The 144179-nt window shown below is 41.5% G+C and overlaps 1 protein-coding gene across 2 annotated transcripts; it reads left to right on the top strand.

The window, feature by feature from the left end:
* Window positions 1–65486: 65486 nt before the first annotated feature.
* LOC126336140 (uncharacterized) lies at window positions 65487–143929 on the top strand. Of its 2 annotated transcripts, none has more exons than XM_049999632.1 (2): window positions 65487–65599; window positions 141023–143923. In XM_049999632.1, the coding sequence occupies exons 1-2, from the start codon at window positions 65524–65526 to the stop codon at window positions 143659–143661; spliced, it is 2715 nt and encodes a 904-aa protein (XP_049855589.1). In that variant the 5' UTR covers window positions 65487–65523; the 3' UTR covers window positions 143662–143923. The 2 variants fall into 2 exon arrangements, with proteins under 2 accessions (XP_049855589.1, XP_049855588.1); XM_049999631.1 differs by lacking the exon at window positions 65487–65599 and adding an exon at window positions 133364–133616 and having other exon boundaries at window positions 141023–143929.
* The last annotated feature ends 250 nt before the right edge of the window (window positions 143930–144179 follow it).

Here is a 144179-nt window from a genome sequence, read left to right as displayed (position 1 = left end):
TTCTGTGTGTTCTGTACAAAATCAATTATAACAACAATTTCGTGTACTTGACAGCCTGATATAAGTCCTTCTATTGGACATTGCTCCCGCGACTTGCGTGTCTCTGACCTACTCCAGTTATACAACCTGGGAAAGCGGACCTATAGTTTAACGAGTTATCAGAAACACGTATTGTTTCTGGAGGACCACATACTGTTTCCGAGGACTCCACATGTCACTGACAGATGAAGGTTAGGTTAAAATGTAGACTGAAATATCCGTAGTCCGACTGAGATTCGACCCATGCGCTTTACTTCTGTACCACCTAGTCCCACACATATGTAAATAGTCTATCTGTCATTTCTGATGAGTGAGTTTGTGATTATCAAAATATGAGACACAATGACCGCATCTTTTGATTGAACTGACTTAGAATGTTAAATTATTTACACTGCCAACGGACCCTCGACATTAGCATTTGACATAAATTTCAATTTGACTCCTCTTCCCATTCCAGAGAAAAAGGATCTTTGCAGAAGGCCATATCTTTTCACATCACTTACTTAGAAGCTTAAATTTATTACATAGCCAAGGCATCATATACCTTACTACGAGGGTTATTCGGAAAGTAAGGTACGATCAGTCGCGAAATGGAAAATACAGTGAAAATCCTATGAAGCTTTGCACAGATGTGTTGGGCACTGTGTCTGGTACTCCCGTCGATCGTATCATGTCGCTCTTTTCAATTCTGAGCTGACAGTGAGAACGTGAAGATGGCTAGAAATTAGCGTCTCCTGCCAAGTATGAGGACGTGGCGAAAGATTTCGCCTGAAGCTGTGCAATCCACATAACATAAATGTCACGCGGTTCATTCTACACGACAATTCTCGGCCGCACTCTGCAGGGGCAATGAAGATGCTCCTGAAGCGTTTTCGATGGGAAGTGCTTGATCACCCACAATGGAGCCCGCAATTGGCTACCCCCGAGGTTCATCTCTGCTTAAATGAACTTCTGGCTATGAAGACAATATTTTGACACAGAAAACGAGCTCCAGTCCAGAGTACAAAGTTGCCGAAAAGCACTGGCGGCTGTCTTCTATAACGAGGGAATTGAAAAGTTGGTGCTTAGACATCTCTAAGTCTATGTAGAGAAGCAGCTGGGAGGTGTAGCTAATTGTTGGAAATAAAACAGTTTTGATTTTGGCTTTGGTTTCCATTTCCCGACCTATCATTCCTTACTTTCCGAATAGCCCTCGTATTTGACATTAGTTTCAAAGTGATATCTCTAAAGGTTCTTGAGAAAAGAGGGTACTAACAGATGGACAACGAATGGAAAAAATATTTGTTTGTGTGACTTGATTGCAAATTAATAATTTTCGGTCTTTTTTCTTTACTTATACTCTTAAACCTTGCTTCATGTCGAATTTCACGATTCTAGATCAATGGGAAGTACCCTACAGGCTTTGATGGGTGATTTTGCGAGTATCCGAATACAAGTATGTGACATATATGGCTCTATTTTTTGATTGCATTGATTTTTTAAGATCGTGGCATTATGGTGTATGCACTTTATTATTGGCACTCTCAAATAATGCGATAGGCATAACTTTCTGAAGAAGGACGCTAAATGCCCGACAATGGTCAAGAAATTACATTTCTTATATGGTGTAAGTAGGCTGTTTAGGTTTTCTTATTGGTAACGCCACATAGCGCTCGGTATGAAAAAATCACTGGCTGTGCCGTGTGCAGTCTGTGTTTAGTCTGCATTGTTGTCTGCCATTGTAGTGTTGGGCAGCGGCAGCTGGATGCTAACAGCGCGTAGCGTTGCGCAGTTGGAGGTGAGCCGCCAGCAGTGGTGGACGTGGGGAGAGAGATGGCGGAGTTTTGAAATTTGTAAGAATTGGTGTCATGAACTGCTATATATATTATGACTAGTGAGGTAAATACATTGTTTGTTCTCTATTAATATCTTTCATTTGCTAACTATGCCTATCAGTAGTTAGTGCCTTCAGTAGTTTGAATCTTTTATTTAGCTGGCAGTAGTGGCGCTCGCTGTATTGCAGTAGCTTGAGTAACGAAGATTTTTGTGAGGTAAGTGATTTGTGAAACGTATAGGTTATTGTTAGTCAGGGCCATTCTTTCGTAGGGATTTTTGAAAGTCAGATTGCGTTGCACTAAAAAATATTGTGTTTCAGTTTAAGCACAGTCTTGTAAAAATTTTTCTAAGGGGACGTTTCATATGTCGACCCTTAGCCGAGGATACCTCACTGGAATCTTCTGATTTTTTTGCTTGTAGTTTGTGTAATTAATGTAGATTTTTTTTTATTGCTAGCGCGTAATCATAGAGAGAATTTCCTTTGTAGTTGCAGTCTTTCATTGTTGTACAGTAAAATAGTTGTGGCATGCATGTAGTTTTGCACGAAGTATTTCGCTGCTGCGCTTGCAATTAACTAGATATTATTTTCAGTGTTATGTTAATGTGTTCTCTTATTTTTGTTCTTCAAATTGTGTTTTTCTGTGTTGTCGTGTGAAAAATTGTGACAATAATGGCGTGTGAAAAACGTAACACTAGGCTCCAAAGTAAACTGAGAAATGACAGTGAAGACGAAAGCAGTGTGTTAGCGTCACCATGTAATGAATTCACTAACGTTCAAAGTAGTAATTTGGTAATAGCGCATAGGGAAATGGAGCGGGCTACAAATAATGGTGTAGGCAGTGAAACAATTAGTGAACAGGGAACCATTATCGATCCATCGGTCGGCAACAGCTCGCCTCACGATTACGAAATGACAGGACACAATCTTGCAAATACTGTAGATTCAGATTTTGCGTCCTCACCGTTTTCTCAAATAAATCAAGACACATTTTCTGCTTTTCAAAATGCGAATATTGCCGGTTCAAATGCACTGCCGAAAAGCACTGAGGAACATGTTTCAGACACCAGTGCACTGTTATTACAGTTAATGCAACAAATGGGACAAAGGCTACAAAAGTTAGACACAACGCTTGAACAAAATCAGAAACAAATGGGACAAAATCTTCAAAAGTTAGACACAATGGAACAAAATCAGAGACAAACACAACAAAAGCTTCAAAAGTTAGACACCTTGGAACAAAATAAGAGACAAACACAGCAAAAGCTTCAAAAGTTAGACACAATGGAACAAAATCAGAGACAAACACAACAAAAGCTTCAAAAGTTAGACACAATGGAACAAAATCAGAGGCAAACACAGCAAAAGCTTCAAAAGTTAGACACAATGGAACAAAATCTTCGAAAGTTAGACACCACACTTGAACAAACACGTGAAGATTTAACTACTGAGTTACATAACATTGAATCGAAATGCCAAAAAATCTGTAAAGACGTTAAAACACAAATTTGTGAGCATTTTCAACCTATTTTTTTCGCTGCATGAAAATGCATTACAGAATCATGAAGCAGCCATAAAAGAACTGCAAACTATTGTTCGTGAAAATCACGACACCTTGCAAGCTCAAATGGACTCAGTTGCATCCACCGATTCGGTTACGCAACTTGCAAGAACTCAGGAAAACTTAAAGGTCACAGTAGATTCGATTTCAACACAAATGGACACTCTGAAACTTGGTTCAGAAAAACACACTGAGGAAATGCGTTCACTATCGGAGAAAGTAGCCGAACTTTCAGATCAGTTCACTAACTTATCCACAAAGGTAGATGATGATCTGAATGATACAGAAGAGTGCGAACAAATTATGAAATTCAAACAAAATCAGAATCAAATTAATACACAACACCAAAGAGAAATCCGGGAAGTGCAAGATCAGCTGACACAGGTAATACAAGAATTACGTATTTCAGAGGACAGTCGCGCTCCAACACGGGAAGAGGGACTTATAAATACGGAAAAGCCACAAAATAATAACACAGGGCATTTCGGAAATTGTGAAAGAAATTGGCAAGGTGCACCGAATTTTGAGATGGAACTGCCGACACGACGTAACAATGAACGATATGCTACCCGCCGACACGATGATTTTGACTATAAGCTGTTCATTACTGCACGTAAATTCAAAACATTTAAGAATTCTGGCAACGACATTCATCCACAAGCGTGGCTCCATCAATTCTCTCATTGTTTTCCTCCCAACTGGTCATTAGAACACAGATTAGAATTTATGTGTGGCTACTTAGAGAATGAACCAGCTGTAAGAATGCGATCGGTCATTCACGATTGCCACAGTGAAGGAGAATTTTACCATGCCTTCCTCTCAGCATATTGGTCCCAAGCCACACAAGACCGAGTAAAACATAGCATCATAATGATGAAACATTTCGAACAATCTGAATTTTCCAGTCTTGTCAAATATTTTGAAGACATGTTACATAAGAATCAGTATCTTTCAAACCCATACAGCCCCTCAGAACTCATCCGCATTTGCTTAATCAAATTACCTGAACATTTACGACAGATTATTTTAGCAGGACGATGCAAAGACGACATTGAAGCTTTTCAGGGACTGTTACAAGAACTGGAAATTGATACTGACAATCGCGGAACACGAAAACAGGAACACAACAATTACAGGTCACACCTGTCACAATTCCGCGGTGACAGAAATAATACACGACAAGGCTATTCTCACAACACAAATCGTGACCAAAACAGACACCACCCGTATGACAACCACTGGCAGAGTAATAGTTACAGAGAAAGATCGTATTTCCGTAGTAATGAACATGACAGAGACAATCATAGAAACAGACAATATAGGAACCAAAATAATTATTATCCAGGGAGACAGAATAACTTAAGACGCAACGGTCCAGCGCGCAGTTACGATTCAGGGAGAAATTCTCCACCACGTGACCGACAAGAAAGAAACTATGGAATCTACCGACATGGCGACACACGATATGATCGTAACGACAGACCTGAATTGCTGCAGAACTGGCGGGATTCAAACAGAGCTGGGCCCTCTCGGCAAGGTAAATTTGTACAAGTTAGGTCTCCTAATCCCAGTAACGACGCGCGCCAACAAAGAGGTAACAGACAATGACTCGCACCGCAGGCAGCCGCGTGCGCCGGCTGGCTCAGAGAAAAATAACATAAGCTAACCTTGAGCAAAATTCCAGTGTTCCTTACCGACGTAACCACATGATAATTGCGTTGAGACTGAAACTCTGCGCACTAGGAAGAGTAAAGGTTTACACCACAAATCACATGTAAAACCGTTTATTGAAATATAATCTGCTTTTTAACTTTGTCTTTGCCATAAAACATTTCACTTCACATTTCTAGTATGCTTTGTCACACTGAGAAACTGTTAACATGCAACAAAGTTTTGAAGTTAACTATACACTCTAGAACCTAGGGAACATTTTTAAACAGAAATTACGAATGCATTGTTATAGTGAACAGACGACACAGTGTTGTTATTTGTACATTCTTGCTTGTTAGTTGCACGATTACGTAACGACTATAAGGCTTACATACTTAGAACATATGCTGTTAATGAGGTTTTAATGCAACATTTTGGTTTAGTTGAAAAGACATTCTTTATTTGAAGTACTTTCTGTGAGATTAAAGATGACTTAGCATTTGGTTTCTTTGATAGCTACACGATTATATCACGACGCTACTAATGTGTGACACAATTTACGTTGTGCTTTTGCGGTGTACCTGTTTTATATCTGCACAATTTTTCTGAATTCTTCTGGAAAGGAAAAGATGTTTAGTAGTAACTTTGTGGTATAGCTACAATGAGACAGCCTTTGCTGTAGCACAACAACACGTACAGTACAGTACTTACTTCATCACGGCAATAAGCGTAGTAACTACGATATCTATAGCATTTCACTTTTGTTTATCATGAGGTAAGTACGTTGATTTCTGCAGAACTTAGCTTTCGGAGGACGATAACTACGACACTTCCACTGAGATTATCTTGCAATACGACGCACAGTTTAGCGCTACAGTACGCGTATTTGAGTGACTAATTTTGTACTTAAAACATTTATTTTTAAAGGTATTTGAAGTACAATGATACAAAGGTTTTCCGTGATACATTTCATTCCATTGCTGTAATCGGTAACATCTGAGGATATAATTACATTAATCCTCAGGGGGGTACACGCTTACTTTGTGTACCATGTGTTTGGCAAGCACAAGGAGCTCTACCTAATATGGTATTTGCTTATACAACTTTACACATCAGTACCGTATTTCTTTAACACATTAATTACACAGCTATCTGATCATTTAACTGGGAGAGACAAACATTCATTTTACTACATCAGTGACAGATGTTTACGTAATTACACAGTTGGATAACTTCACACTTACGAAATTGTATTTTGTCTGTACTTTGTGAACTGTTCATATTTTTTCGGAACCATTGTGATACTATGAGAGCTTTGAATGACATATTTGGTATGGGATCACGATTTTTGAAGTACGTTTGAGGCAGATGACACTTTTGACATGAGCAGAGAATTTTTTTTTAGGTTTTGAAATTATTGGAGGAAGCTATGACGATTTAGAGAATTGACTGAGGTGTTATGATGTTATTATTACGACGACGATGTGAATTATGCTGCTGAAGTATGCTTAAGCTGATGCTGTATGAGTTATTTGGGTATGCTACGTATCTGTTATGATGAAATATTGAAGAAGTGTCGACGAATAAGGTACGGTATAATGAGTAGTGGTTAGGGACTCTGGTTGTGAAAAAGGTTGTTGGAAACCAGGAATCGTACTTTAAGAGTTATGAAAACTATGTATATGCGTGAATGTATCACTATGCTGTCGAAAATTTTTGAACACTATTATTTTTAAATGATTTTATTTCTACAGATTTGTAACGCAAATTCTTGACCTGTGAATTTTTTTTATATGAGCCTGCCACTGTAGCGGAAACTGGTGTCGTAAATATTTCGGTAAGACAATTAAGTGACCACCTGCACGTAATGCGTCGTGGGCACCTAGCTGCGCGACAACCACTTGACAAAAGAAAGCCATTAGTTTGTGCCTTTCAGAGGCACAGGTAAAAAAAAAAAGGGAGGCCATTATCCTCGCTATTGACATTCCTTTGTAGAAAGCACCGCAAATACGACACGCTCATTACTGAGAAAGATACTTACATCTGACACCTGATTATAACAAACGTCTTTCTACGAGAGTTGAGAGAATTCTACTAACTTATGAAATGTCACATGACTATTGAATGATATTTTTATGCTTTGTCCATAGTTGCTTATTCCATTTGATATCTAGTTTCCAGCTGTGTTGCAGCATTGGGTTTATAAAATAAAATTAAATGCATTTGCTAATGTGAACACTTTCTGTCAACAGATCTATTAAATAACGATTTTATGATCCACATTCTTCAAAAAGGAGCACTTGGAAAGGAAAGAACAATAAGAAGGGACTAGTAACAGTAACTGCATACATAATTTTCTTTTCAAGTACTTGGTAATTCATTTAATAGAATAAGTTGTGGTGCACCACTTTAATTACATAGTCATTAAGATGTGATTATAACTTTCCCTTATCTGCATTGTTGTCTTTAGTGTACTATTTTTTCTGCTTGTGGGTTTGTCATGTTTAGGTATAAGTTATTACATTTATTGCTGCTTGCTATGCTTACTTGCATTTTTTATTCATTGCTGTTTGTGTTAATCGTATTGTGCTGCTGCATTGCGTCGTCCCTTAGTTTAGCATCTGAGCTCAATAGATTTTAAGTTAGCTTAAGAGGGGGTAGACTATATAAGAAACTAACTATGATGAATTGGAAGAGAAGCATTGAGAAGCTATAAGGAAATGGTTTGGCCAAAAAGTAGTGTACAGTGGAGAAAAACTATTTTTGAAAGAGGATGTGAACAGAATACAGAAAGCAGGTTTAGATAGGACTTTTTGGGAATAATGATGAACTAAGGGAGATCTCTATGCAAAATACTGCAGTAAAACAAACCCTGTCCTTTCCTTTCGTATTATCCCTCTATGTGTTTATGTACCCTTGTGTATTTGTCTTTTTCCTGTCTTTATGTGTTTAGCTAATAAGATTTATGTTGTAGAATTTTTCAAATACTATGTTATTTTCTTTGTAAATATGTTCAGACATTATTTATTGTGTTTTGTTTTAATGCTCATGTGTGAAGTTGATATTTCAAAAGTTATTCTGATCTTTTATGTATGTACTTATGTCGTAATTTTTGTAACACTGATGTATATGTTATTTCGATTCTTTTGTAAAGCCTGTATTACTGCAAATGTTATCTGTACTATTATGTTCTTTAATGATATTTTTTTGTACCTTTGCTATTGTATTCTCATGTTATAAAATTGTAATTGACACCAGTTCATCAAATTAAGGAACTTGTAAATTACATTTCACTGCACACGTTTCTGTTGGTCATAGTATATGGACAATATGTGAGAAGTAGGGACTGATAGTGTTTGCACATGTGTTAATAACTCAGCAAGGGACTGGTTAACAGCATTGCTGGTTCTAAGGACAATTCCAAAAACTTTGTGAGTGGACAAGTGGTGGGTTATGGACTTGCTATGTTATCCGCAAGACTCTTCAATGGTGATTGTGCGCCTGCACAGTCAAACAGATGGCTGCTGGCCATCTCTACAAGGACTACAGTGGGTCTACACCTTTGATGACCCACCGGTACCATTATTTCTACAAGGACTGCAATGGGTCTGCACCTCTGGTGGCCCACCAATACCGTAATCTCTACCAGGACTACAAGGGGTCTACTCTGTGATGACCTACCTACCAATATTCTTCAAAACTTCGACTGACTCTGCTGTGGGTTTGCTCTGTTGTGGCCCATTACCTGTCTGCATGTCAAGAGTCAGTACTGTCTTTCGTTGGAAGGACAACACTACTTCTTCAAGACTGCTTAGAAATCCACTACTTCCAAGTGCAATTTCTTTTGTTGCTCAGACTTTGAAATAAACACTGCAATTTTACTGTGATGAACGATCAGGACTGTCTTTATGGACTGTGAGAAAATTTTAGCTTCTGACCAACATTGTATCAATAAGTGTGTGTATTTGATATCTTTGTTATAGTAATTATGAAAAATTTTATCAAATCATTATTGGCCACTGCCCAAAACAATTTGTAAAAATTTTTTGTGGGGAGCATGGGGGCTATGTAAGTAGGCTGTTTAGGTTTTCTTATTGGTAACGCCACATAGCGCTCGGTATGAAAAAATCACTGGCTGTGCCGTGTGCAGTCTGTGTTTAGTCTGCACTGTTGTCTGCCATTGTAGTGTTGGGCAGCGGCAGCTGGATGCTAACAGCGCGTAGCGTTGCGCAGTTGGAGGTGAGCCGCCAGCAGTGGTGGACGTGGGGAGAGAGATGGCGGAGTTTTGAAATTTGTAAGAATTGGTGTCATGAACTGCTATATATATTATGACTAGTGAGGTAAATACATTGTTTGTTCTCTATTAATATCTTTCATTTGCTAACTATGCCTATCAGTAGTTAGTGCCTTCAGTAGTTTGAATCTTTTATTTAGCTGGCAGTAGTGGCGCTCGCTGTATTGCAGTAGCTTGAGTAACGAAGATTTTTGTGAGGTAAGTGATTTGTGAAACGTATAGGTTATTGTTAGTCAGGGCCATTCTTTCGTAGGGATTTTTGAAAGTCAGATTGCGTTGCACTAAAAAATATTGTGTTTCAGTTTAAGCACAGTCTTGTAAAATTTTTCTAAGGGGACGTTTCAATGGAACTGGTTGCTTATTCTTTCATTAAATATACTACAGTTGCTTAAGATGGACAAAATACTAAAATGTTCATTATTTCAAAAATAATCGCTATAACTGTTGATACACCGCTGCACCCAGGCGTGCATCTCTTCGTCTGAAACAAAGCTACGGCCATGAACGGCTTCATTCCGAGCTTAAAAAATATGGAAATCGCTTGGAGATAAATCGGGACTGTTTGGAGAATGTGTAAAGGCTTTCCAGCGAAACTTTTTCAGCGTAGTAAAAACAACTTGAGCAACATGTGGGACCGGCCACATGTTGCCAATGTTCTTTCGATTAAACATTCGGCTACGGAGGTGGTCATGGAACACCAAAAGTGGATATAAATCACTTTTATTTTGTACGTAAGATGTACAAAACCAACAACAGAATTATTACAGAATCTGATCATCATTCATTAACAGCTAATGTAATAATTCTCCTTCATCAAAAATTCTTTTTTTAAAGTAATTATGAATACGAGGTGGAAAGCCACGGCCGCCGTCGTTGGTATGGGGTTCCAGGTACTGCCACACCCAATGGATTCTCCCGACTTGGTCGCTTCTGATACCACCTGTTCGGTGCTATGAGGAAACCTGTGAACACACATAATTTCACAGACTTTCAGTAAGTATGAGGAGCTGTCCTGCGGTTCGTGCGACAGACTTAAAAAAATGTGGTTCGAGGAGAGCATGCAGAAGTTAAAGCGACCAAATCAGGAGACTATGGTGGTTGTGGCAGTACCTGGAACTCCATGTGAGTAATGGCAGCCGCGGCTTTCAGACTCGTAAGTAGTCGAGCGTTGTCGTGTTGCGAGACCACTATTCCATAACGGTGCACACTCTACATACACTTCCATCAACAGAATGTGTTTGCACCGACTTTCCAGCGTCCAGCACTGACCTTAATGATCACATTCCATGTTGTCTCCTTACGTAGCGACAGCAGTTGGGGAAATGGGCCTGTACTGTGCAAAGATTACACTTCTGGTAATTGTCCTTCCACCTGCGGTTACACCAAAGCACTAGATATTTGCATCTGTAACGATCAGACAAATTGCACACCAGTAATGAAGGGAAATAAAGTGTAAATCAATATGGAACGCCTCACATACTATCATTACTCATATCGCCTGCACCTCCATGCCGAAAACTCAAGTCGCTGACATGTTAGATGTCAACTTCCTTTCTCCTTCTTCTGGTTCCGAACTTCTGCTGCTGCTACAGCTACTGCCAATTCTATTACTACCACTGCTGCTACTACTGTTATTTCTTCTGTACCTTCATGACGACGTATTATGAAAGGGAGTCAAAGCTAGAAGGACCGTTCATTACGTTAATTTTGTGGAATCATCCTTTTGTAGGATAACAGCTTTCAACTGACCCACAGCCACAGAATTGTTAGTAACTGGATAATATAGTGGTGGTCATTTGAGTACTGCAAAGCATCTACCTGCTTGTTCCTTAGACGGTAGGAGTTATGAGCCCAATATGCACAGTAGAATTCACCACGGAGCACCACGCGCACTTCTTGTTTGTAATTTATGCATGCAAGCGTGCTTCACCTAGGAGAATATCTCGGTGCTATGAGAAAGATTCGGCACCGACCAGTGTCTGCTTATTGAGTTTAGTATACTCGTAATCCGATGGTTCCGAAACTTCAATTTCGTTCGTATGAAGGTTGGTGGTTTAGGAATTACTGTTCCATTCGGCGCTGAAGAGAAGCTAGAGGCCCGTTACTCTTGATGATACCCATTGATTACATACAGCTGATTACTTCAGCTAATGCTACTGTAGGCACGGAACAGCTTAGCCCAGAAGGCCCTAGGAAGGGATTTGCTGGAACGAGGGACCATCTAACTTATTTTTTGCAGGAAAGTTGAATACCAGCAGAGAATTCTTTGGTAGCCTTTTCTGGTGAAGGCCTCGTGATTTAATGCTATTTGGTTTATAAAGCTGCACGCAACTTCTGAAACTGTCAGCTGAGATATTTCGCTCAAGTTGACCCTTGAAATACGACTTTGTGGAAGTTGTGAAAACCTCACATTCCTCGATCATCTGTCATCGCGTCTGGTCGGGGTTGTTTATGGTTTCGCTATCCCCTCCGTGACATACTGGTCGTCTTTCTTCCATTCGTGCTTATATATCTGTATTTCCAGCGTTTGATTTCTCTGCCAGTGTCTGGAAATACACTTTGGCTCTTTTTGTAACTATTCCTTTTCAGAAAGATGTTATTTATGCTGCAATTTTTTGTTTAACGAACGTGAGCTTTTACGACTTTAACCCACATCAGAAGCATGCATGCCTATTATGTGAACTATGCACCAGTTGCGCTGTTTTGAGCTAATTTTAAATTTTGTTTACCTTATACAATACTACTCAAAATGTTCGTTGTCGTTCAAAACAGCATTCATGTTATAAGCTAGGAGAGAATTTCCTTTATGTAATATGAGCAAACATGAACTGATTATGGAATAAAGCTTATTACTGTTATATTAATGTTATGCAACATGCATTTGCTCTGGGATTCATTTTTATCTGTTCCACTCGCGAATGGTGTGTAGGAAGAATGATTGTCGATAAACCTTCGTATTTTGCTATTCACTTAAAATTTTGACTTAATGAAATTATTTCCAGAGCTCCCCGAGTATCAAACAGGAGAAAATGTGGAATAGTTTCTACTGAACTCACAACTACTCTGTTAAAATCGATTACCCGTAGTTTATCAAAGATAAACAGTATGCTTGTGAAAATGCACACCTTCAACCAAGCAATGGAAAAACATCGTGTTTTGCGTAGTGAAGACTAAGGCTTATCACTGAAGCAACTTTCATAAGTACCCCAATCATTTTTCGCCACCTGACAGTTTTATATCCCAGTATTCTCTTTACGTCTTCGAAGGAGTCTTCTTAATGTGGAGCACCACAGAGGTATATTTATTGAAGGACATTTCGAAGTTTTCCACCTAAGCTCTTTTCAGAAGTAATCAGTTTATTATATCTTGGACGGTGGGCCAATTTCGGCCTTTACAGCCATTGCGAAGCGCGGTGGTTTTCGATGAATAGCAGAATTATCTGTTAATAATCTGATCGTTTATTAACAGGATAATTGAGCAACGCATCGACACCTACTGCGATTGGAAATGGCCTGTAAGGCTGAAATTGGCCAATCGTGTAAAGTATAATAAACTGAATATTGATAAAAAACAGATGAGGTGGAAAACTTCACAATGTCCTTCGAAGGATTTCTTCCAACGTCAACCTCTGTCCACCTTACCAAATATTTTACCTTTAAAATACTTTTTCTGTCTACTTCTTGTAAGTAAGCTGTTTAGGTTTTTATATTGGTAACGCCACGTAGCGCTCTGTATGAAAATCACTGGCTGTTCTGTGTGCAGTCTGTGGCTGGTTGGCATTGTTGGAATATTCGCTATTGTAGTGTTGGGCAGTTGGATGTGAACAGTGCGTAGCGTTGCGCAGTTGGAGGTGAGCCACCAGCAGTGGTGGTGGATTTGGGGAGTGAGATGGCGGAGTTTTGAGAGCGGATAATCTGGACGTGTGTCCATCAGAGAGAGTAAATTTGTAAGACTGCTAACTATGCCTATCATTAGTTAGTGCCTTCAGTAGCTAGAATCTTTTATTTAGGTGGCAGTATTGGCGCTCGTTGTATTGCAGTAGTCCGAGTAACGAAGATTTTTTTGAGGTAAGTGATTCATGAAAGGTATAGGTTATTGTTAGTCAGGGCCATTCTTTTGTAGGGATTATTGAAAGTCAGATTGCGTTGCGCTAAAAATATTGTGTGTCACTTTAGTGAATGTCTGAGTACGTTCAGTTTTGCTCAGCTGTTTGAAAATCAAATAATGTAAGAGGTTTATCAGCACTGTAATTCAGTAATGCACAGTAATTCAGTAATTTTTCTAAGGGCACGTTGCACCGTTTTAACCGCGCCGACCCTGCGATTGCTGCGGGACTATGGCTTCAACGAAAGAAAGAACTGTGCAACGCATCGGCACCTACGGCGCTTGGAAATGGCCTGTAAGGCTGAAACTGGCCAATCGTGTAAGGTATAGTAAACTGAATATTGATAAAAAAACAGCTGAGGTGCGAAACTTCACAATGTCCTTCGAAGGATTGCTTCCACCATCAACCTCTGTCCACTTTATCAAATATGTTACCTTTAAAATACTCTTTCCCTTTATGTCTTACTTCAATACGTGGCCTACAGATATCTTTCTTCTGTCTACTTCTGTTAAATGTTACTTTGTTCCATTGATTTATTTCAGTAGTTTCTGGTTTCATTCTTTTTTTTCTGGCTCCAGTTCATTGTGTTGAATCTCCTTCGCAATCTATTTCCATATTATCAAGTTGTCCTCTACCTTCTTTTGGGTCCATTATTCAGTTTCATTTATTTAGAATGGTACATGCCATACAAACATTTTGCTGTGTATGACTTCGTACAAACAGTATGGAGAGGCAGGCTACAGAATGGTATGATGCGGCAACTGTCATCGTAGGAGTGCTGGAGAGGAGCAGAAAAGATTAGTGAACAAGTAACACAGCGAACAGAAGATTTACTTGTATTTCTCCAAATATACAAAGATCCATTACCAGTGATAAACAAGAAATTGAGCCCAGCTACCTCAGTGTCAACAAGGAAGGTGTAGCGTAGTGGCTCCAACGACAAGTGGGCTGAAAACGACTGCCGCTGCCCGTCCTGTACTGTAGCGGCAGGAGGCGCCTTTGGTACTCAGCCGCTGGAGGTGTGGCTCACAGGGATCGCGCTTTTTGGATCCACCAGCCCACTATCGGGGTTTGACAAAAACTTGCCACACTGTTACCAGCTGTGGAACGCCAGTGGGTGGTACTGATATGTGATACCACACTTTTTACAATTTCTTTTCCTTGCCACTTAGTTCATAAATTTTTATTGGTTGTTCTGGTCGCAAGTTTTGGAAAAGATATCCGGTTTCTGCTTTCCAGTTTGTACTTTTTGTGTAGCCTGAGTGATAAAACAGTTTGAGCACACCTGTTAATAATGTTAGCAATTGGAACACACATTTCCATGAATCTACCACTAAAGCGCTGTCATCAGCACAGAGTTACGATGACGTGGAGCACTACTTCCTATCTGAGACAATTTGCTACCCTAGTTGTCACGACAGCACACAAACTTATTAAATTTGTGAGAGATACTTAAAAAATTTTCTTATTGCCTGTAATTATTTACAAAATATATCTTAGTCTTCAAATTGAGCTACTTGAAACTGAGCCGTCACAGCCCATTAAGATTGTATGCTGCACTGAACACTGACAGGAATACATGATTTTTGCAACTAGTTCTCAACCGAGCTATCCAAATATGCTTCACATACTAGCATCAACTTTCAGTCCGTAGACTTCGCTTCCATAATTGTGCATCACATAAGATAAATACGTCAGTCACAAAGACTAACAAGGTCCATATACACGATTCTTAATTTTTTTTTGGAAATACAGGTTTACAATGAAATTACAAAAAAAGAAGTGACAAAACAAGGATGAAATTAATGTTCTAATCGTGGCACAAAAAATTCCTTAATTCTAAGTTACAGTTTTGTACAAATGCAAAAACATCAGAAATAATAATTGAAATATTGAGAAAATTGTTGATTATCGGTAAACAGTTTGTCAATTTAGAAAAAAATTGTATTTCACACAATTCCGTGCAAGGTACTGGGCATGTATACTGATTAGAGCTTGAATAACATGTAATAGAGGGTGGTCACAAACAGCCTGAAAAGCTTATAAGGGCGTTTCAAGGTAGGTTGTGCTGAGAAATAATTGTTAAGAAAATGATTCAAATGGCTCTGAGCACTATGGGACTTAACATCTATGGTCATCAGTCCCCTAGAACTTAGAACTACTTAAACCTGACTAACCTAAGGACAACACACAACACCCAGCCATCACGAGGCAGAGAAAATCCCTGACCCCGCCGGGAATCGAACCCGGGAACCCGGGCGCGGGAAGCGAGAACGCTACCGCACGACCACGAGATGCGGGCAATTGTTAAGAAAAAAATTGAATACGTCACACCATTTTGTGCAAAATCAAGTGACCCACCAGATAAAATTAGTGTCACTTGTTCTCAAAGCGTAGATGATAGCACACGAGACTGCTCAATCGTTTTGTCGGGTTTGAACCTTACTACAGTTCCATGTCCGGTTTGTCTCTATTGTTCAGTTTTAGGAAACCAAATGAAGCACACACGTGGCGACACCGTCTCTGGTGGGGCGCTTGATTTTGCGCACGCAGCTGCCTGACTAGGTAACTCCAGACTTCAAAGGTAATTAACGCGGAAACCGCCCACAGTATCGAATTTTTTATTAACAATTCTTTCTCAGCAGAACCTACCCTGCAACACTATTCCAAGCTTTTCAGACTGTTTCTGACTACCCTGCAAGTCCTAAGTGTCTGCTTTAGATATAAATTCTGATTTTTGCTATCAAATTACAGAAATTTGGGCTAGTTTGCAGAATTCCAGTCATTAATGTCGTGTGGGATAATTTTCTGGGTCAATTCCATATAATTTTGAGACCCCCTGGCTACAGGTGTGTACATTAACTTTAACTGTGTCTTAGCTATTACAGAAGTATTTTTTTCTCAGTGGAAACCTACAGTAGACATTCGTAAATGGTCAACCTTTTCATAACACGCAAATGCTGCCAACTGTTGCGCATCATTATGAAAATATCAGCGAGTAAGTATAGGAGTGCTCAGCAGCTCGCGACCACAAGAATACGCGGATGTGGTTGGGTCCCTATGTTACACTGTATAACTGAATATTGTTTTATCTTATTTTGTATGGTAATTCTTGAATGACCGTTTTACTATTTATTGCAATAGAGAATATTTCGTAATTAATTGAATTTTATCCATAATGGATGCAGATGAACTACGTGACTGTTCCTTTCAGGGTGTTGAATGAAAACCGCTACCAGTCACAATTGAAGGTATTTATTTACAGCACGACCGGTGCAAAAGCCTGAAACCGGTCATGCTGTAAATAAATACCTTCAATTGTGACTGGTAGCGGTTTTCATTCAACACCCCATTTCGTAATTAGTTATTTTAGTCCATAAAAATGAAGTCACGTGTGCAAAGTATGTTTTGAAAACGGGTACATATTTTTGTATAAATCTTGCCTTAAAATCAGTAAAAAATGGCCTAAGAGCATTAACACGTAAAGAAAAATTTTCCTTCTTAAAGAAGAAAGAATGCAGGTCTGAAGGAATTTACAGGTACAGAACACCGGTTACATGTGAAACTAGTTCGTAATTATTTTTTGAACTCTTATGTCTTTATAATTATTTTTTGTTCTTGTGAATGATGCGCGGAAATATATGACGTCGCATCTCTGGCGATAACAGAGTTCTCGTTCAGAGAAAAAGAAACAGAATTTAGTTACTCTTCCTACAAATCATAAAGAGATCAATTCACGTATCTGATTGCGAGTTTTAAAATATTCTCTAACGACTCCTAATAACTGTATTGCAATGTTCCTGTAAGCAACGGACAACTTACCTCGTCTTGCCGCTGCAACTGCATGACTAGCAACATGCTAAAAATGTTTCAAGAGCAGTACTGCACTCCATTCAAAGTGCAGTGTGTGGTCATAATAATTGTAGCAGCTACTTCCATATTTTTTATATAGAGAGATCAAATGATCAGGAGGCGTTTAGTTAACTAACCTTAAACGGGGCAAAAAATTGAAAGAAACCAATAAAGACCTTAATTTTCTACATTCGCAAAGTAGATTATTTAAGTGCTGACAAACTTTACACAGACCTTAATTGTTCCACAATGTCTATACTCAATAAACACGTCTCCGGCTACAACATAATTAAGAATGTTACTCTCATTGTATGCATACACAAATCTGACAAAATCCCTCCAGTGCGCAAGCAAGCTACAACTACGAGCAACAAAAAAGGCAAATTACCAAAAAATCCTCAATTAATACCAAAGTCTCCTCCGGCGGTGTAGAACGATCACGGCAGGCGGTGACCTCTCATGTCGCGCGGCTTCTCTCCACCGTAGCCTGCGTCCGACCACTTCCGACTTCTCTCAAGAACTATCCGCTCGCTACTAATCGCGATAATGATATCTCAGATCCAGAGTTTGTGTATGCACACCACAGCGGAATCACTGCTCAACATTGCAGGGAAGTATTAATGTCCATCTTTCAGGTTGACAGATGTTGCAACTATATTATGGGTAAAACCTCGTTCCTCGTGTAGGCAATTGTGCGAAATAACTAACAATACTAACAACACCCTTGTTATAAAAACGTAGTAGACAGTAAAGTCAATTTCAAAAATGAACTAAAGTCATTTCTATTTGACAGCGACAACTGAATAGTTGAATTTTTGAATGGCCACTGCTTGATGTAGGTTTGTGTAATATTTCACTCTACATTAAGATTAAAGTACAAAATCTAGTTACATAAATGGTCAAAATGTATCCTTATTTTCACTGGGAAAGTATACAGTAACTGTAAGTTCATTGACCAGTTGCACGTCGTAGCAAGTTGTCGAAAATGTGAGCCGTAGAACACGGCATTAACTACACGAAACTTAACCAAACTGCAAGGAAATTTGAATCTAAAAGGAGGCTTTTTGATTATGATAGTAAATAACTGCACATACTAATGAGTACCTGATATAATGTGAGACGTGAATTTTCTGGTATTTTTAAACCTGAAAGGTAAATTTAGGTACGTGCGTCGCGTCGTGATTTTGTATGAGATGTTTTAGAAACATCAGCTGTGGCTGGATTCCGTCACAAGGATAGCCCCAAGCACATGATCTTGTTTAAGAACTCGAAGATGTCGTCGAAATTACGCAGCAATATGTCGACGCGGACACAGTGAAGTATTCGTATGTGCTGCACTGTACACCGTCATAGGAGCCCTCACCCTGCAGACGATGCATCATTAAGGGAACCTATGTAATTGCTGGCCGGAGTGGCCGTGCGGTTCTAGGCGCTACAGTTTGGAACCGCGTGACCGCTACGGTCGTAGGTTCGAATCCTGCCTCGGGCATGGATGTGTGTGATGTCATTAGGTTTGCTAGGTTTCAGTAGTTCTAAGTTCTAGGGGACTGATGACCACAGCAGTTAAGTCCCATAGTGCTCAGAGCCTTTGGACCATTTGAACCTATTTAATATCTGGCCATAAGGAGGATCTCAATTTCATTGTAACGTCACTGTTACTTAAGAACTGAGTGTTTGCCCTCATCTGCACAAATTTATTATTTATTTTCAAATGGTTTCGGTCCTAGCGACCATCTTCACAGGAAGACTATATCAACAGAAACAAACGAACAATGTACATACAAGATAAAACAAAGTTTATCAAGGTAAACGTAGGGGAGTGCTTACATAAACGGTGTACGTTAGATGGCTACGCAACTCAACTTCCCGCTAGATAAATTGAAAATCATCAGAGTCATAAAATACTTACAGGCCATGATTTCGATTCTAGCACAACATTTTCTTCTATATGATTACATACGAGAAGTGATTTTTGTTGATTTGCATTCATCATGCAAATATGTGACATCTGTATCACGATCTAACATAACAGTCGCGACATTCCGTCTCGTTTCCGTTACCCACAGCGATAGTAGCGTCCCAGATGGCGAGCAAGCTACACTTCTGAATACGATATCGGCTGAATGCGAATACTAACGTTTATACGATTTGTGTCATAGTTTTCACAACACAGGGGGTGTGTAGTGCAATAAAAACTGACAATAACGAAAAAGACACATTTATTATTGATGAATCCTTCTCGGGTTATCAGCCGAGTGGTGGCGTCGTCTTGTCGCAACGTTTCGATGAGTTTTGTACCCATCATCTTCGCCAGAAGATGATGGGGACGAAACTCATCGAAACGTTGCGACGCTACCACTCGGCTCATAACCCGAGAAGAATTCATCAGTGGAATACGCCTTAGTTTCCTAAGGACCCTGGGAGGCACGAAACGGTACATTACAGGACAGTTTATTTACGACTTTCTTGCAATGTACAGACATTTTCTAAATAATATCGTTTTAGTTTAGTGACAATAAATTGCTTTGCAGAAAGACGTTGCATTTCTACCCAAAAGAAACAACAGCTTTATTCGTTACACTTTCAGACAAATCAGTGAATGTGGAACGTAGGAAAACTATATGGAATGAAGACCTACATTATTGAACGTATCAAATGATCCATCACAACTGTAAACTTACGGAAAAACTACAAAGCCGTGATAATAAATTGTCCAAAGCAATAAAACTGTTTTCCGGGACAGAGGAAACCAATTCATCAAATTGTTGCTAAATCTTAGCCAGAAGCGGAAAGAATCCTCAACACATTTGCTCCCAAGCAAAAAGAATTACTTTTACAATAACATTCATGTATTAGAAAGTCGAGTGAAGTGTAAGAATGGGCGAATCATTAGGCTCCATAAAAATTTGTAAGTGGAGTGGAAAGTGCCTTTGATAATTAACAACAGTCACCAACAGAAATATATGCTTGTCATGACTGACGTTTGTGTTTTTATTCCCTTGTTTTTAATGGAATAAGCTGCAAATATACACATATCCGAAAGTACTTCTTCATGAATAAGACGCAGCTTATGCAACTGAATCAGTGTGATTCGGCTATTTTTAAATGTATTTCACGAAGATTTGCGTCCCTTAGTAATTTACTAACACATAGAACGCAAAAATATAAGAACTATTTCGTTAATGAAGTAGAAAAGAACTGAACAAAAAAGATGTTATCCTTACGACACGCGTGATTGCCTGCTTTCTTACCACTTGGAGCGTTAATGTCGCTCCAGCTGTCAAACGGTAACAACTTCACACCAGAGAGTGTCGTGACTGCATTAGCCTGTGTCTATATACTTTGCAATGAAAAAATCATTGTTCAGCATTCGATATGAGATATGTGCAAAGATATATCCTGTCAACCATAAATAACCTGTGTGCTCACTGTCGGTGCCGCAAGAAATATAACATCGCGGATAGAAGCGCGGTTTGGAGGGAGGTCACGGTGTTAGGCTCCTACTTGAGCAAGGACATGGGATAAGAAGTATTTGGTTTATCCCGGACCAGAGGCCATTTGTGTAGCCATTCGCACGTCTATCTTAATGTAGTTATGTAACACTATGCTAAGCAACATTTGAATGACGAACCGGAGCGGGCACCTAGACAAATTGCGCGAATCGATTGATTCCTTTTGCAAAAGATTTTAATTGGGTTGAAATTAATGTTCATCTAACGGCATAATTTTGTATATGCACGGCTCGGATTTACGTGCAAAATCACTCACCCTCAAATAGGTACGGACTGGAAGAAGACTTGTGGTTCAGATTTGATCCACCCGTGTATCGAATAAGTGTTAACCATGCATGTGCAAAAAAAACGTACTTCCTGGAGATTGTTGAACCGCGCCACTTCTATAGCTACTTCTGCGAATTGGTTCAAACTTTGCACATTGTAGGTAAATAGATAAAGTCAAAACGAAATATTTTTAACCAACAATCTTTGTCCGCTGTCGAGATAAGATGGTTATAAACGAGTTAAATGTAGCTCTCAAAATTCATTATTACGTGAACGGAATGCGCTAAAACTGTTTACAGTGAACCGCGTAACTAAAAACATGCATTCTTACGACAAAACAGAAAGCTCGCTTTCAAAAATCTAGCTTTATTCGGATTGGTGTGCAAACAACACGTTTCTTGTGTATTTTCATGCGCCACACTTCTGTGTTTCAAATTTCTGTGAATCGGTTCAAATACGTGTAATTAATGTTCGTACTGTTGTTTTGTGAAGGCTTTATCCGTTGCCACGACATTGCGAGCTGAAGATGCACGTAAAACCGAGTTAACGCGAATCGCACGGTCTGAGACGGTATAAAGTAATACAGATGATAATAAAAAATATTCTTAGGCTAATTATAAGTAGATTTGCAAAAATCTTACATCGTTCGGGTTTTACGTGCGAAAAATCACGTGTTTGTACCTGAAACTAAGTTTGGTAGAAATACGTTGCGTGTTGCGTTTTAAGCGCTGCATATGGTTATAATGAAAAAAAAACTGACTATTACAGTTGATTATCGTTTCGTTTTTTATACGTTAAAGATTTTATTCTCCAGTGACTTAGTCATCGAAATATCTTTGGACGTTGAAATCAATGCATGTACCACACTAGAATTAGGCCCAATTCTGCACAAAGTGATAATGCTGTTTGATCGAGCGTTTAGAGCTTTACCGACGGCCTCTTAGAAAATTAAATCAACCCGAAAATTGCTATAAAATTAGTTGTCAGAAAAAGGACACGTTATTTCTACCTAGGATAAAATGTTGTATTACGTTTTCTTCGAAAACTGCTATGCTATCTAATGGAAAATTTATTTTGGGCGAAACAAGCTTAAGTTCAGCCATTTTTGTGCGGGACTGAAAAGCTGATTGAAAGGTATTTTATCGTGTATACATTGTTTCGCAGCTGTTTTGCTTATTTCAGCCAATCATACTCATAATTAATTCGGATAAATTGTTGGAACATTTCAAGCCAAAATGATTTACGTGAGTTTATCTTGCGGCGGTTTCTTAATTTTCAATTTTTATTGTTGAATACTGTCAATAAACAATTGCAAAAATTTTAAGATTAGCGGTAATAACAAGATGTATGCTTTTCAATACTTATTATATGTTGCCGGAATCGTTTAGCTTGAAATATAGTAAGCTTTTAACTAACTGTACGTAATCTCTGAAATATTGTCGTATCGTACGTTTACCTACGCTATATAACTATTTACATACAGTAGTATCACAAATTTCGCACAGTATTTAATATTTCGTTCGGTCTCATATTTATGTTTACTGTTATTTTGTGCATAAAACGTGTAGAGTAAAACTTGGGAACCAGAACGAAAAATGCTCCAATCATAGCACAATAAAGGCGAATATGTCCTGGGCAGTGTTAGGAATGTAAAAGTAGGGAACTAGTTCTTTGACTTATCTGACATTTAAATCAAAACATCTTCACATCTGCGTGCTTTTTTTAGAGTTAATCCTACTTATCCAGCGCAGCGAGCTTTCAGCTTCAAGCTGTTGGTGCAACTGCATCTTATAATTCATAGGCTAAAGTCCCTGATCCTGTGCCAAAAATCACGAAGATTCGCCAGCGATTGTAAACAGGACGTTATGTTTATATTATATGATGGAAGGGTATACAAGTAATAGCTAAAAAGGATTTTCTGGGGTGATAAAATTTCAGGAGGTTGATTTGTTCCCTGGGGCGCTAAAAAAATTGATGATCTGGGTGAGGGGGGTGAGATTGATTTTTTTCCTCGAGGGGACAATTTATCCCTAAAACCCACCTCCAGTTACATGTTTGGTGATGGGTGTAAGCACAAATAGAGTGGGATGCATCTACAATAAGAATAGCCGAGATCGAGGGTACATGTAAAACAAGAAATATCCCAGAGTGGGGTTGCTTGCATCCTAAAAATTAATGACACGTTGTGTCCTTCTGCACGACATGATAAATGCCACGTTGGATGACGGGATGGCATGTGTCATGTTATACGACATGACATCATATACCAATGTTACTTTGCTTGAAACGACGCATTATATTACATTACATGTGTACTAACACTAACAATTAAAGAAGCGCGAATTTGTTTAGGTGCTTTGAATTAAATATCTTTTCAGCTGCCAGATAAATCGAAAAGATAGTTCACTTCGTTTCAGCAATGCAGGTAAGTGGGTGTCGCTTCTGAAATTTGAGACACCTGACAGAGGAGAAGGAGACATCAAGATAGTTTTTGCTGTCACATAAGCTCTGGGATTTTCAGATTGTTATGTATTTTAGATCATAAATGGCAGAAATAATTGCACTCCACAAATAGCATGTACAAGATGTTATTTATTGTCATCCAAAGTTAGTAGATGCATAAGGTCTACAGACTTCTTTTTCTTATTCATCGGTCCGCATCGACACAAGGTCGGTTATTCATGTGAAACTGAGAGAAATGTACGCGAATCGTGTAAATAAGGTGCATGTCGGGTATTAGCCCGTTATTCAGCTAGTGGGATGTGGGAAACCGCCTAAAAACCACATCTGTGGGGGGCAGTACACCGATCCCGAGTTGATCCGAGGTTGACGAAACTCTCCGTCGAGAAAGTGGCATTTTAACACGCACGGTTATCCAGAATGGTGTACGAGGTCTACAATAAGGATTCCAGTTTTTGTGTTCTTCGTCAACTCTGCTTCCTCCGCTTTTTTTTTATTATGTTTGCTAATGTCCTCGCTACTCTGAAACGTAAATCCTCTCAGTCTTGCGTTTATTTACATAGGGGTCAGATCTGATGTAGGGGTAACATTTCAGAGCATAAAACCAGAGTCATAGTCTCTTATGAAATCCCACGGTAGAGTAATTAAAGGAGGCAGGCTTTCAAGACATCTACTACGCCAGTCTACCCTGTTCAAGCCTTTCCATTTGTACATAACCACTACAGTTCCTCTCCCCCCCCCCCCCCCCCCGCCCTCAACACTTAACACCACTATCAAATTGACGATTCCTCGATCCTCAGGCAGTGTTTTATCAACCGATACTTTCGCTTAGTCGATTTCTGTCGTAAATTTCTTGTTCTTCATTTCGATTTAGTACGGGCTCATTAGTTATTCGATCTACCAATCCAATCTTCAGCATTCTCCTGTATCACGATATATAAAACATAATTATATTGTCTTCTTTTCTGAATGACCTATTCGAAACGTTTCATTTCCGTACAAGGATGCACTCCAGAAAAAGATGTCCCGAAAAAATTTCCTAACAAGTAAATTTGTATTCGTTGTTACCATATTCCTTTCGTACAGAAATGCTTCTCTTGATGTAGCCAGTTTTTTTTATATCGTCTGTACTTCGATCATAGTCAGTTATTTTCTTGCCTAAGTAGTATAACTCATGTACAAGTTTAAGTGTCTCATTTCATAATCTAAGCAAGCCATTGTGATACGCGATTTGATCAACATCCAAAAGACGGACTTTTCTAACAGTTTCACATAGTTGTATGAACGTTCTGTGCGTTTACTCAAGTGAGGAGAGACAACGTAGAACACCTGAAGCATTAAGGACACTATTTTAACTTGTCTCTATTTTTTATCAATCCAGCGTCGAAACGTTTTGGACTGACCAAGTATGTACGATCTGTTAAAACAAACCTTGTTGACTGCGACTGTCAGTCGTGCCGTTGGCAAACGTTTCTACTGACAAAGGTCGTCATTTAGTCAACCAGACACGGCGACGGTGTAAAACTATGGTAAAATGTCACATCGTCGCTGGTAGCTGATGGTTGTTGTTGTTGTTGTTGTGGTCTTCAGTCCTGAGACTGGTTTGATGCAGCTCTTCATGCTACTCTGTCCTGTGCAAGCTTCTTCATCTCCCAGTACCTACTGCAACCTACATCCTTCTGAATCTGCTTAGTGTCTTCACCTCTTGGTCTCCCTCTACGGTTTCTACCCTCCACGCTCCCCTCCAATGCTAAATTTGTGATCCCTTGATGCCTCAAAACATGTCCTAGCAACCGATCTCTTCTTCTAGTCAAGTTGTGCCACAAACTTCTCTTCTCCCCAATCCTATTCAATACCTCCTCATTAGTTACATGATCTATCCACCTTATCTTCAGCATTCTTCTGTAACACCACATTTCGAAAGCTTCTATTCTCTTCTTGTCCAAAGTAGTTATCGTCCATTTTTCACTTCCCTACATGTCTACACTCCATACAAATACTTTCAGAAACGAGTTCCTGATACATAAATCTATACTCGATGTTAACAAATTTCTCTTCTTCAGAAACGCTTTCCTTGCCATTGCCATCTACTTCGAGCATCATCAGTTATTTTACATCCTAAATAGCAAAACTCCTTTACTACTTTAAGTGTCTCATTTCCTAATCTAATTCCCTCAGCATCACCCGATTTAATTTGACTACATTCCATTATCCTCGTTTTACTTTTGTTGATGTTCATCTTACATCCTTTCAAGACACTGTCCATTCCGATTAACTGCTCTTCCAGGTCCATTGCTGTCTCTGACAGAATTACAATGTCATCGGCGAACCTCAAAGTTTTTACTTCTTCTTCATGAATTTTAATACCTACTCCGAATTTTTTTTTTGTTTCCTTTACTGCTTGCTCAATATACAGATTGAATAACATCGGGGAGAGGCTACAACCCTGTCTCACTCCTTTCGCTCCCTGTACGTTATCCCTGCCACCTTCAAAATTCGAAAGAGAGTATTCCAGTCAACATTGTCAAAAGCTTTCTCCAAGTCTACAAATGCTAGAAACGTAGGTTTCCCTTTTCTTAATCTTTCTTCTAAGATAAGTCGTAAGATCAGTATTGCCTCACGTGTTCCAACATTTCTACGGAATCCAAACTGATCCTCCCCGAGGTCCGCATCTGCCAATTTTTCCATTCGTCTGTAATGAATTCGCGTTAGTATTTTGCAGCTGTGACTTATTAAACTGATAGTACGGTAAATTTCACATCTGTCAGCAACTGCTTTTTTTGGGATTGGAATTATTATATTCTTCTTGAAGTCTGAGGGTCTGTCTCATACATCTTGCTCACCAGATGGTAGAGTTTCGTCATGACTGGCTCTCCCTAGGTCGTCAATAGTTCTAACGGAATGTTGTCTACTCCCGGGGCCTTGTTTCGACTCATGTCTTTCAGTGCTCTGTCAAACTCTTCACGCAGTATCATCTCCCATTTCATCTTCATCTACATCCTCTTCCCTTTCAATAATATAGTCCTCAAGTACATCGCCCTTGTATAAACCCTCTATATACTCCTTCCACCTTTCTGCCTTCCCTTCTTTGCTTAGAACTGGGTTGCCATCTGTGCTCTTGATATTCATACAAGTGGTTCTCTTCTCTCCTAAGGTCTCTTTAATTTTCCTGTAGGCAGTATCTATATTACCCCTAGTGAGATAAGCTTCTATATCTTTACATTTGTCCTCTAGCCATCCCTGCTTAGCCATTTTGCACTTCCTGTCGATCTCATTTTTGAGACGTCTGTATTCCTTTTTGCCTGCTTCATTTGCTGCATTTTTATACTTTCTCCTTTCATCAATTAAATTCAATATTTCTTCTGTTACCCAAGGATTTCTAGCAGCCCTCGTCTTTTTACCCTCTTTATCCTCTGCTGCCTTCACTATTTCATCCCTCAGAACTACCCATTCTTCTTCTACTGTGTTTCTTTCCCCCATTCCTGTCAATTGTTCCCTTATGCTCTCCTTGAAACTCTTTACAACCTCTGGTTCTTTCAGCTTGTCCAGATCCCATGTCCTTAAATTCCCACCTTTTTGCAGTTTCTTCAGTTTTAATCTACAGGTCATAACCAATAGATTGTGGTCAGAGTCCACATCTGCCCCTGGAAATGTACTACAATTTAAAACCTGATTCCTAAATCTCTGTCTTACCATTATATAATCTATCTGATACCTATTGGTATCTCCAGGCTTCTTCCATGTATACAACCTTGTTTTATGATTCTTGAACCAAGTGTTAGCTATGATTAAGTTATGCTCTGTGCAAAATTCTACCAGACGGCTTCCTATTTCATTTCTTAAACCCCAATCCATATTCACCCACTATGTTTCCTTCTCTCCCTTTTCCTACTGACGAATTCCAGTCACCCATGACTATTAAGTTTTCGTCTCCCTTCACTACCTGAATAATTTCTTTTATCTCATCATACATTTCATCAATTTTTTCATCATCTGCAGAGCTAGTTGGCATATAAACTTGTACTACTGTAGTAGGCATGGGCTTTGTGTCTATCTTGGCCACAATAATGCGTTCACTATACTGTTTGTAGTAGCTTACCCGCACTCCTATTTTCCTATTCATTATTAAACCTACTCCTGCATTACCCCTATTTGATTTTGTATTTATAACCCTGTAGTCACCTGACCAGAAGTCTTGTTCCTCCTGCCACCGAACTTCACTAATGCGCACTATATCTAACTTTAACCTATCCATTTCCCTTTTTAAATTTTCTAACCTACCTGCCCGATTAAGGGATCTGACATTCCACGCTCCGATCCGTAGAACGCCAGTTTTCTTTCTCCTGATAACAACGTCCTCCTGAGTAGTCCCCGCCCGGAGATCCGAATGGGGGACAATTCTATCTCCGGAATATTTTACCCAAGAGGATGCCATCATCATTTAATCATACAGTAAAGCTGGATGTCCCGGGGAAAAATTACGGCAGTAGTTTCCCCTTGCTTTCAGCCGTTCGCAGTACCAGCACAGCAAGGCCGTTTTGGTTAATGTTGCAAGGCCAGATCAGTCAATCATCCAGACTGTTGCCCCTGCAACTACTGAAAAGGCTGCTGCCCCTCTTCAGGAACCACATGTTTGTCTGGCCTCTCAACAGATACCAATCCGTTGTGGTTGCACCTACGCTACGGCCATCTGTATCGCTGAGGCACGCAAGCCTCCCCACCAACGACAAGGTCCGTGGCTAATGGGGGACGTTGGTGTGAAATTAATAACTGTCAGCATAACAGGGGAAAGCAAAAAAGAGCACCGGTGTGTTGACCTCAGACGGACCAGTCTTCCACAGCCAATGGGGTGATCTGGACACGGTTTGGAGGGACGTGGGGTCAGCACACTACTCTGCCGAAAGTCTACATCTGCATCTACATACATACTCCGCAATCCACCATACGGTGCGTGGCGGAGGGTACCTCGTACCACAACTAGCATCTTCTCTCCCTGTTACACTCCCAAAAAGAACGAGGGAAAAATGACTGCCTTGATGCCTCTATACGAGCCCTAATCTCTCTTATCTTACCCGTATGGTCTTTCCGCGAAATGTAAGTTGGCGGCAGTAAAATTGTACTGCAGTCAGCCCTAAATGCTGGTTCTCTAAATTTCCTCAGTAGCGATTCACGAAAAGAACGCCTCGTTTCCTCTAGAGACTCCCACCCGAGTTCCTGAAGCATTTCCGTAACGCTCGCGTGATGATCAAACCTACCAGAAACAAATCTAGCAGCCCGCCTCTGAATTGCTTCTATATCCTCCCTCAATCCGACCTGATAGGGATCCCAAACGCTCGAGCAGTACTCAAGAATAGGTCGTATTAGTATTTTATAAGCGGTCTCCTTCACAGATGAACCACATCTTCCCAAAATTCTACCAATGAACCGAAGACTATCCGCCTTCCCACACAACTGCCATTACTTGCTTGTCCCACTTCATATCACTCTGCAATGTTACGCCCAAATATTTAATCGACGTGACTGTGTCAAGCTCTATACTACTAATAATTCAAATATTGCGGGATTCTTTTTCCTATTCAAGTTCATTAAATTACATTTATCTATATTTAGAGTTAGCTGCCATTCTTTACACCAATCACAAAAACGGCTCAAATGGTTCTGAGGACTAAGGGACTTAACATCTATGGTCATCAGTCCCCTAGAACTTATAAGTACTTAAACCTAACTAATCTAAGGACATCACACAACACCCAGTCATCACGAATCGCTGACCCCTCGGGTATCGAACCAGGGAACCCGGACGCGGGAAGCGAGAACGCTACCGCACGATCACGAGCTGCGGACCACCAATCACAAATCCTGTCCAAGTCATCTTGTATCTTCCTATAGTCACTCAACGACGACACCTTCCCGTACACCGCAGCATCATCAGCAAACAGCCGCACATTGCTATCCACCCTATCCAAAAGATGATTTATGTAGATACAAAACAACAGCGGACCTACCACACTTCTCTGGGGCACTCCAGATGATACTCTCACCTCCGATGAACACTGACCATCGGCGGCTTAGCAGACCTGGTGCCACTACTTCTCACTAAAGGAGCTCCTCCACTGGCACAACGAGATTGAGTAAAAACCTTTCCAGTTGTCCTACCAAGGAAAATTGCCTGACAGTGTCGGGAATCGAGCTCGCGTCTCCCGCATGGCAGTAAGGCTCGCTAACCACACGACTGGGGAGGCGGACGATGGTAATATAGGCAAGGGGGAAAATGAAGTTGTCTTACAAAAAAGTTTTGGCTGTGGCACCCAATATCAAAAAACTTGTTTAACAGCCAGACTGACGGACCGAGCGAGGTGGCTCATTGGTTAGTACACTAGACTCACATTGTGGAGGACGACGGTTCAAAGCAGCGTCCGGCCATCCTGATTTAGGCTTCCTGTGAGTTCCCTCAATCGTTTCAGGTAAATGCTGGAATGATCCCTATGAAAGGGCACGGCCGACTTCCTTCCCCATCCATCCCTTATCCAATGGGACCGATGACAACAGTGTTTGGTCTCCTCCTCTCAAATCAACCAACCAACCGATCAGACTGACGCATGGTTATTGATGTATCTTTCCCAAATGATACAACAGTGTCTCTACAAATTATAGAATGGAAACAATCTTTGTCGAGAACTATGAACTCTGTGGTTTGAGTCAGCCGGCTTCTCGTAAATTTATTTCCATATCTTTGAATTTCTTCCAGTTATGATGACACTTAATGTGTAACTTTTATCTTTACATTCCTTCGGTTTTCTGAGCAAAAAAATTTCATGAATGTTTACTAGTTCCTGCATCAAATGAAGATCTATCTTCCACAGACCACTCACAAACTGTAAATTGTGGTAAACATTATCTAAACTGAAGGTGGTGGTAGTGGGGGGGGGGGGGGGGGGGGGGGCGCAAGAAACTGATGACATCAGTTGCATCGGAAATTTATGCGGAATCAGCAGTGAGTAGTGAAAATGCATGCCAGACCGGGACTCGAACCCGGGATCTCTCGTTTAATAGGCAGTTGCTTTAATTACTGTGCAACTTGTAACGCAGTGTTAATCTCAAACGTGCCGACTATCTCGTCACGCTCCCCAGCTGACTTACACTCCCACCAAACGCCACCACTTATCCGCAGTCCCTGCCCATGTCGTTGATGCTCGCTACTCAAATTCCCTCTGGAGGTCGAACGAAAAGATGCATCCGCAGTGAAGGTTGTGGATTTATAGCACATCGAGGTGTATCAATTATACGAATAATAATAATTATAGTAGTGGTAAACTCAACCACGCACGCATCACAGACCATTATGTGGCATTTTTCGAGGTAGTACCGTGAACGTCAGTCCAGTCGGCTCCTGCTTATTACAAAACATAAGCAATTTAAAAGCACACATTGTTCATTGACGACTTCGTACCACACGAACTATTAATTTCCGACCGTTAGTTCTTTGTCTGTCCAGTACAGTATTCTCCACCGCCTGCATAATTTTCACTAATTGTACATCAGTTCATTTGTTTAGTTTTATGGTGTAAAATTCCACAATAAGTGGTTCCAATGTAAGAAAAGTGCGTTTACTTCTTATGGAGTAATCTTGTAATGAATGGCAAGGATGCGGTGGAATGCAATGTTGATATGGAACCTGTTCTAATCGGATAGCGTGGCAGTCTTCATTTACTTTCTTTTGCTGACAAACTGCCATCACAATTAGATCATATCCATTTGTCACTGGCGAGATCTTTGTCGTTTAATGTTGAACAGAGGTGCAAACAATGGTGACTGAGAAACCTACTGTTTAAATAGCAGCTAAGTCCTTCCCTCGTCATGGTACGAATTATCTTAATCTGGGCGATCTGGGCCTTCGTTTGTGAAACGAATAACTTATTTCGAAAAGGGGACAACTCGTGACTGACAAATTATTCACAGGAAAAGGAGAAACATTACCTAATATTTGATTGGTAATTTAATGGTGAATTTTTCGTTCTGCCGTGGGAAATAGTTCATTTTCCGGATTGTGGAAGAAAATATAACCTTGAATGAAATTTTCACTCTGCAGTGGAGTGTGCGCTGATACGAAACTTCCTGGCAGATTAAAACTGTGTGCCGCACCGAGACTCGAACTCGGGACCTTTGCCTTTCGTGGGCAAGTGCTCTACCAGTGCTCTACCACCTGAGCTACCCAAGCACGATTCACGGCCCCTCCTCACAGCTTTACTTCTGCCAGTACCTCGTCTCGTACCTTCCAAACGTTACAGAAGCTCTCCTGCGAACCTTGCAGAACTAGCACTCCTGAAAGAAAGGATATTGCGGAGACATGGCTTAGCCACAGCATGGGGGATGTTTCCAGAATGAGATTTTCACACTGCAGGGGAGTGGTTCGCAGGAGAGCTTCTGTAAAGTTTGGAAGGTAGGAGGCGAGGTACTGGTAGAAATGAAGCTGTAAGGAGGGGAGGAGAGGGGGAGGGGGCGAGGGTGGGAGAGGGGAGTCGTGCTTGGGTAGCTCAGATTGTAGAGCACTTGCCCGAGAAAGGTAAAGGTCCCGAGTTCGAGTCTCGGTCGGGCACAGAGTTTTAATCTGCCAGGAAGTTTTAAATATTACCTTGATTTAAAAGTTTTTTAGCCACCATGATGATTTTTATCATTTGAAGTTCTCCGCATATAGCGATAAAAATAGAAGCATATTTATATTTTAAGCGCTTTTTTAAATTATGTGAAAGAAAAAATTACAATTGATGAATGACGGTACACTGAGGTGACAGAAGTCATGGGACACCTGCTAATACCGTGTCGGACCTCCTTTTGGCCGCCGTAGTGGCTTGGCCTCAACAAGTCGCTAGAAGTTCCCTGCAGAGATATTGAACCATGTTGCCTCTATAGCCGTCCGTAATTTCGAAAGTGTTGCCAGTGGCCTGTCGATTATGTCCCATAAATGTTCGATGGAATTTCCTTCGGGCGATCTGGGTGCCCAGATCATTATTTCGAATTGTCCTGAATGTTCTTCAAACCAGTAGCGAACAACTGTGACCGAATGGCATGGCGCATTGTCATCCATAAAAAGTCCATCGCTGCTTGGGAATATGAAGTCGAATGTCTGTAACCGATATCTAAGTAGCCAAACATAACCACTTCTAGTCAATTACCGGTTCAGTTGGACCAGAGGATCCAGTCCATTCCATGTAAAAACAGCCTACACCATTATGGAGCCACCTCCAGCTTGTACGGTGCTTCGTTGACAAGCTGGGCCCATTGTTTCGTCGGGTCTGCACCAGACTCGAATCCTGCCTCAACTCTTTCCAACTGTAATCGGGACTCACGTGCCCAGGCCACGGTTTCCCAGTCGTCTAGGGTCTAACTGATACCGTCGCGATCCCAGGGGAAGTGTTGCGGGCGATGTCGTGCTGTTAGCAAAGGCACTCGCGTCGGTCTTCTGCTGCCATAGCCCGTTAACGTCAAATTTCACCGCACTGTCGTAACGGATACGTACGTCGAGAGCCCATATTGATTTCTGTGTGATTATTTCACTCAGTGCAGGTTGTCTGTTGGCTCAGACAACTCAACGCAATCGCCGCTGCTATCAGTCGTTAAGTGAAGGCCTTGGCCACTGCTCTGTCCGCGGTGACAGGTAAGGAATGAAATTGGTTATTCTCGGAACACTCTAGACACTGTGGATCTCGGGCTATTGAATGCCCTTACGATTACCGAAATGGAATGTCCCATGCTCCTAGCTCCCACTACCATTCCGCGTTCAAGGTCTGTTAAGTCCCATCTTGCGGCCATAATCATGCCAGAAACCTTTTCACGTGAGTCACCTGTGTACAAATGACAGCACCTCCGATGAAATGTCCTTTTATACCGTGTGTACGAGATACTACCGCTACCTGTATAGGTGCATATCGCTATCCTGTGACTTTTGTCACCTCGTTGTATTCTGACTGCAATACATGTAATATGAAATAAACGTGTAAGTCCTGAGCCTACTGTTATACATTCAGCTTCGTAGTTACCATATATAACCGCTTTACAAAGTGTATTTAAATGATAACCAAATTATAATTTCTTATACTTTTCCAGCAATTCGTTGTCATCTCGTAGTATCGGGTGTACTGCCGGTGGTACGCGTCTTCGCAGCACAATATTTCGACGACGTAACTGAGTGTCCTCATCAGCTGTTCCCTGAGAAATCGTCCTAAGTGTTCAGAAAAATGCGCCATGTTCAGACAAAAATAAACAAAAAAACGTGTAGGATGGTGCGTTTCCGGGTTAAATAGTTCAGGATTCCAGTACACAAAGGAAGCTTCTACATGGGTAGTGGGGCTGTGTGGAGGGGCTGAGCGATTTTTTAGGTTATAGGGCTCGGAAAACTACAAAAAGTACATAGGTCTACAAGCGTAGGGGACAAACGCAGGAAAACAGACCTAGAAACAATCGGTATTGTTGTTGTAAATTGTCATAGCTGTGTTGGAAAAGAAGCAGAGCTCCTAGTACTAATCGAAGCACCTAAATCTCGAATCGTTATGGGTACAGAAAACTGGCTAAACTCGACAATAAGTTCAGCTGAAATTTTTTAGAAAGGATCTAACCGTGTTCTGAAAGGACAGACTAAATACAGTTGGTGGTGAAGTGTTTATTGCTGCCAGAAGTAGTTTTCCTCGCAGTGAAGTTGATGGAGATAGTTCCTTTTAGTTAGTATGGGTGGAAGTCGTAGGTGACAACCGGAATAAACTAATAAGTGGTTCCTTTTACTGAACCCCCGATTCCGATGATACAGTTGCTGATAAGTTCTAAGAGAACTTGAGTGTCATTACAAACAGGTACTCCACTCATACACTTATAGTTGGTGGTGACTTCAATCTACCTTCGACATGTTGGAGAAAATACATGTTTAAAGTCGGTCTTAAATATAAAAAGTCGTCCGAAATCAAACTGAATGCCTTCTAAGAAAATTATTTTGGGCGACTAGTTCCGGAGCCCACTCAAAGTATAAATAGTTGCGAAAACATACTTGAACAACAAATAATCCTGACCAAACAGGAGCATCATGACAGATACAGGGATTAGTAACCCCAAGGCTGTTGTAGTTAGACTGAATGCCTTAACACTGACACACTTAAAAAATAAACGCAAAGTTCATCTATATAAAAAGCAGATTAAAATTTGTTTGCTGCCTTCCCAAGAGATAGTCTTCACTCTTTCCAGCCTGACTATGTAAGCGTAAACTAGATGTGGTTTAAATTCAAAGAAATAGTATGGACGGCAATTGAGAGAAATGTACCAAGTAAATTAATGAGAGATGTTACTGATTCCCCCCCCCCCCCCACACACACACACACTTGAAAAAAAAGAAGACAAGTCAAAATACTGTTGTAGAAGCAACGGAAAAGTTTGCCACATTTTCACGAATGCGAACTCCCCAAGATGGCGAGATGCTTTTAATAGTTTCCTCAACGAAACTCTGTTTCGAAATCTGGCAGAAAACCCAATGAGATTCTGGTAGCATGTAAAGTACACCAGTGGAAAGAGGCAACCAGTTCTTTCATTGCGCGATATGCTTTTGATGCTATTGATTGCAGTGCCATTAAAGCATAGTTGCTAAACACGGTTTTCCGAAGTTGCTTCACAAAAGAAGATGAAGTAAATATTCCAGATTCCGAATCAAAAACAATTTCCAACATAACTTAGTAGATATCGTCTGTGTAGCGAAGCAGCCTAAAACAAGAAAGGCAAGGGCTCAAGTCCAGCCTGTATACCAGTCAGGTTCCTTTCAAAGTATGCTAATAAATTAGCCCCATATTTAGCAGTAACATACAACCGCTCGCTCGTGGGAGGTCCGTGCCCAAACACTGGAAAGTTACGCAAGTCACACCAATACGTAAGAAGACAAAGATGAGTAATTTGCTGAATTACAGACCCATATCGCTAACGTCTACTTGCAGTCGGATGTTGGAACATATAATGTGCTCGAAGATTATGACGCACCTCGGAGAAAACGATTTCTTGACAAATAGCCGACACAGATTCAGAAAATATCGTTCATGTGAAACTCAACTAGCTCTTTGTTATCGCGAAGTAACGAGTGCTACAGACAGGGACCGTCAAATTGTGTGTGAAGTCCTATGGGACCAAACTGCTGAGGTCCTATGCACTACTTAAACTAATTTAAGCTAAGAACAACACATGCACCCATGACCGAGGGAGGACTCGAACCTCCGGCGGGAGGGGCCAGGCAGTCCGTGACATGGCGCCTCAAACCGCTTGGCCACTCCGTGCCGCAGAACGTCAAAACGATTCCATATTTTTGGTGTGTGTGACCATATTGTCCGTAGTTGCAACTAAAAAAAAAAAGTGCGTCTTCTTCACCAGACGCGTTTCGCTTAATTGAGGTGAAGCTTCATCAGTAGTGGTGATTTCAGCTTGATTTTTCGCCTGCATTGGGAAATGCCACCTGCTAACATATCCTTGATATTTTTCTCCTTTAGACACTGATAGTTGTGGTGTAATTTTCGTTGGTCTGCAGAACTATGCATTTTTATGTTTTAGACAGCAAACTTTTTTGCTGAAAAAAAAACAGAAAAAATGGTGTGCAAAAAAGTACAGTATGTAAAACATAAAATTGCATAGTTCTGCAGACCAGCGAAAAATTGTACCACAAATATCGATGTACAAAAAAGAAAAACGTCAACGATGTGCTAGGAGAGGGTATTTTCTGATGTAGGCGAGAAATCAAGCAGAAATCACCAGCAGTGATGATGCTTTATCGCAATAAAGCGAATCGCGTCTGGTGAAAAACGCATGCATTTTTGTAGTTGCAACGACAGAACGAAAATGCTCTCAAGAACCATACTTTTGGATTTTCACAAGGCTTTTGACACCGTTCCTCACAAGCGACTTCTATTTAAATTGCGTGCCTATGGAATATCACCTCAGTTGTGTGCCTAGTTTCGCGATTTCCTTTCAGAAAAGTCGCAGTTCGTAATAGTTGACGGAAAGTCATCGATTAAAACAGAAGTAATATCTGGCGCTCCTGAAGGAAGTGTTATAGGCCCTCTGTTGTTCCTGATCTACATTAACGATTTAGGAGACAATCTGAGCAGCCCTCTCACATTGTTTGCAGCTGATACTTTCATTTGCTGTCTTGTAAAGTCAGCAAACGATCAAAAAAGATATCTGTATGGTGCGAAAGTCAAAATTGGTTCTAAATAATGAAAAGGATGAAGTTATCTGAATGAGTAATAATAGGAATCCGCTAAATTTCAGTTATAGATAAATCACACCCGTGTACATAGGGAGAAATGATCATTGTAATAAAATAAGATAAATCATAGTTCGGAAGGAAAAATTTAAAAGTTCGTGTTTCCCGCTCGGTGTTCGAGAGTGTCACGGCAAAGACGTAGCTCAAAGGTGGTTCGATGAATCCAGTACCAGGCACTTCATTTTAAATTTCAGAGAAATCACTTGAATGTAGATGTAGATGAAAAGATGATGACCACTTGTTCACAAAACTGTTTTTAGTTTATGTAAAAATGAATACAAAATGTGTTAAAAAAGATAATTGATTCTAGTCACTTTTAAGTCAATTTTATACGCTCCCATGATAGGCCAGTTAAAAATTAAACACCTGATATTGTGGGTCTATAATACGCTACAGTAATTTCCCAATAAGATCATACTTTTTCTTATTTATGAGAACTTGCCGGTCATATGCTTCAGTTTAAGGAAGCCCAATGTTCTCGCTGGTTTTGTCAAACATAAGAACATTCACCGGTATACGTGGGAAGGGAGGGGAACCAGATCTGTCATTGACTATATAATAACAGATCAGGAACTCAGGAAGGCTGTGAGGGACACGTGTGTATTCAAGGGATTCTTTGATGACACTGATCATTATTTAATCTGCAGTGAAATTGGGATTGGGAGGCCGAAAGTGCAGGAGGTCAGGTCCATATGTAGGAGGATGAGAGTGGAGAAACTTCAGGATAAGGAAATCAGGCACAAGTACGTAACAGCGATCTCAGAAAGGTACCAGTTAGTTGAATGTAGTCAATTACAGTCATTGGAAAAGGAATGGACAAGGTACAGGGACACAGTACTAGAAGTGGCTAAAGAATGTCTTGGAACAGTAGTGTGTAAAATTAGGATGAAGCAAACAGCTTGGTGGAGTGACACAGTCAAGGCAGCCTGTAAAAGGAAAAAGAAGGCGTATCAAAAATGGCTACATACCAGAACTCAGGTAGACAGAGAAAGTTATGTTGAAGAAAGAAACAAAGCCAAACAGATAATTGCAGCATCCAAGAAGAAATCTTGGGAAGACTTTGGAAACAAGCTGGAGACTATGGGCCAAGCTGCTGGAAAACCATTCTGGACTGTAATTAGCAGTCTTCGAAAGGGAGGTAAGAAGGAAATGACAAGTATTTTGGATAGGTCAGGAAAACTGCTGATGAATCCTGTGGATTCCTTGGGCACATGGAGGGAATATTTTGAAGAGTTGCTCAATGTAGGTGAAAATAAGATCAGTAATGTTTCAGATTTCGAGGTACAATGGGATAGGAATGATAACGGAAATAGGATCACATTTGAGGAAGTGGAGAAAATGGTCAATAAATTGCAGTGCAATAAAGCAGCTGGGGTGGAAGAAATTAAGTCGGAACTCATCAAATACAGTGGAATGTCAGGTCTTAAATGGCTACACAGGATAATTGAAATGGCCTGGGAGTCGGGACAGGTTCCATCAGACTGGACAAAAGCAGTAATCACACCAATCTTTAAACATGGAAACAGGAAAGATTGTAACAACTACAGAGGTATCTCTTTAATCAGCGTTGTGGGTAAAATCTTCTCAGGTATTGTTGAAAGGAAAGTGCGAGTATTAGTTGAGGACCAATTGGATGAAAATCAGTGTGGGTTTAGGCCTCTTAGAGGTTGTCAGGACCAGATCTTTAGCTTACGGCAAATAATGGAGAAGTGTTATGAGTGGAAAAGGGAATTGTATCTATGCTTTGTAGATCTAGAAAAGGCACATGACCGGGTTCCTAGGAGGAAGTTATTATCTGTTCTACATGATTATGGAATAGGAGGCAAACTTTTGCAAGCAATTAAAGGTCTTTACATGGATAGTCAGGCAGCAGTTAGAGTTGACGGTAAATTGAGTTCATGGTTCAGAGTAGTTTCAGGGGTAAGACAAGGCTGCAGCCTGTCTCCACTGTTGTTCATATTATTTGTGGATCATATGTTGAAAACAATAAACTGGCTGGGTGAGATTAAGATATGTGAACACAAAATAAGCAGTCTTGCATATGCAGATGACTTAGTTGTGATGTCAGATTCGATTGAAAGTTTGCAATGTAATATTTCAGAGCTAGATCAGAAATGTAAGGACTACGGTATGAAGATTAGCATCTCCAAAACGAAAGTAATGTCAGTGGGAAAGAGATATAAACGGATTGAGAGCCAAATAGGAGGAACAAAGTTAGAACAGGTGGACGGTTTCAAGTACTTAGGATGCATTTTCTCACAGGATGGCAACATAGTGAAAGAACTGGAAGCGAGGCGCAGCAAAGCTAATGCAGTGAGTGCTCAGCTACGATCTACTCTCTTGTGCAAGAAGGAAGTCAGTACGAAGACTAAGTTATCTGGGCACCGTCCAATCTTTCGACCAACTTTGTTGTATGGGAGCGAAAGCTGGGTAGATTCAGGTTACCTAGTCAATAGGGTTGAGGTTACGGATATGAACGTAGATAGGATGATTGCAGGTACTAGTAGATGGGGACAATGGCAGGAGGGTGTCCACAATGAGGAAATCAAAGAAAAACTGGGAATGAACTCTATAGATGTAGCTGTCAGGGCGAACAGGCTTAGATGGTGGGGTCATGTTCCACGCATGGGAGAAGCAAGGTTACCCAAGAGACTCATGGGTTCAGCAGTAGAGGGTAGGAGGAGTCTATGCAGACCAAGGAGAAGGTACCTGGATTCGGTTAAGAATGATTTTGAAGTAATAGTTTTAACATCGGTAGAGGCACCAGTGTTTGCTCTGAATAGGGGGATCATGTAGGAATTTTATAAGGGGGGCTATGCTCCAGACTGAACGCTGAAAGGCATAATCAGTCTTAAATGATGGTGGTGATGATGATGATGATGGATTTTGAGTCTTCCGATATAGGAACTACTTTCCCTGCGCTCGTAGTATAGAATCTGCTGGGGAGCAATTAACTCTCTCTTGTTTTCTAGTGCTTTTCCTATTGTTTCGTCTGACATGACAACCCTTTTGCATTAAGGGATCCACCATGATTCAAAATCCATTGTTTCGCTTGTTTTTGCTACATGAACTTTAAAGCGGCCAAGGCAGCAGAATTCAGTGATAAGTGACACGTACTTACCTGCTATAAGCACTCGGTCACACATTCGGAACTTTCTTTTCATGGAATCAAAATTACAGTCGGATGGTGGATAAAAGGGCTCTCTAATGAGGAATGAGTGACAATTTTGGCAGATTTATCACTGTCTTTCAAGTTCAGTAACACACTTATACCCGTAATGATGAGGATTGTGATCTGGGTGTACACTTCATTAGAACCTTTCCTATTTTGATCCTCATGATAAAAACAGAACTTACCTTCAACTTTTTTGTGTAGCGTATCTCAAAATTAAAATCCCACAACTGTCTAAGACAAAAAATTTCTAGTACTGACGAATGTAGCAGTAGAAGGTTCTGTATACAATCAAATGACAGATCCAAACAGTCATCATTGTCTTTGCAAATTTTGTCTAATTTTTTCATTGCATTGTAAAACTTACAATCCCATCTCTTATAGATAAATATTCCGTGTAATACATCAATGAAAGACTTTGTGACACACAAAATACAACATTACAGCATACGAAAAAGTTATCAAACGCACCTTTCTTTCGCCGTCTTGTTTTTTTCACCATTATTTAAAATTTAAAACTCTGATCGGTTAGTCTTAGTGTTACTTTGGAACAGTTCACCAAAGTTTATAAAAAACCACCAACTGGTCCAGTATGATTGTAGACCTTCCACAACTTTTTTTCTCAAACGTGGTATCTCTTGGAATTCTCCCTTATTAGAAACAAATGCAGATTTCAATCCGATCTCTACAAGTGGAGGGCAATGACGGCTTTCCATTTTCATTACAATCGATGAAGCTGTGCCTCAATAAATCGAAAGCAACAGAATCTGTGTTTTAAATTTTTGAGTAGTTAGCCCCTTAACGTGCGATTCAGTTGTCCCTTAACACTCCTTAGCTATCTGCTTTTATTAGGCATTCAGTATTTTATTTATTTTTTGGCATGAACTTCAACCTGATGACTAGGTACTATAACATGTCGCGTAACAGCTGTCATTACAAATTTTTAACTAATTGATCGCACATGTATTCTGCTCAACAAAATAACGGCACTTTCCAGCTACGTTACATTAAAGCGATAGAAACCGCCATTACGTTCCTTATGGTAATACATTAATGTGTTAGTATATTATAAATAAGTTGTAAATCAGCTATGTTAACATAAGTACATTGTTATGTTATGTTAAATATTTATGACAGTAGAAAAATTACTTGCCTTTGTTCTTCTATTTTTATTATGTCACTTTTATATGTTTGTGCGACCATGCCTTCCTCACACAACGGCCATGAGAAGCTATACCCATGTTTCTACACCTCTCACTCAGTTTCACCCGCTAACAGTGTGGCGCGGTCTCTGTCTCTTATCACTGGGGCCACTGCGTGTTGTGCGGTTTGCACTGAACTGTGAGGCGATCAGATAACAAACGGTGTGAATATCTGGCACAGAGCCAGGAATCTCCATCCACATCTTATCTCCACGTAGCGCATCCTTTCATTAACAGTACACTCCATTAGGCATATTCAGTGAGAAAACTGATAGGAAAAACGCATAATTTTTATAGTGCAAACAGTGTAGTTAGATTAACGTCGAGCGATAATCACAGTGTTGCTGTGCAGTCTTGATTTTTCCTCTGTTCGAATTACCAGCTATTAAAAGGTTTCTGATAGTGTCTTGAAAGGAGGATATAAGATGAACATCAACAAAAGCAAAACGAGGATAATGGAATGTAGTCGAATTACATCGGGTGATGCTGAGGGAATTAGATTAGGAAATGAGACACTTAAAGTAGTACTTCCGCCATCATCAGTTATTTTTCTGCCCCAGCAGCAAAACTCATCTACTAATTTTCTAATCTAATTTCCTTAACATCAGCTGATTTAATTTGACTACATTGGATATAAAATTTAGACTGGCAATGGCAAGGAAAGCGTTTCTGAAGAAGAGAAATTTGTTAACATCGAGTATAGATTTAAGTGACAGGAAGTATTTTCTGAAAGTATTTGTATGGGGTGTAGCCATGTATGAAAGCAAAACATGGACGATAAATAGTTTGGACAAGAAGAGAATAGAAGCTTTCGAAATGTGGTTCTACAGAAGAATGCTGAAGATCAGATGGGTAGATCACATAACTAATGAGGAGGTATTGAATAGAATTGGGGAGAAGAGAAGTTTGTGGCACAACTTGACAAGAAGAAGGGACAGGTTGGTAGGACATGTTCTGAGGCATCAGATGATCACAAATTTAGCATTGGAGGGTAAAAATGATAGAGAGAGACCAAGAGATGAATACACTAAGCAGATTCAGAAGGATGTAGGTTGCAGTAGGTGCTGGGAGATGAAGAAGCTTGCACAGGATAGAGTAGCATGGAGAGCTGCATCAAACCAGTCTCAGGATTGAAGACCACAACAACAACAAATGGCTTCTGTCTTTATCGCTGTATTGGGTGGTAGTTTATCCCTAAACAGTCCAGAAATCTATTTTGAATTTGATATGCAGATCCCAGTCATCAGTCAATTCAAATCAGTAACGCTACATGAAAATTGCAAACAATACTCACTCATTCCAAAGTCTGCATTTCTAATGTTTTCTACGAGAGGCGTTCGATAAATAATGCAACACTATTTCTTCTTAGCCAGTTTTGAAAAAATGAGGAATATGTTGTGGGATAACGTGGAATAATTCAGCTTCAGCCCCTTAATACCATAGAGTAGCGATAGATGGTAGTGTTATACGTAGCCTTCATAGTTGCGTCTGTAAGAGAGATGCGTTCCAAACAGAGAGCCATCATTGAGTTTCTTTTGGTGGAAAACCAGAGCATCGCAGATATTCATAGACGCTTGCAGAACGTCTGTGGAGACCTGGCAGTGAACAAAAGCACGATGAGTCGTTGGGCGAGGCATTTATCATCTTCACGACAAGATCGCGCAAACCTGTCCGATCTCCGGCGTGCCGGCCGGCCGTACACAGCTGTGACTCCTGCAGTCTTGGACCGTGCTGATACTCTCTTTCTAGGTGATTGACAGATCACAGTCAGATACCTCGGTGCTCAACTGGACGTCTCTGTTGGTAGTAGTAACCACTCGTTCGTCAATCGGGGTACCCAATATGTGTGAGCGCGCTGGGTTCCTCGCCGCTTAACAGAAGAGCATAAAAAGCAACGAAGGACCATCTGTGCGGAATTGCTTGCGCGTTGTAGGCTGATTGTGACAGGCTGATGAACAATGGTTCATCACTCCGAACAGGAAACAAAATGGCAATACGTGGAGTGCCGCCTTCGAAGAAAAAGTTCAAAGCCGGTAAAGCAATGGGGACTGTCTGCTGGGACTCTAAACGGGTCATTCTGTTCAGCGTCCTCCTTTTTGGTGCAACGATCAACTCTGAAGCGTACTGTGTTATCCTCTGAAAACTGAAGAAACGACTTCATCATATTCCTCGCCACAAGAATGAAATCCTCCTCCTCCATGACAAAGCAAGACTTCGCATTGGTCTGGCCACCCGACGGGAGGTCACAAAACTTCAAGGAATGTTCTTTCTAACGGTGTGAAAGAAACAAAGTGTGATGTAAGTTCAACAGCGACTAGAACGTACGTAAATCCATTCGAAGTTCTGACAAGGGGTCCCAAGAGATCAACAGCAGCAAATTCTTTTAATTTAGAAGGAGTAATAGGAAACAACGGAGCACGATGTGAGATGGTATATGGTTTAGTTTTTTGACAAAGTTTACAGATAGACAAGACTCTCAGGATTCTTAGTGTTAAAATAACAAGTCGTCCGAACAATATGATAACATTTTCTTGGACCAAAGTGTGCGTAGCTGCAATGAATGTACCAGATGAGCTTATTAACAATATCGTCAGGAATGCAAAGTACCCATAGCTTGTCATCAAGAGTGCAGCATTTGAAGAGTATGTTGTTTCTAACCAGATAATAATGCCGAATGTGTGTGCGTGTCTTTTCATGCCATTTACTTTTGATGACTTTCCAAATCGGATCTTTATCTTGTTCATGAGCAATGTCCTGTAAAGATGTGGTGATGAAATTTTTAAAGGCGACTTTCTGAATGTAAAGAATACTGAAATTTTTCTCGAAGTTGCCTTCTGTGTTGCTTTTCTCAAGCCCAGCCGGTGCGCGTGACAGTGTGTCCGCAACAATGTTCTCCTTATCGGGAATAGACTATTGTGAAGTGGAATTCTTGCAGAAACAATGCCCAATGTTTTAACCTGTCATGATTTAATTTTGAAGACATAAGAAATTGTAATGCACGATAATCACTGTATACTTTTACGTGCTTACCAGAAATAAAGAAACGGAATTAGTTAAATGCCCAAACGATAGCTAAAGCTTCTAATTCAGTAACGGAATAACTTTTTTCAGATTTTGTGAGCACTCGGCTAGCAAAAGCAATGGTTTTCTGAACAGTAGTGTCATTTTCTATGGCTTCTTGAAATAAATGGGCACCAAGACCGACTTTAGAAGAATCCATGCTAAGGCAGAAATTTTGTGACAGATCTGGATGAGCTAGTATTGGCGCGTTAAGTAGTGCTTCTTTCAAAGAATTGGATTCCAACTGTGCTTGTTCGTCCCAGTTCCAAACAGTATTTTTTCCAGTGGGAGAACAAAGTTTTGGTATAACTAGAATTTGCATATTTAGAAAACGACGGTAAAAATATACGAGACCTAGAAAACTGTGGACTTATTTTTTTGTGGATGGAACTGGAATGGCTCTGATTGCTTCTAACTTTTCAGGATCCGGCTGAATGCCTTCAGAAGAAATAATATGTCCCAAAAACTTCACCTTTGAACTACCGAATTCAGACTTTTCCAAGTTAACTGTAATTCCAGATTCTCCAAAAATGCGTAACACACTGTTGAGGATGCGATTATGTTGTTCCCATGAGGCTTCTGCTATTAGAATATCGTCCACATATAAGGTGATGTGACGTTTTAAGAACTCAGGTAATATGGAATTTAGGCCACGAACGAATGCTGCCGAAGAAATGTTCAAACCAAAGGAAGTTTCCGCTATTGATAACAAACGCAGAAACAAGGAAAAGCCGTGTATATTCTACATTCTGGATGAAGTTCAATCTGATAAAAGCTGGATCTGAGAGCAACAGAGGACAATACTTTTACACCATTAAAATTTTGAAGAAGTTCTTCCAATGTTTGCGGCCTGTTTGTTTCAGGAATGATGATAGTATTGATTTGTCTCGAGTCTAACACAAGCCTGATCGATCCATTTTTCTTCTCAACAACATGTAATGGATTGTTGTATGAGATTACTGCAGGCGCAATAATTCCCTCGTCAAGCATAAATTGTATTTCTGTTCTACATGGTCCCTATAATGTGCCGGAATTACGTATGGTCTAGCACAAAATTTAGTATGCTCACGAACACGAAATTAGTATTGAAATCCCTTGATTGTTCCTGTTTTGTGAGTAAAAACTGTGGAATGTGCTTGTAAAATCTCAAAAAGGTCCTGCCTATCAGTGTCATTACAATTCTCAATTGTTTGAATTTTATTCTGAATTAACTCATTAGTATCAAATACGCCGTCGATATCATCCCTCTCAATACTTGCAGAGTGATTGTCAGTGTCAAGTGCCGTCGAAAGTTCCGGACTGTTGTCTAACAGGAGGTAAAGCCGATTAATTTCCTCGTCATGGTTTGACAGCCAATCTTCAAATTTCGTAGCTATTGACTTACCTTCTATCTCTAAACTTATTTCAGCATCATGAAAGTTTAAGACTGCCTTGTATTCATTCAAAAAGTCTACTCCCAGTATAATTTCTACAATAATGGAACTATAAGAAAGCTGATAGAGAAACTGTGGCTTTGACAAAAGAATTCTAAGTTGGTTTGTTGGCTTACATCTACACTTTTTCCAACGACTGCTCCTTGTAATTTAATCTTACGTAACGGAAGTGTGGGGCAATCGTTCGATTTGTTGCATTTGCTAAAGGCTGTTTCACTAATTACTGAAATGGGACTGCCAGAGTCAAGTACTGCCGTAAATTTTACGTCATTTACTGTAATGTGAATTACAGGATATGCAATGTTGTTCTGTTTTACGTCGTGTTCCTGGAGTAAGATGTCCCTAATGTCTTCCATTTTTACGTAATTACTAGCCACGGCAGCTACATCGTCAGCTTCATACGTACGTTTTGTGGCTGCCAGCGGTGTGAGTCATTGCCTACTGTCTCTTGTTGGCTCGCGTCGTTATTGGGATTTGGAGATCTAACTTCTACAAATTCACCTTGCCGAGAGTGTCCTGCCCTGTTTGAATCCTGCTAGTTCAGATGACATGCAGGTCTGTCGTTATGTCAGTAGTTTCTATAGTTTCTTTTTTGTCGGTCATATGGTGGAGAATTTCTCCCGGAATCGTAATTGCGCGGTGGACCGTTGTGTCTGAAGTTATTCTGTCTCCCTTGATAATAATTATGTTGGCTCCCATAGTGTCTGTTTCTCTGATTGTCTCTGTCATATTCATTTCCCTGGAGAGGTGATCTTTCCCTGCAATCATTACTACTCTGCCAACGGTTGTCATACGGTTTTGGTCACGATTTGCGTTGTAAGAATAGCCTTGTCGTGTCCAGTTATTATTTCTTTCATCGCGGAATTGTGATGGATGTGGCCTGTAATTGTTGTGTTCCTGTTATCGCGTCTAGCGATTGTCAGTGTCAATTTTCAATTCTTGTAACAGTCGCTGAAAAGCTTCAATGTCGTCTTTGCAACGTCCTGCTAAAGTAATATGTCGTAAATGTTTAGGAAATTAGACTAAGCAAACGCGGATGAGTTCTGAGGGGCTGTATGGGTTTGACAGATACTGATTCTTATGCAACATATCTTCAAAATATTTCACAAGACTGGAAAATTCAGATTGTTCGAAATGTTTCATCATTATGATGTTATGTTTTACTCGGTCTTGTGTAGATTGAGACCAATATGCTGAGAGGAAGGCATGATAAAATTGTCCTTCACTGTGACAATCTTGAATGACCCAACGCATTCTTACAGCTGGTTCATTCTCTAAGTAGCCACACATAAATTTTAGTCTGTGCTTTAATGACCAGTTGGGAGGAAAACAATGAGAGAATTGATGAAGCCACACTTGTGGATGAATGTCGTTGCCAGAATTCTTAAATGTTTTGAATTTATGTGTAGTAATGAACAGCTTATAATCAAAGTCATCGTGTTTGCGAGTCGCATATCGGTCATTGTTACGTCGTGTCGGCGGTTCCATCTCAAAATTCGGTGCATCTTGCCAATTTATTTCATAATTTCCAAAATGCCCTGTGTTATTATTTTGTGGCTTTTCCGTATTTCTAAGTACCTCTTCTCGTGTTGGAGCGCGAGTGTCCTCTGAAATATGTAATTCTTGTATTACTTGTGCCGACTGATCTTGTACTTCCAGGATTTCTCTTTTGCGTTGCGTATTAATTTGATTTTGTTTAAATTTCTTAATTTGGTCTTACTCTTCTGTGTCAGTGAAGGCTACAGGTCTTGTGTCATTCAGATCATCATCTACCTTTATAGATAAGTTAGTGAACTGATCTGAAAGTTCGGCTACTTTCTCCGATAATGAACTGATTTCCTAAGTGTGTTTTTCTTAACCAAGTTTTAGAGTGTCCATTTGTGTTGAAAACGTATCTACTGTGTCCTTTAAGTTTTCCTGAGTTTTTGCAAGTTGCATAACCGAATAGATAGATGCAGCTGAGTCATCCACACTGGTTGGGTAATATTCATCGCATTTTCATCAGTGCCACTTGGTCAACTGTCATCACTTTTGTGTGCAGGTGGCACGCGTGTTTTCAAATGTTTATTTACTTTCCTCTTAGCATTAAAGGAATTTGGAGACAATGCTAGAAGAAAAGCTGTAGGGTGGCAACAACTCATGAGAACTTCCGTAGCACGCCAGTAGTGAAATGTGATCAAACAAAATCGCATTGAAACATATTGGGCACATGAACCCATTGATTATTGTTATAAATAAAAGTGCAAAAACCTAAATCACAAACACACGATGGCATTGAAGTGAGTTACCTCTAAAGACGAATGGGAATTACCGTCCTTTCTTCATTTTTTTTCATCTCTTGCATGTGCCGTTAGAGGTGCCTAGGTGCTTGATGATGTGTATTTTACACAAAGTTGTATCTACACTGATGCTCATAAATTAAGGATAATTGCACAATGTGGTGCCTTACAACGTGGCACTACACAGAACTGGTGCTAATAACGTAGGCACGTAGGGAACACACACGACAGAGCTGTAAGTCCACAGTAAGTTGAGACAACCGTCCCGAACCACATGTGCTACAAAACGCCACTGTTTCCTGCGCATGTAGCCCGACATCAATATGAGAAATGATCACCACGCACATGTACACAGACCGCACAGCGGGTTGGCATACTCTGGATCAAGTGGTCGAGGAGCTGCCGGGGTTTAGCTTCCCATTCTTGCACCAGTGCCTGTCGGAGCTCCTGAAGTGTCGTAGTGGTTTGAAGACGTGCAGCGATACGGCGACTGAGAGCATCTCAGACGTGCTCGATGGGGTTTAGGTCTGGAGAACAGGCAATCCGCTCCATTCGCCTGATATCTTCTTCTTCAAGGTACTCCTCCACGATGGCTGCTCGGTGGAGCCATGCGTTATCATCCATCAGGAGGAAGGTGGGACCCACTGGACCCCCTGAAAAGGCGGACATACTGGTGGAAAGTGACGTCCCGATACACCTGACCTGTTACAGTTCCTCTGTCAAAGACATGCAGGTCAAAGATATGCAGGCATGTACATGCACCACATCATAAAACCACGGCTTCGATACAGGTCCCTTTCGAGGACTCTAAGGGCTTGATATCGGGTTCCTGGTGCACGCCAGATGAAAACCCGGCGGGAACCACTCTCCAGACTATACTTGGACTCATCCGTGCACATAACCTGGGACCACTGTTCCAATGAACGTGTTCTGTGTTCTTGACATCAGACTTTACAGGCTCTCCTGTGACCAGAGGTCAGTGGAATGCACCTTGCAGGACTCCGGGCGAATAACCCATGTATGTTCAGTGGTGTGTAGACTGTGTGTCTGGAGACAACTCTTCCAGTGGCTGCGGCAAGGTACCAAGCAAGGCTACCTGCAGTACTCCGTGGCCGTCTGCGGGCACTGATGGTGAGATATCGGTCTTCTTCTGGTGTTGTACACTGTGGACATCCCGTACTGTAGCGCCTGGACACGTTTCCTGTACGCTGGAATCGTCGCCATAATCTTGAGATCACACTTTGTGGCCCCCGGAGGGCCCGTGCTACGACCTGCTGTGTTGACAAGCCTCATGTCGCCCTAGTATTCTACCCCTCATAAAGACATCAATATGTGTTCTTTGAGCCATTTTCAACACATAGTCACCATTAGCACATCTGAAAACGTCTGCACACTTACTCACTGCACCATACTCTGACATACACCAACACACCTCTGCGTACGTGGACTGCTGGCAGCGTCACCGTGTGATGACCGTACGTCAAATGCACCGCATGGTCATACCCCGAGGTGGTTTAAATCCGCAAACCGCCAACCAGAGCGTTGTTTAACCATGTATCGGCATTATATTTAATTTAGGAGCATGAGTGTACGTTTTCATATCTAAATATGAAACACAGCACCTAACAGATACTAGCAAAACAACGTACTATTTTCAGAATGAAACTTACCTTTGTACTTAGCTGTATGTGAACATAACCTCAGGACTTTGTTCGCAACACGCACACGATACATGGAGATCGTAAATTACAACCAATGCTCAGTAAATGGTAGCACATACCATGCGCGCCGGGCTCGTTCGTGTAGAATCTGCTTCAACTGGCACTGGCGATCGAAAACTTTTATTCTTTCACATATAACCGTCATAGTGTTATGATGCAAATTTACTAAAATCAGTATTAAAAGGTTAACAACTGTGCACGTTACTGAAATTTTTTAATGTAAAATGCATCTTTGACGTCCCTTTACAACTATGATGCCACTAGAGTAAAATGTTCACGTACGTGGAGAAGTAGAAATGACTCCAGCTATATTCCTCATTATGAAACGCACACTGAACATTTGGTGTGGGTCCCATTAAGCAACGTAAATTGCATTAGGCCGTCATTATCACGCGTGTAAAAAGATATCTCGTTAAACTTAATTCTCACATTCCAAATTGCGAATGAGGTGAGTTGTCTTTTAAGCGGCAGGCAGTTTCTCGTTTAAATGATAGCCCTGAAGACAGTATATTATACTATCCCACTGTGTAAGAACTTCAGTTGCAGCTTAATGAAATAAACATACTCCTATTATTAAAAAAATGAAGATTAAGATCACCAATCAGTGAACGTCGAGTTCCACAGCTACATCAACATGCTCCGCTAGACACCATATGACACTTGGAGGAGGCTACACTGTACCATTGTTAATCATTCTGTTTCCTGTTCCGCTCCAAAATAAGTGAAGAGACCGAGCGAGTTGGCGCCATGGTTAGCACACGGGACTCGCATTCTGGAGGACGACAGTACAAAACCGCGTCCGACCATTTTGGTTTTCTGTGATTTCCCTAAATCGCGTCAAGCAAATGCCGGGATGGTTCCTTTGAAAGACCACGGCCGATTTGCTTCCCCATCCTTCCCTAATCCAATGGGGCCGATGAATGATTCGAATGACTCTGAGCTCTATGGGACTTGACTTCTGAGGTCATCAGCCGCCTATAACATAGAACTACTTAAACCTAACTAACCTAAGGACATCACACACATCCATGCTCGAGGCAGGATTCGAACCGTAGCGGTCGCGCGGTTCCAGACTGAAGGGGGCCGATGACCTCGCTGTTTGGTCCCCTCCCCCAAATCAACCAACCAACGAAAGACTGGTGGTAGAACTGTTGTCTGTATCACTCCGTACAAGCCCTGATTTATCTTATACTGTAATCGCTGTTCTTCTGCGCGATATACGTTGGCGGCAGTAGAATCGTACTATAGTTAGTCTCAAATACCGGTTCTCTAATCTTTCTTATTTGTGTTTCAGGAAAAGACCTTCGTTTTCCTATGATGCATTCCCATTTGAGTTCACGTAGCATTTCCCTTATACTCACACATTGATCGAATCTACAAGTAACAAATCTAGCAGTAGGCTTCTGAATTTCTTCGAAGTCTTGCTTCAATGCGACCTGCTGGAGATGCCAAAGACTCGAACAGTACTCGAGAATGGTACTCATAAGCGTCCTACATTCGTTCTCCTTTACAGATAAGCTACACTTTCCTAGAATTCCCCCAATTAAAGAAAATAATAATAAAAAATAAAAGATTCTGCCGTTCACATTCCGTACAATCGACATTATCTGATTGTTCCATTTCATATCACTTGCAGCGCTACTCCTAGATATTTGATCTATGTGACTGTGTCAGGGAGCACGCCACTAATGCTGGATTCGGACACTTTAGAGGCGGAACACAGGCTGTTATACTACAACTGCAGATGAAAATGAATTTTAACAAAGGAACTATTCAAGGTTCATTGCGCCTGTCTGATAGTTTATTAAATAGATAAAAGGTCGAATACTGTTCGAGCGCTGTACATTCTGTCTCGTCACAGCCGGCGCTGACTGTTTTAAGAGCATGTTTCGAATATCGTGGCCTTTAAGTTCTGTATCTCCCTCCCCATCTCTACGACCTGAAATTCAATTTACGTGTCGGCATATTTCACTGTCATTCGAGTAGCTCCCCCAATCCTCCCCACCACGAGTTCTCGTTTTAGTATCAAGCAGTACATCAAATCGAATTTACCTACACTCGAAGATAACTTTTCGAAAGAGTGTTCCGGAATGCGACTTCAACGAGCCGCGGGGAAACAAATAGTCCTATTACTCAAGTACTTCAATGCTAACTGATATTTTAAAAAATGGTTTTACGACAAGATTGTCGCTTACTCAGTCATAAATAAATCCGTTTTTTCAGTTGCTTCAATTACTTGCACGAAAAAAATGTTTCCCTATCTGTGAGAACGCAGTTGTCAAGCGCAATTGACGGTTCCATTGCTGATCGTTGTATTGAATTTAAACAGGAACACATCTGAGTATTGTACGTAAGTTTTTATTGCTGTATATGAGCATATTAACAGTTTGGTCCTCCACATTTTGTTTTGGTCTCGGTGTATTCATGACGAAACAAAAAAATGTGTTGTACAGGTTTCGTTCTTGTTCGTAACTTTGAACTATTAACAGGAAAGGAGGCTCACAGCCAGTTACTAGCTTCTATTCCCATTTCCAGTAACAGATTTCATTTCACTATTTTCCATTGTTGCCACATAACGATATTGAGTTTCTGGTACTCGTCACTCTAGCACAGCAATGACATTTAATTTTACTTATTTTAATTGCTGCGATAGTACAACCCTTTATATTTAAGTTTCTAAAATTTGACCGAAGCTCTGCTCCATCCTTTCCAGTTTCCATCTTATTCGGAGTTAAATATATAGTATATTCACTTCACTAACTTGTCGATAGGAATTAACTATTTTTTGACAGGGTGAAAAAAAATCTAGGCGATTTAACAGAGGGACGTAGTAATCGTATGGATGAAACTGTTTCGAATTGTGAATTCGATGACACTGTTTTAATGTTACTTTACGAACAGTGAACAATTTTTTGCTGTATCTGATTCTATATAGTAATAGAGAAATACTAGTAAACCCTTGCATAATTACATAATGTGACACTTTCGAGTACTACACTGTCTGACAAAAAAAGTGAAGCCTCAAAGGGGGAGTAGGAAACGAAATGAAAATCCACCGATTTAGAGTATGTGTGTGATGTCATTCCAGAGATTACAAAAGAGAGTCAAAACTGCAAAGATTTTGGAAGCAGGACGTTGTAATCTCTGTGGTCTCGATGCATGCGCTGATTTGATTGGGAAGGGTGTCATAAAGCCATCATATCTGCTCCTGCGCCAAGCTGGCCAGCAATTGTTTTTACAAGAGTACACTGGATTTGCAGTATGTTTTGGAGATCGACAGGTGACTGAGTTACCGCACTGACATCAGTCACTTTAACTAATAAACCTTCCACGTGACTAACGGCACTATGCGTCTGCTTAACTGATTTTGTCCTTTAACTGTGTTTGTTGTTTATAGCCTGCATTATGGCTCTGAGCACTATGGGACTTAACATCTCAGGTCATCAGTCCCCTAGAACTTAGAACTACGTAAACCTAACTAACCTAAGGACATCACACACATCCATGCCCGAGGCAGGATTTGAACCTGCGACCGTAACGGTCGCGCGTAGCCTGCATTAGAGGTTATCACAGTTATCAGAATCTAAATGAACTTAAATGCTGAAATAGTATTAATAAAAAGGTATCCCTAATTTTGTCAACTGTTGACGGGTGATTAATATATCAACACTGGATTGATCTTTTATAAAAGTTGTGGCACAAATTTATTGATCAAAAAATTGGGCGAAATACATGTTAAACAGGTTGGCAAAGATAAAACATGCAACGAACAGTTAATAACTCTGTGTGGCGTCTGGTTGGCAAAGACTATAGTTTGTCTGATTGAACTACTTACTTTGGCTCAAAATACGTGTAACGCAATCTGAAATTATCTGACACTGAATATACCTTAATGGACTTATTCTACAGAGAAGTTACACGACGTTGGTGCAGCTGAGAAAAAGTGACGAGATTGTGGTCTTGTTTGTCCCCACAAGCCTGAGCAGCAATACAGTATCTCTTCCCCGATGTGCGGCGTCGTCTCAGGGGACGATTGTGGTTCAAGCGTCAGCAGAGCAGCTATCTGCGGCGTCTGTAAACCCACATCGCAGGCACGAAATATGCAAAGTCGCGGCTGGCGATCTGTTGGATGGATCTCAATTACTCTCTGACGGAGCACTGAAAACTCGGCAGATTCCCCCAGCGTGTGACACACCCGTTAGCTGGCCATACCATGGACCAATTTGACTCACTTGGATGACAATGCGCACAAGCTGATCACACCAGATCTAACACGACTAAGATTTTCCTTGGCACATCGAGTTGTTCGAGATGACTGAGGTGTAAAATGTCGGAGTGGCTAAGTCCCCAGTCAAGACCAATGCCCTAGTGCTACCCACTCATAACAAACGTCAAGACCAGAATCCTCTCCAGACCGGATCTGAATCCGAAGATCCACTCCAGCCAGAGCCTGAATCGGAAGACCAAGGCGTCTTACATTTCATCAAACCTCAGTAAACAAAAGGAATTCCACAACTGACCCCACAAGGGTTTAGTGCCGGCTACAATACTCCACGAGCCCCATGTCTACCCTCTACCTCGTCTGCCAATCCTAATCGAAGTTAACAACATTCTTCTCTTTTCAGGAGAAGCAGCCAATCCCTGACTGGCAAATTCCCGCGCAGACAGGGGACGTCGTGCTCCTGATTTGTTTTCTCCCATGGCCATGGTAGGCATAGTGTTATTTTGAGTTTCCGTATAGGTCTAAAATGAACAACACATTTATCATAGGGATCGTTATTTGGACTGCCTGAACGTTACTGCGTGTCCGACCAGCGGCCCCAGCTAAACTAAGAGAAGTGCTTTTTCGTGTTCCAACATAGATAATTTCAGAGCCATGTTCCGTCTAAAACTGAAGGCCTGAGGCCAGGAGTGTGATGGAGTTATTCGAGGGACACCGTAACGAGTTTTAGTTTATATGCTGTCCCTCCAAACTAGCCAGACCTGAACCCGATCTGGTATCGTCAGAGCTCTTCATCGCTCTTCCCGGAATTTACGGGAGTTAGCTGATGTGGTGCAGATGTGGTGGCAGCTCCTTCCAGCTACCTACCAAGGCCGCATTTCTTCCATGCCACAACATGTAGCCGCTGTTATCCCAAAGATGAACACAACGGCTATTAGGTAGGTGGTCGTAATGTTGTGGTTGATCAGTGTATATTACGTGATTTATTTTAAGCATTTTTCTGAAAGAGCTTGCTTCAAGCATAGGCTCTAGCAGTTTAGTGAGTTCAGCATAAGATATAGTTCGTTTCAGCTTAAACAGAAATCCACTGAGCCACGCAGTATCATATGCTGGAATTAAATCAGCAAAAACCACAGAAGTTTTCTGTCGTCTTTGAAAGTTGCTTTCAATAAATAACAAGGAGATCGTCACCGATTTAGTACAAATTTATAGTTACGCAGGCCTTGGCCAGAAATGGAAGTGACAAAATTGAAAGCTCCACATGGCGAAGCGTTTAGCATCTTTAGCGCGAATCGGGCGAGCAATGACTCATTATGTTAGAGTATTTTCCAAGCAGCGTTTGACGCAGAGGAGAAATTAGAGAACGATACTCCGGAGTTTGCAGGTCCGGGTCCTAGTAAGTGAAATTTTTTATTTTAAATTACTACTTTACTTACACTGCAACTAAACCGCCCACTCGTATTCAGTGCAGTTCAGTATCCTATAACCCTTTCTGGAAAATTATTGCAAAGTGTCTACGTATGCCTGCAACAGAGTATCGGTTCTTTTGGACATCCCCCTCTACCCCCCTCCCCCCCCCCCAAATCCTATCCGCTATTGCAACGCTGCGATGACTATTTCTGTCATCAAATAAATCTTATGAAAAAGTCTTGAAACTGCTCTTATCTCATGAAGAGAGAGAAGGAAATCACATCCTGAGAAGACTGCGTGAAAATACAGTCCTCACCAATATGTAACACTAAGAAGAAATGCAGATGATAAACGGATATTCATTGGACAAATATATTATACTAGAACTGACATGTGATTACATTTTCACGGAAGTTGGGTGCATAGATCCTGAGAAATCAGTACCCAGAACAACCATCTCTGGCCGTAATAACGGCCTCGATACGCCTGGGCATTGAGTCAAACAAAGTTTGGATGGCGTGTACAGGTACAGCTGCCCATGCAGCTTCAACACAATACCACAGTTCATCAACAGTAGTGACTGGCGTATTGTGACGAGCCAGTTGCTCGGCCACCATTGACCAGACGTTTTCAGTTGGTGAGAGATCTAGAGAATGTGCTGGCCAGGGCAGCAGTCAAACATTTTCTGTATCCAGAAAGGGCCCTACAGGACCTGCAACATGCGGTCGTGCATTATCCTGCTGAAATGTAGGGTTTCGCAGGGATCGAATGAAGGGTAGAGCCACTGGTCGTAACACACCTGAAATGTAACGTCCACTGTTCAAAGTGCCGTCAATGCGAACAAGAGGTGACCGAGACGTGTAACCAATGGCACCCCATACCATCACGCCGGATGTTACGCCAGTAGGGCGATGACGAATACACGCTTCCAATGTCCGTTCACCACGATGTCGCCAAACACGGATGCGACCATCATGATGCTGTAAACAGAACTTGGAGTCATCTGAAAAAATGACGTTTTGCCATTCGTGCACCCAGGTTCGTCGTTGAGTACACCATCGCAGGCGCTCCTGTCTGTGATGCAGCGTCAAAGGTAACCGCAGTCATGGTCTCCGAGCTGATGGTCCATGCTGCTGCAAACGTCGTCGAGCTGTTCGCGCATGTGGTTGTTGTCTTGCGACCGCCCCGCCCCCCTCCTCCTGTTGACTCAGGAATCGAAACTCGGGTGCACGATCCATGCGGATAAGATACCTGTCATCTCGACTTCTAGTGACACGAGGCCGTTGGGATCCAGCACGGCGTTCCGTATTACCCTCCTGAAACCACCGATTCCATATTCTGCCAACAGTAATTGGAGCTCGACCAAAGCGAGCAGCAATGTCGCGATACGATAAACCGCAATCGCGATAGGCTACAATCCGACCTTTATCAAAGTGGGAAACGTGATGGTACGCATTTCTCCTCCTTACACGAGGCATCACAACAACGTTTCACCAGGCAACGCCGGTCAACTGCTGTTTGTGTATGAGAAATCGGTTGGAACCTTTCCTCATGTCAGCACGTTGTAGGTGTCGCCACCGGCGCCAACCTTGTCTGAATGCTCTAAAAAGCTAATCATTTGCATATCACAGCATCTTCTTCCTGTCGGTTAAATTTCGCGTCTGTAGCACGTCATCTTCGTGGTGTAGCAATTTTAATGGCCAGTTGTGTAAATATCTCAGGAGTCACACGACCCGCACCAAATATGCTGCTTTGTCTGAATGCTCGGCCATCTAGAACTCCCATTTCAGTCATTTTAATTTCTGGCCAAGTCTTGTATGTACCATAAATGTGGACTAAATCGGGGATGATGAGCAGGCGTGGTTCCCTTATTAGATCCGTTCACAAGAACGTAAGTTGGATATGGATCCAGTCTCACCCGTTTGTACTGTGTCGTTTTCATTTCTGGCCAAGTCGTATATATACCATAAATATAGAGTAAATCGGGGATGATGAGTGGGTGTTGTCGGCTTGTAAGACACCCCCCCCCCCCCCCCGCCGCACACAAGAACTTCAGTTGGATATGGATCGAGGCTCACCCATTTGTACTATGGTTTCATTAACTGTACATATTTTGTTGAATTTAACCTTTCTAATAGTTTGTTATAAACTATTTTGAATTCGGTGAGATGATAACTTTTTGATCTTAGCTAAGTTTCCTTGGTTTTAGAACTGCCAGTGTTTCATTCTAAATTGTTCTGTGATTCTTCCAGTATCATTTCAAGCAAACCGGAAACAGGTTCGACCAGTCACCAGCAGACGATAGTAGTATCAACAGGACGTGCATACCACACTACACAAAACGGGAACAGCGGGGTGGACGTGAGGAGACACCATCGCCGATTTCGGCACCCACCGTGCCAGATGGCGAGGTGACACCGGAGCACGATATAAAACGTCTTCCTTTCGCGTGCGGACGCGTAAATCTGTGGCGGGGAGAGATTTGTGGAGCGACAGCTGTACCTGCCACTGGCTGCTGAGGAATGCGCCCCGTGCGTGAGGCGGCCTTATTTCAACGGAGCACGCGCCGAGCACATTCCATTCCCTCTGGGGACGCACGTGGCAGCTTGGCGAACGCTTCTTCATGCACGCAGTTCAGCGCTGTCCCCAGTTGAATCGAATGGGGAAAAAAACCTTCATTATATATTCCTTGAGACAGTCGTCGTTTCTTGCTGTGTGCATGAACTGAATAATATCGGTCCTGTATTATCTTTATTTCAGCTATGACATGACCTGCGCTTTGTTTTATTGTTTTCAAAAACGCGATAGGCTACGTTGCCTATGGTACTGACATTGTGCCTGCAACGCCTCCACGGTCATTTTTCGTCCGTTTCTCCACACAGAGCCGTGACGAGACTGTCGTAACCAGCTCGTGACTATGGTGGTTTGACCTTATATGGCTGGCGGTTCACACACAACTGTGGCGTTATAATGATGTGTCTTTTGTTGCTATTGATGTAGCGTCTTATAGCAAGAGTAGTGATAGCGGAGTTTCCATCAGTTTAAAGAAAATGCAGCAAAATTTACCCTATCAAACACTGTCACTTAAGTTCCATATGTTCTCGTAGCTGATGACTGTTTTGCCGGGTCGTTAGTCTTCTGACAAGTTTGACGCAGCCGGACCTGAATTTATCTGCTGTCTCAACCTCTTCATCTCAGAGTAACACCTGCACCCAACATCTTCAGTTATTTGATGGATATACCTCAATCTATGTCTTCTTCTACAGCTCTCGCCCTCTACAGCTCTCTCAAATACCGTAAAATGTATTCCTTGTCTCATTACATGTCCCACCATCCCGTCGTCCCTTCTTGTAAATGTTTTCCGTACGTTCCTTTCCTCGCCTCTGTGCCTTTGCAGAAACATTCTAATGTCTTATCAGTCCACCTTCTACAGTTCTATAGCACCACATTGAAACGCTTTGATCTTTTTACTTTTCAGGATTTCCCACTGTCCATGGTTCACTTCCACACAATACAATCCCAGAAGTTTCCTGCTAAAAGCCGATGTTAGATACTAACACACTTCCTTTGTTCGTTATTTTGTTTCCAAGGTAGCAGAACCCCTTCACTTGATCTACTTCATGTCGTCCCCCCCTCCCCTCCCCCCGAGTTGGATCTTGGCATGTTGAATTCCCTAATGATTTACGAAATGGAATGCCCTATCTATCTAGCTCAACTACCATTCCGCGTTCAAAGTGTGTTAATTCCCGTCGTGCGGCCATAATCATATCGGAAACCTTCTCAGGTGAATAACCTGAGTGCAAATGAACAGCTCCTCCAATGCTCTACATTTTTATGCTTTGTATATGCGATACTTCCACCATCTGTACATGTGCGTATTGCTATCCTATGATTTTTGTCATCTCAGTGTACATGCGACGAAATGATATCTGCTGTGTGGATTACTTACTCGTCCGAAGCCTTGCCGGACACAGCAGAATATCCGCGGAAGAAGATCATAACAGCTGTGACAACCTTCTTCTCTTTGCTCCTTTTACTGTACATTTCTCTTTCTAACCGTTCTCGTTTTTGTCATCATTCAGTCTGCTATTGCTCTTTGGCGAACTCATGTTTTGGATAGTTTTCGCCTTTGAGGTCTACAGCTCACCACAGTAAGTCTGAACTACAACATGACGACTCAAATAACGCTCACTATCGCAGGAATACAGCTTGGTATAGTCTGTCGACGTCAGTCTATCGTATGGATATAGATCTCACTTTGTACTCTGTTATGACGGATCTCGTTGAAGTTAATAAACCACTCTTTTGAAATCGCCATTAGAACTAAATTGCATTTCAGTTCAGCCGAAACTTCCAGAGGAAAATCATAACATGACTAAGCAAGGCATTATTTCTGTGTTTTCTCAGTTCTATTTGAAGCTGGCAAAGGAAGTGTTCACAAGAAACCTGCTAAAGGAACAAAGCACTTTGTGGCAGTGATGATTGGAAGTCTCCGAGGGGTAAGTTCAGCCATCTCTATAGGCGACGATTTTCTTCTCTTTCGTTGTGGTATTGAGAGCTGTATGTGTAGAAACTGCAAGTTTACTGCTACCAATCACAGTTTATTTTATTTTGTTTTCACTAAGTGTTTCAAAGGGATTATAATCCACAGTCAGGTCAATTCTACATCTACATCTACATCCATACTCCGCAAGCCACCTGACGGTGTGTGTCGGAGGGTACCCTGAGTACCTCTATCGGTTCTCCCTTCTATTCCAGTCTCGTATTGTACGTGGAAAGAAGGATTGTCGGTATGCTTCTGTGTGGGCTCTAATCTCTCTGATTTTATCCTCATGGTCTCTTCGCGAGATATACCTAGGAGGGAGCAATATACTGCTTGACTCTTCGGTGAAGGTATGTTCTCGAAACTTTAACAAAAGCCCGTACCGAGCTACTGAGCGTCTCTCCTGCAGAGTCTTCCACTGGAGTTTATCTATCATCTCCGTAATGCTTTCGCAATTACTAAATGATCCTGTAACGAAGCGCGCTGCTCTCCGTTGGATCTTCTCTATCTCTTCTATCAACCCTACCTGGTGCGGATCCCACACTGCTGAGCAGTATTCAAGCATTGGGCGAACAAGCGTACTGTAACCTACTTCCTTTGTTGTCGGATTGCATTTCCTTAAGATTCTTCCAATGAATCTCAGTCTGGCATCTGCTTTACCGACGATCAACTTTATATGATCATTCCATTTTAAATCACTCCTAATGAGTACTCCCAGATAATTTATGGAATTAACTACTTCCAGTTGCTGACCTGCTATTTTGTAGCTAAATGATAAGGGACCTATCTTTCTATGTATTCGCATCACATTACACTTGTCTACATTGAGATTCAATTGCCATTCCGTGCACCATGCGTCAATTCGCTGCAGATCCTCCTGCATTTCAGTACAATTTTCCATTGTTGCAACCTCTCGATACACCACAGCATCATCTGCAAAAAGCCTCAGTGAACTTCTGATGTCATCCACCAGGTAATTTATGTATATTGTGAATAGCAACGGTCCTATGACACTCCCCTGGGGCACACCTGAAATCACTCTTACTTCGGAAGACTTCTCTCCATTGAGAATGACATGCTGCGTTCTGTTATCTAGGAACTCCTCAATCCAATCACACAATTGATCTGATAGTCCGCATGCTCTTACTTTGTTCATTAAACGACTGTGGGGAACTGTGTCAAACGCCTTGCGGAAGTCAAGAAACACGGCATCTACCTGTGAACCCGTGTCTAAGGCCCTCTGAGTCTCGTGGACGAATAGCGAGAGCTGGGTTTCACACGACCGTCTTTTTCGAAACCCATGCTGATTCCTACAGAGTAGATTTCTAGTCTCCAGAAAAGACATTATACTCGAACATAATACGTGTTCCAAAATTCTACAACTGATCGACGTTAGAGATATAGGTCTATAGTTCTGCACATCTGTTTGACGTCCCTTCTTGAAAACGGGGATGACCTGTGCCCTTTTCCAATCCTTTGGAACGCTTCGCTCTTCTAGAGACCTACGGTACACCGCTGCAAGAAGGGGGGCAAGTTCCTTCGCGTACTCTGTGTAAAATCGAACTGGTATTCCATCAGGACCAGCGGCCTTTCCTCTTTTGAGCGATTTTAATTGTTTCTCTATCCCTCTGTCGTCTATTTCGATATCTACCATTTTGTCAACTGTGCGACAATCTAGAGAAGGAACTACAGTGCAGTCTTCCTCTGTGAAACAGCTTTGGAAGAAGACATTTAGTAATTTAGTAATTTAGTAATTTACGTTATTTGACGTGACATGAATGTGTTTTATGTACGAATTTGGAGTAACCTGTGGCACTGTCTAGTGTTAGAAGGCAGAAACGAAATACTCTTTTAGTATAAGACTCAAAGATGAAAGAAATACAAATGTAAATAAATCCAGTCACGGTATAGCTCAGTGGTTATTATATCGCTCAAGAGCCTCGACATCTCGGTTCACATATGTACCAATCTTATTATTAATTGGCAACCTACGTAAATTAGTATCTTGTGAGCGCCCACAAGACAAGCTATAGTAAGGGCAGGGTAAATTCACCACCGATTCCCAGTACCTAACATTAAAAGTCGGCAACTCCGGCACACTAATTTTCTTAAGAAATGTTTTATCTGTGTGCACAGATGATTAACGTTTTGACCACTGGCCAGTTTTATCATTTTCTGTATTTTTTTATTAAGAGCACTAGCCAACATTTAACTGTGATACTAACCTTTTATGAAAGCCTGAAACTACTTCTTCGGGATTATAAACATACATTGTTAAACATTTCTTTCGCGTAGGATAATTTTTTTTGGAAACGAGGCTTCTTGCGCTTGGCTACTTTCCATTCACTGTACTGGTATGTGGTGCCTTTTCTTACAGCCTTTTCTGTTCCCCTATAGCAAATAAAAAAAGTTTTTCATAGTGCAGAAAATGAAGAAACGTCTTAAAAGAATGCAATGTTTCAACGAACGTATTACAAAATAAAACGAGAAATACTCACTTGAAGTTTGACACAGTTTTCTTCCTGTAAAAAGTCAAGATCATCATCTGAATCGTCGATATCGTCACCCTCAGTGTCACTGTCGGCAAATTTACTAAATGTCAGGTCCGTTATTTTTGTTCTGCTGATTGCGATGTATTACAACAGTCTTAATTTAATTTCGTATTCCTCGCTGTAAATATGTATCCCACAGTATTTGAAGATAACCGTCTCTATAACGTGCACTCACGACACCAAGTTATATTCGTTTGATATTTATTCCGTAGCAGCAAATCGGTGCGAGACGCATACGCCAATGAGTTGTCTGCGCTGCGCCCGTAGTGGCCCCACTATTTACCCTTCTGCCCCTGAGGTAAGCGGCCAACCCACGAATCCACCAACGTCAATGAAAATAAAGTAGATCTTTAAATATTTCTATCTCTGTAAGTATTTCTGTTTGTTACTGAACAGAAAACTACACTCTTAACGAGTTCTTAACGTCAGTTGACGTTTTTGGTGACCTACCTGTGGTTACCATAAAGCAACTTAATCCTCTGCTGAGTGATAGGGCTGGGCCAGAAGGCAAGAAAGGGGCGTTCACAGATGAAAACATGCATAGTATTTTATTTAAATGAAAGTCACCAACTGTATAATGTCGATAAGAATAGCTTTTAATGATATCTAAGAAATTAAACAACTTGTGGAATATTAACTAGGAAATAAGATTAGCTATTTGACGATAGCAAAAGATCTTTTAAATGATTAACAAATTAAGCAAAATGTCAGACATTAACAGGAATGTGAAGTCAGCCAAGCTGCATATTAATAAACAAAAACATTAACATTTACAAAAATTTTCAATTAGCTTTTAAATGTAATATCTTAAATGATTGCAGTAAATTTGGCAACTATTAACAGTTGTATCACAAGAAATGTGTCACATCGGTTGGTGACGTAAGTTCAAAACAAATTGAAGTTACACAGATACAATTGAGCCACGCGACGGGCGAGAGAACCCGACGGACAGGGACACCAGTGTGAACTGGCCACCCACGGCTGTGCTGGTGGGTGGTGCGTTCAGCGTGAACTACAACAGGCTACGAAACTAGTAGCAGAGCACTGCTTTACAAAGGGCGGCGCATATTTCATTATATTACCACTTAAGAGGCAAACATAAATAAATAAAAAAGACTTCTGTCCAATCAGCGAATACGGTGATAAGCAACAAAGCAATTAACTGGGTAACATTCTGATTCCACGAATGAGAAAACCACTAAGGCTTACGTGCCCCCAAAATTAATTGGCAAACAGTTACTTGTACTAATTATGCATCAGGAACAGTCATTAAACACTATTTCGAAATGGAAGAAAATTGAAACTCGCTGACTTCTGACATGTTTAGCAGTAAGACACTAGCCGTAAATAACGTATCGGTCAGCTCTTACTATCATAAAGTCCACTATTTCAAATTGCTAAACAACCAAATCTCGGATGTCAAACCTGTTTTACCAGGTAGTGGAAAACTACATTCTTATTTTAGCAGGGTTTACCATACAAAATCTCAGGCGGGTCAATTTACAGCCCCACCAAAATGTTTTACAAATACTTAACTAAAACTATTACTGTGAAAAGGCACTCTGGTTAAATTAGACTTCACTGTATTTAAAAGTAAGAACAACATATAGTTCAGCCCTCAACACTGTCCACGGTAAGCCACTCGATATGGTTCAAATGGTTCAAATGGCTCTGAGCACTATGCGACTTAACATCTGTGGTCATCAGTTGCCTAGAACTTAGAACTAACTAAACCTAACTAACCTAAGGACATCACACACATCCATGCCCGAGGCAGGATTCGAACCTGCGACCGCAGCAGTCGCGCGGTTCCGGACTGAGCGCCTAGAACCTCAAGACCACGGTGGCCTGTCCACTCGATATATGATCAATTTAAACAGGCAGTGCTGGTTAACGTAACTCTACTAGCTCTGTAACACAGCCACGCAACTTTCACACATTTCACAAATAGTTGCGACTAACGTCTGTAATGAAACAGAGTTGCTTCCGTTAAGAGGTAAACTTCAGTTCTTTCGGAGCAAACCCCCATAAATAGCAAAACATAGCAGACCTTCCGGGAAGAAAAAAACTAGTCGCAGCACTACGGCTTTAACAAAACAAGGCTCAGAAGCCACAGAAAGAGTCTCCCCAAAAATATTTTGATGAATCGGTAGAGAAGTGGCACTCAGAATCTCCACGCCCTCGGCACAGCCAACCCAAAACATCGTCTTCGCTTGATGAGGCCTGTGCTCCGCAAAAGCCGTTGTAATATCACCTCCAGACAGCAGAAGTAAACGGGCTTTGCGCCCCGCAAGTACTTATACCTATTCGGCTCACAAATTCCTGACACCCTCGTGCCAGTCAAAGCTCCTCGTGCGGAGAACCACCAAACATCGCTTCCCGTAACCGCGATCTAGAGATCGATTGATCGATCGAGTCGGCACGGCTATTTGGATTCGGCTGTTAGATACTATATGAATGTTATAAAATACGGCTGAGAACTGCGAACTGCACGAATACTTGATTGACGACCTCTATTGCCAAAGCAAAAATATTTACGTCTATAGTTTATCAGTTGAGTGGAGGTAACTGCAGTGAATGCGCTTGTAGGATGCTATTATGTTTGTATTACATAATGATTGTAGAAGGGAGAGGGCGAAACCCAGTCCTGGCATATAGCTCACTCGTCTAGAATAGCACGAAGGGAACGCGGAGCGTAACGTCTCCATCCGAGAGATGGATCGCCATCAACAATGTCACATGCCCACATTTCATGAGACACTGCGAGAGTCTTTGGAATTTAATCCACGGTGTGGTCGAAATATCTAGTGATCAGGAACTTTCTGCCACCCTCTCTCAACCCCTTGCTCGCCAGATAATGGAGATGAGAATTTCTTCTATCCCCTCGCCGAGGATTAACCTCAAAGGCGCGTTAGCGACCTAGTCTGTGGAGACAGGAAATACGTGCACTAGGTACATGATTTAGCAGGTACTTGCGTCTCGTGGACATTAATAGGTCGTATTGGTTGGGCGCAATATCTGATAGAGGGACATTTAGCTCCTGGAGGTTGGCGTGTGCGCTGCAGATGCAGTAGGAAACAGAAGAGAAGACCAGATGGCTTTCGCTGCGTTCCGCGTCGTCTCTTACGCCTTATGCTTTAACTCTGTCCTGATCGCTTTCGCAGACAACGGTGAGTTAATAGATATCTTTATTAGTGATTGGAAACACAATTTTCGCTGCACGCTTTTCTCTTAAGGGATAGGAGTTTCTCATTCGATTGTCCGTCGAGAAATACGTAATTAAAAACAAAGCGGTTGGGGGAAGGAGCCAGAAATCTTGAAGTTCCCATTAGGCTTTTTTCTGTAATTTTATTTGGATTTAACAATGAAAACTCACGTGACTTCTGCCCCGTCACGCATAGCACCACTTTAGCGGATAATGGACTTCACGAGACACACAAAACGTTGATCAGGATGGCTGAATCGAAGGTGGGCACATCGCTCGAAGGCGTCCCAGATGTGTTCAAGACTGCAGAAATCACATAACCTTGGACACCACGCGAGAACCCTTATGTTTTTAGAGTGTTCCTCAAACAATACTGACAGTGCTATAGGAACGATGTGGTACATGTCCTCCTGATGGTAAAGGTCGCTTGCGGGTTGCTTTTTTTTTATCCGAAGTAAACACCCGACACTCTAGAATACCTTCACCTTACACTTGACTGTGTTCTGATGCTAAGCGGGATGTATACTCTCCCGAAGTTTTCGCTGTAGCTACTAATATCTTGCCGGTCCGCCTCGGTAGCTGCGCGGTCCGCGCGACGGATTGCTAACCGAAGGGGGCAGGGTTCGATTCTCCACTCGGGGACGGAGTATTGTGCTGTCCTTACTTTCGTATCGTCATAAACGACATTCCACTAGCGAGATGGCTGTACGCGCACGCCCCATAAACCAATGAAGTAAAAAATATTGTGACGTATCTGCTTGAGAATCAATCACGTCTGTACATGGCGTTAGATTGACGAAGAGTGTGTGGTGATATTGTAGTTATTAGGCAACATTCACGTAATAAATTATTGTATAAACATTTGCTCAACAGCATCATCCGTGAGCAGCATCTTGCAAGTCCTGTAGCACTCGGTTGGGGTACTCTTGGACTCATTTCCCCGTGCCCGTTTAGAATGATATACTGTTTTGGGTTTACTAAGAACTTCTCAATCCAATCACAAAGCTAGTCTGATAGTTCGTATGATCGTACTTTGCCCATTATGCAATAGATCGTACTTTGCTCATTAGGCATTAGTGCGGAACCGTATCGACGTTTTTCGGAAGTCAAGAAACATGGCATCAACCCTGGTACTGCTATCTACAGCCTTCTGAGTCTTGTGGATGTATTTCACACGATACCTGTTTGCGGAATCCATGTTGAATCCTAGAGAGGACATTTTTCGGTTACCGGAACGATTACAAGACGCGAGCATAATACTTGTAACAAAATCTGATGACAACCTGACGTCAGCGATATAGGATCACAGTTGTCTCCAACGGTCCGACTACTTCTTGAAAACGGGAATGACCAACGCATTTTTACAATCACTTGTAATGTTTCGATGCTCCAGCAACTTATGGTAGACTGCTGCTAGACGAGGAAGAACCTCTTTCTCAGCCTATGCAGAATGGACCTTTTTGTCCCATCGCTTTTCTTCTGTTGAAATTTTAATTGATTTACTAACTTTCTATTTCGATATCTGACATCTTTGCATTTAGAGGCGGTTTAAAGGAAGAACTGTAGTACAATCTTCATCAGCTAAATATTTTTTGAAAGAGGAAACCAGTGTTTCAGCTGTCTCTGAGATCCGTTTCGGTGCCATTATGGTCACTGATTGTAAGGATAGATACCTTTATCGCTACACATTATTTAAAATAAGACCAAAATTTATTTTTATGCCTTACTGAATAAGTCGTGATTGCACTCAAAATAGAAAATAAAATTAAGGCTTTGCAGCACACACTGCAAAAGCGTCATCAGAAATAACTACATACAAGAATCTTCATTTCACGGAAACGTTCATTCACTACTATACTCTGAGTGGCAAATGTTTCTGAATTTACTCTATGGAATAAAGATTATGTGTGTAGATAACTCAAATAAAGAAGACACGTTCCTTCGAAACCCGTTAAATTAGTGCTTTTGCATTGCTTCTGGCGGACTTTTATTTTTCAAGATTAAAATTTTGTTATGACTCCACGAGTCCATTGAACATAGCAACTACATATATCTAAAGACGATCGCGTGTGATCTAAACTAAACATACGGTTAAAAAATGCAACTGAGATAGAAAAATAGACGATCTACCGTATAAAAAATTTTAATATCAGTACAGTCTTTGAATTCTCTCGCAACGAATATTTCGGCTATGAGGATAATATAATTCTGCAAAGCAATGTTGCCCCTTGCAAGTGCTTACAGTACTGTTGGCGACAAGAGACAAGGAAAATATCTTTTTTGTTATGTGGAAGCGCAATGTTCTCAGTCAACACACATCAAACAAATAAATCAAAATAGTACTTTCGTTTTGGTAGCTGCTTATGGTATTTTTAGCTGCTTTACACAAAGAACTTCAAACGAAAACCACAATACTGCTTCTGCTACGTGTATGACAGCGGCGACGAAAGAAAGTGTAGGATATATCCACGCATAGATGCTGAATGGCCAGATTTACTACATATTTGAAGATAGTTGGATATACAGAAAATACTACGTTTGTCGGTCACTTGGTGGACCCCGAAAATATTGATCACGGAGTACATGTGGCCTGCGACCAGCGGAAAGCTCTGATTTGGTGAGTGAAGTTGCTAATACAACAAAATTAGTAATACGCGATCTGTGTGTACATTAATTGCTAACAATCTCCATTTCCTAAGATTATTGACTGGCTACTGAAGTGGAAATGGCAGTGGAAAATAAGTGTTTTAGGTGGTATGTCTCGAGCGAGAAACGCTGGTTATTTTTTTGAATGCTAACGGCAGTGTCAAGTTTGTTGAAAATATAATGTTCCTGGGTCTCGGAATAGCTGCTGCAAATAGATTGTGGGAGACATTAGAAGAATTATGTCCCAATGGACGGTTGTGGTGAAGCGAGTAATGCCGTCAACCATTGATGATGGGTGGAGGAAACACAGTGGGAGTATTGGTTAATTATACGTGTTTCTTTCAATATTTGCGCCAATTTACTGTTTACATAAGGCTACTGATATCCCCTGACACCTGCCACTTACTGCAGTGGCGGGAGTGTAATTCGCACAGGAAACGAAACTCATGGTTCCTGCACAAACTTTCGCACTGAGGCGACAGCAGCAATTGTTTCACGGCTACTTTTTGGTGGTAATTCACTCACTTAGCCTGCTTATTTCATACTTTGGAGAACAACACTTGGGAGGAAGCAGTCTTAAACGACGTCCGTGACAAAGAACATTTACACTTTCGCGGGTTTCCGCGGAGTTCGTTTAAGTACATGTGACAAAGTGCACTCTGCGAGAAACACAGAGGGGGCACAATTGCAGCCAGAGGCGACTAACTAAACTTAAATGAAGGACCGGCCCGGCTAACTGCCGGCACCTGTGTGCGTTAATTAGGACGGAACACACAGCGAACGCACGGAACGGGCAGGTTGCACGAACGCGCCGCGTCAGGGAAGAAGCGGCGAATAAATCAGGCCCGCTGCGAGGCGCTTCGAATTATACGGCACCGGCAGGGGCCACAGATAAGCGGGCCAGACCCCGATTAGCCGCATCAATAACGCGTGGATAATGACACATCCGTGGGGGGGGGGGGGGGGGGGGGGAAGGGGCGGAGCGATAATACAGACGAGACTCTTCTCCCACAATTTACCAACTTGATGCGAAGCTCTAGAAAATTTTATTAATGAATCTATAGTCTCCGCAAGCCATTTTTTAAGTAAATGGTATCGGGTAATTTATCTCGTATATGAAGCGTATGTGTGTGTCAAGTTTCGGTTTTTATATGTTTGACATTATTCTGCTTGGGGAGCGATCTAGACTGTAATGAAAATAAAAGTAAGAAGATGCAAAATGCTATGCGTCAAAATAAATGCTCTTCTAAAGTGTTCAAGTCGTTTTAAAGTGTGTTACTTACATTTTTTGTTGGAATTACTTTTTCCGGGAGACATAAGAATTTCACTTTTATCTTCGATAAAGATAGTAGGTGAAGTAATGAATTAAAATATGTACAAAGGCTGGGAATTTAACCTGGGTCTCCTGAGTCCAGTGCCCTCTATAACACAAACCTCATTCCGCGCCTTCAGTCCATTTTCCCATTCTTAAATCGTCAGTATTGCCAAAGCTCTCCAATTCTGGAATAGCATCTCAGCTTTGTACGTAATGGGGAAATCCCGCCTCTACCTCAGGAGTATGTGATCTGTTGATCTGATGGAATTACATTTTTCTGGAGACATGTGAGTTTTAACTTCATCTTCTATCCTTACCGAAGAAAAAAGTGAGACTCATAAATTATGTCTCCCGGAAAATGTAATTCTATCAGATAAACAGATCACCACCTACAACTAAGGCACAGACAGGGTTGCTATTCCAACATCGGAGTGCCTTAGCAACACCGACGATTAAAGAAAGAGAAAATAATCTGAAGGATTGAATTGAAGTTTGTGTTAGGACGGGCATAGTATTCCGTGCAGGTGTGTGTGTGTGTGTGTGTGTGTGTGTGTGTGTGTGTGTGTGTATGTGTGTGCGCATGCACAATTGCTTCGTAAGTAGGAGACCCAGGTTCAAGTTCCGGCCTTGGGACAAATTTTAATTCATTGCTTAAAGTAGTATTTTCATTTTTAGCAATGGGTTTAGAGAGGTGGCCTGCTCGTATAGTGCAACGCAGGGTGCGCTGACTTGCGAGAGGACGGACAGCCAGACCCCGATCGAATTCGTACGGTAAGATTGACAACCGTGGCTGGTAACACGAATAAGTGTCGTTTTAGGCGGGTTGCCGCGCTTGTTTAGGCTAATGCTGGGCAGCTCTCCGATTTCTGCCTCAGAAAATAGGAACAGCCAACACCACATAGACGAAAAGGCCGAGCAACTTAATTCGAAGTTGTGACGCCAGCGAGAAGCGGCGAAAAGTCAACAGCTGTCTTGTATCAACAACGTGTTGGGTACAGAAATTCGTTGTGCTGTGTGTGACTGTTACTAGACTGTTATCCAAGTACGCAGAAATCATATTGTGTACTACTAAATTGTGTTTGTATTACTTACTTATAAGAGGGGAGCGGGGGTTGTTCGTGGGAAGAGACCAAACAGCGAGTTCATCGGTCTCATCGGATTAGGGAAGGACGGGAAAGGCAGTCGGCCGTGCCCTTTCAAAGGAACCACCCCGGAATTTGCCTGGAACGATTTAGGGAAATCGCGGAAAACGAAAATCAGGATAGTCGGACGCGGGATTGGACCGTCGTCCTCCCGAATGCGAATCCAGTGTGCTAATCACTGCGTCACCTCGCTCGGTTGTGTTCGTGTGAGTTTAACGCATCAAAATATATGTTTATGCAGTTTCATCTTCATTACGATTATGAAGTGTTGCGCGCCACAAGCTAATGGAAATTATACAGCAGGAAGAATTTCATGTGTTCAAATCATCCCATGTAGGCTTTCACGGCCGGCGTCTTCGTCAGTAAACACTTCCGGGCTAAATTGCCGTGGTCGATCTGTAGAACTTCTTCTCCCTGACGTTTCGTTCTCAACTACGGAGAACATCTTCCGAGGTGAGTCGACGACTGGCTGCTAGGAGCTGGGGCCGCCGCTTATATGGAGATCGTAGAGGGCGCCATCGCACGTCATGTGTTCAAGCTTCCTAAAGACGATGTAACGAGACAAAAATGGGTTTACTCAACCTCAAGGCAGAATCTCGCAGTTACTAATTAATTAGTGGTAAGTTTTAATTTGAACGTAATTTAGTAATGCAAGTTTTAGATTATGGTATACTATTATTTGCCGGATCACTTTACTTTTACGATTTTCAGGTACGTCAAAGATAGCTACATTAACAGTCAGAAACGGAAAAACCATTACGTCTCCACTTTCTAAACCACGGCTGGGGTCAAACGCCGTGCCAGGTACTTTTCGGAACTGTACGGCCTACCCGTATCCAGCTGTAGGGCCACGCAGAGACGGACGAGAAAGAAAAAAAAGCACGTTAGAGGCAGCAGCATTGCAGGAAAGCATCAAGATTAGTGTAGCCAGCCATAAAAAGAATTTCATATAACAGCGTTCACAAACTGAAACATAAAGTTTATGTAATCTCTTTACAGACGAATTAGGTGAAAATAATGTAAAAGGAGTCTGTTATTTTTATGTGTGGCCACCTGTCTGTGCAGTTCCATTAATTAATGAATATATGCATCTACATGATTACTCTGCAATTCACAATTAAGTGTCTGGCAGAGGGTTCATGGAAACCATCTTCAAGTTATTTCTGCACCGTTCCACTCTCGAAAAGCGCGCGGGAAAAACGGTCACTTAAATCTTTCTATGAGAGCTCTAATCTCTCTTATTTTATTATGATGATCATTCCACTCTAGCACATGCTCCTCCATATCCGCAGCTAGTGACGCTTGTGGTCTGAGAATGACACGGCGGTCGGTCGATACATTTGGGCATTCAAGGCCTGTTAGGACGGAGTTCAGTTTCATTCCCCCCTATGTAGATGGACACCAATAAAATATTTTCACCGTCTGAGGAGAAAGTTGGAGACTGAAATTTCATGAGAACATCCTCCGCAACAAAAAAGGCCTTTGGTTTGATGAGTGACACCCCCGTTCACTTATAATACCCATGGCGCTCTGTCCACTATTTTGCGACAGTACAAAACGAGCTGCTCTTTTTTGAACTTTTTCGATGTCCTCCATCGATCCTATATGGTACGGTTACGAGACCATACAACAGTACTCCAGGAATAGGACTACAAGCGTAGTGTATGCAATCTTTTTACCAGACTTGTTGCATTTTTTCAGTGTTCTACCAAGAAATCGAAGTCTTTGGTTTCCTTTACCCATAACGTTACCTATATGATCGTTTTTACATAAGTTACTCGTAATCGCTAAGTATTTAGCTGAATTTACAGCCTATAAATTTGCGTGATTCATCGTAAAGCAGTAATTTAGTGTATCCCTTTTTTTACTCATGTGGATGACTTCACACATTTAATTATTTAGACTCAATTGCCACTTTTCGCACCATACAGATTTGCCTAAATCGTTTTGCAATTACTTTTGTTTCTTGGCCGAGCGGTTCTAGGCGCTACAGTCTGGAACCACGCGACCGCTACCGTCGCAGATTCGAATCCTGCCTCGGGCATGGATGTGTGTCATGTCCTTAGGTTAGTTAGGTTTAAGTAGTTCTAAGTTCTAGAGGACTGATGACCTCAGCAGTTAAGTCCAATAGTGCTCAGAGCCATTTGAACGACTTTTGAACCAATTTGTTTTGATCATCTGATGATTTTGTACGACGGTAAATGACAGCATTATCTGCAAACAATCTAAGGGTGCTACTCAGATTATTTTCTAAATCCTTTACGTACATCAGGAAGCAGAAGACCTGTAACACTTATTCACATGAGTACTAAAAGAAATCAGCTAAATTTCGATTACCCGATAAGTCCCACAAATCTGAAAGCTGTAAAATCAACTAAATACTTAAGGATTACAATTACAAATAACCTAAATTGGAACGATTATATAGATAATATTGTGGGTAGAGCAAACCAAAGATTGCGATTCATTGGCAGAACACTCAGAAGGTGCAACAGGTGTACCAAAGAGACTGCTTACACTACGCTTGTCCGCCGTATTCTGGAGTATTGCTGTGCGGTGTGGGATCCGTGATCACGTAGGACTGAGGGATGACATCGAAAAAGTACAAAGAAGGGCAGCACGTTTTGTATTATCGCGAAATAGGGGGGAGAGTGCCACATACGTGATACATGAATTGGAGTGGCAATCATTAAATCAAAGGCGTTTTTCGTTGCGACGGGAACTTCTCATAAAATTTCAATCGCCTGTTTTCTCCTCCGATTGCAAAAACATTCTGTTGGCACCCACCTACATAGGGAGAAATGATCATCACGACAAAATAAGAGAAATCAGGGCTCGCACAGAAAAATTTAAGAGCTCGTTTTTCCCATGTGCCGTTCGAGGGTGGAACGGTAGAGAGGCAGCATGAAGCTGTTAGATTGAAGCCCCTGCCAGGCACTTTATTGTGAATAGCAGAGTTATCACGTAGATGTACAGTTCCTTGGGGAAACAAGATATTACTTCCATTTTACTGGATGACTTTCCGTCAGTTACTAAGAACTGTGACCTTTCTGACAGGAAATCAGGAATCCAGTCGCACAACTGAGATGATAGTCCGTAGCCATGCAATTTGATTAGAAGTCGTATATGAGATGCGGTGTCAAAAGCCTTCTGGAAATCTAAAACTATGGAACCAGTTTGACATCGCATGTCAATAGCACTCATTCGTGAGAATAAAGAGCTAATTGTGTTTCACAAGAACGATATTTTCTGAATCCTTGTTGGCTGTTTGTCAATGAATCTCTTCTTTTGAGATAGCTCCAGTGTTCGGACACAGTATATGCTCCACAATCCTACTGCAAATCGACGTAACCACTATGGGTCTGTAATTTAACGGACTACTCCTATTTACTTTGCTGAGTGTTGATGTCACTTGTGCAACTTTCCTGTCTTCCGCAACTGATCTTTCAACGAGCGATAGGTTGTATATGATGGCTAAACATGGAGCTATTGTATCAGCATACTCTGAGAGGAACTTCACATGTTATGCAATCAGGCCCGGAGGCCTTGCCTTTATTAAGAGATTTAGGCTGTTTTGCTACACCGAAGATACCTACTTCTAAGTAACTCATGTTGGCAGTTGTTCTTGAATCGAATTCTGTAATATTTACTTCGCCTTCTCTGGTAAAGGATTTCCGGAAAACTGTATTTACTAACTCTGCTTTAGTGACACTGTCATATTGAGATCGATAATCATTTCAAAATGGAGATTTACTCAAAAGAAGTTTCATTAAACAAAATTCTGAATTTGTTCTTGAAATGTAGCCTAATGGTAACATAAAACAGTGAATGTGATGCGTATGCCCCTGTGTTAGTATATGAAAAAATATTAGGAAGTGTGTGAATGTTTTACTAAACAACTACTGTAGGCTACATTTAAAAGTGCCCACCTGTTGCTAGCAGTTCACACGCATTTTTTCGAAGACATCGTCAGGTTTGTTTACAAAACACATACTAGTCATGTTGTATATGCCATGCACGAAATTAATGGCAGTTATGCGTTGCTACTTGCTTTTTCCGTACTTCCAAATAGGCAATTATAAGTCTTTTCCCCGTTAACTAACCTCATTCAAGCATCAAGTCAAAAATCGCTAATTGTACGACCCATGCAATTCTTTTGGTACTGGCTGCCTTATATTACGATCGCCACTTAGCAGTGACGTCACGATACAGTTGTCTGGCCTTGTCTGTAGGTGGTGTTGAACACGAGAATAGTTCAAATAAAATCAGACGCAGAACAAAGGTTACACAGTTCATGGACAGGCGGCGCAACTAATGACTGCCACTACTAGCCGCAAAGTTAAGAGGAAGAAAAAGAGTATATGCGGACTTTGTAAACACCAAACAGGTACCCATTGGGTAAAAAGTTCTTTGTAAACTTGCCGCGCCAAATTCGAATAAAATCCCAAGCTCCTCTGACAGCGATGATGGAGGTAGTCATAGAAAGCTTGGGAGTTCGAATTTGGCGCGGCTAGAGAATTTTTTATGGAGGTTTCCATCGCGAAGAACTTATCAGGCTATTGCTCTATCATGTTACCCAGATTTTTTTCTCTTCTGTGATTTCACTGTCCTGATGAGATGTACACTGAGGTGGCAAAAGGCATGGGATAGTGTTATGCACATACGTAGATGGCGGTAGTAGCGCGCACACAAGGTATAAAAGGGCAGTACATTGGCGGGGGTGTGTTTCTAGTCAGGTGGTCCACATGAAGAGCTTACCGACGTGATAATGGCCACACGACGGGCATTAACAGACTTTGAACGCGGAATCTTATTTGGAGCTAGACGCACGGGACATTCTATTTCGTAAATCGTAAGAGAATTCAATACTCTGCGATCCACAGTGTTAAGAGTCTGCCGAAAATATCAGATTTCAGGCATTACCTTTCACAACGCACAATGCAATGCCCGAAAGCCTTCATTTAACGATCGAGAGCAGCGGCGTTTGCGAAGAATTATCAGTGTTAGCTGACAAGCAACACTGCGTGAAATAACCGTAGAGGTCAGTGGGAGAAGTATGGCGAACGCATCCATTACGGCGGAATCTGGCGTTAATGGGCTATGGCAACAGACGACCGACGCGAGTGCTTTTGATACAGCACGACATTGTCTGCAGCGTTTCTCTTGGGTTCGTGACCGCATTAGTTGGACCCCAGACGACTGAAAAACCTTGTCTTGGCCAGATGGGTCCCGATTTCTGTTGGTAAGAGCGATGGTAGTGTTCGAGTGTGGTCTGATCCCACGAAGCCAAGGACCCAGGTTGTCAGCAAGGTGGTGGTGGCTCCCTAATGATGTGAGCTGTGTTTGCATGGAATGGAGTGGGTTCTCTAGTCCAACTGAACCGATCATTGACCGCAAATGGTTATGTTCGGCTAGTTGGAGACCATTTGCAGCCATTCTTGGATTTCATATTCCCAAACAAGATGGAATTTTCAAATGGTTCAAATGGCTCTGAGCACTATGGGACTTAACTTTTAGGTCATCAGTCCACTAGAACTTAGAACTACTTAAACCTAACTAACCTAAGGAATCACACACATCCATACCCGAGGCAGGATTCGAACCTACGACCGTAGCGATCGCGTGGTTCCAGACTGTAACGCCTAGAACCGCTCGGCCACCCTGGCTAGATGACTCTGTGCCTTGTCACTGAGCCACAATTTTTCGCGATTGGTTTGAAAAACATTCTGGACAATTGGAAAGAATGATTTGGCAACCCAGGTCGCTCCACATGATTCCCATCGAAGATTTGTGGGACTTAATCGAGAGACCAATATCCTACTCCGGCAACTCTTTCCAAATTCTGGACGGCTGTAGAATCAGCATGACTCAGTATTTTTGCAGGGCACTTTCACCTTCGATGCCACATCGATTTGTTGCACTACACCGGGGAAAAGGAGATCGGACACGATGTTAGGAGGTATCCCATGACATCTGTCACCCCAGTGTAATTTTACCTGCTACCGAAAAATACGGAGGGAGGGTTGTCTGTCAATTCAGGCCACGTCCTTGGGCTAGTCCTGTTCCCTAGCGGGGCGGCCAGAACCGTTTCCCATATCTCGGACAAGAGCTTTTCTCTAGTCTGAAGTTCATGTGTCGGTAATCCTTTCGTAATCCGTCTAAATTGCCTTCTACGCTGATTTAAGTGACAGTGACTTTCTACGACGGAAGGTCTTTTTGCAACGACTCATAGAAAATAATTTTTGAAAAGGCTCGGCAGGAAACAGGATTTTGCCTTGGAGTGTTACTAGCGAGAGCGGGAGATGGCCAATGAAACTGCCTGCATGCTGCACCTGAGTCTGACTGGCTGAAACACATGAATGTCAACACACTTTTACGGAGCGGCCTTAGAGCTATCGAAATCAGTTGTCAGTCCCACGTGATGTATAGGAGAAGAGTTGTGCCTGCCGGGCGCAGGCTGGATTTCTAAGAGCATTTCTTTAAGAGATTTAGGGATCCACCGTGATCCGTGAAGTATGTCTTACGATATGAAAAGCTAAAAGAGTTGGTAAGGTGCATTCTCCATGCTCGTCGGACTTCCAGTTTTTATTGGCAATAGAGCGATCTAGTGAGCACTTGCTTGGTGGGCCCATGACACATATCATATCGTGGAGTCATTAGTAAGCTGGAAGCAGTGCTTGATAAAAACGAGGCGGACTTGGCGACATCTTATATTCTGTTTGGTTAAAAAAAAATGGTTCAAATGGCTCTGAGCACACCATAGACGTTAAGTCTATGGTCATCAGTCCCCTAGAACTTAGAACTACTTAAACATAACTAACCGAAGGACATCACACACAACCCAGTCATCACGAGGCAGAGAAAATCCCTGACCCCGCCGGGAACCGAACCCGGGACCCCGTGCGTAGGAAGCGAGGACGCTACCGCACGACCACGAGCTGCGGACTTTCCGTTTGGTCTCATGGAAGCTTGAAGCATAGTGTGTTTTGTGTGTGTGTCTTTCTCCTTTTTGACTTTAAACAGCTGCCGTGATTTGTTTATGGATGAGATTATCGGCGGGGGCTACGAGAAATCAGTTGGGGAGGGCGTCAAGACACTTTGCGATGCTCGTTTGACTAAGTAACAGTCAGAACTGAAAGGTTTCTTGAGAGTAGTTGGGTAGCTACGGACATTTTACCTATACGTGTGTTTCACAGCAGTATGGAGAGCTTATACTATGGACCATTTTGAAGCGAAAATATTTTCTGTTCTCATAGGTTTCTCACATACACTTATTTGAGACGGCCGGAAATGAGAACTATACAAATGATAATAAACTAAAAGAAATCTATGACTTCCAGCACTGCATTGATATCAGGATCAGAAACTCCATTTATTTGTAATTTATTAAGTAATGTTCCCATCGCATTTGCTTATAATATTCGTTATTCGCAAATCATTACCTGCATTTCTAATGTTTGACTATCCATAATTTCTATGGAATGTATACTAATTTGTTCTTAGATCAGATGAAGGTTACCAATTGTAATATAATTCCATCCGTAAATTCAAAATTCGATAGGCGTCTTCAGTCGTTAGGTGCCTGAATTAAGTTTAGAGTATAAACAACTGAGTACGTCTGTCATATTCCGAATTTACTTTCGGAATTGTATCACAAGCAAATAACTAATAAAAGTATTATATGAAACTGTGACAGAAACATTAATTTATAAATTATAAAAGAAATCTTGTTAAAATGTTCGTTTTGGGACTCATGTCAGTTAGCGCTGTGACTGGTCGAATACTCTGTTACTAATAGGTAACTGGGGTCTATGCCGTTTTTTTATGATGCACGAACTACCATTAAAGAGGTTTAGTCTGATAACGCATGGCTACTTGCCCCGGCGGCAGGACACATTAAAGTGTAATACTTGCGATCAGCAAATTCCAGTACGCCACATTTTAACCTAACATATTTATATTCAGACTAGAGTGCGGAGGACAGATACCAGTTGATCTGCCCTTTATTGTAGCGGCCGATAAAAACTTCAAATTTTTCTTACATTTCATAATTTTCTCTCTAAAACACTAAGGGTAACGTTTTTAATGTGTTATCAGAGTGCCCTTTTCCTGAGTTATTAATTTAGCCTTTATAAAATAAATTAATTATGATTTAAAAGTTTGATTTAACATGGACATATTTCACAATTTTACATTATTTCAGAATGGATGTACCGGGGCAGATAAAATATTTGTGCGAATAAGAGAGACAGTTTGTGAGTTGCACTTTTTATGCATTTTTAGTTTTAGATCTGTTTCAACTACATTTGTCTCAGATTATTTTAGCAAAGTATCGAAGAACCTCGCTGTTGAGTGCCTTCAATCCACAAACACACATCGTGATCGACAGTAGGTTTCAAAATGGCTGTTCAAACGAGCTTATTTGTTGGTTATCTTGTGTACGTGTCAAATATTAAATCAAAGTAAAACTGCCACTGATCATTCAATCCACACAGGTAATTGCACCCATATTTGATGGTGGAAATGCAACAGAATGTAATCAGGTGTTGTATCCAACTCTCATAGAACCTACGTACTGATTTATCTTCCTAACAATAAGCGTAAGATTTTGTGTTCAACTTATTTGAGGCAATAACAACTTCGAAACATACTTTTCCATCACGAAAGATGAAATATATAAAATCTGCGGAAAGGTAAATAGTATTTTTGCATGAGGATGCATAATTTACAACTATGAACGATCTAATCACTTTTACATACATAACTATTTAAAAAATGACTTCTGTAACTGGTCTAATACAGTAATTTCGGAACTTTCATTAACTGTGAAGTTTCAATGGAGTTGATCAATAATTACATATGTAGTTCAATTCGCGATAGCTTTACATTAATCTACAATACTAGCTTTATTGCAAATTTAATTTAATGTAGCCTGCTATCGCGATGTGATGGAAAAACTTTAAAAAAAATCACTAACCAACATTGGACACAGTTTAGTTATTGAGGGAGAACAGAAAGCTGCATTTCTCTTTGCTCTAGTTATACGACTATCGCGGTTGTGTATACTTCTCTGCTTATCCGACATATTTCTTTTATTTTGCTTTGAAATTACAGCAAGGAAACAATAAGTATGATCTCCAAAATAGAAAAATTTTAAATATTAAATACTGTAATTTCTTCATAGCTACTTATCGTTCTTCAGACAGTGGAATTCAGTTGAATACGCCTGTTTTAGATATACTATACTAGCAGCAGAAATTAGTTATGTTACCTTTGAAAATACAAATCTGACACCGAACCGTTAGTAATTCATTTTTTTACGAAAAAGGACTACACGTCCTTTAATAAGGAGTTTAACGAGCTTGTAACAGGTAAGTAGAGTCCATGTGAGAGTCTAAGAGAGATGCTGTAGGAACTTATCACTGGAAGAAAGGCGATAAATCTTTCTAGAAATACTGTTGGATAAATTTAGACAACCTAAGCCAGCCTCCGTATCACAAGTTTCCAACGCACATCTATCCGGCGACGCTCGACTCTGAGATAGTCAGTTCGAACCCTGATGGCAGAAGAACTTTTCACCACTATTATTTAGCTGCCTAGGGGAAGACAGGTGGCGGTATAAGTTTTCGGGATATCAGGAATATTCTAGATTAAAAACAGGCCGTTCCGCGGTGTTTTATGGAATGAGGTCCTGCGGCCGTGATCCGTCCGTCGGATGGAGAGGTTAACATCGACGGTTCCTTGGTGCTATTGAGCTGGAGCAGGCTATATGCCGGCACAGGGGTTCCCCCTCCCCCTCCTCTCATCTTGGTACAACACAAACATGACACCACACTATATACGTACCCATTACAGCCATCCTCACTCAACGGATACATGTGAGACGCACATCTTATACACCGAATAGAAATGGACAATACACGAGTTAGAACAAAACCTCTTCCGGCTAAGCAGCTGAGCCTACCATTCGGCCTTCTGGACCTAAAAGAAAACAGTGCCATACAACACTTCCTTTTGTTAACAGAAGCTGTTTTCGAGAAAGGCTGCAGCTACCATCTTAAGTCTCTTGTAGTGGTCATGAGAAAATGATAAAAGAGATTAGGGTGCATACAGAGAAACGTAGTCATTTTTCCCTCGTTCAGTAGGCGAAAGAAAATAAGAGAGAAAATCGCTAATACTGGTATGAAGTACCCTCCATCATATGCTTTACAGGGACTTGCGGAGTATAAACGTTGGCGTTGAATGTATCTCGGTAAAAACTGGCTTAAACTGCCTGATGAAACGTATCTGGACTCCTATTAGTGGACATTAATATGTGATGTGACCACCCTTCCTTTTATGGCGGCTTGAAATCAGATGGGGACACTTTTAATGGGTTATCAGATGACTCGGAGGAATGCACCCCATTTTTCCTCAAGATCCGAAATCTGAGAAGGCAGCGATGTTGGACGCAGGGATATGGAGGGAAGAAGACGTTATAACTCATTCCAAAGGTGTTCCACTGGGTTCACATCGGAACTTCGGGCAGGCCAGTCCATTTCAGGAATGTTACTGTCCAGAAATCATTGCCTCCAAGATACTGCTTTACGACAGGGTTCATTATCAAGCTGGTACGCACCGCTGTAAAATATGTTCATATCCTTCACATTTAGCGTTCTCTTAAACGCATAAGAAGACCGCACCCTACCCACGAAGGAGACGCCCATAAAATAACAACAACACGTCCTCCGCACTCCACTGTTTGAACTTGTCAAGATGGTAGGCAACGTTCTCAAGCCATCTGTCAAACCCAAACCATTCCACAGGATTCACGTAGGAAACCGCGTGATTCATCACTGCACGTCACTGGTTTCCAATCATCCACTGTGCAGTGGCGTCCCTCTTTGCATCACCTCAAATGTCTGTCAGCACTGACTACGGAAATGTGTGGCTTATGAGGGGCTGCTCTACTCTTGTATCCCCATTCTCTTTAACTCGCCATGGGCAATCATTGTTTTAGCTGGACTACTAGTTTTTTTTTTGACGATCGAAGTTACTGGGCTCTCCTAAAACACTGTGCTGTTACTGTTTCTCTACTGACAACACAGTTCTTCCTGCCTCGTTTTATACTGGTGAGTCCGCCTCTTGATATCTAAAGTCAATTCCGCATTACACAGGGGGTCTCGGATACTGTCTGTCACATAGTGCGTTGTTACATAAAAAGTTCTGTTGTATCGTTTCGAACAACACAGTTATTTCGGTGTTTTTCAAACGCTCACAGGTAGCTAGAATTTTAGACAGAGTTGTCAGTCTCGCTTCTCTAGAATTCTAGCTGCCTGTCAGTCTCGATAGGCGTCTCACGCAAATAATATTTCTGATGGACCCGTAAAGGAAAACAGGTGAGGTCAGATAAGTTTAAGGAACTGGTATAGTTACTTCTCTTCCTATACGCCTTTCAATGAACGTACGATGCATATATTTATGAACAATATGGACAAAATCAGCTGGCATCCACCTGATTAGAGCCACATATACGCCGGAGGAACAAGCAGGGTATTTTCCCACAGGTATATAGTGTTCACAAATGTAGTTACCGGGATGGAATCAGTAGGCCTACACTATCATATTAACAGGTACATAATGACATTGTTAATCAGAGATTCGTATTCCACAAGCAGAGTATCCCAAAAAATATTTGGCTTCGATATTTTCGACTTAGTAGTTTTCGGACCACGGTTCATTAACTCAAACTGATAATTTTCCCATTTATCGTTGTTACCCAAAATGCTTGCGTCATCGTTACGGAAACATACTATATACGGGGTGATAGCAAACACTACCGACAAAACTTCAGAGGCAGTTCAGGGATATCTTCTCAGTACTTTGACATAACACACCATTGACATCCGGTGGCTAGTCACAGAATAATTTCACCACGTTGCGGATTGTTTAGCACCTTATTCTGTTAACTAGTATCGCCTGTGATCGAAATTCGACCAACTGCCTCATCTGAGATACCAAATGCCATGTATCTTAAAATATCTGAAATGTTAGCCGCATAACTGATCCGTGCCAAATGCTGCATTGTAGTAGCTCGTCTTTTCTAGTCGTAGTTCTTTGATTTCTCTTTAATTGTTCGATCTTTTGAAAGGAGTCTCTGATACACTGCATTGAAAAATAATTTTTTTGTTAACTTTTCCCTTATCAAATCACAATGTGAATGCCGTTGTATGGCGTAAAGTCACTTCAGAAACGAAATAATTCGCATTACAAAATCTGCACTGTAAATTCATCAAACCGCAATTATAGTTCTCAAAAATATTTGATGTTATGTTCAGTGCTCATTTAAATGCAACCTTCAGAACTACAACAGAATCATCGTTATCAATATTCCTATTACTTTCTCTACGCAAAAAATGCGTTCCTCTAGCTTTTCGTCTTTCAGCCCGACCCGTTAATATTCTTCTTCGAGGCATATTATAAGGGACGTTGTAGCTACTCAAGATGAAGATAAATGGTTCAAATGGCTCTGAACACTATGGGACTTAACATCTGTGGTCATCAGTCCCCTAGAACTTAGAACTACTTAAACCTAACTAACCTAAGGACATCACACACATCCATGCCCGAGGCAGGATTCGAACCTGCGACCGTAGCAGTCGCGCGGTCAAGATGAAGATACTGAAAATTAGGAACATTCTAAATTTTATGGTGCCATTGGCAAACAAACACAGAGTTAGTTCCTTTTACTCTTAGACCAAAGTATGTGAGAAAACGATGCTAATGAACAACGTTTGCTGTCCCCGACGCCTTCGTCCTACGTTTCGTTTTCCACTGTTCAGAAGATCAATGACGTAGCAGTTGCGGCATTATAGCCGTCCAGTATAGGTGTGTTACTGCAAATGAACTATCAGCAACATATAAACATAAACGTCCATAGAATGAAGCTTCACCGAACGTCGTTACTTTCTTGCATCGTTTCTATCATAGCACTTGATAGTTACACGTAGCAGAAGATGGTAATGGCTATGTATACACATGACTTGTTTTTTTATTTTGTGCACCTCCAGGGCAAAGTTCCTTTCAAATCATATGTTTCATTGGCCTTGACATTTAATTAATTTCAAAAATCGGTATTTCAATTTTCGGTGCTCATGTATTAATATTATGATCGCTAAATAAAACAGATCGATTATCGTTATGAATGACCACATTACTATTACTTTTTCTACGCAAAAATTGTGTCTGCCTAGCTGTGCGTCTTTCACTCTGACCCGTTAGCATATCCTAAAATAAATACAGTTTCCACATAGTAAGGGAAGTCATAAGTTGTAGTTATTCAAAATGAAGAAATTAGAAATTAGGAACTTACTTCAAATTTTATGTTAATGGCAGCAAATGACCGCACAGTTACTCTTACAGAAAAGTTTGCGAAATAACGACGCCAATATACAACGTTATTTACAGACGTCGTTGCTTCGACATGTTGATTTTCATTGCTGACATCATCCACCTGGCAAGTGTAGTATTGTAGCTGGCTGGTATGCATGTTTGACTGCAAGTGAACCACGATTTCATGAAATGTTGCTTTCGGCAGTCATTCCTACCATAGCACCTGATCGGTGCGAAGGGCAGCGGTTGGTAGCTGTTCAGTTTTCGATGTTTAGGTATTCGAGATTATAATGCGTGACAGAGAATGTAACAAAAGTGTTATGAACGTGAAAGCTTCTACTTCCTAGTCCCACGGCTTAACGGCTACACACACACACGTTATTTTTCTTTTTAGCAGATGTATGGCAAAGTACCTTTCGGATTATATAAGGATTATTGGCCTCCTTTTACAATTAATATTAAAAATCGGTACTTCAATTTTCGTGTACACGCATTAATACTTTGAACTGTTCTGCGCTGAAAATATCTGCACGGCAGTGCAAATGTCGATGGTATACGTTATGTGTCTCGTTTGGAATCAAATCTGTCCCTTAGACACTCGATGTTTCCTACTGCCAGTAGCAATTGCCACTTAAGTCTCCGTCCTCACTACAGAATTTTGTCCCATGAGTCAAATTTAAGAACACAATGCATCACCAAAGAACACACGGAAATTTGCCGAGGCAGTTAACATTCACTTTATAAGGGCAGGCGTTTACACTGGGATAACACAAAGAAAATGACACGAAGTAAGTATAAGCAATCACATCAGATCTCTCGCAAGCATAAAAGTGTTTAAGCAACGCGGGTATAACCATTTGCAATGCAAGCCCACTTTGTTGCAAAGATACTCAACACATAAACGTCCTCAGAAATGTAAAGAATACCGTTTGTAATGATTACTACTATTGGCAAGTCAATTTCAGTGAGAAAATTATGGAGTTGTACCATGGGGAGGCCGTCAAGTAACACGTTTTCAGATCAAGTGATAGTGTACCAACTGTTGAATACAAAGAGGCCTAATTTATTTAAATAGCAAAGTACGTGAGAAAGTGAATGATTGTAAAGAATGTTCAAATGTAACTTCATATAACTGAGGTACTGTAAACCATAAGGGCACAAAGCACCTACACGTAGTTTTGAGAAAAATACATGTTTCTGAAAGTCAAATTTGTAGACCAACCACCAGTCTCATTGGTCCGAACGTTTTTTCAGCCATGTCACAATGTCCCATATTTCCTACTAAACAATAATTTATCCACTGTATGTGATGGAGCATTAATTAATATTTAGGATTTTATTTTTTATTAATGTTAATTCATAAAATTTCTATACAAAGGCTAGAGACAACAGCGTCTGTGGTCAGTTGTTAAGTTTGTAATTAATGTGGAATTAGAATCAGAAGTTGAAAAACAAATACTAATTCACAACACACACACACATGCACAATTATGACATATTCCAACATTTATTACAATTCTCATTAAGTATTTTATGCGGCTTGAGTGTCATATAAAACTGCGCATGTGAGTCCGATTACGAAGTACTACTACTATGTACATGACGTAGACATTAAAGTATGCTGGCACCGCTAGATAACAAAGGGAGCAGTGCAGACCAACACATTTATGCTACTCTAGAAACCGGCGAGGCAGCTTTTAACGTATGTGCATGTAAACAAATTGAGCTTACAGATATACATGCAACTGATTCAGCATAAAATCAGAAGATGTCAGGGACATGCATACATGCTACAGCCTCAAAACAGATAAAAATGTGGTTTTGGACTTTACGGTTCTGATACTCCACTCCTTTTCTCTTCTGTCAGACATCATCAGAAACGCATGTGAGTGCGTCTTATTCTAAGGCAGAGCCCATCAGTGTTTAAGCTGTACACAAATTGGCTTTAATGCAGAGTTATTGTCAAGGAAATACATGAATTTACTTAGGTTGTAATGTGTCAGTCTTAGGACAGTTGTTAAGATAACGCATTTCGTCCAGAGTAATTGAAATAACTCTAAACACAACAGAATCAAATGTCTTACCAGAAGTTTCTTTACAAAATTATTCTTACTACTACATTGTGAAGTTAGCCAATATTACGACAAATCATCCGATTCCGGTTCCAAGTTCGGTATTATTTTGGATGACAATCAAGTCTACGGAGGATGGTTAGTTTACTGTGACAACCTGAGCCAAAGATTACTCAAGGTTGCTCGAGTTCACAGTGGATGCAAGCTGGTGAACCAACAAGTTTACACCTCTGCTCGTGGTATTTACCTTAGCTCCGATGAGTTGTCAGCTGCATGTCTGCTCTCGTCCTCTGTAATTCCAACGAAAGCAAATCTCAACCTCTGCTGATTTTATCAGCAGAAACTCCCCTATGTTTCTCGTTAGGCGAGAAAACACGCACTCATCCCTAATCTTGAAATACGGCGATATGCACGCACGTGGCTGGAGCAGTGTGCATATTACAATGCCCTCTCAGTTCTCGCAAGAACAATTAACTATATGGCTGGTTCGTTTCTCTATGTTGGATCTCAACGATGCTACAGCTAATATCTAGGTGAATGTCGGCAGCAGTGAATGCAGTGTTCACCCAAAATTCCTCCTCTGTACTTGACGCCAAGTGCAGAATGGGGCGCATAACACTCTGTACGATACAGAGGAGGAATTTTGTGTGAACACTGCATTCACTGCTGCCGACATTCATCCCTTTGCATTGCATACTGTACATTTGTACAGGCAAATCTGCTCGTTTTCGCTGAAGTATATCAGGTGACATATTCACCTTCCCATTACGATGTATAAAAACTCTCAGGTAAGGTGTGAAATTGACCTTCATTTAATCTGCCACCTTACACGGTTCTCGGCACAGCGATTGGTCCGAGTGTGAATCAATAAGTCACAGCAATACATGTACTACTAGTGCCAGAAGGACGCATGTCATTATAAATACTTGAAGTGCAAGGGAACTGAACAAGTACTATCCAATATACACCGAAGAACCAAAGAAACTGGTACACCTACCTAATATCATCTAGGGCACCCGCGAGCACGCAGAAGTTCTACAACATGACATGGCATGGATTCAACTAATGTCTGAAGTAGTGCCGGAGGGAACTGACACCATGAGTCCTGCAGGGCCGTCCATAATACCATAAAAGTACCAGGGGGTGGAGATCTCTTGTGAACAGCAAGATGCAAGGCACCCCAGATATGCTTAATAATGTTCATGTCTGGGGAGTTTCGCGGCCAGCGGAAGTGTTTAAACCGAGAAGAGTTTTCCCGGAGTCACTCTCCAGCCATTCTGGACGTGTGGGGTCCATCTGGAATTGCCCAAGTCAATCGCAATGCACAATGGACATGAATGGATGCAGGTGACCAGACAGGATACTTACGTACGTGTCACCTGTCAGAGTTGTATCTAGACATATCAGGGGTCCCAGATCACGCAACTGCACACACTCCATACCATACAGAGCGTTTATCAGGTTGAACAGTCCCCTGCTGACATGCAGGGTCCATGGATTCGTGAGGTTATCTCCATACCCGTACACGGCCATCCACTCGATACAATTTCTAACGAGACTCGTCTGACTAAGCAACATGTTTATACTCATCGACAGCCCAATGTCGGTGTTGACAGGTCCAAGCGAGGTGTAAAGCTTTGTGTCTTGCTGTCATCAAGAATATGCGAGTAGCCGTTTGGCTCCAAAAGCCCATATCGATCAAGTTTTGTTGAATGGTTCGCACACTGATACTTATTGATAAGCAAGCATTGAAAACTGCAGCAACATGCGAAAGGTTGCACTTCTGTCACACTGAACGATTCTCTTTAGTCGTCGTTGATCCCGTTCTTGCAGGATCATCTTCCGGCCCCAGCAGTGTCAGAGATTTAATGTTTTAAAGCATTCCTGACATTCACGGTACAATCGTGAAATGGTCAAACGAGGAAATTACCACTTCATCGCTACCTCGTGGATGCACTGTCCCATCGCTCAAGCGCCGACCATAATACCACGTTCAAACTCACTAAAATCTTGATAGCCTGCCATCGTAGCAGCAGTAACCGATATAACAAGTGCGCCAAACACTTGTTGTCTTATACAGCCGCAGCGACCAGAGCGCTGTATTCTGCCTGTTTACGTGTCTCTGTATTTGAATACGAGTGCCTATACCAGTTTCTTTGGAACTTCAGTGTAGATCACAAAGCGTTTACAAAGATTCACTAACAGAGAGACAGGCTAATTTGACTGTATTACGTTTCAGAGGTATTAAGAGTAAGAAAAGTCTGTACTGAGACTTGGAATGAACTTACGTCACAAAGACCCAAAGAACAGACTTCCACACATGAGACACATATCCATCATAAGGGAAGATACAGCTACTTCATGATTCGAATCAAAACAATAATTAAGCCTGAACTACGCGTTTGTCACGAATGTTTGAGGCCATATGGGAAGTGTGTATTTTATGCATGCAGCCGACCAGCACATCACCACCTCACCAATCAGTGCCCTGCAAAAGGCGACATCCAACAGCAAACATGTCCTCTCTCTACCAAGCGAAACACAAGAGCGGTCTACTTAAAACTCAATTCCTTGCGCTCTTAGCATGATAAGTAGTGATCAGATTGGTTCATTCACGCGGAAACCTAATGCATATTTCCCGTAAACCTCGCACACTACCCCTCAGGTAACCAAGCTGTCTGTAATCTAAACTAGGTACAGAACAACATAACAACATCTTTGCAGTAATCGTGTGACGAAAAGTAGACGAAATAATTGAAATGTGAGAAATAGAAAATTGAAAATAAAAATAGTAATGTAATAGCCAGATTTGAAATTTTATCGTATTGCCTTCTTACTGTGCATTCAAATAATTTCTTAACATGCAAACTGTACTTATAGCTCGGCTGTTTGGATGAACTATCTGCTTGTCAGGTATGTGCATCAATTGATGTTAACAGATGTTTCTATTTGAATCGAATTAAGATGCATCTTTGCGTTTCTTTCAGTATAATGAACTAAAAGTAGGATGAGGACTTTTCATAATAACGGTACTCAGAATACGTTTTCCCTTCGCTTTACTAATCATCTCCCATGGCGAGAAATATATTAAAAATCGACATATGCAAGCATTCTTGACCAACTCCGAAGATTGTCTGACACACATACGATAGAAGCTTTGTTTACACGCAGTTGCGACTAGGCCTAATTTTTGGGAACGTGGTTTTCTTCTTTTTTTCGGTAATCTAACCTATTGTCATTAAAGTAAGTTTGTTTACATACGATTGAGAGTAGACCTTTTCTTTCGTAAACGTGTTTTTTTGTTTTTCAGTAATTTCATTTGACTTATTCTCGCTGAAGTAAGATTTTTACCATGAGTGAAAAGTGTCTGACGAGCCGTAGAATTGTTAGCTCCGGGGTTTACTGTGATGGCTGCAGTAGTTTTTTTTTCCATTGGGGTGACTGTAGCGGCGTGGGAAATGGGGAAGTGGCTCAGACTCACCAGTGTTTCTGTAGGATATGCAGTAGGGATAGGAAAATAGTGGAACAGGAGGGGAAAATTGCTGCCCTTCAGACCCAGTTAGAGCAGGATAGGGAAGATCTGAACAGGTTAAGGAGGGAGAAGGGTAGAGGTGGGAAGTGGCAACAGGTAACAGGAGGAACAGACCTAGAACTTTGTCAGACAGTTTTATGACGAATGTGAACAATAAGTTTGACCTGTTGCTTCAGTTAGTAACTGATGAGCCTCAGAGAGAGGTAGGTTTAGAGAGGGCACAATGAACTTTCAGTAGAAAATTGAATAAGAATGTAGGGAAGTCAGCAAAGAGAAAGAAAGTTTTGTTGTCAGGTAGTTCACATGACAGAGGTGTAGGCCAACTTTTGCAGGCCCAGTTAGGATCAGAATACCAGGTTACAATTTTTTTTCAACCTAGTGCTGGTCTGGGTCAAGTGACAGAGGATTTAGGTTCACTCTGTAAAGACTTTACTAAGGAAGACGCCGTTGTTACTGTGTGTGGGTCAGGCAATAGTATTGACAGAGATCCTGGGAACAATATAGAGTGTGATCTGGCAAAGACTGCATCAGCAACGAGACTTACCAGTGTTGAGTTTGTGTCTGTTATGAGACACCATGATCGACCTCACTTAAACCCTTCTGTTGGGAGAGTTAATTTGGAGTTGGCTACTTGTGTCAGGTGTGGGGTCACAAATTGGTTTGGTTACTGTTGATGCTCTCAGTAGGTGTGATTATACTACAGATGGCCTACACCTCAACAGGAAAGGGTAAACTGGCTGGGCTAATAGAAGGAAATGTGAGGGGCGAGGCACTGTCGTGAGTGGTAATATATCAGTGGTCATAGGTGTTGGAGCAGCACCTTTTTTAGGATAGGTAGGACAGAAGGAAGTCAAGTTCTGAGAGAAGTAAAGATTGAAACAAACCTTCAGTTGAAAAAGAAATCAAACAGTATAATCCTGGCACATTGGATAAGCGAACACAACTGTTGGTTAAAAATGTACAGCAATCATCAGAAATTTTATTTCCACCCGATTTCATCTCTGTAAATGTTAAATGCCAACTACCTTTAGTGCATCAAAATATTCGAGGGTTTAGAAGTAAAAATAATGAACTGCTTATGTGCACTGATGAATTAGAGTCATCGAACCCAGTTGATATTATCTGTCTCTCTGAAAATCATGTGACCACTGGTATGGATATGTTAAACCTTACAGAATTTAAGTTAGACTCTTAATTCTGTACACAAAATATGGAGAAAGGAGAAGTTGCCACATTTGTTAAAAACAGTCTTAAATTTAAGAATATTGACATTAATAAATTTTGCTTAGAGCAGCACTTAGAAGCATGTGCAACAGAGATAGAAATTCATAATAGGTCCTTTATAATAGTAGTCATATACAGAGCACCTTCAGGAAATTTTGACCTGTTTTTTAAATGGTCTTGAAGATTTATTATCTTGTCTAACATTAAAAAAAAAACAAAGAACTAGTGGTTGTGGTGATTTTAATATAGATGTCCTGAAAAACACTGTCAGTGAACAGTTACTGAAATCAGTTACATTGTCATTCAATTTAATTTCTACTGTAAATTTCCACACCTAGAGTATACAAATGTTCTAAGACTGCCTTTGATAATATCTTTATAGACAACTCTAGGCAACTAAGCCACATTACTAAACCAGTAATAAATGGGCTATCTGACCATGACATGCAACACCTAACATTAAGTTTTGAAAATTGTGATGGTAAAACATCTATCAAAACTGAGTACAGAAGGCCAATAAAATAGTCAAAAACTGAGAAATCTAGGAGATTGCTCAAATAAATTAATTTGATGGATGTTTACAGCATCCAAGAGACAAATGGAAAATACAAAACATTCCTTAATAAAATTAGCACCTTATTTGAAAACTGTTTTCCCCTGAAAGTAACTCAAATTAAGCAGAAGTCTAATAAGAAAACATGGAAGACACAAGGGATAGAGATATCATGTGAGACAAAAACGAAACTCTGTCTGGTTTTATTAGCCCCGCATCCCCTAGATTTGGTGATTGCGTCACTGGCTCATTCTTACCAGTCCTAAACTGTGTAAGCACAAAAGACAGTGGCAGTAATGGCTGGAAGTTCTGATTCCAACTTGCCCTCTGTACTCCTATTCAAGATGGAGACATCCTTCTGGGTGACGCCTCAGCAGTGAGTATCCACATTTCGACGCCCCAGAAGCAAGTGTCCTGCCTTCAGTGTCTATGCAGCAAGTGTACTCTGACTTAACTCTCTGAAACTTTTCTGGTTCTGCCATCCTAGGAATCTCGTCTACCAGTTGCACCAGAACTTGCAATTTCTGACCAATAATAATTTTATAAATAAATTTAACAAACTCGTAGCTTTGCTATTTTTATCATGGTTAATCAACGATGGTCTTGTGCAGGGACGAAGGTAGAAAATGGCAGAAAATCTCTCCCATTCGATGTCAAGTTTCTAACCCCCACCAATCAAAAAACTAACAAATAGACATGCATGGGAAAGTGTATCTTCCACAGAAATGATTAGTATGAGTCAATCAGAGTCCCTATTGCTGAGATTTTAAATGAACATTCTTTCTTAGCATGGCCACAGATAACTGGCCTGTCCCACACTCGCAGATTCTCAGGGTTACATCTCGTTAGATTTTATCTTTCCAAAAAGGATTTCTCCCAGTGTCTCCCAAAATGTAGTTTTTATGGATCATAGGCCACCTCTAAGGTCCCCTGCAGTGTGGAGACAGGATGTAGTGAATTCTCCTCCTCTACCTACCTAGGGAAAAGGGGGGGGGGTGGTTCCAGTGCTGAACAGGTTAATGACTCTATGGTCCTTTTAACTTCCAGGTCCATAGCCTGCTAGAAAGAGCTCCCAAGGCTTCAGAAAATAATGGGCCCCTCACCGTAATAAAAGTGAAGAAAAGAAAGAAGTAATTAGCTGTGTATTCTTTGGGGTAGTGAATATTGTCTGCAGTTGTGATGTAGCATTACAGGATCAACTATATTGACCACTGAGAAGTGCCTATTACATTATAAAATATGCTGTGTGACATTTTGGGGAGAAACTACCATGTAACAGTACATTCACTAGACTTATTTCCCTTCATTTATACCAGTTTTCTTTATTTACGTTTCAGTTTCAATTGTACAGCAGGAGCAGTTAAAAATCTTTCTGAGGGTATTGAAACGTAATAGACATTCAGAAACAAATATGGATTAGCCATTTGATGCATGCATTTAATTACTTCACTTGACAGAAATTTTCCCGATAAATGACCGACACACAGTCAATGGAGATCTATTACAAAGGTCTAGATAATATCTAAAGGTATTATACATACGTTTTTGGATGGTTCTGCCTTTAGCAAAACACAATTTTGTTTTTATATTCCAGACATGTGTCATTGCAGTTGCAGCAGCATCAGCGGGCTTTTATTTTATGGTTGCCAAATACAAAGAATTTTCTTTACTGTTTGTATACATGTAAATATTAGTTTTTAAATCATAATTACAGATTTTTGAAGAACACATAAAATGATGTATTCATACTTTTTTACTACATTACGTTGTTTGTGGTTGCAGGTGACAAACTGTAAAAGAAAACAGACACTGTAAAAGCATAATACAGCATGAAAACCGCATCATTCGGTAAAAAGATATGAATACATAATTTTATGTGTTCTTGAAAAATCTATAAGGAACTATAAGGAACATCCTTTATCTTTAACAGCCATAAAATAAAAGCCCACTGATGATGCTGCAACTGCAGTGAAACATGTTTGGGATAAAAAATGAATTTGTGTTTTGCTAAAGGCGGACCCCATCCAGAAACATATCTATTGTTAAAGCAAGCACGGACAAAAGAGTTTCAACCTCAAGATGATTATTTTGGCGTATTATTTCCTTACAACGTAAATGATGCATTTCTTCTTCTTGTACTGAATTAATATGGAGCATTGGAGAGAAGCATAGTATAATTCAGAAACCAAATGAACTTCAAGGTGAATGAAAGGGCCTCATCTTAAAAAAAGGATCGAGTCGTAAAGACTAAGGCGTAAAGACATTTCACGTGAAAGTTAAAGTGCATTACGGTATGTTATCAGTGTATTCAGTGTGATAGCGCAAAAAACTACGTCATATCATCCGAAGCATGCGTAAACTTCAGGAGAAACCGTTGTTTTCATAAAATGTAGCCTCATAGCCTTTGACTGCTGTTTGCCCTTTGCACTGTCGGTGGAACTTAGTGAGCGGAATGTTGTCTGCTGGAATGTAGGGAAACCATGAGGCAACCGAAAAAAGAAAGGAAATTTAAGGTTTAACGTCCCATCGACGTCAAGGTCATTAGGGATGGGCGCGAGATCGAAACTGACAGGTATAGAGCAAGGAACTTGCCACTGTCTTTTCAAAGGAGCCGTCATGAGATTTCACCCAACCTGTTTTCAGAACCCACCGACAGCATAAACCTAGATGGCCGGAAACGTATTTGAATCTCGCCTCCCCGAATGTGAGTTTATTCGTTTAACCACTCTGCCACCTTGTTTGCTATCAGGCAAAAAGCCCTTTCGTACAGTAGTGCAGGATAAGGACTAAGAATAATCTGGAAACGAGCTGTTTAGCTTTGGTAGTCGATATAACCACAATAACTACAATCTCATACATCAATAGAGCAAATCTATGTGCTGGAACAAATAGCAGAACAAACTGGCCTTAAGATAGAAAAGCATCGAAATAACTGGAAACAACAGCAAGTCAGATAATTAGTCCTTGGAAGCGAGGGTGGCAAAAACAGAGCTTGTTTTACAAACCAGAGCCAACATTGTTTCTCCACACAAAACCAAAATTGGCAGTATTGTGAGGAAAAGAAAGCCACCTGGAAAAGTGAATTTCCCCTCGGAACAAATATGCCAAATATTACAATTTTAAAATATTTATAGTTTTTACTACAAACAACAATGAAAGAACCCAATAATTACTACAACAGGCTTATTCGATTTTTAACTGTTTAAAATGTGATGTAACTTGCAAATACTTCAACCTCCTCGGGCATGAGCTTATGCTCTGGGACAAAATAAGATTAAAATAGCAAATTAAAAAAAAATTGTTCACTAAAACTTTAGCGCATGTTCAAGATGAATACCATTTATGTTAGAAAGTAATTTAAAATATGTGCAATATTCAACAAACTCAATATTAAGCAACTAAAAATTATGAAAACAATGCCACTGAAAGGTGAAATTATAGGCTGTTGTCCAAATATAATTCCAGTGCTACATCGGAAAAAAATCGCTGTTATTGTGATGAAATAAATAATCACTTATTCGATGGTTAAGTATATTACGGCATGTTATAAACACATTCTAGTTCAAAATTATTAAAATAAAACAATTATTACCTTAATTTCTCGAAGACACGTTGACCCATCGATGAACTACTTTGTTTAAGCAGATGCTGCCATTTATTGGGAACATGCAAAAATGAAAATAAGTGGTGCACTGAAAGCGCATGGTGTGAAGCAGGAGGTGAAATCATGTAGGAACTTCTGGTAAGACGATGATGGCTCGCTGCCAGGACGCCTGGAGCGCTCTAGTTCATCAGTCCATCATATCGGTGTCGTTGGGTGTTTAAAGTCTTCCATGTTTGTTCTCGTATTGCAGCAAAAATAACCTGGTATCTTCGTATTGTGATCGTAGCTTCGACTTCTTGTCTCTATTGCACTCTTTGAATTGCATTGTAAATGCGTTGCTCATATTTTGTTTGATGTTTGCTAGCATTCATAACATTACGTGGAGTATATGCTTTTGTTTCATATGAACAGAAGCTGGTTTCGTTACATAGTGTTCTGTGATTATTGTTCCTGCATAGTAATCCGTGTATGAACTGCTCGATTTAAATGCATTGTAAGTATATTGTTCGCATTATACCGTTTCATTTTCCTTCGCATCTGTTTTTCGTACATTCTTGCATTATTAACGGAAAACTCCGTGTAAGCAACTTTTGAAAGAATTGATATCCAACTTTGTTACATCTTGTCGCCGAATGAGTATGTATTTGTGCTTTGAAAGGTGTAATTCCTGCTGCTGAATATGCTTTGTAGTATTAGTGAGAGAGTATGAAGATATTGTGCCAGGTACTATTAAGCAGCAAAAATATTCTGCATCAAAGTGCGCATTGTACACAGGACTGTGTGGTATAGTGTGACTGTACTTCCACTGGACTGAATGATACTGCTTTTAGTAAACGTTAGTTATGCAAAATTCACTAGTAGACCCAAAGATGAAAGCATGAGAGTGTGTATTATCTGTTTCTTTTAGTTTTGATTGGAGATGGAGGATGATCTTGGAGGATGATTTCTGTTACAATCTATTTTTTGTAGTATCTGTTAATAAAGAGTGAACATATTTGTGTAATTACTGTTGCCTTTTTAGCATTTGCAGCGAAAAATACTTAGTGACTAATAGTAAGGGTGTGAAGCATATTCAGTGGTAAGAAGCAGTACCATTCAAAGCAGAAACACATACTCATTCCATGGTGAGGTGTAGTAAAGTTGAATAGCAATTCTGTAAAAAGGTACACGGAGTTCTCCATTAAATGCGAGAAAGTAAGAAAAAAAGATGCGAACTAAAATAAACTAGAATACGAACAATATACTTACAACGAATTTAATTCCAGCAGGCCACACCCGCATTGGTAAGGAGAAAGAAATGCATACGAGTCCACAGAATATTATGTGGTAAGACCTGCTTCTGTTTTGTATGAAACAAAAACAAACATGGAATCATTTACTCCACGCAATATTACGAATGCATACAAAAATAAAGAAGAATACGAGCAACATATTCACAATGCAAATTAAACAGTACAACACACAAAGCTGCCGTAATCAGCAAACAATACGATGAGCCCTGCTTCTTTTCTCATGTTAGGTGATTTGTGGGTTTTAAAATGTGATGAAACGCAATTGTTTCCACTTGATAATGGCCACACAGTCCAAATTTCAGACTCGACATCGCAAATAAATAAATTTACAGTCAAACTACGACTATGATGTCATTTACAAGACTGTAAATGACTGTGAACTCCAGCTAATTTTCGTTTTTAAGTGAGATTACTCTAATATGTTATTTTGCAAGGTCACAATAACCTTTTGGCTTGCAGGCACGCACTTTACTACTAGACTACGAGGCTATCTATAAAGTACAAACGAAAAATATTCTCAACTATATCGCGTATTTGAAATTAAAAATACGGGGTTTCGCGCCGTATTTTCTCGTATTCTAAGTTCTCTACCGAGCCTCAAGGAGTTCTTCCGTATCGTAACATGGGCCTTGCTCTACTTACATTTTAGTGTTCTGTGGTGTGATGTGTATGCTACGATCAGGTACAACGAGTTTAACTTATTACCCAAGCTAGCAAAAAATAAAATTTGGATCTAGAGTAAACTGTACATAAAGGCTGAGGAGGTTAACGACAAGACAAATATTTGTTAGAAGCTCGCAATAAATTGGGAACAGAAACACATAGAAAGAAACAAAGCATGTTATTGACGTGCTGTGTTTGGCATAGAGTGTATTGAAATGTGTCAATATCATAGATGGGTTCGCTGTCAGAGAGGCAAAAGAGAATAGAGTGCACTGTGCTGTTCCAGAAGTTCAAGCATTCCAGCCGTGAATTTTATTGGAGTCGCAAGGGTCGAGATTCACTTTTGAAGACCTTATTATGAAGTGGAAAAGTCATCACACTCTAGACCACCATCTTCAACCACTGCTGGATCAAATCTTCATCTAATGTTTTCCATCCATTAAAGACTTCAGCTATACCCATCCGTGTTTTCTAATATTAGCTGCTGAACTTGCATTACGTTTCCGTTTCGATTTTTTAAATCTTGGAATCCAGCAAAAGAGGTCATTGGTCATCCACCAAAGGAGGTCATTGGTCCACCCACCATCCCTTCACCTGGCTTCACGTGCAGGCTGCCTCCATTTCACTTTTATTACGGCCATAGTTGCGTCTTTCAGTCTTCTCGCTTCTTTTCCTATCTCGTCTAGTAATTCACACCATACACATATCCATTGCTCGTCGAGGAACCTCCAGTATTTGTATAGTTTTGTATTAAAAGTCAATGTCTTTCTGATACAGGCCTAGGTAAGAACTGGTAGTACCCTTATTGTAAACTTTCCTATTTAGACACGTTTTAGTTTAACAAACCAACTTCAGGACATATTTTCACTTCTGTTAATTTCTTTTGTTGTCCATCCATGCTTTGTTCTTCGACTGCACTTTGTATAAAAACTCATGAAATGGTTTTATGACTCTCTTATTAATTTGTACAATTTTCTTTTTGTGTTTTAATATTATTATTATTGATATTCAAGCCTGATTTACAAATAGCTCTAAAACGTTCTTCTTTTTCACAAGAAGAACTTGCAAGCGCATTTCTTCATTCCTTAGTAATTCCGTATCCCACTTCTTTGTGCATTGATTCTACGGATTGGTCTCTTAAACATCAGAGTACTCTTCATCATTACTAAATTTTCATCTGAGCGTATTTATACCCCCGGGGTACGCCTTACAATCCAACTTCTGATTTCGGAATCTCTGCCTGACCGCAGTGTAATCTAACTTAAATCTTTCTGTGTCTCCCTGTCTTTTCGAAGTAGGAGTCCTTTTTGATTCTTGGGCAGAGTATTCACTATTAACATCTGAAATTTATTGCAGATCTCAATTAGTCATTCTTACTACCATACCCTTTCTTTTTTTCCTTCCCCTACAATCGCATTCCACTTCCCCATGACTCTCGGATTATAATCTACCTTAAAGTACTGAATCACCAGTTCAATATCCTTGTATACTTTCTCTGTCTCTTAAACTTCAACTTGCGACGTCGGCATGTGTACATTAACTATCGTTGTTGGTGTAGGCTTGCTGTCGATGCTGATAAGAACAACAGTGCCACTGGACATTTTGTGCACCCTTAGTTGGCCATCAAAACAATATAATGGCAAGTAGTAATGTGCACTTCTCTTGCAGTTCGGAGAACATCGAAAAGGAAGTTTAACGCGTCTATTATGTGGCTTATCTATCCATGCATATGTGCCGGAGTTTAGAGTTCATGGTGGGCTGTTAGTCGCCCATATCCTCCCAGTGCCGTTACTCCTTGGCCGCCACATCCAATCAGCCTTTGGATATTTCGTGTCAGCAGGGGCACTTTTCAAAGTCCGCTACAACACTAACACTGACACCTGCAAAAGTCGGCCTCGGACTCGCTAATGTGCGGGCATGATCTTCTGCACTCTCTTCTGCAACAAATTCTTTAATTACGGACCTCTTACATAACCCTCCACTGGGGGGGCAAAAATTTGGCAGCGATGGTGAGTCAATTGGACTTGCCATGAGCAACAAATTTTTCTATAATCTATTTAGTTTACTAAGGCTACAATCACAGAGTATATACATCATTGATAAGTGCAGAGCATATTAAGAAATTAAATAGAATGCACATGCACTGAGTACAAAACATATTCAGAAATGACAAAGTATATACGCAATGAGTACAAAATATATTAACAAAATAGAGTGCACACGCACTGAGTACAAAACATATTCAGAAATGTTAAACTATGTACGCAATGAGTACAAAATATATTAACAAATGACATAAAGTGCACAGCAACTGTATACGTGTTTAGCATTTTTACATGAACTGACAACATTAAGAAATTAAATAAAGTGCACACGCACTGCATAAGTCTCTACCGTTTTACAAAAATTTAAACGCACTGTATAAGTCTTCACCATTTTATAAAAACTAGGAAAGGAATGGGAAGGATTGCATCATGGTTGTAGCACAGTAGGTTGCACGTAGCTGCACTGAAAGTCCATATCTTTCTGCAGAAGCACAACACCAAGTGAGACAATCTGAAGTTCTCTTCCCTGAAGTATTTATCAGTGTAGCCAAGACACTGAAATGTTGTATTAATATTCAATGTTATCATTTTGGTAGTACATTAGGTACACCAAACAGTGGGACTATAATAACGTTTCCATCGTTCAAGGTTGTGGACAGCTTGATATGTCAACACCATATTCTTGTAGAATCCATACTCTTACAGCAACGTAGAATTAGTGCAAAAACCAATATAGTGCTCCATGATTATGAGGATGGACAGGATAAACGGATATTACAGTAATTAGGTCAGAAGGTGAAGGACACATTAAGTCTTATGCTAGTCATCATAGAATTACACTAATGTATCAACTGATCTGAATAATTATTGGCATTCATTGGCTAGTTACAAAGTATTCATATAGTGTTACAAAACATTATTCAGTGTTATTCACAAGACATCATTTAAAACAGGAGCTATTGAGTGTAGCATCAAGCTGCTGGTGTTTATATATGATATCATGTAAGTGACATACGACATATTTAAAATGTAAGACATTGGAACTATTACTCAAGGTCGGTATTGCAATAATACCTAGACATAATGGAATCAATACACAGAAAATTTGCATTATCTTTAGGACTAAAAATATGTCTTAAACTGGTAGCATTATATAGTTGTATACTGGTAATAGTTGGGACTTGTAATAATTATTTTTTTTTTGCTAGGAATGCATTGTACTGGGATCGATAATTAATTGCTGCGGCATGAAAATATTTGTTTTTGACTTATTGCTGAAAATAAGGATTATTAACGTCATTCGTCATGAGTCAGCTGTAGCAAGGTTATGAAACAAGTACAGTACATGTGATCACATTCATAAATGATAGACACAACTGGGTAAAACAATGCAAGTACTAGAACAGGTTTAATAAGTAACAGGTTTAGTAAGTATCATGAAAAGCTTCTCCTGGAAAAAATACAAAGTGGATTATTGAGCTGAAAGAAGAAATGCATATTATGCTGAAAAATAGTGAACTTCGAATTAACAGGTAATGAAACGTGTACTTAATATGTATGTACTCTAGCTGTCTTTTCCAAAACATTCAGTCATTATACTATGCAACATAAGACATACTGTCAAAAGGAACTGCAACAAATACTTAAATAACTATATAGCATTTCTTAACTAACAGTAAATATATAAACTTCATCATTATCATCATCTGCAAAGAAAAACTTCATTATTCATATTACCATAAATTCATCACTATAATCACCTGCAAAGAAAAACTTCATTATTCGTATTAGCACATTCTTCATACAACTATTCATCATCATTTATTATCATCTGCAAAAAATAGACACTTCATTCTTCGCATTCATATTGCCATTTACTTCATACAACTATTCATTATCATTCATTACTTCATATAGTATAGAGTTTCTTACTTCTAGCATATTTCATCACTAAAATTAACATGTGTAGTTCTGTCTGACAGCCTGCAATAATCGCCTCGTATTCTGAAAGAAAAATAATTAGTCAAGACTGCTATCATACGATGTGTATAGTATATTCTGGTTAATGCTTGTTAATTCTGATCCATTTACTCTTCATGACATAGTATTGCATTTTCTTTCGTTCATTCCGAAGGTGAAATTTCCAATTCATAGTAAACCACTGTGCTTGTATTATTTATTTCCTTTACATGGTATTACTTTCTGAAAAATGATGAATAAGGATTAATATCTTGTATTTAATTCATATACTCATTAAATAAAAACTTGTTTCTAGTGATATAATTAAGCATTCAGCATAGCATGACAGAAAACGTATTAGGTCAAAAATATAGTCAGTTTCCAAGTGCAAAAATGTACACACAGTATCATTATGTAGTAGCAAAAAATGTAGAATAGTCAAAATATTGAGATATCATAAAGAAAAACGTCAAAGTCAACTGGTGTTTTTACATCTTCAACATTTGATAGTGCATACAGACAAAATTCTACTTTCGATAGGAAAACAATCATACATACACAAAAAATCGAAAATGTGCACTGTCTGATATATTACGACAAGAAAAGCGACCTGCTAACCTTACCTTGCCGGGCACTTGCCAAGAAAAAATATATTCATCATCAGTAAGTGGTCATATAAATAACCGCAAAAGGCATTACAATGTGATAAATCATAAAGTATGTTCATGCAATAAAGGGTTTAATATTGGAGACATGGTGATTGCCTTTGCTTTTTCTGGTTCTCAAAGTTTCAACATGTACCACATTGGGATGAGGAATGCTGCGAATTCTGTATGGACCTGCGTATAGAAGTTCAAATTTACTGCATCTACTCTTTCCTCTGTTGGATAAATAGCGTGTGCGTACAAATAACTTCTGTCCAATGTGAAAGTCACGGCGTGAACAAACCTGTTTTTGCTGTCTTCTCCGACGCTCTGCGGCACGTTTGATGTTGTTGAGCGCAATCTCAATTACTTCATGGTGTCGTAGTCGACGAGATGTAGGAAAGGATACTAATTCTTTAATTTTGTTAGGTGGTTCAACATTATTCAATATAACAGTCGGAGATAGCATAGTAGATTCGTTTGGTATGGACTTAATTACATCCTGGAATGAGAGTATGTGTGTATCCCAATCAATATGTCTTTTATGGCAGTACATTGTACACAGTTTACCAATTTCTTTCATCAGTCGTTCACAAGGGTTCGAAGAAGCGTGATACTTGGATATATAGATCGGAGAAATGTTTCCAGCTCGTAACATACGTGTCCATATCGCAGATCGTAATTGTGGTCCATTGTCGGAAATTACTTTCAATACATGCCCTACATGAAATAAAAAATGTTTTGCAAATGCATTCGAAATAGATTTAGCAGTAGCTTTGCGCAATGGAGTGAAGGTAACAAATTTCGAAGTGAGTTCAACAGCGACAAAGATGTAGCAAAAACCTCTATTAGTTCTGGAAATCGGTCCAAAAATGTCTACAGCGGCCATGTGTCTCAATTTAACAGGTACAATGGGATGTAACGGAGGAATATGTGAAGTCGTGTCTGATTTAGCTTTCTGGCAGATTTTACATGACGCTAAAAATCGTCGAATACGTTTCTCCATGTTGGCAAAATAACAGTTCTGTCTCAGTATAAGAAAACATTTCCTGGCTCCATAAGGTGCGTAACTTAAATGAGTATACCAAATTAATTTGTTAACAAGCTCGTCAGTAACGCATAATAACCAGTTGTTGCCGTCAGGGTGAGAGCGGCGGAACAGAATGTTATTGCGTACCGTGTAATGGTTTCTAATGGTAAAGTTATTCTTATCTTGCCAAAGGTGTTTAATTTCTTTCCATACGTTGTCTTTACTCTGATCTTGTGCTATGTCTCGTAATGACGATGAAATGAAATTTTCAAATGCGACATGTTGAATATACATGACGCTAGAATTTGCTTGGCAGAAGTTGGTTGCGATGTCTTGCTGATTGTTGCAGAGAGAACGGGATAGTGCGTCTGCTACAATACTTTGTGTACCGGGAATGTGAACAATTGTAAAATTAAATTCCTGTAAATACAGTTTCCATCTGCTTAATCTGTCATGTGTAAATTCAGCGGAAAGTAAAAACTGGATAGCTCTATGATCTGTGTAAACGGTAGTATGTCTTCCATAAAGAAAATGCCTAAATCGGGTAAATGCCCATACAACACATAATGTTTCAAGTTCTGTAACAGAATAATTGCGTTCAGCAGGTGACAGAACGCGACTTGCAAAAGCGATGTTTTTAATTACTGTATTACCGTCTTCTTCAATTTCCTGAAAAATGTGTACGCCTAAAGCTGTGTTAGAACTGTCGGTGGCTATGGAAAAATTTCTAATAAGATCTGGGTGTGATAAAAGTGGTGCGTTCAACAAAGCTTGTTTCAGATTGACAAATTCAGTCTGCGCTTGGCTATCCCAGAACCAAATAGTGTTTTTACCCGTCAGTTGGCATAATCTAGGGGTGTCTAAAGCAGAGTAATGAATAAATTTAGGGAAAAAGTTAATTAAACCCAGAAAGCTGCGTAATTGTTTCTTTGTCGTTGGAACAGTAATGTCACGTAAAGCTTGAAGTTTTTCCGGGTCAGGCGCTATGCCTTCTGCTGAAATTACATGTCCAAGAAATTTTATAGAAGTTTTGCCAAAGTGTGATTTGCTAAGATTAACTGTCAGTCCTCGTGCACGAAGAGTTTTCAACAGTTGTTCCAGAATCAAACTGTGTTCAGACCAGTTAGCTTCTGCAATAAGGATGTCGTCTACATATGTTATGATTCGGTCTTTAAGTTCTGTCGGAAGTATAGCATTCAAACTGCGAATAAATGCTGCTGAAGAAATTGTTAAACCGAACGGTAATTTGCAAAATTGATAACAGTCACCAAAACAAAGAAATGCTGTGTACTTTCTGCAGTTCGGATGGAGCTGAATTTGCCAAAATCCCGATCACAAATCTAATGTGGAATAAATAGCAGTACCATGAAATTTCTGTAGAAGTTCTTCTAGTGTTTGTGGGCGATCTTCGAACCATTCTCAAATGATATCTGTAGATGTAGTCCAGCAGCTTACACCACAGGACGCACAACGGCGTGTTGACTTCGATCTCCACTTTCTCGCAAGGTCTGAAGTTGACGAGGGCTGAGCCTGGACCATCCTATGGATAGACGAATCTCATATCCCTTGACAGATGAGGTGAACACACAGGACTGCCGAGTGTGGGGGATCTTCACTTTCAGTCATGGTGCATATAGTTCCTCTGTGTGGTGAACTTGTCACCGTATGATGTGGCTTCATGGCAACGTTCATTATTAGCCCGTTATTTAAGGAACAAAGATATGCGGTGTGACTGGCCGGCATTACTGCGACATGCTTCGCTAGCATGTCATACCCGCCAGAAGGAAAGAGACGCATAAAACTCAACAGTTTTTATGTAAGATGGGGCCCCACCGCACCTCGTTCGTGAAGTTCATCTGATTCTCCGAAATACATTTGCAAACGATCGAATTATTAGTCGTTAGTTTCCAAATACTTGGCCGGCACGATCACCTGATCTCACTCCCTGTGATTTCTGGTTGTGGGGCTACCTGAGGGAAAGTGTTTACCAGGGGAACATTCACACATGTGCTGATCTGAAGCGCTGCATATGAATGGAGGTAGCTAGCATGCCTACGGACATGCTTCGTTCTGCTGTGCAGAATGCAATCCTGCGCTTTCAGACTCTTCTGGGAACTGATGGGCGCCATATTGAACCCCTTTTGTAGCAATGGTGGTACCGGTGTGTAATGGTATGATGTACCGTAGCAGCACATTAAAATTGTTTCAATTGAATTGATTTTGCATTATTTCTCTTCCCCATGTCCTTGACATTAATCCTACCAAGTTTGGTCCTCGCGAGGTAATTAGTTTTCGTGTAAGGACCTTAGAGATAAGATTAGAGAGATTAGGGTTATTACGAGGCCATATAGATAATCGTTTTTCTCCCGCTGTATTATCGGCTGGAACAAAAAGGAGATAACTAGCAGTGGCACAGGGTGCTACTCTCTGCCAAGCACCATACGGTGTCTTGCGGAGTCTGTATGTAGATGTAGACGTGGATGAAACTTTTTCTAAACTTTTTCTTGCTAACGCCTTCCACAAAATTATGAAAGAAAAATTTTTATAGCTTCTTACATTTTCACTGTTCATGCAGCAAAACTTTTTCATCGGGAATGATAGTTATTTCTTTACTACCAGCTCTCCACATATACCACTGAACGTTCCTGCAAAACTGTGTCATTATACGGCTCATGGTTCAGGAGATATGACGTCAAAAACATCAACATATTAGTCCACTTTCCATGAGACATTTGAAGCTGTTTTGTACAAGGGAGCTCGATTCTTTAAAAAATAAGGGGTAGAGGATTACTGGTACTGTATAACATTCGCTTTACCGATGTACGGGTTAACGGCTAGTAAAAGGAATATCAGTTCTCGATTAATAAGGGAGAACATAAGGGAAAACATCATTGAAGCGCAGAAAGCAAAAGTAAATGCACTTTGTAACAATGGGTTCAGGATGAAAGCGGCGTGAACGCATTTGGACAGCTCCACCGCTAAGCCGATCATAGCAAATAACGACTTCATGCCACGCAACGAACATAATTGCCTGTATGGCTTTTACTCACCTGCCATAAAACTCGTATGCACGTTGAGTCTGGTGTCTGCTTTTACCTTTATCGCAGCTAGCGGCGTTTTAAGGAGCCTTACCTGAGGTGGATACAGCCCGGTAAATCATTGATAATGTCTCAGTATTATAACATGGTCAGCTTGAAAAAATGCACATTGATACGAACGAGCCTCGGTACTGTGTCTTGTAGTCTACTTAACATCTATAAATAACATATTATTTTTCCGATTGTTATTGCATATGCCTTGATTGCCTTATTTTAGTTATTTATGTCTTTAGTAAATGGGAATTCTGACACCTCGCTAAAACATGGATCGTGTCAGTGGGTTTAAAAATACACCGAACGGCAAGAAATGTGTAGCACCTGGAAGACATGCCAACGTCACTTCATAAATGAATACGCATTCTGCGGTTGTGTGAGTGAGTGTTAGAGTTGCAATTCCCTGTGACAGGTAGAACTGCCATCAGAGTGCATTCGTGTCTGGTGTTGTTACAATAATGATAGTGGTGATGTTTGGTTTGTGGGGCGCTCAACTGCGCGGTCATCAGCACCCGCACAAAGTCCCAATTTTTACACAAACTAATTTTTTTACACAGTCCAATTAGCCACTGTCAGGAATGAGGATGATGCTGAAATTATGAGGACAATAGAAACATCCAGTCCCCGAGCAGAGAAAACTCCCAAACCCGGGTGGGAATCAAACCTGGGACAACGTGAGCCAGAGGCTGCAACGCTAGCCACTACACCACGAGCTGCAGACGTATGTGGTTACGAGGCCTGGTAGGGTATAGAAGGGGCTTGAGCGACGTCAGATGTCAAGTGATCACAGTGCAGGACACGGAGAGTCCGCGTAATCGTGTGAGACAGCGTCAACAGCACCTGACAGAGCCCGAAAGGAGCCTCACTGCTGCTCCGTATTTGACCGGCTGGTCGTATCATGGAATATCCAGATTTATGGGGCATTTGGATGTGACAGTGGCCCGATGTTAGACAGCATGGGAACCTGAAGATACGCGCACTAGTCGTCAAGATTCTGCTTGGCGTCTGACCACCACAAGGCAAGGTTGTGCTCAAGCACATGGTAACCCTTTCACGATTGCGCTTGCCATTTGAGAACAAGTAATGGACTCAATGCAACATTCGGAGCCGTGCCCGTACAAACCGGAGACTAACAGCATCCAGATCAGGGAATTACCACCCATGCCTATGTTAACATTAACTTCATAACTCAAACGGCTTTCGAGTGCTGCAGTAAGTGAGGAGCATGGACTGAAAATGAATGACGTCGTGTTGCGTTCAGCGATGAATTGCGGTTATGCGCGATCCCGGATGACCATTGTCGGCTAGTAACGCAACAACCTGAGGAGAGGTCGCATTCTCCCAATGTTTCGGAGCAGCATAGCTATGTTATTCTTGGCGTCATTGTGCAGGGAATATCGGGTATGACTTCTAGTCACAGCTGTTAGTGATTCAGGGAATTGTGATGGCATAACTTTATGTCAGGGACGTCCTGCATCTTCATGCGTTGCCTATCGCGTGGCAAAATCACGATGCCATTTTTCAACAGGATAACGCTCGTCCACGCACAGCACACGTCCTTATGAACTGCCTCCATGATGTAGAGGTACTCCCGTGGCTCTTAACATCCGCAGATCAGTTCCCAACAGAACGTGTGTGGAACCAGCTCAGATATCAACGCCATCCCACTTGCAGAATCCAGAGTATCAAGGTCCAGATACAACAGTTTCACCCATGTTACCTCAGGAGAGGAAACAACGGCTTTATGACACCCTTTCCAACTGAATCAGTGCATGCATCCATGCCAGACGGGATGCAACATCACATTGATAATTGAGATCACACTGGCAAGTACCTTGTTAATTTGACTCTATCTTGTAATCACTGAAATATCATACGCCACCTCAACCATGAAGTTTCATTAAGTTTCTCCCTCTCCTTCTATATGCATCACTTATTTTGTCAGGAAATATAATACAGATTTACTCAGTAATAATATGGCTACATGCAGACCGTGTGCACAACTGGATTTTCGCTTCAATTGCAGTCTACAACAAAATTTATGAATGCAACTGAACCACCACAAATATTATTGGTTTAGTGCGTACGTTCGTAGCTTTTTTCCATAAATTTAATAAATACAACGCATAAACATAACACAGACTTTAGTCATCAATAACATACTCTCCTTCACTATTTAGATCAGTCTGCCAACGCTGCGGTAACTTTTGGATTCCGCGACTGTAGAAAGCACGTGGATTTCAGGCGAAGAACTCGTCGAGCCATGTTCGGAGTGCATTTTCACATAGAAATGAAGTTTCTTGAAGGTTGTTCGATAATGAACGGAAACTGTAAATATCTGAAGGCGCAAGATCAGATGAATAAAGTGGATGCGGAATGACTTCCCAATCCAACACATGTATAGTGTCTTTTTGGCAATCTGGCAGAATGCGAGAGGCCGTTATCGTGGAGCAGCATCACTTGAAGCACTGTTCTGGTCTTTGGTCTTGGACTGCGTCTTCAAGAAGTCTCAGTTGTTGGCAATAAATGTCGGCAGTTATGGTTACACCTCGGGGAAGCAGTCTGTAGTACACCACACTGCCGATCTTCCTCCAGATGCATAACATTATCTTTTGCGGATGCGCATAAGTCTTTTTACGTGGTATTGCTGCTTTGTTTGGGATCAAACATTCTTTCCTTTTCTTCATGTTACAATTTATTATCAACAGTAACGACAGAGGATATTAATAGTCGGTGTTGTTCATGAGCCAATTGATGATGAGCAAGAGACAGACTTATGACCAATCGCTGATTTTTGTGATTTTGGAACCTTCCCCATCGCATGCAAATACTGTACGATGGTGGAATGATCACAGTTCATCAGATCTGCCAGCTCTCGAGTACACTAATGGGAGTAATAGGTATAAACGATTTTCATTACACCTGGAAGATCTCCTGGATGTGGAGACGCACTAATGTTAAAAAGACCCTCTTTAAAATGAGAAAACCATTTTCTTGCCGTGCTCTGTCCAATGGCATTATTCCCACACAAGGCTCAAATGTTTCTGGCTGCCTCCGCTGCTGTCATCCCCCTACTGAACTCAAACAGGAGAATATGTCGGAAATGTTCCGATTTCTCCACTTAGTTCTCCATTTTCTGGCGTTTAGAGTTCCACTCACTATCTCCAAATGACAAAATGGAAATATGTGAACTGAAATAGCAGCAGTACAAATAACAAATGACAGTCGATAAATAAACCCAAAGCAACCGGAATACAAACAAGCAAAGCAAAAACGCGGCAAACATATGCACCAACATACACTCCTGGAAATGGAAAAAAGAACACATTGACACCGGTGTGTCAGACCCACCATACTTGCTCCGGACACTGCGAGAGGGCTGTACAAGCAATGATCACACGCACGGCACAGTGGACACACCAGGAACCGCGGTGTTGGCCGTCGAATGGCGCTAGCTGCGCAGCATTTGTGCACCGCCGCCGTCAGTGTCAGCCAGTTTGCCGTGGCATACGCAGCTCCATCGCAGTCTTTAACACTGGTAGCATGCCGCGACAGCGTGGACGTGAACCGTATGTGCAGTTGACGGATTTTGAGCGAGGGTGTATAGTGGGCATGCGGGAGGCCGGGTGGACGTACCGCCGAATTGCTCAACACGTGGGGCGTGAGGTCTCCACAGTACATCGATGTTGTCGCCAGTGGTCGGCGGAAGGTGCACGTGCCCGTCGACCTGGGACCGGACCGCAGTGACGCACGGATGCACGCCAAGACCGTAGGATCCTACGCAGTGCCGTAGGGGACCGCACCGCCACTTCCCAGCAAATTAGGGACACTGTTGCTCCTGGGGTATCGGCGAGGACCATTCGCAACCGTCTCCATGAAGCTGGGCTACGGTCCCGCACACCGTTAGACCGTCTTCCGCTCGCGCCCCAACATCGTGCAGCCCGCCTCCAGTGGTGTCGCGACAGGCGTGAATGGAGGGACGAATGGAGACGTGTCGTCTTCAGCGATGAGAGTCGCTTCTGCCTTGGTGCCAATGATGGTCGTATGCGTGTTTGGCGCCGTGCAGGTGAGCGCCACAATCAGGACTACATACGACCGAGGCACACAGGGCCGACACCCGGCATCATGGTGTGGGGAGCGATCTCCTACACTGGCCGTACACCTCTGGTGATCGTCGAGGAGACACTGAATAGTGCACGGTACATCCAAACCGTCATCGAACCCATCGTTCTACCATTCCCAGACCGGCAAGGGAACTTGCTGTTCCAGCAGGACAATGCACGTCCGCATGTATCCCGTGCCACCCAACGTGCTCTAGAAGGTGTAAGTCAACTACCCTGGCCAGCAAGATCTCCGGATCTGTCCCCCATTGAGCATGTTTGGGACTGGATGAAGCGTCGTCTCACGCGGTCTGCACGTCCAGCACGAACGCGGGTCCAACTGAGGCGCCAGGTGGAAATGGCATGGCAAGCCGTTCCACAGGACTACATCCAGCATCTCTACGATCGTCTCCATGGGAGAATAGCAGCCTGCATTGCTGCGAAAGGTGGATATACACTGTACTAGTGCCGACATTGTGCATGCTCTGTTGCCTGTGTCTATGTGCCTGTGGTTCTGTCAGTGTGATCATGTGATGTATCTGACTCCAGGAATGTGTCAATAAAGTTTCCCCTTCCTGGGGCAATGAATTTACGGTGTTCTTATTTCAATTTCCAGGAGTGTATTACCTATTCAGAGTGATTAGAAGGGGACTCGCGTTTCGGAGGATGACGCTTCAAACCCACGTCTGGTCACCTTCTTTCAACGTGATTTCCCTAAATCATTTAAGCCAAATGTCGGGATGGCTCCTTCGATGGGGCGCAGCTGCTTTCCTTCTCCATCATTTTCTAATCCGAGCTTTTGCTCCGTCTCTAATGAACCTTTTTGCCGCAACTGCTCAACAAGTACCTGTTCTACACTCTAGCATAAAACAAATTACTGGCTCCGGCAGTACCATACACAGGCCACAGACTGACTTCGTACTTCGTTGCTGAACAAAGATACCAGAAAAATATGGCCCTTAGTCTAAAGCGCCTGACGGTGGATTAGCCTCTTGCTGGTCTACACGGTGCATATTGTCCACTAGGCAAGGCATACCACACCAGCCAGTGACAACAAACGGCTCTGGAACTTCCGCACACGCCAGTGGCCGACCGAGACAGAAACAAAAATCCCTGTTTTTGTCGGTTCACTGGTAGAACAACTGCCACAGTATTCATCAAACCAGTCTGGTTGAAGAAAGGATAGAGTCAACGATCAAAGTGTTCTCAACAGCGGTACTAGCAAGATTGGAGCCTGTTAACATTCTAAATTTAAAGAGCATTTTTTTTAAATAGGAAATTAGGCATTATTAAGTAACAACAAGTATTTACACGGCTCATGGCTGAGTCTCTCGAGCTAGGGGCCCCCTTCGAGTGTGATGATTGTGGTAGCCATAAACCGGCCGTGATTGGGTCCTAGTCTGCCTAGGAAGACCAGATGTATTGCCCAGTGCGTGGTCCACATATCAGTCGTCCGTTTCACTGTCAAATACAAAAGGGACACTGATCATTCGGTAGACAAAGGGTCCCTTGGAGGTCCCTGAGGTGTTTTATAATTTCAGGGAAAAGCAGAGCCAGAACCCCTCCTTGAAGGAGATTAAGCAGCAGCTTATGGACTGTAAGCAAGTGCCGGGTTGCAATCTGAAGAAAGGCGTCTTTTGCTACCAAACCGGGAGCGATAAGTAGTTCACGTTTTCTTGTCCATTGAGATAATTCCGGCTATTTTCACGATTCTTTAGTAGGTGGTCATTTGCGTGTCGCTAAAACCATTTTGAAGATTACAGAACGCCTCACCTGCTCCAAGTTGTACAAGGATGTTCAGAGGTTATGGGCGAATGCCATGGTTGTAAGACAGCCAAGTCTAATGCTATGTCTCGGAAAGGGTTGTTACAATCCACGGGGGAGAATGGTCCGATGGGCAAGCTGATCATCTATTACATTGGTCCTTTATCTAGGACGTGGTATGGGAACTTTTACATCTTGAATATCGTGGATGCCTTCTCGAGTTTCCTGTGGTTTGTTTCACGGCAGTTAATCTGACATATCTTTGGTCCTCCGAGATCTATGGTTAGTGATAATGCTCTGGCGTTCGTGTCAGAAATTTTGGAGATTTTATTTTGAGAATTCCGTAAATCATTCGACCACTGTACCCTACTATCTCCAACCTTCGTTTGCAGCAAGGATTAATCGCAACCTCAAGTCTGCTCCCACTGTGTTTCATCAGCATTCTTAGCGAAAATGAAACTGTTCACTCCCTTGGTTACACTTTGCTTTCAATTCTGCTCACAATGAGGCCAGTAAGGCTACTTCAATTCCACTGAGGTTGAATCATCCCCTTAATTCCCCACTGGGCAATTTGTGGACGACTAATGATTTTGTTCCCTAAATGGTAACCCCGGAGGTCGTTAGGCAAAATTGGTAACTTGCCCATAAGAATATAGAGCTCAGACACCAGAAACAAACGCGCTATTACAAAGCATGGTTTCGCCGCTTTATTGCTGAACAAAGAGATAAGGTTTCCGTTTTCGTTAGTAATTTCGCTGTCGCGGGACAGGGTAACAAATTATCCGTGCTTTTTGGCCTCTAACAAATTATCCGTGCTTTTTGAAGGTTCTTGTGAAGTTTGAAGGGTCCTTAACCATTCAGTCTATTGATCTGGAATATATGGTCTGGGAAGACCTCTGGAGTCCATAAAAAAATGGTGGGTGGGTGTGCGAGGGAGTAGATCCCCCCTTTTTTTTGCTGAAAAAATAGGGGGTCTTTCTGTATTCTGCAAGGGAGAATGGACTACGTGCCTCGTGTGCGATATCTCCTTGTGGGGCCATAGTGCTATCTTTCCACCACTCACTTAGCTTGGGCGACAGCGCCATCTGCTTGTTATTTCATACAGCTGGAAGAGTTTTTTCAGGTTACAAGGAGTGAGAAAGAAACACCAGTAAGCAGCAGACGCTTCTTTTCTTCTGGATGGTGCCAGGCGTTGATTCTGCACCGGTTGGCGACAAGGACAACTAGAGCCAGATAAGGGCTCATGCATGGCTGAGTCGGTTGGACTGTGCCAACCGCAACGATCGTGCTTCCTACCTGCCCAAGTGTTTCCTGGGTATTGGCTGGTGTACTCCGCTGGTACGGTATTTCCTTACCTCTGGATATGCTGATGGCTGGTTCTTTCAAGTGAGAATGGGTGACTGTGTTCATGTTGTTTGGCCGATGACCATCTGATGCGCTGACTCACTATGTAAGCATGTTTTCACTGTGATTATTAACTTGACTATTGTTGCGAGTCGCAGTTTACTGACTGGGTTCCCTAACGTTAAGTGAATCCTGTATTCTAAGTATTGGTAGTGGGCTGGCTGCCATCTTTGTGTGAATTTGTTCTTTCCCCGTCCACTTCTAATTGGTCTGGCTATTGATTGTCTCTTTCACCGTAATGACTTGGACTTATGCAGAAGTGTACTGCAACGTTAAGGTGGCGCAGTGGTTAGCACACTGGACTCGCATTCGGGAGGACGACGGTTCAATCCCGTCTCCGGCCATCCTGATTTAGGTTTTCCGTGATTTCCCTAAATCGCTACAGGCAAATGCCGGGATGATTCCTTTGAAAGGGCACGGCAGATTTCCTTCCCTCACCCGAGCTTGCGCTCCGTCTCTAATGACCTCGTTGTCGACGGGACGTTAAACACTAATCTCCTCCTCCTACTACTACTGTAACGTTATGCTGGACAACATGAGCGAGGCTCACAAATTTTATTAATGTCCTTTAGTGAAGCTAGTTTTTCTGTTCATTAACATTGGGGTTTGATTTTCTATTGTAGAATTAAGAGTAGTTATTTCTGTTCGGTGTTTCAAGTATCTTGCTTGCAACGTTAAATTTCATCTGGAAAGTGCCTCATTAATATGTGTATATCTTGAAGTATAAATGTGGCCTAGAGTGTAATGGCCTTATTCCTGCCACAAGTTAGTAATTTTGCCTGGGTGGCTTAATGAGACCCTTCCACCATACCGTAAGCATTACTGTTATTTTTATTTCCTTAGTTGTTCGTATGTTTCTTTGTGACACGGCTGCAGACACTTAATGCTGCGTCCAGCTCACTCTGGATCTTTCCTGGTTCCATCCTAAAGAAAAAAAGAAAAAAGGGAAGGCGAAGTAGCTGATGCAGTGTAATGTATATGTACATTTACGTTTTAATAGTATCTGTTCGATTATCGGTTGCTCACTGCCAAACTTAGCGTTTTGTAGGTGTGGTTCCATTTGGGATCTAAAAATTGATTTGCTTGTGTTTAGGTCATTGCTATTGTGTACAGTAAAATTATTAATTATTTGAGCCCCTTCTATTCATGGGCAACTTGAGCATTATTATTAGCCGGCCGCGGTGGTCTCGCGGTTCTAGGCGCGCAGTCCGGAACCGTGCGACTGCTACGGTCGCAGGTTCGGATCCTGCCTCGGGCATGGATGTGTGTGACGTCCTTAGGTTAGTTAGGTTTAAATAGTTCTAAGTTCTAGGGGACTGATGACCACAGCAGTTGAGTCCCATAGTGCTTACAGCCATTTGAACCATTTGAACCATTATTATTGTTCTGAGATAAAAATTTCCAGCTATTTGAAATATAATTTCGCATAAGATTCTGTAACTGTTATTGTGTGAGGTCAAATTATTAATTATTTGAGCCCTTCTGATAAAGTGCAACTTTATAATTATTCTGTCCTGGATTTTTTAATTATTTAAAATCTAAAATTGTAACTGAGGACTGTTATTTATTGTTGTGGGATAAAACCATAGGCATTTTGTACAATTTGTAGAAGAGAATTACTGAGTATGGGATTACCCCTAAGGGTGATTTAGTTCGTAAATATTTCCTCTGGGTACAGAGCCCAACGGGGACTCTCCAGCAGTATACTGGAGAGATTCAGGTTGCCATCCTAGGACTTGACTTAGATGCTATAGAGAAGGAGGCCATATCAAATATTTTAGAGATTATTGGGTCAGAGTATTGGTCGCAGGTAAGGTGCACCCGCAAATTAACTTCATTATGGTTAATGGTTTGTAACCTCCCCACAAAATAAAATAATATGAGTAATATTCTCATTTAGCGTAACTACCAAACAGTGAAAATATAATACAATGTGACAAACCTATAACCTTTCAATAATTGACAGTCAATTTAACCTGGTAAATTTTGGACGTCAGCAATGCTGCGTCATGGCCCTGATACATCATTCTGAATAAGCTGAAAAATCTTACCTTAATTAGGTCGCCGGATAACGCGTATATATCTGCTCCTATAGAAATTTTTCCTGGCGCAGCTAAGTGCAATGCTGGCCGATAGATTTGTCTTATAAAAAAAGGAAAGAACTGACTTTTCTTTTCAATAATTGGGATTGCCAAGGATTGGAGAAATTAGTGAATTCTTTAAATTGAGATAAATGTCAAAAGTTACTTTTTATGAGAAAGATTATTATTAACAGATTTCTTTTAAAACATTTACATGGGACTAGATGTAACAATACTACATATGCGCGAGGCTGCTTTTACCTTATCCTACAACGCTCAGGCTCCGCCATCGCTGCACACGACCGGCCCAGCCAACACGATACATCAGACCAAACTGCTCGCTAGCAACAACTTACTCCTACTGCTACACAAGTTCCTACTGCAGTCAATACTGCTCTTTGGTGTCAGATTCTCTTCTAGCTTACATACCGCAGGCAGCGCGTGAGCAATCCATCGAAATTACATCTGCTCGACTGCGCTAGCAACAAATTCTTTCATCATGGACCTCTTACATAACCCTCCACTGGGGGGCAAAAATTTGGCAGCGATGGTGAGTCAATTGGACTTGCCATGAGCCACAAATTTTTCTATAATCTATTTAGCTACTTTGTCTACAGTCACGGAGTATATACATCATTGATAAGTGCAGAACATATTAAGAAATTAAATAGAGTGCACATGCACTGAGTACAAAACATATTCAGAAATGACAAAGTATATACGAAATGAATACAAAATATATTAACAAATGACATAAAGTGCACACGCACTGTAGAGGTCTTTAGCGTATTTACATGAACTGAATATATTAACAAATAAAATAAAGTGCACACGCACTATAAAAGTTTTTTAGCATTTTACAAGTATTTAAACAAATTGAGAAATGAAATAAAGTGCAGACTCACTGTATAAGTCTTTAGCATCTTTACAACAAATAAATGTATCAAGGAGTGAAATAAAGTGCACACGCACTGTATAAGTCTCTATCGTTTTACAAAAACTTACACGCACTGTATAAGTCTTTACCATTTTATAAAAACTAGGAAAGGAATGGGAAGGATTGCATCATGGTTGTAGCACAGTAGGTTGCACATAGCTGCACTAAAAGTCCATATCTTTCTACAGAAGCACAACACCAAGTGAGACAATCTGAAGTTCTCTTCCCTGAAGTATTTATCAGTGTAGCCAAGACACTGAAATGTTGTATTAATATTCAATGCTATCATTTTGGTAGTACATTAGGTACACCAAACAGTAGGACCATAATAACATCTCCATCGTTCAAGGTGGTGGACAGCTTGGTATGTCAACACCATATTCTTGTAGAATCCATACTCTCACAGCAACGTAGAATTAGTACAAAAACCAATATAGTGCTCCATGATCATGAGGATAGACAGGATAAACGGATATTGCAGTAATTGCTGGTAATTAGGTCAGAAGGTGAAGGACACATTAAGTCTTATGCTAGTCATCATAGAATTACCCTAGTGTATCAACCGATTTGAATAATTATTGGCACTCATTGGTTAGTTAATGAACATTTTTCTGCATTATTCGGAAGTCATCATTCAAAGCAAGTCTTATTCATGGCATAGCATTTATGCATAAGTCATCATATTACAGTAATCAGTGGCATTCATTGGCCAGTTACAAAGTATTCATATAGTGTTACAAAACATTATTCAGTGGTATTCACAAGTCATCATTTAAAACAGGGGCTATTGAGTGTAGCATAAAGTTACTGGTGTTTATATATGATATCATGTAAGTGACATACGACATATTTAAAATGTAAGACATTGGAACTATTACTCAAGCTCGGTAGTCCAATAATACATAGACATAATGGAATCAATACACAGAAAATTTGCATTATCTTTAGGACTAAAAATCTGTCTTAAACTGGTAGCATTATATAGTTGTATACTGGTAATAGTTGGGACTCGTAATAATTTTTTTTAAAGCAAGGCATTGCACTGGGATCGATAATTAATTGCTTGGGCATGAAAATATTTGCTTTTGACTTATTGCTGGAAATAAGGATTATTAACGTCATTCGTCATGAGTCAGCTGTAGCAAGGTTATGAAATAAGTACAGTATATGTGATCACATTCATAAATGATAGACACAACTGGGTAAAACAATGCAAGTACTAGAACAGGTTTAATAAGTAACAGGTTTAGTAAGTATCATGAAAAGCTTCTCCTGGAAAAAATACAAAGTGGATTATTGAGCTGAAAGAAGAAATGCATATAATGCTGAAATATAGTGAACTTCGAATTAACAGGTAATGAAACGCTAAATGAGAATATTATATTATTTTATTTTGTGGGGAGGTTACACTTGGCGACCCTGCCAGGATCGTATTTTCTGAGAAGTAATTTCTGAGAAGTAGTCAGCTATATATCTGCTCCTATTTACTTAATATTAAACGTAGTTTGCATCTGGTTCAACACATTTACTAATTTGTCACTTTTTCTTTCACAGATCATCGGCAATTTATTGCTCTTTGTTGTAACTGTATTTGTTCCATTTTTGCTTTGTCTTTGTTTGATTTTGTGCTTAATTTTGAGTTGTGAAAATGCCACGAAAAACTGCTAACAGTACATCACGAGTCATAATGAGTGAAAAAGCCGACTTTAATAATTTGACTGATAATACTAGTGACACTCAGTATCTTGATGATAATCCTCCAGTTACAGACAATCAGTGTGTACTGATCACTAGTAATGATTTTAATGCTAATGATAAGCAAAGAAATTCAATTGCGTCCTCTGTTAATTTAACGACAATTGATGAGGCGGCACGTTCCGTTACAATGAACGCTGCCCAATTTAACACACCTGATTTGCAAAATTTACACAGTGAACAGATAAATTTTTCTCACAAAGATGAACAATGTAGTCAAAATACGTCAGATTTATTTGATTCCGAGGTAGTGACCCACAGTGCACGTCCAATTAGCAAACCTTTTTGTGAATCAGACAATGACCAAATGGTTTCACAAAACGTGACAAATGCAGATACACCATCACACAGTACAGAGAATAGAGCCGGTAATTTTGGCTTGGATCAAGCTGTAGCACTATTGCTACAATTCAATGAAAAACAAGACAACAATTACAAACAGCTTAATGAAAATCTCAAACAATCGAAGAAAGAACAAGATGACAATTTCAAGCGACTTAATGAATCGAACAAACAACTTAATGGAAGTTTGAAACAGTCGAATGAAAAACACGACGAGAACTTTAAACAGATTAATGAACAGATTGCAGCCGTTGCCGTGCAATGTCATGATACTAAAGAACAATTACGTGAGGAAATTAAGGCTTGTGCTAGGAATAGTAGTGAAGAAATTAGATCCGTTGCACAAGAATTAAGTAATACACATGCAGCCACAACTAAATTACTTAGAGATGAAATTAGTGCAGTCGCTAAACAATGTTCTGCAAACGCAACACAGTTACGCGACGAGTTTAAATCAATGTCAGCAGAACTTTCACGCACACTGGATGCTAAAGTAGACACGAAATTCGAACAACAGAACAGCCTAATTGACGAACGTTTTAATCACCACCTAGAAAACAGTGAAACGCGTTACCTTAAATTCATTCAGGAACAGAACAAAGTAAAGAAACAAGTCATGGAAACAATTACTGCACAGAGACAGGAAGATAAGCGTAAATTATTTACGAAAGCAAAAACATACGTAGACAATAACATTGCTACAGTATCAGACGAAATCAATACTATTAAACAGTTGAACACCGAACTGCACGATGAAATCTCCGATCTTAAAACAAAAACAGACACACACACAGTAGACTTTCAGACAGTGACCAACAGACTTGAACAATTAGAATTAATACAGGATCCCGATGCCATTAAAGCAGACGTTAAGAAATTGAACAAAACTACCCGTAAAATCCAAAAACAAATTAATGCTTGTGACACTAAAAATGATGATCAGGTTATAGCATTGACTGAAAAATTTGATGAATTGGCCAGCCGTATTGACGTTATCGAAAATAACAATGACACCAAATCATACGATACGTCACCAGTTTCGTTTAATCAAACACCCGAATTCCAAAACTTACAGAGGACGATTAGTGAGATAGGTTCGTCCAATAGAATATTGTCATCTTTACAGCACGAATTGACGGAGATGAAAATATTTCAGTCTTTAACACATCACAGCATACGCCACTTTCCGAACACTTCTCACACTCATACAGCCAGTACAATTTAGGTAATTTGCAGAGAGTACGTGACTTAGATTCCGAACAGTCACAGACAAACAGATTATCATACAGTCCTTAACCTGTTCAGACATTCAGAGACGAAAATTTTGATTACAAGCACTTTCTGTCCGTTAGGAAATTTAAGGTATTTAAAAATGACAGAACACAGATTCACCCTTTGGATTGGATACAACAATTTAGCTTTGCTTTTCCACCAACTTGGCCCGTGACACACAAACTTGAATTTATTTGCAGTTTTTTGGAAGGCGAACCGGCAACTCGTATGAGACCGATCGCGAGACAGTGCTACTCGGTAGAAGAATTTCAGAATGCCTTCCTGTCAGCGTGTTGGTCGAAGACGACACAGCGCGGAATCAAGGATCAATTAATTAGCTTACCAAATTATGAGAACTCAAATTTTCCCACTGTCACGCAATTTTTTGAGCACATGGTCCAACAAAACCAATACTTAAGTGAGCCATACAGTGAATCAGCACTTATCCACTTATGTATTTCTAAATTACCACGAACGTTAAGAGTATCGCATTTAACAGGTCAGCAGAAAGAAAATATTTCGGCATTCAGAGATCTATTACAGCTTTTGGAAGTTCAGCAATCAGACTATTCCTTCATTACCAAAAATTTTTCACATCATAACCAAGGCAAACAAGCATACGGAAATTACGATCAGCCACGCTATTTTAATAGCAAAGGTGATAGACGGTCCAGGAATGACAACCACCAGAACTTTAAGAACAGACAAAATTTTAATTATCAGTATCCTCAAAGTTATCAGCAACAGCAAAGACATTTCGGCAACAATAGAGGCTTTTCCCCAGAACATCAGCAAAACCAGTCGGTTAGTATACCTAACCAACAATGTAGTCTGCAAGGTCAACCAAACTTTAATGTTACGCCGCCTACACGTATAGCGTCGGCTCCACCAAATAGTAACGCACAGCAACAAGGAAATCGCTACGTACAGAAAACACACCATTTCAACTCATATCGCAATGCGCCGTATAGCAACGATTATTATGACAGACGTAAAAGTAATGAGCACAGTTTTCAGCGTAACAGTCGGTCTTACCAGCAGCGAAATCATCGGCAACAACAGATTATCATGAATGAACCAGACAGTAGATATCATCCCCAACGTAATACGTCAGGGAGAAATAACAGAACAGTACAAATAGTGGAAATGCCACAGCATCCTCCCGCAAATAACAGCACGTCAGATAGAATTTGACTAGATACAGCACAGATTGAACCTTCCAGCGATGTAAGCAATACTTTTGATACACAGACTCTTGTTCACGAAAATGTTATTACTTTTGACGACATCCGAGACACTCTTTTGCATGAAAAACCAGTTATTCAAAAAACCATTTCCCACCCTGTCATTGAAGTAAAGATTGGATCATCCACATTTTCGGCCGTAATCGACTTTGGATCACCTATGTCAGTTATAAATGAGGAAACTTTCAACGCTTGTAACAAAGAGAATACTTATCCTACATTACCATTAGGCAAAACTAAAGTAAAATGAACAGTATCTGGTAAAGGAGTAGATGTAAAATTACAGACACACTTATCATTTTGTATTGCAGGTCATACGTTCCACTCAAATTTTTGGATTGTTCCCTTATTGACAGCAGACGTTTTTTTAGGTACGAATTTTTTGGTACAACACGGCGCAATTATTGACTTTCAAAATTCCTATTTAATGTTAAAGGATGAAAATGTACAACTGGCATTAGATTTTCAGCACTCTTTATCTCCATAAGAACAAACAATTAATCGGACAGAGGTCATTTCTGCATCACGTAACATAAACTGTCATTCCACATTGTTCACAGATACGTTCGTACACAACTATAATATACCAGACGAAGCCGACTATGACGTTATGCAAATGATTTCTGATTAAGTTAAACAGAGCAGCGCAAATACAGACGACGAACGTACGCAACAACGCAAAATTCTTTTACAGCAAGCTCCAGTTTTTGACAACATCCCTGGTACTATGTCCGGTTTCATGTATGAATTTCAAGTTAAACAGCACGACACGTTTAAAGCCAAACATTATCCCATTCCGTATATTCACAGAGAACAGGTTAAGAAAGAATTGCAAGCTATGCTTGACCAAGGTATTATTGAACCAGCAGTTAGTCCGTACATAAACCCACTCCGTATCGTTAAGAAAAAGGATGGCTCACTTCGCCTCGTACTTGATTCGCGTCACATCAATGACATTATATTAATAATGGTTTTGAGAATGGTTCGAAGATCGCCCAAAAACACTAGAAGAACTACAGAAATTTCATGGTACCGCTGTTTATTCCACATTAGATTTGAAATCGGGATTTTGGCAAATTCAGCTCCATCCGAACTGCAGAAAGTACACAGCATTTCTCTGTTTTGGTGACTGTTATCAATTTTGCAAATTACCGTTCGGTTTAACAATTTCTTCAGCAGCATTTATTCGCAGTTTGAATGCTATACTTCCGACAGAACTTAAAGACCGAATCATAACATATGTAGACGACATCCTTATTGCAGAAGCTAACTGGTCTGAACACAATTTGATTCTGGAACAGCTGTTGCAAACTTTTCGTGCACGAGGACTGACAGTTAATCTTAGCAAATCACACTTTGGCAAAACTTCCATACAATTTCTTGGACATGTAATTTCAGCAGAAGGCATTGCACCTGACCCGGAAAAACTTCAAGCTTTACCTGACATTACTGTTCCAACGACGAAGAAACAACTACGCAGCTTTCTGGGGTTAATTAACTTTTTCCGTAAATTTATTCATTACTCTGCTTTAGACACCCCTAGATTATGCCAACTGACGGGTAAAAACACTATTTGGTCCTGGGATACCCAAGCGCAGTCAGAATTTGTCAATCTGAAACAAGCTTTGTTGAACGCACCACTTCTATCACACCCAGATCTCACTAGAAATTTTTCCTTTGCCACCGACAGTTCTAACACAGCTTTAGGCGTACACATTTTTCAGGAAATTGAAGAAGACGGTAATACAGTAATTAAAAACATCGCTTTTGCAAGTCGCGTTCTGTCACCTGCTGAACGCAATTATTCTGTTACAGAACTTGAAACATTATGTGTTGTATGGGCATTTACCCGATTTAGGCATTTTCTTTATGGAAGACATACTACCGTTTACACAGACCATAGAGCTATCCAGTTTTTACTTTCCGCTAAATTTACACATGACAGATTAAGCAGATGGAAACTGTATTTACAGGAATTTAATTTTACAATTGTTCACATTCCCGGTACACAAAATATTGTAGCAGACGCACTATCCCGTTCTCTCTGCAACAATCAGCAAGACATCGCAACCAACTTCTGCCAAGCAAATTCTAGCCTCATGTATATTCAACAAGTCGCATTTGAAAACTTCATTTCATCGTCATTACGAGACATAGCACAAGATCAGAGTAAAGACAACGTATGGAAAGAAATTAAACACCTTTGGCAAGATAAGAATAACGTTACCATTAGAAACCATTACACGGTACGCAATAACATTCTGTTTCGCCGCTCTCACCCCGACGGCAACAACTGGTTATTATGCATTCCTGACGAACTTGTTAACAAATTAATTTGGTATACTCATTTAAGTTACGCACCTTATGGAGCCAGGAAATGTGTTCTTATACTGAGACAGAACTGTTATTTTGCCAACATGGAGAAACGTATTCGACGATTTTTAGCGTCATGTAAAATCTGCCAGAAAGCTAAATCAGACACGACTTCACATATTCCTCCGTTACATCCCATTGTACCTGTTAAATTGAGACACATGGCCGCCGTAGACATTTTTGGACCGATTCCCAGAACTAATAGAGGTTTTTGCTGCATATTTGTCGCTGTTGAACTCACTTCGAAATTTGTTACCTTCCCCCCGTTGCGCAAAGCTACTGCTAAATCTATTTCGAATGCATTTGTAAAACATTTTTTATTTCATGTAGGCCATGTATTGAAAGTAATTTCCGACAGTGGACCACAATTTTGATCTGCGATATGGACACGTATGTTACGAGCTAGAAACATTTCTCCGATCTATATAGCCAAGTATCACGCTTCTTCGAACCCTTGTGAACGACTGATGAAAGAAATTGGTAAACTGTGTACAATGTACTGCCATAAAAGACATATTGATTGGGATACACACATACTCTCATTCCAGGGTGTAATTAAGTCCATACCAAATGAATCTACTATGCTATCTCCGACTGTTATATTGAAAAATGTTGAACCACCTAACAAAATTAAAGAATTAGTATCTTTTCCTTCATCTCGTCGACTACGTCACCATGAAATAATTGACATTGCGCTCAACAACATCAAACATGCCGCAGAGCGTCGGAGACGACAGCACAAACAGGTTTGTACACGCCGTGACTTCCACATTGGACAGAAGATATTAGTACGCACGCATTATTTATCCAACAGAGGAAAGAGTAGATGCAGTAAATTTGAACTTCTATACGCAGGTCCATACACAATTCGCAGCATTCCTCATCCCAATGTGGTACATGTTGAAACTTTGAGAACCAGAAAAAGAGGGGCAATCACCATATTTCCAATATTAAACCCTTTATTGAATGAACATACTTTACGATTTATCACACTGTACCGCCATTTCCTGATATTTATACGACCACTCACGCAATTATATTTATGTGACTATTTACTGATGATTATCATATTTTTTCCTGGCAAGTGCCCGGCACGGTAAGGTTAGCAGGTCGCTTTTCTTGTCGTTATATATCAGACCATGCACATTTTCGATTTTTTGTGTATGTATGATTGTTTTCCTATCGAAAGAAGAATTTTTGTCTGTATGCACTATGAAATCTTTAAGATGTAACAAACTACAGTTGACTTTGACATTTTTCCTTATGATATCTCAACATCTTGACTATTTCACATTTTTTGCTACTACCTTATGATACTGTGTGTGCATTTTTTGCACTTGAAAACTGTCTATGTTTTTAACCTAATACGTTTTCTGTCATGATATTTTGCCTATACTAGATTTTTTTTTATCTACATTATGATACTGTGTATACATTTTTTGCACTTGAAAATTGTCTATGTTTTTGACTTAATATGTTTTCTGTCATGCTATGCTGTATGCTTAATTATATTACTAGAAACAAGTTTTCATTTAATGGGTATATGAATTAAATGCAAGATATTAATCCATATTCATCATTTTTCAGAAAGCAATACCGTGTAAAAGAAATGAATTAAACAACCACAGTGGTTTACTAATGAAATGGAAATTTTACCATCAGAATGAAGGAAAGAAAATGCAATATATTGTCATGAAGAGTAAATGGATTAGAATTAACAAGCATTAACCAGAATATACTGTACACATCGTATGATAGCAGTCTTGACTAATTATTTTTCTTTCAGAATACAAGGCGATTGATGCAGAAAGTGAGACAGAACTACAGATGTTAATTTTAGTGATGAATTATGCTAGAAGTAAGAAACTTTATACTATATGAAGTAATGAATGATAATGAATAGTTGTATGAAGTAAATTGTACTATGAATATGCATAATGAAGTGTCTATTTTTTGCAGATGATAATAAATGATGATGAATAGTTATACACTCCTGGAAATGGAAAAAAGAACACATTGACACCGGTGTGTCAGACCCACCATACTTGCTCCGGACACTGCGAGAGGGCTGTACAAGCAATGATCACACGCACGGCACAGCGGACACACCAGGAACCGCGGTGTTGGCCGTCGAATGGCGCTAGCTGCGCAGCATTTGTGCACCGCCGCCGTCAGTGTCAGCCAGTTTGCCGTGGCATACGGAGCTCCATCGGAGTCTTTAACATTGGTAGCATGCCGCGACAGTGTGGACGTGAACCGTATGTGCAGTTGACGGACTTTGAGCGAGGGCGTATAGTGGGCATGCGGGAGGCCGGGTGGACGTACCGCCGAATTGCTCAACACGTGGGGCGTGAGGTCTCCACAGTACATCGATGTTGTCACCAGTGGTCGGCGGAAGGTGCACGTGCCCGTCGACCTGGGACCGGACCGCAGCGACGCACGGATGCACGCCAAGACCGTAGGATCCTACGCAGTGCCGTAGGGGACCGCACCGCCACTTCCCAGCAAATTAGGGACACTGTTGCTCCTGGGGTATCGGCGAGGACCATTCGCAACCGTCTCCATGAAGCTGGGTTACGGTCCCGCACACCGTTAGGCCGTCTTCCGCTCACGCCCCAACATCGTGCAGCCCGCCTCCAGTGGTGTCGCGACAGGCGTGAATGGAGGGACGAATGGAGACGTGTCGTCTTCAGGGATGAGAGTCGCTTCTGCCTTGGTGCCAATGATGGTCGTATGCGTGTTTGGCGCCGTGCAGGTGAGCGCCACAATCAGGACTGCATACGACCGAGGCACACAGGGCCAACACCCGGCATCATGGTGTGGGGAGCGATCTCCTACACTGGCCGTACACCTCTGGTGATCGTCGAGGGGACACTGAATAGTGCACGGTACAACCAAACCGTCATCGAACCCATCGTTCAACCATTCCTAGACCGGTAAGGGAACTTGCTGTTCCAACAGGACAATGCTCGTCCGCATGTATCCCGTGCCACCCAACGTGCACTAGAAGGTGTAAGTCAACTACCCTGGCCAGCAAGATCTCCGGATCTGCCCCCCATTGAGCATGTTTGGGACTGGATGAAGCGTCGTCTCACGCGGTCTGCACGTCCAGCACGAACGCTGGTCCAACTGAGGCGCCAGGTGGAAATGGCATGGCAAGCCGTTCCACAGGACTGCATCCAGCATCTCTACGATCGTCTCCATGGGAGAATAGCAGCCTGCATTGCTGCGAAAGGTGGATATACACTGTACTAGTGCCGACATTGTGCATGCTCTGTTGCCTGTGTCTATGTGCCTGTGGTTCTGTCAGTGTGATGATGTGACCCCAGGAATGTGTCAATAAAGTTTCCCCTTCCTGGGACAATGAATTCACGGTGTTCTTATTTCAATTTCCAGGAGTGTATAAAGAATATGCTAATAAGAATAATGAAGTTTTTGTTTGAAGATGATGATAATGACGAAGTTTATATGTTTACTGCTCTTTGGTCTCAGATTCTCTTCTAGCTTACATATCGCAGGCAGCGCGTGAGCAATCCATCGAAATTACATCTGCTCGACTGCGCTAGCAACAAATTCTTTCATTATGGGCCTCTTACAGGTTCCATTCTGCTTCAGTAAGCATGTAGAAGTGGGAAGTTTGGTTCTGAGGCCCTTCGATGCGCAATCCAATGCTACAGGCGGGAAGATAGAGAGGTTTCGTTTGTGACTGCCCTGCACAGTGGAAGCTAGACCGAATGGCTTACACCTAAAGAGAGGAAGCATAGTTAGGCATAAACTGCTGACTAAGCGATGTAATTTTGTAGGGTCGGTACTTAATCAATCCGTGCTGTTTGTCTGTGCAGCCCTGAACCATAAACCTGTCTGCACGTTGGTTGGCTCTGGGAGTAATGGTTCCTTGATGGGTTACCAGTGGTACCTAAACAGCTGTTCCGTTTGTAGGCTTTCTCCTCTGCAAGCTAAGTCAGAGTGATGACGTGCTGTTAATAGGAAGATGTTACACTTTATCAGATATTGTGGGGGAAGTTCGTCTACACAAGACTTTTCGTGGCTGATTCAGATACTGATCGCTAAAGATCTTTCGGTTAGTTTGGTATTGGGCCATGATTGGATCCAGGAGATGGGATTTATTTTAGATTAGGCAGGTAAGGGCTTTTTCTTTAGGTTTCGTCACACCTGGATTGTGTTAATGTCAGATTGGAGCCGGAGAGTTCTGAGTTTGGCGTGCGGACGCCCTGATGATAATTATTTACCAGTTTCTAGATGTTACGACTAATGTATTAGGTGGCACCTGTAGAATCCGTTACAAAATACGGTTGTCCAAAGACGTTTCAGTTCTGCAACCTCCCTATCGGCTTTCACCGCCCAGGATGGAAGCGTTATGATGGGTGGTAGTCAAAATGCTGAAGGAAAGCGTTATTAGGCCGTCTACTTCCCACTGCGCCTCTCATAGGTTTTTAGTCCCTTAATGGGAGTCTGGGTATTATTTGTTTATAGGTTATAGACAGTTAAACCAGAATGTTCATCGTGTTACCCTCCATTCAGAGGCTGTTTCACTCAGCGACCGTTATTTTTAAATAATAGATTTCCGCTATCCGTTGTCCTAAGGAAATTTTATTGGCAGATCTAGATTTCAGCTAGAAACTAGCCATTCTCAGTGCACTATCATTTTTGGTCAAGGCATGTAACGCCTGTTGGTCGGGCTTTGTCCACAGTTCATTGAATACTCAACTGTGGACAAACCCGACCAACAGGCGTTACATTCATTGACCAAAAATGATAGGGCATTGAGAAAGGCTAGTTTGTAGCTGAAATCTAGATTTGCCAATAAGAATTCTAAAGGACGACTGATAGCTGAAATCTATTATTTACAAACCAGAATGTCATCGTGGAATCAGTTCGCCTGCTGGACTTGTATGATTGTTTTACCTGATTTGCCAGGGTTAAAATTTTCACTGTCCTAGATCTTAACCAGGCCTATTATCTTGTGCCCCTGACTGGAGATTCCAAGCCTGTGACTGCTTTTTGCATCGACTGATATTTGTGTGAATTTAACCGAGTTCCGCCTGGCCTGTCCACGGGAGTAGTCGTTATTTTACTATTACTGGACAATATATTGGGTGATCAGAAATATAAATCGGTTTCTGATTACCGTGACGATGTGATAGTTTATAATGCCGTGTTCGAAAAATAACTTCAACGTTTTAAGCAGGTGTTATCCGTTTTCGTGCTGCTGGGCTCACAGTTACGCTATCCAAAATGTGTCTTGCACGCAAGGTAATTTCTTTCCTGGGGGGCGTCAGCCGATAAGTATCGATCAAGAAAGGACGAGTGATCTACATGAGTTTTCCCAACCTGTGACCAAGAAGGGAGTTTCTCATTTTATTGGGAAGACTAATTTTTTTCTTAAATCCGTACTGTTTTCGCTCAATTGGAGGCTCCGTTGAACCACTTACGTAGGAACAACGAGATGTTCAAATGGAGAAAATTGCAACAGTCAGCCTTTGATGGCGTTAAGACTGCCTTGGCTAACCCACCGTTTCTGGTTCTTCCTGATTTTCAAAACCCTTTATTGTGCAGACAGATGCTTCTAATTTAGGCTGACTGCCGGCCGAAGTGGCCGAGCGGTTCTAGGCGCTTCAGTCTAGAACCACGCGACCACTACGGTTGCAAGTTCGAATCCTGCCTCGGGCATGGACGTGTGTGATGTCCATAGGTTAGTTAGGTTCAAGTGCACTACTGGTCCTTAAAATTGCTACACCACGAAGCTGACGTGCTACAGACGGAAGAAGATGCTGTGGTGTACAAATGATTAGCTTTTCAGAGCATTCACACAAGGTTGACGCCTGTGGCGACACCAACAACGTGCTGACAGGAGGAAAGTTTCTCACCGATTTCTCATACACAAAACAGCAGTTGATCGGCGTTGCCTGGTGAAACATTGTTGTGACAGCTCGTGTAAGGAGGAGAAATGCGTAACATCATGTTTCCGACTTTGATAAAGGTCGGATTGTAGCCTATCGCGATTGCTGTTTATCGTATCGCTACATTGCTGCTCGCGTTGGTAGAGATCCAGTAACTGTTAGCAGAATATGGAATCGGTGGGTTCAGGAGGGTAATAAGGAACGTCGTGCTGGATCCAAACAGCCTCGTATCACTAGCAGTCGAGATGACAGACAGCTTATCCGCATGGCTGTAACGGACCGTGCAGCCACGTCTCGATTCCTGAGTCAACAGATGGGGACGTTTGCAAGACAACAACCATCTGCATGAACAGTTCGACGACGTTTGCAGCAGCATGGACTATCAGCTTGGAGACCATGGCTGCGGTTACCCTTGGCGCTGCGTCACAGACAGGAGAGCCTGCGAAAGTGTACTCAACGACGAACCTGGGTGCACGAATGGCAAAACGTCATTTTTTTCGGATGAATCCAGGTTCTGTTTACAGCATAATGATGGTCGCAACCGTGTCTGGGGACATCGCGGTGAACGCACATTGGAAGCGTGTATTCGTCATTACCGTACTGGAGTATCACCCGGCGTGATGGTATGGGGTGCCATTGGTTACACTTCTCGGTCACCGCTTGTTCGCGTTGACGGCACTTTGAACAGTGGACGTTACATTTCAGGTGTGTTACGACCCGTGCCTGTATCCTTCATTCGATCCCTGCGAAACCCTACATTTCAGCAGGATAATGCACGACCGCATGTTGCAGGTACTGTACGGGCCTTTCTGGATACAGAAAATGTTCGACTGCTGCCCTGGCCAGCAAATTCTCCAGATCTCTCACCAATTGAAAATGTCTGGTCAATGGTGGCCGAGCAACTGGCTCGTCACAATACGCCAGTCACTACTCTTGATGGACTGTGGTATCGTGTTGAAACTGCGTGGGCAATTGTACCTGTACGCGCCGTCCAAGCTCTGTTCTGGTCAATGGTGGCCGAGCCACTGGCTCGTCACAATACGCCAGTCACTACTCTTGATGGACTGTGGTATCGTGTTGAAGCTGCATGGGCAGCTGTACCTGTACTCACCATCCAAGCTCTGTTTGACTCAATGCCCAGGCGTATCAAGGCCGTTACTACGGTCGGAGGTGGTCATGCTGGGTACTGATTTCTCAGGATCTATGCACCCAAATTGCGTGAAAATGTAATCTCCTGTCAGTTCTAGTATAATATATTTGTCCAATGAATACCAGTTTATCATCTGCATTTCTTCTTGGTGAACAAATTTTAATGGTCCGTAGTGTATATTGCGGAATAATACATCTCTTAAGTCATTTACGGGTTTATTTTGGTAAACAAGTGCGTTACCCTGCCATTCATGTAAAGATAAGTACGTTGTGTATTCCTGGCCTTCGGTTCATAGCGACAATGAGAGCCGCAAGTACATTTTACCGGTAGCCGGTGTTCCGCTGCGATGCTGGTGTTGACCTTGAACGCGCGGGCTGACATGTTTCAAATGCCAATCATTTCTGTAGAACATACTAATGTATATGTCCTGTGAATATGAACATCCTGTCTCTAATCCTTCAAAGTGTTCTTTTTTTCTGAACATGAGTGTACCACGCTCTTTAAAAGCTTTAACTAGAATTTTAAAAAGAAAAAGTAGCTGCCGACAGTTTATGGCGAACAGCTCTTTCCCATAATACACTGTGTTGCCAGCTAATACTAATTGTGATACATATTAATATAACATCTAAAAACTTTTTAATGCACGTACGTAATGTTATTATTTTCATCTCACTCTCCCAAAAAACAGAAATTCTACAATTATATTGTCATGTATTGAAATAAAAGAATATTCTCATTTTTATTATTACACAGGTGCCGCACAACCATGCAGTCCTCGACAAATTTTAAATTTTTTCACTCACAGATGTCATCTGCGTCGTCTGTCGCTGTTTTCTAAAAAGTTCTAACTTTCACCGCAGGATGGCAGTCGCATCACCGGCTCAGCGCCACTTTCTGGTGATCGTAAAAAAAGATATTTATTTTTTTGCTGCATGAAAACGTAAAAAAACGGAAATTAACTTCTACTCGCTACGTTTCAGTGTAGCTTAAAAACAAATTTAAAGTACTTTATATTCTGTTTTGGAGCTGAGAAAAGTACCGGCATTTTCTTATCGGCGATAAATACACCTAGCTTACGAACGAAACATGCTAATCCTAACAGTGAAAAATCTTTATGAAACAGGAGGCACAAATGGGACAAAACAAGTGCGCTATCGTCTGCAGTCGTTCTTAAACCTCACCACAATAATGCTCCACGGCATTCACTTCTCATCGATGTCTGAATCAGAACTTTTCGCACTCACTATCGCTCAGTACTAGTTCCAACTCTGCATCAATGGACGGCCCTACTTTTCTCCAGCTCTACGTTATGGTAGGGTTCCCGACTTCAAGATTCAGGCTTCATGCTCGTGCAGTTTGGAAAACAACATCACGTACATTTATTGCTTTCACGCTTTAAGCATAGCTTAAGAAGAGTCGTTTTCACATTCTTTCAGCAAGGAGATAAGAAATGCCCGTCGATAACGACGTTCAATTGATTCCAAAATTCCTTGCTGCATGATCTGAATCAGGTCAGTCATACTGGGTAGAAGAAAGAGTAGATTGCATACCATCGGAATTTAGTCATATTAGAAGATGGACCGTTGTCAGTTGTAAGGATACATTTCAATGGAAGCTTGTTCTTGGTTCAAAAATGGTTCAAATGGCTCTGAGCACTATGGGACTTAACATCTGCGGTCATCAGTCCCCTAGAACTTAGAACTACTTAAATCTAACTAACCTAAGGACATGACACACATCCATGCCCGAGGCAGGATTCGAACCTGCGACCGTAGCAGTCTCGCGGTTCCGGACTGAGCGCCTAGAACCGCGAGACCACCGCGGCCGGCGCTTGTTCTTGTTCAGCTCATTTCTCAAGTACAAATTTTCATGAAAAGTGTGTTTCCGTCGCTATGTTGAAAACAAACTGGATGTAGGGATTTCTCAATTACCGTGAACGACAGTATGACTTCCATTTGCGTTACAACACTCCATTACTGTTACGCGCTGTCCCTGTCGTTTGTACCGACGCGCCTGCCTCTCATTCTTGGCAGCTATTGTTTTTTAATGGTCAACAGCAAGTACAAATTTTAAAAAAATGCTTAACATTGTGTTGTCTGTAATGATAAAGGAACACATATACAACTGAATTAAGAAAAATACAAGCAAGTGTAATAACTGTGCCAATGCTCTCGACTACAGGAGTTGGAGTTGGCCAACTCTTTGTTAAGGAATATTGTTGACAAGAGGGAAGGCTATACAAACTCTAGAAGCTGCATTCTTTATTCAGTATTCATCTTTTTAAAACGTCGCTGCAGTGCTCCCCATTCACATATGTTAGAATTTTGAAATATTGCCACTGTACAGATCTCTCTTCAAGAGAGTAGATTGCAAAGCATTCTCTTCTTAACACGGCCTGCTTCGAGTAATTATTGTTGCTAATGTTAACTAATTATTACTGTTAATGTTAATAATTGTTAGTGTTGCCGTAATGAAAAAGCGTTATCTCCAACTAAAACCACATCTTACAGCATGCCGAGTGTTCTCGATTGTAATGCATGCAATGTGACATGTAATTTCAGGTCTGGCGACAGTGCTTCATGCATTACAATATTCCTTATCGCATAATTAACTCTATTTAGAAGAAACGTTAACAGTTCTGGTGACTTTCTAAGATACTTAGAAGAACTTCTTGGGTCTCCCATTACAAATTATTTCAGCAAGGGTGCTGAGCAACCAAGCTGACGTCTTTTCTTCATCCAGTCACGAATCGAAACTCGTTTCTTATGCAGCGATTCCAATGAACAAGCTTTAACTCACAGCTCATGCTACGTGCAGCTGCCAACACTTTCATTTCAGACACGACTCAGGAACTCGCAAAACGACTAAACTGAAGTATATACTAATTCCATCACAGTTCCGCCTAACGCGATCAAGGACGTGTCACATGATGGGAAAGTCGTCACACCCCCCTCTTACACCGGTATTACACTAACATATGTCTTTGTCAACGTCGATATGTCAAATATTTATGAGAAATTTTATTTATGTCAAATATGATGGCGTAATAGGGAACTTCGTGACATTTCGCCTGTCGTCGAATAAATATGATCAATTCTAGGCCTCGCTGTAGGTTTAATCATGAAAGTCGCTTGTCTTCTGTTCAGTGCAATGTGAAATGTTACCACTCGGAGCGCTAGCATCGCTTCAGCGTTCTGTCACCAGTAGTGTGTTTGCAAACATGGCTGCGAAGTTTAATTCGAGTATGCCGTCAACTACAAAATTAATAGAAATGTATGAAGCTGATGAGGCACTTTACAACGTGAGGCACCCCGAGTACAAAAACGGATTAATAAGATTGGAGAGCTACAAAAAAATTGCGGAGGTCATTAGCCGTGAGATACGGCCCAGGTGCACGGCTGACGACAAGAAGACAATGACCCCCGCTCAAGTTACTCTCACAAGAAAGCACAAAAGTGAGTATCGACATACGTATTTCATTATATAAATTTTTTGTGCTCTCCAGTCTTCTTAATCTACTTTTGGACTCAGAATGCCTCACACTGTAAAGCGCCTCATCAGCTTCATACATTTCTATTAATTTTGTAGTTGTGGGACACAATTTGTAATTATTACTTTGATCTACAGCAAAAATAATACCCAAAGAACATTAATTTACTTTCAGATATTGGCCCTTTACTGCTTTATAAATTACTTCACACGTTTCAGGTATTGTTTTAGCTAATGTGCACTGTGCCGGCCGGTGTGGCCGTGCGGTTCTAGGCGCTTCAGTCTGGAACCGCGTGACCGCTACGTCGCAGGTTCGAATCCTGCCTCGGGCATGGATGTGTGTGAAGTCCTTAGGTTAGTTAGGTTTAAGTAGTTCTAAGTTCTAGGGGACTGATGACCACAGATGTTAAGTCCCATAGTGCTCACAGCAATTTGAACCATTTTTTGAATGTGCACTGTGGTATTCGAGTCCTGTACTGTAAGCTAGAGTAGCTCTCTCCTGTAGCAAGAAATCGGAGTGTTACTGTGAACCAGTCCTCTGCAGATATAGCAGTTCTTAAGTGAGTATTGAGCTTTGTGATTTGACGAGACACTTCACTGAGCAAATACTGAAATGTATGCTCATCCATTCTTAAGTAATTTATGTACAACTTGACGTCCTCCACTAGAAGTTCACGTAACAAATTTTGTTGAATGCTTTTATCGTCTCGAGTTTCACCTAGATACGTTTCTCCCCCCCCCCCCCCCATCCAAATGCGCACACAATGCACTTGTGGTACATGCAACTGTTGGGCGTAATAACACGTTGTTGTTGTCAGTCATCTTGAACTTTGGCGAAAAGTATGATGACACTGTAATATCCCTTTTTAGCGCCACACCAGATATCTTTGTCAAAAAAATTTGACGAATATTTAATCATATCTTTGATGTTTTTATCCAAGACATATGATAGTGTAATACCAGCCTTGCTCACATTTTACGCCTTCTCCTTGTTTTGGCGCCTCTGCTCTGCGAAGGAGGCCACAACGGAGATACCCAGCGTTGAATTCATTCAGTTTCCTTATGTGTGACGTCTCCGAAGATTTCAGAAACAACGTCTCTCAGAATAGATACAAAAAGGCCTCAGAGTGTGGCATTGAGAGTGTCAATGAAAACTCTTTCCTTGGGGCGTTGGTTCCCACACATTCCGCGGTCAAGATGACAGTTGTCAATGCGATGAGCAACAAGACCACATTATTAAGAACCTTCGACGCTGTTGGCATCCCCGGACGTTTCAACCCCTCTCTGAAGACGTTGTAGCGCTGCGTCTTCGTTAAACGTCATCGCACCCCTTTTGAATGCAGCGAGACCGCAATTTTTGCTCTCGTGTACATATTGTAACCGCTTTTGGATCGTTCAAAATACTTCGACAAAATTTGAACGAGAGATGAAACAGCAAAGAGTTCTTAAGCATTTTCTGCCCTTCTGTTTGATGTCCCTCAGTGCCGTGATCAAGGAGGGTTGCGACATTGACATACATGTAAATACAGCAAGAACGGTCCCTCTAAGACACCGCAGTTTGGCAATACCCTCGGTGGCACCCGCTCACATTTACTGAGAATTTGAAAAGTGAGCCTTGACAGAGAAGGTCTGAGAAGTAGAGCTCGCCTGCAGACAAGTAGCTACCTTCAGAGCGGGTTGCCTTCCTGCAGGCGCATAGGGCTACTTTGTAGGTTTTCTCTGTAAAGGCACATTTTTAAAATTCTCAGTAAATGTGGACAGCTGTCACCGAGGGTATAGCCAAACTGCAGGGGTCTCAGAGGGACACTTTGCTGTTGTATTCATACACTCCTGGAAATGGAAAAAAAACACATTGACACCGGTGTGTCAAACCCACCATACTTGCTCCGGACACTGCGAGGGGGCTGTACAAGCAATGATCACACGCACGGCACAGCGGACACACCAGGAACCGCGGTGTTGGCCGTCGAATGGCGCTAGCTGCGCAGCATTTGTGCACCGCCGCCGTCAGTGGCAGCCAGTTTGCCGTGGCATACGGAGCTCCATCGCAGTCTTTAACACTGGTAGCATGCCGCGACAGCGTGGACGTGAACTGTATGTGCAGTTGACGGACTTTGAGCGAGGGCGTATAGTGGGCATGCGGGAGGCCGGGTGGACGTACCGCCGAATTGCTCAACACGTGGGGCGTAAGGTCTCCACAGTACATCGATGTTGTCGCCAGTAGTCGGCGGAAGGTGCACGTGCCCGTCGACCTGGGACCGGACCGCAACGACGCACGGATGCACGCCAAGACCGTAGGATCCTACGCAGTGCCGTAGGGGACCGCACCGCCACTTCCCAGCAAATTAGGGACACTGTTGCTCCTGGGGTATCGGCAGGACCATTCCCAACTGTCTCCATGAAGCTGGGCTACGGTCCCGCACACCGTTAGGCCGTCTTCCGCTCACGCCCCAACATCGTGCAGCCCGCCTCCAGTGGTGTCGCGACAGGCGTGAATGGAGGGACGAATGGAGACGTGTCGTCTTCAGAGATGAGAGTCGCTTCTGCCTTGGTGCCAATGATGGTCGTATGCGTGTTTGGCGCCGTGCAGGTGAGCGCCACAATCAGGACTGCATATGACCGAGGCACACAGGGCCAACACCCGGCATCATGGTGTGGGGAGCGATCTCCTACACTGGCCGTACACCTCTGGTGATCGTCGAGGGGACACTGAATAGTGCACGGTACATCCAAACCGTCATCGAACCCATCGTTCTACCATTCCTAGACCGGCAAGGGAACTTGCTGTTCCAACAGGACAATGCACATCCGCATGTATCCTGTGCCACCCAACGTGCTGTGCTCTAGAAGGTGTAAGTCAACTACCCTGGCCAGCAAGATCTCCGGATCTGTCCCCCATTGAGCATGTTTGGGACTGGATGAAGCGTCGTCTCACGCGGTCTGCACATCCAGCACGAACGCTGGTCCAACTGAGGCGCCAGGTGGAAATGGCACGGCAAGCCGTTCCACAGGACTACATCCTACATCTCTAAGATCGTCTCCATGGGAGAATAGCAGCCCGCATTGCTGCGAAAGGTGGATATACACTGTACTAGTGCCAACATTGTGCATGCTCTGTTGCCTGTGTCTATGTGCCTGTGGTTCTGTCAGTGTGATCATGTGATGTATCTGACCCCAGGAATGTGTCAATAAAGTTTCCCCTTCCTGGGACAATGAATTCACGGTGTTCTTATTTCAATTTCCAGGAGTGTATATGAGTCAATGTGGCATCCCTACATGATCATGGCATAGGGTGGGGGAGGGGGGGCGGCGTGAAGGAAGAGGGCAGAAAAAGGATAAGCACTCTTTACTGCTTCAGATTATATTCGAATTTCCTCGAATGATTTTCAATGGATGCTAGTGATTCCAGTATGGGCATGAGAGCAAAAACTACGGTCGCACTGTGATTTCTGAATCAGTGAGGACGCAGCCCTACAATGTCTTTAGAGAGCATTGAAACCTCCATGGGTGTCAGTAGCGGAAAGGTTGACACGGACTGTCGTTTTGACTGCGTAATGTGCGGGAATCAACGCCCCAAGGAAAGAGGTGGTTTTTTTGACACTCTTTAAGCCACCCTTTGAGGCCCTTTTTTGTCGATTCCGAGTGGTACTGTGTCTGAAATCTTCTCCTTGGTCTCCCACGAGGAAACCGCGAGATTTCAACGCTGGGTGTCGCCATTTGTAAATTTGTGGTAAGGTCTTATGGGACCAAACTGCTGAGGTCATCGATCCCTAAGCTTATACACTACTTAATCTAACTTAAACTAAGTTGCGCTAACACACACACACATGCCAAAGGGTGGTCTCGAACCTCCGATGGTTGGAGCCGCGCGAACCGTGACAATGTTCCTGAGACTGCGCGTCTACCCCGCGCGGCTCAGTCTCTAGGCGTCAAACATCCTCTGTTTGGCTACAGACCTGTTTACATGTATCTGCACATAGGTTGTCATGTTTCCTCACTGTAGTACGTTCCATATTTAAAGAACGGCTACCCTGTGTGGCGGTGTTGCCACTCTGATCTCCATCGCAGAGGTGTCGAAAGGAGTCAGATGTGAGTAAGAGGCTTTGTAACGACCCTCCCATCGTGGGACACGTCCACTGTGGTGTTAGGCAGAACTGTTGTTAAATTTGGTGGCCCACCTCACACGTCACACGAACCTGAGTTCTGGTCATTGTTTCTGAAATGTCGTCAAACCCGAGGATGACATCGCAGGGCGCCATGCTTTTGCACCATTATAGAGGAAGGTTGTAGATATCTTTTAGCCCAACTCAAAGTCCTGTGTCGCAATGGAAGTATATTGTGGGGTTTCGGAAAACTGATCTTTTAATTCTGTTCTGCGTTGTATGAGCAGCTACGTCCAGTTCTTCCATCTCCCTCATTTGCATAACGTTCCTTTTCCCAACCCCTTCTCTATTTGGTTTGCGTACTGTCGAATAACATCTTTGTTTCATGGCATAAGAAAGTAGCTCTTCCAACACTGTACTCAGCAGCAATGCCTTTGTACGAAGAACTTCAGTTCAACTTAATGTAAATGCCGAGTTTCTTTTTGATGTGCAGCGTAACGTGTTTCCTTTTAGCAGCCATGATGCTGAACTGTAAAGGGTCACCGTTTCAGTCATGTGTAGCATTCTTGTACATTGTAATTAACTGACATCTGATACTTCATTTTTTTCATTTATGTCCTAGCCGGATTATGGAGAGGCCTGACTACTGGGGGTAAAATTAGCGAGTGTTTAATGAGTTTGTTGCACACGGAGGGGGAATATTTGCCTTTTGATGGCACAGGCGCTTTGGGGTTAGAGATTGTTTAGTGAAGTCTCAAGGACTGGCAGGGAGTTCTGCAACGTTGTGGGCCATGTACAGTGGGGTGAGCCACTGAGACTTAATGAGAAGCAAAGTAGGCAGTTGGCTGTTTCTTTTACTGAGTGTATGTTAGTTCACTATGGACTACACCTGGGTTTGTGCATTTCAGAGCCAGAATAAGCAAGTAAAAAAGATTTTCGCTCAGTGTCACAGTTGAACGTCAGAGGTCCCAAAATCGCTCTTTCAACCATGAAATAGCTCCAGCTCTACCTTGAAACTTAAAAACGGCGGATGCGGTGTTATCCTTACCTGTGGTAGGGAAGCGTCTGCGTGGGACAGTGTTTAGAAAATGAGCTGCTTTTCTCACTGAATATTCTATAAGCAAGACATTAGGTGCACTGACATGTCCAATTTCGACATTGCCATACTGAAATAAGAGAGCGATCAATGAGAAAACTCGCAAGTGGCGATGAAGTCCACACTTATCAGAAATACGAGGGCTGCTCAATAAATGATGCAACACATTTTTCTGGAAGAGGGTTGCTTTTATTCAGGAATACACCATATTACTCCCCACTGTTTTGGCTACAAAAACTCTATTTTACAACTTATCTCTGTTAAATGCGACCACCTTACGCCACCTTCATGGGAGATCTTGTAGCCGACATCTGTGACCGAGCGGTTCTAGGCCCTTATGTCCGGAACCGCGCTGCTGCTACGGTCGCAGGTTCGAATCCTGCCTTGCGCATGGATGTGTGTGATGTCCTTAGGTTAATTAGGTTTAAGTAGTTCCAAGTCTAGGGGACTGATGACCCCAGATGACCTAAAGTGAATGCTTGAGTACCACTCCTCCGCTGTTCGATCGTGTGTATCGGAGAGCACCGAATTACGTAGGGATCCGAAGGGAACGGTGATGGACCTTAGGTACAGTAGAGACTGGAACAGCACATTACGTCCACATGCTAACACCTTTTTATTGGTGGTTTCCGTTTTCAATTACGGAGTGGAATATAGTGTGTCCCGACTTGTCAGGCCAATAGATGTTCAATGTGGTGGCCATCGTTTGCTGCACACAATTGAAATCTCTGGCGTAATGAATGTCGTACACGCCGCAGTACATCTGGTGTAATGTCGGCGCAGGCTCCCACAATACGTTGTTTCATGTCCTCTGGGGTTGTAGGCACATCACGGTACACATTCTCCTTTAACGTTCCCCACAGAAAGAAGTCCAGAGGCGTAAGATCAGGAGAACGGGCTGACCAATTTATGCGTCCTCCACGTCCGATGAAACGCCCGTCGAACATCCTGTCAAGGGTCAGCCTAGTGTTAATTGCGGAATGTACAGGTGCGCCATCATGCTGATACCACATACGTCGACGCGTTTCCAGTGGGACATTCTCGAGCAACGTTGGCAGATCATTCTGTAGAAACGCGATGTATGTTGCAGCTGTTTGGGCCCCTGCAATGAAGTGAGGACCAATGAGGTGGTCGCCAATGATTCCGCACCATACATTTATAGTCCACGGTCGCTGTCGCTCTACCTCTCTGAGTCAGCGAGGATTGTCCACGGACCAGTAATGCATGTTCCGTAGATTCACTGCCCTGTGGTTTGTGAAACCCGCTTCATAGGTAAACAGGTAGAACTGCAACGCATTCTCTGTTAATGCCCATTGACAGTATTGCACTCGATGATTAAAGTCATCACCATGTAATTGCTGATGTATCGACACATGAAACGGGTGAAAGTGGTGACGATGCAGTATGCGCATGACACTACTTTGACTCAGTCCACCGGCTCTCGCAATGTCCCGTGTACTTATGTGTGAGTTCATGGCAACAGCAGCTAACACACCAACTGCACCCGCTTCTCCTGTGACGGGCCTGTTACGGACCCGTTTGCGTGCTACGACCATACCTGTTGCATACAGTTGGCGGTAGATGTTTTGCAATGTGCGGCTCTTTGGATGCTCTCTGTCCGGGTACCGTCCTGCATACACCCTGCAGGCTTCAGCTGCATTTCGTCGACACTCGACCGCGCGAACCGTGACCAAGGCGCCCAAGACCGCGTGGCTCAGTCGCTAGGTGTGAAACATTCACTGTTTGGTCACAGACCTGATTACATGTCTCTGCACATAGGTTGTAAGGTTTCCTCACTGTAGTACCTTTCATATTTAAAGAAAGTCTTGATTCTAGTTACTTACTTCTGTCTCCACTTGCTTTAATCATTATCTACATACTTCGATCACTGGGGGTCATAACGTTTTAACAGATAATATTTGAGTAAATGTGCAGATGTTAATGTTTACAGGTGATGGTAAGCAGGAAACCAATTACGACAAGGTCACTGATCTTTCTTCGTTGTAGTGATAAAATCTTTTTTATAAATTGTTTGATTACACGTTATATTTGATTATGACTATGTCCTAACTGAAGTGTACGTGATTTTGATCGTCTAACTGAAGAAATGGGTAATTATTAACTTCCATTTTTTTGAAATGACAAGTGCTCATTTAAACGTTTTCTTTTCCAGATCTTGTCGCTGACTGGCGCCATCTGTTTTCTGGTCTCCCAGAGTTTAGCAGCAGCGTAAATGATGACTGGACAAAAGATGTCAGTCATCTTCTCGAGACCAATTACAAGATCTTAGCAGACGCCAATCACGATGCTGTTACACCGCAAGACGCTACATTAACAACTGGTGACTCGAAATTAGACAGTTCGGAGGAAAGAAAGAGAACTAAAGACAACAAAGAATTTAAGAAAAAACATAATGTGTTGCACCACTTTTTTCCTGTATTGGAAACGAACCTCACAGTGATAGGACCAACTGACTTAAGCTCACAAAAGCCAGATCACACTCCTACGCTGTTACTGAAGAATAGCTCAGACCATAATGGAGAGGAAAAAGTTAAATCCGAATACGGTATTCTCACAATACTGCTTCCGTTTAGGATAGAAAAATATGCTGAAAAGAATGGAATACCCAATCACGACAATGGTGGTACTTCTGCAGCTCTCGACGATGACCAAGGTATGGAAGAGAGGGGTCTAGAGCTAAAGAAAGAAAAGTTCAAGTCATTCAGGAGAAAGAGAAATGTTTCGAACGATGAAAGTGAAACAATGGAGTCACGGCTATTATCTGCAGATAATGAGGATGAAGATGAAAAGTCCGTCTCTGACGAATCTGAAAAGTGGAGTAGTCCAGAGAAGAAAGAAAAGAGGGACACTGGAAGCCTCTCAGTCGAAATCACTACGCCTAATCCTAAAGCTAACGTTTCTAATAACCTCAATTACACCAGTGGGAGGTCAGAAAACAACACCGATGACTCGAATAAGATAGCGATTTCTCGAAACCTGGACATGCAAGCGACGACTTCATTACCGCCTTGCACGACCACCAAAAATGGCAGCAGAGAGTGCGGAAACAAACACGAGGAACCGAGAGAGGCAACAGAGTTGAGCGTGAAGTACTTAGGGGAAACTACTGACGGAACAGATGGACCGATGAGAGTCGAGGACGACTTTGCCTACATTACAGATACACCAGAAATTCATCTGAGCGGAGACAGAGACACTGTATCTGGTGAGATTGTATCAGATCCAGGAAAAATTATTACTCTACACTGGACTCTCAGATTTGAGCCAGAAGACAGCTCTTCTGCGAGTGGGGAGCACCCTCACCCTCCAGCTGATGACGGACGTGACGTGTTCGAACAAAATGTATACGTGGATCAGGATGGTAGCCCTGGACACGGACATACGTCAAACTTTCCCGAGCACACGAGAGTTGAAGGAGACTCTTCAGATTATTTAGACCAGCTGCCCCTGCCATCTGGGGCGGCCCAAGAGTTTCCATACAAGCAAAGTGCAAGGCCATCCTCAGTTGGGGAATACCCATCTACAGACCAAGTTATAGTTCCTGTTGTGGAATCGCTTTACCCGCCGCCGATTTCAGAGGCGCTTCAGCACGAGTTGGAGTCACAGTCTGGAGTAGTTCTCCCAGAAGATGAACTGACGGATGGCCTAGTTGACATGGAGTCGGAACATGGAATGCCCTTTGTTGATACTTCTGAAAAAGAACCACTTCATCCCGATACCTCGTATCTTCCATCTCTGGAAGAGTCAGTTGAGATGGAGCCCGGACTTCCAGCGTCGTTTGCGGTCACATCAGTAGAAGAACCATTTGATGCTGATACCATGTATATCCCGTCATCGCTGGGAGAGCCAGTTGAGATGGAGCCCGGACTTCCAGTGTCGTTTCCGGACGCATCAGTAGAAGAACCACTTGATCCTGATACCACGTATATTCCGTCATTGCTGGAAGAGCCAGTTGAGATGGAGCCTGGAATTCCAGTGTCGTTTGCGGACGCATCAGTAGAAGAACCACTTGACCCTGATACGTTGTACATCCCGTCATCAGTAGACGAGCCAGTTGACATGGTGCCCGGACTTTCAGTGTCGTTTACGGACGCGCCAGAAGAAGTACTGTTTGATCCTGATACATTGTCACATACTCAGTCGTTGCTGGATGAGATAATTGGCACAGAACCCGTACTTCCAGTGTCATTTATAGACGCGTTAGAAGAAGAGCCATTTGATCCTGATGCGTTTTACATTCCGCCATCGCTGGGTGAGCCAGTTGACATAGGGCCCGTACTTCCGCTGCCATTCATAGGCGCGTTTGTAGAAGAACCATTTGCTCCTGATACATTGCATATTCCGTCATCGCTGGGTGAGCCAGTTGACTTAGGGCCCGTACTTCCACTGTCACTTAAAGACGCGGCAGGAGAAGAAATATTTGTTCCTGATACATTGTCACATATTCCATCATCGCTGGATGAACCAGTCGACATTGAGTCCGGATTACCAGTGTCGCTTGTGGATCTGCTCGCTGGCTTACCATTCAGAAATCCGTCATCGCTGGAAAAACAATCAACCATTATCAATGACGACAATGGGCAGGGCGCGGAACTACAGCAGATCATCGATGAGTCAACAGGCGGACAGTTTGATCCTGCTGCAATGTCGCTTGAATATTTACCTGCCTATGGTGAAACTGGTCTAGAAAGTTACGTCGAAAAAGACCATCGTGATCTTATCGACAGCGCGCAAGGAGCTCCTTGCCGATGTAACGAAGTCGTCGCTCGCAATTTCAACGATCGACCCTGAGACTGAGAAAGACAACCCTCACTGTCGTGATAACAGTCATCGATGGGTGGGCAGGAAATGGAGATACCTAGGAAAACTTATACAGGACATTCTACATAGGAGTTTCCTAGCAGGGTCCGTCTTACTCTTATACACGTGAGGCATCATAATTCTTCGCTGAAATCTAAAATACGACCTCTATGAATTTTCTGCTTTAAAATGTTCTCAGATCGTCGAAGTTTATTGATAAATACGAATTTAGTAAATTTTTATTGCTCCAACTATAAAAGTTACAGCATTTATTTTTAACTTTCCCTCCCGTCCGTTCCTCAAAGCATTACAAGGAAAAATGTCAACAAAACTGCCGAATGTCACAAGCATCAGTATATTAAGTAGGCCTATCCTCAGCGTTCATCGGGCTTCTTACAGCTGACATGAAACACTCCCATCTTATTTCATACTTAAGCACTGAGCATATTGCCCTGAATAGCAAACAAATATTATCTGTACCGATGGAATATTTAATCCAGAACCAGTTG

This window comes from Schistocerca gregaria, chromosome 2 (genome assembly GCF_023897955.1).
Source record: "Schistocerca gregaria isolate iqSchGreg1 chromosome 2, iqSchGreg1.2, whole genome shotgun sequence".
NCBI lineage: Eukaryota > Metazoa > Arthropoda > Insecta > Orthoptera > Acrididae > Schistocerca > Schistocerca gregaria.
The sequence above is the reverse complement of the archived record's forward strand: the minus strand, read 5'-3'. Positions and strand labels throughout refer to the sequence as shown.

Excerpts from the sequence above, each read along its gene's own strand:
- LOC126336140 (XM_049999631.1), top strand. The coding sequence starts at position 133,382 with ATGGCTGCGAAGTTTAATTCGAGTATGCCGTCAACTACAAAATTAATA. Across the intron at positions 133,617-141,022 it reads TCTCACAAGAAAGCACAAAA|ATCTTGTCGCTGACTGGCGC; the intron begins GTGAGTATCGAC and ends TTTCTTTTCCAG.